Below are 118,184 nucleotides of genomic sequence, written 5' to 3' on the forward strand. Positions count from 1 at the left end.
CCTGAGAATCAAAGGTGTGGGCCATCCAGGCACCCATCCCTCCTCCCGTCCCCTCCGCCCCCCGGCTGCCCCAGGAGGGGCCTTACCTTCTCAGCCTCCTCGCGGCTCATGGCCAGGGCCAGCTGCAGCTGCAGCTCCTCTTCTCCTGACGTCTGGGGCCGGGCCTGCTCTAGGTCGGAGGTGTAGCGGGGGGATGAGGAGGAGGCTGCAACGACCAACCATCCGTCGTGGCTTCCGTAACCGCACAGGTACCCATAGGCTCCCCCGCCCCCCTCTTGCCAGGAAGCTAAGGCTCAGAGAGGGAAACTGAGGGGGAAGGAACAATTGGCAGTCGCGGGCCCCAGAGGACCAGGCAGTGTGCTTGGCACTTTCTGTAAGGTCTCCATTCCACCCCGATAAAAGAGTCCAATCCCTCCTTTACAGACTCGCAACAGCTCTGAGGGGTGCCTGGCTAGGGTCCTGCAGCAAGACTTGAACCCAGGTCCCCTGGCTCAAGTTCCTGGACTCTTACAGCTGCGCCCCATCCAGCTTGGGGTCAAGTGCAGTGGGAGGGTGAGAGGTTCCAGTCAGTCAAGGTCACAGCTCTCCAAGCTCTCAGCATACTGTCAAGGAGGGCCATCCTGAGTGCCCCTCAGATCAGGAAAGTGCCTCCCTTCGAGAGTAGGAGAGTTGAGAATGCTCTGCAGCCGCCCCCATTTTCAAGGGCAGTGCCCTCGAGTGGGGGGATCAAGGAGAATGCCGCTGAGCAGAACCACGTGCTGTGTGTCTGTGCACAGGGCCGAGGTCTCATTTAATTCTCAAATTGAACAACTGAGGCAAATAAGATTATCCCTACTTTACAGACGGGGAAACTGAGGTCCAGAGAGCTGGTTGTCTAGATCACATGGCTTAGAAGGGGCAGGATAAGGACTGCTACTCCAGAGCCTATGCTTCCGCCACCACGCCCCTACCAGACAGCGAATTAACAATAACAAACCTATAATAACATCATTGTTCGCATCGACTTGTCGGGCACCTACTATGTGCGGGCCTTGGGCCTCGCATGTCACCCTCTTTACCTCACGGAATCCTCAGACATCCCTGTAAGGTGGGGATTCTTATCCACAGCTGGGGTCACAGAGCCAGGGTCAGAACTCGGGCTGCCTCCCTGTCCCCAGCCACGCCCTGGGCTCACTCACAGTTGTAGGAGGACGGGGAACCGCGGGCACGGCTGAAGCCCAGCTGCCCGCTGCCGATGCCCGTGCCCTCCAACGCCATGCGCTCCTTGGTCTTGAGGGCGTGGGTCCGCTCCTGCCGGAGGCGCTCCTCATCCTTGAGCAGGGCCATCACCTGCTTGACCTTCTCGCGCACGTTGACACCCTGGTCCTTGCCATCGCGGTCGATGTACTGGAAGTCCTTGAGCGTCTGGATGGTGTAGAGGTTCTCCCGGCACTGGTGGGCCACCCGCTCGGAGCCTGTCTTGAGCAGGTAGTCCAGCAGCGTCAGCGCCTTGTACACGTGCCGCCAGTTCTTGCCGCTGTCATTGAGCCGCCGCCACAGCATGCCCATGACCTCGGCAAAGGCCACCGTGTTGAAGGTCAGATCGGCAATCTCCGACATGAGCGAGCTGGGCGGACCCCACGGGTCATTGCTAGTGGCCTCGCGCACCTTGATTTCCGCTTCCGAGTAGTTGTGCACGATGTTCTTCACCTGGCGCCGCAGCGCTGATGTCGTCATGGCTGGGGACTTGGAGATGGGCGGCCCCCGCCCTAGCCGAAGGTGGAGGGCCGAGGAGGGCCACCGTCGAGAGGTCACGGTCTCCAAGGGTGGGCCGCCGTGCTCTCAGCAGGGCGGCTGTGTCCTTGGCTTCCACATGGGTCTGAGAAAGAGAGGGCCTGGAACTTAGGGGCAATGGGCCACCTTGCTGGCCACTCAGCCAGCGACTAAAGCCCTGGCCAGGGTGTCCCTGCTGCCAGGAACAGCCTTCGGCAGGCACTTATTTTTATTTTTCTTATTTTGCTTATTATTCAGCAGGTACTTCTAACTTTGCATGCTCATTAATCTTTACAATCACACCTACAAAGACATTATTATTATTACCTCCGTTCGAAGATGGGGAGACTTTGAGAGAAAGATTAAACGACTTGTCCAAGATCACAGAGCTGGTGAATGCGGAACCAGGATTAACCCAGGCAGACATGCTCCACAGTCTTTGCTCTTAGTTAGGGACACGAAAGTGACCCCCCAGGAATGCCTACTTGTCTTGCTCCTACTTCACTACCTCTGTTTCTGCCTTAAGACCTATCCTTTCCAACTTCTCCATCCTCACTTTGCTCTCTTCTTATACTGTTAATTTTTGTAGCTTGATTCATTCAACACCAATTTCCTGGGGACTCCTCTGAGCCAGGCACTGTGGCAAGCATGGAGTACAAGCCTTGGCCCCCTTGTACAAGCCACACATCCCCTTGAGAGGGTACAGGCAGTCACAGGCCAGCATGGGGGTGTAGAGGAGCACAGGAGTACCCAAGCTAGGGAAATCCGGAGCGCCTTCCCAGAGGAGGAGATGGCTGAGCTGATCCGAGATTCGAAGCCAAGAGTGAGGAGGAGTGAGGCAGCAAGGCAAGGAAGGAGCATCTGGGGGAGGCTGCCTCCCAAAGAGGACCCATTGTACACACCAGAGCACTGAGGCCAGAGAGGGGTATGGCATGCCCACAGTCACACAGCATGTAGGTGGCAGAGCTGGGACTAATCCCTAGGTGTCCAGAATACGAATCCAATTCATTCGTCTGATTGCTTTATTGCCTCAGTCCCACCTTCTCAGCCAGAATGAAAACTCCCTGAGGGCAAGGGCAGCCTGGGCTCCCCAAACCCCCAAGGCCCTGGGCACGTGGTAGACCTCTGATCTCCCAGCTGAGGGAAGATTAGGGCCAGCCCACTGCCCTCCCCACAGCCTCAAGACCAGGCCATCCACTAAAAGCAAACCCAGGCCCAAGACAGAGAAAGGTTCTCCCAGGGCCCTACCAGAAACCAAAACACAAATCCTCCTGCCACCACCATTCCTCTGGTGTGGAGACACACACACACACACACACACACACACACACACACACACACACTCACTAGATGGACCTGGCCTCCACCGAAACCACCCCCCCAACACCAACATGGAGCTCTGCCCTAGGACTCAGCAGGAGTCAGAAGGAGCCTGTCGACCCCTGCCCCCCATCTCAACTCCCCCTCCAGCCAGCCCTGCTAACCTGGGCTCAGTTCAAAGCCTTGGCAGTTTTCATCAGGGCCCGCGTGCCTGGGAGAGCGTGGACCCAGAGGGTAGGACCTTGTGGGGGCACAGACGAGATGGAGAGTGCTGGCTGAAAGCGGGCTTACCTTCCCTCTGCTGCCTTTCTGTCCCGGCAGTGGCGGGCCTTCTGTGGGATGCCACAGCCAACACTTGTTTAACGCCTGCCCTCCCCATCATTAGTGACTCAGACCTGTCTTTACCTCCCCAGCCTGTGGGCTGGCGGGTGGCAAGAGTCAAGGTGAGAAATAATGGTGCCCTAGAGCCCACCGAGCGCAAGCCCCTCCCAGGACTGGCCACTGAAACCAGCAGAACCAGTCAGGCATCCTGACTCCAGCAGGAGCCCTACCAGGGCCGCCCTGGCCCTCCTGACGGGCCTGGCGTAGTGGAAGGGGGCCCTCAGTGTGGGCCCTGAGGCTCTGCTTGAACTTTCTCCTAGAAGCTGGAAACGGAGGAGGTTTCTCCACACGCCTCTGACTGAGCTGAGGGAAGGGGGGGGGGGGGGGGTCAGAGACACCGGGAGGCCCCGCCCCCACTGAAGTGTAAGGGGACAAGGTGGGGAGGAAGAGAGGGCAGGGTGAGGCCAAGGGAGCACCGAGGGGAGGGAGAAGGAGAGGAAGGAACACGGGAGGGGGTGGCCGGGAGAGCTGCCAGCGGTGTTACAAGCAAAGGGTTTTATCGAACACAATATGCCCAGAAATAAAAGGGAGTGAAACAGAAACCCAGCAGCCGATAAGGTGGCAGTGGCAGCAGCGGCAGCCGGGCAGCCGGGTATGGAATTACTGCAGTGACCTTGAGCCAGACCCTGTCAGCTGGAGGGAGGGACACTGAGAAGGCCAGGCCGAGAGGCCAATTCAGAGATGGGGAGAGGGTGGGGGAGGTGGGAGGCTCCAGGAGGGTACCGGCTGGGGAATGGGAGAAGGGCCAGCAGAGGGCGGGGCAGGCCCCGGGGGCAAGAGCATCAGCTCTCTCCTGTGTATGGGGTACCAAGAAGAACTTCACAAGGGACAGGAGCCTGCTCTTCTCAGGGCCCACAGCACTGGCGGATCTGTCAGGACTAAGGAAGCAGATGGCGTTCCCAGAGTGCGGATTCAGGGAGATGGGAGGAGCCCAGACATGCTGAGTCACGTGCATGCGTTTACCCCCCCCCCCCACGGGCCCGCACCCCTCTTACCCAGAGACTGTGTGCGCCCCCACGGGCCCGCACCCCTCTTACCCAGAGACTGTGTGCGCCCCCACGGGCCCGCACCCCTCTTACCCAGAGACTGTGTGCGCCCCCACGGGCCCGCACCCCTCTTACCCAGAGACTGTGTGCGCCCCCACGGGCCCGCACCCCTCTTACCCAGAGACTGTGTGCGCCCCCACGGGCCCGCACCCCTCTTACCCAGAGACTGTGTGCGCCCCCACGGGCCCGCACCCTTCTTACCCAGAGACTGTGTGTGCCCCATGGGCCCGCACCCCTCCCATCCTCTGCTAAGGCGGCTCTAGTGCCAGGCCCTTCCCCCCAATCAGGTCCAGCTTGGGCAGTGGGGGGAGTGGCAGTGCCCTAACTCTTGCTGCAGGAGGGACAAGAGGAGTGAGCCCTAGCTCTAAGCTTAAGTCAGCCCAAAGGTAGATGTGTCTTGGGGGCACTGGAGTTGGGTGGGGGCTGTCCTGAGGCTACAGGTGCAACAGGGGCTGAGGAGGAGTGCGCAGGAGTCTGTGCGGAATGCCACCAAAGATGCTAGTCCCAGGATGGGGAGCGAGCCCCAGGAGGCCCCGTTCTTGGGGGCTGTAGGGAGGGAGGGGCGGCAGGCAAGATGCCTCCAGGTTCCTCTGTGACCCTGCCCTCCTCGTCCTTCTCCCTGGGACCTGGAAGGGAGACTAAGCCCCAAGCATTTCATGCCAGGCACCACCGCTGATGATGGGAGCTTACCTCTGGTGCAGGCTCCCTTGGCCCCAGCCCCGGGACCACGAGCAGCCTCTGCAGTGACCCTCCAACCTGCGCAGCAGGGGGATGGCACAGCCTCGGGAGTACCCCCAGAGCCATCCACCACGGACCCTCGTCCTGGAGACCCACCCTCTCCCAGGAGGCACAGACCCCTCGGAAGGGCGGCTCAGGGTCCCCAGAATGGGCGGCTGCTCTGCCTCCTGACTGCTTGTCTTCTGGACGCCAGGCAGCACTCAGGAGGAAAGTTGCTCAGCTGGCCAGGCAGGTCTGCCTCAGCAGTAACAGGACACAGGAGGAAGTGCAGGGCATGTTAACCCCTTCCTGCTGGCCAGGCAGGCAGCACCTTCGGAGGTGGGAGGCCTGCCTGCTGGCTGTCCCCGGGAGGTGCAGATCTGGAGCCAGTGCTGGTGACCCACTCCCACTCTGCGGTGAGTTAACCCTTCCTCTGCCTCCTCAGGGGAAATGAAGGGTGGGGAGGGGAGGCTCCAACACCCACCCCACCCCTATATTCCTCCTCTGGGCCAAGACCACCATTCCCTGGGGTTGGCCCTTTGGTGGAGTACTGCCTTGTGTGGGTTTCCATCTGGTCCCCTTGGCAACTCTGAAGGGGGCATCAGGACTTCAGGCACAGCGCCCTCTCTGCGTCTCTGACACAGGATCAGATCGGAGTGCCCTGCTCTCTCCAAACCTCCTCCCGTGTCTCAACTGGAGGATGCTTGAGGCCCATGAGGTCCTTATCAGAAGCACCAAATGCAAAACCAACTGGGTAGGAGACTGTAGCCATTCTTCAGGTCTCCCCCTCTCCCTTCTGCTGCATCAGCATTTAAGGCCAATAAGCCCACCGTTAGCAAAGTTGTTCTTCAAACTCTGGGAGCCTGGGGCCCACTCTGCACAGGAAGCCTGGCCCAGAATGATTATTACTGACAGAGAAGAATTTATGGTGCTGAGCCTGAGCTGACAGCATGTTTCTTTGCAAGAGTCATCTCTCATCCACTTCATATTTCTCTGAGCAAGGGAGGGAGCAGAAAGTCCAGAGGCTGTTTTTAAGGTAGAAAAAATGGCTCAAAGAGGCCAGGTGGCTTGGCATGGGGAGGGGGATAAGCAGGCTAGAATCCAGAATAATCTCTGGCTGACGACAAAGGGATCTGGCCTTTAGGGTTTAAGGGTGTGGGAGCACGGTCCTCAGGGACTGGGACGAGGCCCTTGGGCCCAGTGGCAGTGTGAGGACCTCAGGGACCCAGGTCCCATGGTGTCTAGTTCTCCTCCTAGTCACATACTTTGTCATTCTTGGTGATGACACTTTGGGAACACCTGGCTCCAGGAAGATGACCCCAAAAGTGTGGGTCAACAAAGGCCAGAGGCAGGGCCTACGAGGGGTGATGCTCTCTGTCCTGTCACCTGATTCATTCCTTGTCCTACTACCAATTTGCTCTTCCACTCCGCATCCCACACATCACCTCCCCAGCTGTGTTTCTCTCTCCTCCTGTTGGATGGCTCCAGGAATGGGGAGGAGGGGAATCCAAGGGCAGGTGGGACATGGGAGGACCAGGAGCTGACTTCATCAAGATCTGACATTCAAGACATGGAGGCATAAGGGAAGTGGTAGGAACCTAAAGGTTCTTTATTGATTTGTTTGTTAAGCAGTTTCCCAGAAGGCAGCTCAGGCATGCAAGTCAGGTGCAGAGACGCAAAGGCTCCTTGACATTCTCTTTGGGGCTGAGCTCATCAGCCAGGACCAGCAGGTCGGTCACCAGGGCATCCAGCAGCCCATAGACCTGGAAGGATGGGATGAACATCACAGGCAAAGGTTCACTCTCTGGAAAGCACCTGCACAAGGGAGCAACCCCCATGCTGCGAGATGGATGGACACATCTACACAAGAGGGACAGCTGGAGAGGGGAGACAACTAAAGTTGTGTAGATAAAACTAAACTTTCTGTAGGACTTCTGTTTTTGCAAATAGATTTTTTTTTTTTTTTTTTTTTTTTTGCTGCATTGGGTCTTCGTTGCTGCACGTGGACTTTCCCTAGTTGCGGCAAGCAGGGGCTACTCTTCGTTGCAGTGCATGGGCTTCTCATTGCAGTGGCTTCTCTTGTTGCAGAGCACGGGCTCTAGGCGCACAGGCTTCAGTAGGTGCAGCACACGGGCTCAGTAGTTGCAGCACGCGGGCCCTAGAGCGTGCGGGCTTCAGTAGTTGCGGCACGTGGGCTCAGTAGTTGTGGCTCGCGGGCTCCAGAGTGCAGGCTCAGTAGTGTGGCACACGGGCTTAGTTGCTTCGCGTCATGTGGGATCTTCCCAGACCAGGGATCGAACCTGTGTCCCCTGCGTTAGCAGGTGGATTCTTAACCACTGTGCCACCAGGGAAGTCCCAGTTTTATTTTTTGAACCAGTCTGGGGTGGTAATCCTGCACTGCCCCTTGGACATATGGGGACATCAGAGCCTACAGTGGTTAAAGGGGCAATTCCAGGGAGGCCCAGGGAGCAGTGCCCATTTAGTCCCTTGGGGTGACCCAATTCTACCCTGGCCTCCTGGAGACCAACTTTCCTTCCAGTAAGATCACAGATCCACGTACTGAAATGTCTCCAAGACTGTACCCTGTGGTGGAGCTGGACCACACAAGCCTCAGCAAGTTGATTCTTAATTTCAAAGAGCCAAGCAAGAGACTACCCCACGGGTCCTCAGAGCCCTATGATTACTTTCTAGACCCCATGGAAATCCACAAATCTCAGTCATGTCACCAACAGCAAATGGAGCTTCTGATTAAATGTGATCTGAATGTTAGCGCAATGCACAATACAATCTCGGCTACCCAGCTGTCCACACCAGAGGAAGACAAAGCATTGCCGTTAGACTCCTTGACACATCAAACATGGCTTTGTGGATCTCCCCTCCAAAACCAACAACAATGACAAAGAACAGAACACAACACAAAGGTGAATCCCTAAGGACCTACTGCTTAAGAACACATTTTATAAAGTCTCTCCAGCGTTTCAAAACCCTTACACTTGCTGGAAATTCACTCTACAAGGTGCTCACCCAAGGAACACATCTGCCAAGACACACCTAACACAGAGAAGAAGTGGGAGCAGCAGAAAGGAAAAGGCTTCTGCTCTGTCCCCCCTAGAATCTATTTCAAAATGGCAGCCAGAGTGATCTTCTAAAGCATGAGTCAGACCATATCACTCCTCAATTCAAAACACTGTGTCCTCACAATGGCCTACAAAGCCCCACATGACCCGCTCCCTCTTGGTGGACCCTCTGCCCTTCTGTCCTCCTGGCCCACTCCCTCTTCTGCCCACAGCACTCTTCCTAGATGTCAACGTGGCCACACTTCACTTCCCTTCAACTCTCTGTTTGATGTCACCTTCCAATGAGGCCCACCTACCCCCACCCGGGGCTTCCCCATCCCCCAGCCCTGGTCTCTCTCTTTTTCCCATAGTGCTCATCACCTAACATACCAGAGGTGTTACTTATTCATGAGGTCTGTCTTGAACACTAGGATGCCCTTCACAAGGGCAGCTCTGCTTCCATCACAATGCAGTAGGCACTTATGGTTTGTGGGATAAACAGAATGAATGAGGGAGCCAGGGAGTGGAGGAAGGTATGCAGGGCAGGTGTGAGTGAGGGGAGGGCTGAGTGCCAGGCTCTTGCCCTCACCTCAGTATGCAGCCTCTGGGTGTATTTCTCCATGACCAGGGGATCTATGGGTTCCTGAGACAAGTTGATGCTGTCAGGGGCAGGGTCTTCCAAGGAAAGCCTGTCCCGACTTGTAGATTTCATCGGTTTCTTGTCATCCTTTGCTTTGTGCTTCTTGCTGTTTAAACGGTCCTGCTTGGAGAGACAGAGACATGCCCAGCCTTCAGTAGCTCCTGAGGGAGGTCCAGGACTTTCTCAAGAGCAGCTTAGTGGGGAGCAGGGGCATCACGCTGGAGTGACTGCCCACCTTCCGCAGCCCCTCCTATCCCTTCCCCAGCCCGCGTCCCCAGGCCCAGACGACGTGCTACCTGCCTCTTTCCCAGGTGGCAGCTTGGCTCCTTTTTTATCATCTTTGTCTTTGATTCCCAACTGCTTCTTTTCTTGAGATGGCCCTTTCCTGTCCTCCTTCCCCACTCTCCCGGAAGTCACCTTCACTTCTGTGACAGGAGGTGATTTTCGATCTGAGGGAGGTGAATGGAAGACAAATGGCCTGTGGCCTAGCTGCCCCCACAGGCAGGAACTGGGAGAGCAATGGGCCCGGGGCCAGCAGTGCTCTAGCTATTTGAGAGAATCCCCACAGACTGGGAGCAAGGCCCTGGTTCAGGTGCATGACCTGTGGAACAGGACTGTAGGGCAGGGGTGAGAGGCCCAGGCTCTAGTCCCAGCTCCACCATTTCCCCACGTGCGGGATGGCAAGTCATCTTGCCTCTCTGGGACTCCACCTGTAAAATGTGGGGACTGAACTAAGGTGATTGTTAAGGTTGTTTCTAGGTCCCAAATTCTGGCAGCAGATAAAAAGGTAGCAAGAGGCCTACCCCATGGACCAACCTAACGGAGGTTCCACCAGAAGCGTACAAATGGCTGAGGCGCCACTGCCGCCCGGGCAGAGGGACGGGAAGGACTACGCAGAGGTGTGGCTGCACCTGCACGGTGTCTGACCTTGCTCTTCTGGCGTGTGCAAGTAGATGGTCTCCTTCTCAGGCAGGCCCAGCAGAGCCCTCAGCCACAGGGAATGGCTCACCAGGCTGTCAATCACATCTCGCCACAGTTGCAAACTAGAGAGCAAGATATATTGGAGAAAAGCCATCGTCCCTCATTTGCCCTTGAACCTGTAGAGGCTTGGTCCTTCCCTTTCAAGACACTGGTGCCAGGAACTGCCACAGAAGCACCATGCCTCTGTCCAGCCAGCACCCTCACTGGCACCCATGCAAGTGCTGGGTTGGGGATCTGGCTTCCCTCGGGTGGTAGCCAAGAAAAAGTGGCCCAAGGATAAGGTTAGATCAGTCTTGAACTAACTCCATCTTGAAACCATGGCTAGAACTGGATCCAGTCCCAGTTGGACGGGCTAGACTTGCAAAAGATTTCCAGGACAAGGCTCCTGGGGATGTGTTCTGAGGGCCTTGCAAAAGACCCCCCAAGCCTATCCAAGCGAGTTGCAAGCAGGCGATGGGAAGACTGGCAACCAAGTGAGGCTTTTCATGGAATAGGTCCTCTTCTCACTGCCCTCTGCTATCTCCTCTGCTCTCAATGAGCATTCCTCTGCTCAGTGAGAAGGAACAAGGAAAGAAGGGGGAAAAGGTCTAGGCGCTTACTCTGCTGTGACTCCTCCCCAGAGGGCAGCTGGCATAGGGAGAGCAGCTGTAGGGGCTGCTGCGGCAGCTGCCAGGCCATAGAGTGTGTGCAGCACCTTTCAGCAACCTGATCTCAAAGAGAGCTCAGCCCCCTTGAGTCCTGGGACTGCTTGCCCAGAACCCCTGGCCTCATGCCGCAAAGGGGAAGGGATGGGAGCAGCTCTCCTGGTGGCGGTACCTACCACATCTGGTACAGGAAGTCGGACTGCAACGGCCGCGGTTCCTGGCACAGCTCCAGGGCCGCTTTGTTCAGCCTGATTAGGGCACCTTCTCTCTGGTTCTCCTCAGGGAGTGCCATCACTACCTGGCCGGTCAGAGGTACCATGGGCAACCGTTCTGCCCAGGACACCAGGGGCTCCTGTGTCCTCTACTAACAGCTGTGGTGTGGTAAGGGCAGGTGGCCAGGAGGGGACGCAGCCATGGAGAGTCTGTCTGGGTGCCTTCTGTGGGAGCCTGGGCCCTCCCTCAGAAATCTGTACCCATGAACCCCCTTCCAAGGTTTGCCAGGGTCAGAGAAGGAGCCCCTCCTGCACCACAGTGGCCTAGGCACCCAAGATAAAGAGAGATGACCAAGAGATTGCTTTCTCCGGGCCCTCAGAAGGTTGTTTCTCTGCCCCTGGGGGTGGGAGGGGCTGCTGGGGCAGCTCAGGCCAGAAGCACCGGCACCTGGCTATGCCTGGGCCCTTCTCCACCAACACCCCCAAGGGCTGGGGAGGCACCTTTCTGAAGTCCTCCAGGCAGAGGTTCCACTCCGGTGGGGGAAGGCCGTCCAGCTCCCGGGAGCTCCTGACACTCTCCAGGTCTGGGCTCCCCTCCACCAGGATCTCCTCCATGATGCTCTTCCGCTGAGAACCCGGACCACTCTTCTGGGACCCAACAGGATCTCGGGAGTCCCTGAGGGCCTCACTCTCCTGCCGGGGCGGTCGGGGGTCCAACGCTGGGCTCTTAAGGTGCGCAGAAGACTCGACCTTCATCGAGGCCTCCTCCCAATAGGCTGATGGGGCCGCAGCAGCCTGGGCCCTGGGACTGAGGTGCTCCTCCTCGCCCGGCCTGGCCTCCTCAGCCTTGGGGGGCAGGATGGTGTACTGGCACCACAGTCTGTGCAGGTTTTGCACCACTTGGTGCTGGTAATGCAGCTGCAGCAGAGGCAAGGGAAGACACGTGATGGGGAGGCTGCAACATGGGAGACCCAGAGCCCGAGCCAGCCTGCTCCAGCTTCCCGTTCCCTCGAGAGCGCCGATGGAGGAGGCAAGAGGAGGCTGGCAGGAGCTGCTGGGCCCAGAGGGGCTCCCCACTTCCCTTTCAACCTAAGCATCTCCAACGTAAAGCTTTTTATACATTTGGGCTTCCAAGGAAGATTGAGTTTGAATTAAGACGTTTTTGAAGCTCTGTTATCACCAAGCATCCACTTACACTAGCTAAGTTATCTTGGGCAAATGACTTAAGCTCCCTGGAGCTCAGTTTCCCCCATATAAAATGAGGATATAAATAGTACCCATCTCACAGGACTGCTGTGGAGAAACTGAGTTACTCATGGGAGATGCTAAGAACAGGTCCTGGCACATCAAAGGGTTTGCTATTACTTTCTCCCAGGGCACGCACGAGGGGCAGGGGCCAGCGCTGGGCCTGTACCCGAGGATTCCTATGGTGGAACAAGTCCTCCTCGGTGAGATAGGCGTCCACAGGTGACTGTGCACGCTCCGGGGTCAGGATCCCCCTCAGCAGCTCCTGTAGCATGCTCTCCACGATGGTGACTGCCTCGTGGGAAGCCAGCTTGTTCTGAGGAAGGGAAGGTGGCATAAGCCGCAGCTCAGGCTTTCAAAACCCATGTTACATCCTTGGGGCCGCACGGTTTGGGCCCTGTTGAGAATGTGGCTTGGCCACATGGTCAGTGTCACAGAAATAGTAGAGGGGCATCTTGTGAGAAAGGCTGGTCCTATAGTCAGCAAGGAAAGCAGACATTACGTTTGTCAAAATCACCTTTGTTCACCAAGGGTTGAGCCCCAGCTGAAGCAGCTGGCTTGTGTCTGGGGGCCACGATGAATAAAAAAGCACAGCTTTCTCCAGAATCCCACAAAGCACAGCACCAGATGGCCAGGCTATGAGATGGACGGACTGGGGCCGGCAGATTCCCAGTTCCCACCTCATACTCACTCCTGGGTGCCGGCCCCACTAGTTAAATTGTTCTCTCTGGTTTTGCCTGGTTTTGAGGTCATGCCAGCTAAATGCAATTCCACTGGATAGTACCAGACAACAGTGAACAGATACAGTACCGGTGCAGAGGGTCATTCGTTGTGTTTGTACTCAGATAAGTACTTCCATGCAGTCTGCATCTTAAGGCCCAGTCTCATTTCTTTCTAATGCAGTGGGGCCGAGCATGGTGAAGCTCAAAGCCTCCCCTTCTCTTGCCTGCCCACCCATCTTTTATATCACAAAGCCCCGAGCAGCGTGTTTTGAGCAAGAGTGTGTTTTTGAAAAATTCAGCTCTCGGGCTGGGAGAGACAAGATCCCTGCAGGCAGTGCCAGGAAGAACACCAGGTTAACCTACCTAGTGTCCACAGGGGCCAAGATCCCGGGTCCCTTACCTCCAATAACTTCCTCTCATCCCTAAAAATGTCCTGGGTCAGGGAGACTGCATGGAGATTGACCTGCAGGAGAGCACCTCCTAATAGGGTGGGGTGGGTTCCAAACTCCCAACACTCCCTGAAGATCCCAGCATTCAAAGACTTAAAGAAGAAGGCGAAGTTTCTGGTTTCTCCAGGCAGAATCACACCTGAGAGGGACAGAGAAAGAGGTTTTCACCAAGTAGGAGCCACTGAGCCCCAAGCCTGCATGTATAAAGCTAACTAAGCCCTGGTTAGGGTGACCAACTGTCCCAGCTTGCGCAGGACTGAGGGCTTTCTTGGGGTGTGGGACTTTCATTGCTAAAACTGGGAACGTCCCAGGCAAGAGGGGCAGGTGGTCGTCCCAGCCTCAGGCCTGTGCGTATGGGTAACTGAACATCTAGAATGCTTCTGCTCCCCGCTGTGTTCTGCTTCCCCCAGGTGGCTCACTCCCCTGTGTTCTCAAGCGTTCCACCGTTCCCCCAGCTGCCAGGAACAGTTAGGAGACAACACACTTCCCAGGATGGGCGGGACAGGCGGGAAGAGGGGCTCACACTTGCAGGAGCTGGGCATTAGCTAGACTTTGGCTGCAGGAGGGGTGAGTGGGGCAGATTCTCCCAGGTACCTTCCCGATTGTTGAAGTAAAACTGCTGCATCCTATTCCTCTTCAGGTCTTGGAAAGAGTCCAGCTGGGACCTCCGCCGCCAGTCATACCAAATGGCCACCGTGCCATTATTGACCACGGTCAGTTCTGAAGATGCTTTCTCCCCTTCTAGAGTTTCAAAGGTCAAGCGGACAGCAATTCCAACGTGTCTCTGGGGAGAGAAGAGGCATGAGAGATAGCTCTGTGGGAGGTCCTGGCCTAGGGTGACCAACTCAGCCTGGTTTGCCGGGACTTTTCCGGGTTTGGCACTGGAAGTCTCCTGGGCCTGGCCACTCTCAAACAGATAGGTATCATACCCCAAAAGTGGCTGTCCCTGCCGTCAGCAGTAAGGAGAGGAGATAAAACAGATTTTTAAAAACATTTCTGCTCCTTAGCATCTGAAGAATATTTTAGAACCTTCTTAAAGCCATACCTGTCTGAGAAGGTCTGCTTATTTACATGTTTGGGACTAGGTACAAACTGGGTGGCTTGTGACACTCTCTTTTCAGCCTTGTGACTTTATTCTGGCTCAAGTTAGCATTGCTGTTACCATTTTCAGACATATACTGAAAGCATGACCAGATAAAAAGTCAAATAGGAGACCGTGCAGGCTCCTTGTGACTGCCACAGTCACCCTGGGACTGCCCCACGAGGGAGGCCCTTCCAGCAGGTGGGTGAGGGTGAAGGCAGTTTTACCTTGTCCTCTGGGTTACTGCCTCGGAGCCAGCAAGCTGGCTTCCCACAGAACAGCAGAGAAGGGCCAAGAATAGGCATAGGGACCACATCAGGGTAATTGCCCAATACGTCTCTGTAAGAAAAAGCAATGACTTATTTTCCCTGAGTCTGCCACAGTCTTGCCACATGGAGCCCACGGAAATGGCTGCCAGAAAATCTGGAGATGTGCCCGGCTCTGCCCTCCAGTGGAGCATCATTGGCTCCATCCTGCTCCGTTCCCGTAGTGGGAGGTTCTTGGACATAAAGAGGCTCTTCACGCAGAGCCACTCAGCACTGGGAGAGTCTGGAGGGGCCCCATTTATGAGCAAAGGAATGTCTAGGAAATCTCCACTAGGAGTTGGTTGCTGGAAGAGAACAGATGGCAATAGTAAAGCGAGCACAGGTGTTCCTTCGAATGGGCTAGAGGAGGGGGTGACAGCCACTAGCGAGAGGCTGGGATGGAGGCACCCTGATTTCAGGGAGGGAGGCTTGCCCTACAATACTTGAAGGTGCTGGGAAAGCCACACTCCCCAGCCGCTCTCCCTAGGGCCCCGGCCCAACTCACAAGTGCACTGTGTCTTCAGAGGAGCTTTCCTGGCTCCTTTCAAACACTGAATAGTCTTCCACCGTAACAGTGGAGAAAGGCCGCCCTTTGCCCACCACCTCCAGGCCATCAATATCCTCAGAGAGACAGAGAAAGGAAAGGTTAGCTGACTGAAGACAGGCACCACCCTGAGGGGCCTCAGACTAGGCACAGACTACCAACCTGCTGGCTAAAATCCAGCTCTGCCATGATGCTCTGCAGTTCCTTGCGTCGGTAGGTCAGAAACAGACTCCGATCCCAGGTGTAGCGGTACCAAGCATCCTTCTGGGCTGGCAATCCTAGAACAGGGTCCAAGGACCCTCAGCACAGGCTGCTGCCACGCCCCCTTCCCCAACCACTTTCAAGGGCTCTGAGAGTGCCCATTCCAGCACCGTTTCTGAAAGAGCTGAAAACACAGCTTCCCTGTGAACTGGGCTCCCCTCCTCCTGGTCCCACACCTACTGCCTCAGCAGCCCTGCACAGGACTCCTGCAAAATTAGCTTCCAAACCATCAAATCTTTGGATTATAATAAAAGTAACAATAGCAGCTACCTTTTATTGAGTGTTTAAACCAGAACCTCTTAATACACATCATGTCTCATTTAACCCTCTCACAACCCCATGAGTATTTTACAGATAGGGAAACTGAGGACCAGAGAGGTTAAATAACTCGCTGGTGTTCACAATCTCAACACAGCTGGGATCTGAACCCAGACAGTCTGGCAGCCTTTAAAGCAGTGCTGCCCGTTAGAAATATGATGCACACCACAAATGCAAGCCATGTGTATGCAATTTAAAATTTTCCAGATGCCACGTCTAAAAAGGTAAAAAAAAAAACAGATGGAATTAATTTTAATAATATAGTTTAACCCAATATATTAAAAATCTTATCTCAACACGTAATCAATACAAAAATTATTAATAAAATCTATTTTTTCGAACTGATCTTCGAAACCCCGTGCAATGCTTACACTTACAGCACATCTCAGTTCAGACCGGCCACTTTGCAAGTGCTCAGCAGCCACGGTGGCTCAGCTGCAGTAAGGACAGCACCGCCCTAGAGCCCAGGCTTCTGCCTGCTCCTCCCACCACGGCTACCGCGGTCTTACTGAAGAGAGGATTGAACCTCCACACCAGAGCCGTGATCTTTGACCCCTAGCCAGTCACATTTACAGCCCGCTCCTTACCCATCTCCACCTGGATGGAGCAGGGCTTCCCGATGTGAGTGATTGGTTCCACGAGGCCACGCTGAGTTTTTGTCTTCGTCATTACCAGACCCATCATTTCATCTCCCAAGTATTCCAGTCGACTCCAGAACCCAGTGGTCAATTCACAGCCCTGGTGATGGAGGACAGATGAGTCAGACCACCTGAGTGCCTTGGAGAGAGGCTGGCGGGGAGCCTGGGAAGACAAGAGCTCCACAGACTACAGATGCTCCCTCTGGGGGATTCGCACTGCCTTGCCTGAGAGCAGGAGAGAAGCACCCACTTTCTTATTTTCAGGCTGCCCTGTTGTACATTTACCTGGCTCCAGCCAGGGCGGGTTGTTCCAGGTATTGACATACCAGAATACAACATGGCACCCTGGGGCGACTGAAAGCTGGAGCCTCAGCTTTTAGGAGACAACGCTAAGACAAAGACTATTCTAATAACTTAGTGCCTGTGGTATCTTTCTCCTCAAACTGACTAACAGTGACCACCACAGGCCGAATTACTTACCTGGCCAGTCCCTGAACGATCAGTAATAGGACCAATAATAGAATTTAGTAAAGACCTTGAGGGCTTAACAATGCTCTGCACTGGATAGATTTTTTTTTTGTCCCCAGCTGTCCAGACCCCTCCCACAGGGTACCTGGGAATGCTGTCCTTACCTTCCCATCAGGCCGTGTTGGCAGTGTACGGTCAAGGAGCTCCCGTTCCTCCTGGATCTTTCTGTAGGTCTCCCCCGTGTGCATCAGCAGCTCGCCGACTGGCTTCTTCAGCCGTTCTAGCAAGAGAGCCAAGAATGCAGTCCCGCCACCAAATCAGAACAGGGGCCCGCGCTCTCTGCACCGATCAGCTCCAGTCACTGGGCTGATTTCACGACCCACTAAGAGCAAGAAGCACTTGGGAGTACTCAGCACAAACGTGATCAGCCTGAATCCAGGTTCTGGAGGTGGAGGGAGAGAAAAAACACAGCAGCAGAGCCTTGATGCCATATGAGGCCAGGCAGGAGCCCTGTCCGCTCTGCTCACCACTGAGGGTTTCCTGCTGCTTCTTCCGAAGGGCTATGTTGCGCTGCCAGTTTTTCAGAAAGTTGTGCTGAAGAGGTGGGGCCCAGGGAGGATGTGCCTTCTCTTCTTCTGGGGCTTCCTGCTTCGGCTCTTCTTTAGCTGAGATGAGGGTCATCAGACAGGGTGGGGTGTGTATCAGCTCAGCCAGCTGAAAAGAGCAACGTGAGTGTGGAGGGCAGGGGAAGGCGTTGAACCGGGGCAGAGCAGACTTCTCCAGGCCTAAATCCCTGCTGTCCTCCCGCTCTGCTGAGTCCCTCCTTTCCAGGACCCCAAGGTAGCAAGTGACAGAAAGCAAATCGCAGAACAAGGGGGGCTTGGAAGCTGCTGTCAGTCCCCTCTCGCCTAGAATGGGAACGCTTGTTCTAAGATTGTGGTCAACGTCCTTTAATGTGTCTGTCCTCCTTACAGCTGGTCTTGACACCCTCACCTGCTGCATGACTGAGCCATTTTTATTGGACCCCAGGCCTCTTAGCACCTGACCAATCAGAGATTCTTTGCCTGGAACCAGAGAATTAACGAAACTGAAAGACAGACAGACTCTCCATGTGGCCCTGGAAGCTGTGGGGAACCACCTTCCTCCACCATGTGGACTGAGGAGGAGAGCAGGCCAGTCTTTCGAGAAGGGGAGATAAAGCCGGGGCGCAGAGGAGCAGAGGGCAGTGAGGGAGCGTGGGCTCAGTCTGACGGGAGCCAGACGCACTCTCGCCTTTGGGTTCCTCAAGGCACTTCTGTCTCCTTATAGTGAATTCCTGACTTCAGCTGAAGCTAGCCTATGTTGGCTGCATCATTTTGGGGGGAAGGGTCACTTATCACCTCAGATTCTGGGGCCCAGAGCCTGGACTCTCTCTGTAACTCCAGTCCTGCTGGACTCTGCCAGGTGGTAAGACCGCAATGACATCAGTGACTTCTCTCCCCCAGGCGACTCTGTACAAACGAACCTGGGTGTTCCCTCGAGCAACTGCAATTCTCTTAAAGTCCTGGAGACTCCCCAAGATGTGGTGGGGCAGGATCTGGTCACTGCCATGGAGGATGTCACCCGGCCCTGGGGGTAAAAAGAAGAGGGGGGAAGGTAAGCTATAGCCAGCTGGTATAAACGATTCAAGAGGCTACTCTCTGATGAGGACCTGGCATTCTCTCCAGGATGACCCATGAATTCAGATGCCAGGGCCAAGGCTGGCCATACCAGAGTAGTCCAGGGGCTTCGTGGCTGCATCTGGAGTAGCAGGATGTGCTACTAAGTGGCAGACCTTCTTCCGATGATCCTTGGGTTTGAGTTTACGGATGATAAGTTTCTGGGTAATTACAGGTTTATCTTCTGTTTCAATAAGGCGAGGAATATGTTGCTAAAAAGAAATAAAACAAGGAGATTGATTCCACGTGAGATCAGCAGGAGGAAAAACACCACCCTTCTCCTCTGTCCTAATTCTTGGTGGAATTCCTGAAGGCGGATAAATCTGTTTCTCTAGATCTCTAGATCTGTCCATACGTTCTGTCGAGGAAATGCCTGTGTAACAGCTATGAGGCTTAGCAACATCCTGGAAAAAAAAAAACAAAACATCTCATGCCTCCAGATAGTTCAGGTGAGAAGTGGCTGACCCTCCCGGGGAAAGCAGGGGGTTATCCACATCTGTAACTTTGCTTCTTAAACTCATTTTCCCTTATGTGAAATGGGGATGGCAGCACTTGCCCCTATGGGAAGCAAATTACTTCATTCTCTCTTCCCTGTGGTTCTATATGAATCTTAGAAATATTAAACAAACAACATGGTAAATTCCTTTAAATGCAAAAGTGAACAGATTTATGTTTGATGGATTTTTCCATGGAATTAGACACTCTCTCTGAGTAGGGAGGCAGTGGACATGGTTGAAGTTCTAGACAGCCCAGGTGGCAAGGAGAAGTTCCTGCAGGAAGGGATCCCTGGACTTCATCCTTACCTTCCTCAAGTCTTCCTTCTTAATGGCTAAGGCAAGAATGTCATCTCCTTTTAGGACATTGCTAACAGGTTCAGGTTCTTCCTGAATGGGGGGTGTGGGCTGTTCAGGTACCTTTGCCCGCTTCTTTTCTGAAGAGGAACAGAAAGTTCAAGTGCTTAAAAATAGATATATATTAGACTTCATGGTGGGGGTGTAAAGCTAGCCACCTGGATGGACAGCAGAGGCTGCCAAGGTGGCCTGGGCAGCACTTTGCTGGGGTGACAGGAGTTCTCTCTTGTAGGTCCCCCCCGCCACCACAGTGACCGAGGCTTCTGTAGCTGGAACTGAGAACAGAAGACGTTCCATTCCAGGCTGTGCTACTTATAAGCTGGACAACCTTGGGTACATCACTTAACCTCTCTTGGTCTCAGTCCTCTCTTTTGTAAAAAGAGGAAGCTGGACTAAACCAGTGGTTCCCAAATATTAGTCAGGTGTCTGCCTCAGAATCTCCTGGGGGTCTTACAAGTACAGCTTCCTGGCTCCTGTGCTTTTAAAACTCCCTAGGTGGCTCTGATGCACAGTGCTTTGGGACAACTGGATGAGATGCTTTCTTAGCCTCTGATCCATTCTTCTGGGTGAAGGCATTGAGTTTCCTAAGACACTGATGAAAATTCAGATGCTCTGGGGAAACCAGAACGTTTACCACTGACCATTTACTTCACATTCTTCATTTAACAAATACTGTTTAAGCATCTTCTACATGTCAGGCACCGTGCTAGGTTTTGAGGATACAAGGCAAAGTCTTAGGCTTCAAAGAGCACATGCCCATGGGAGACAAGACTGTCAAACAGACTGAAGTAGGGTGACTATGGGAGCATCCAGGGGACCCCAGTCTGGTGTGTGGGGTGGTCAGGGAGGGCTTCCTAAGGAGGTAATTAGACTGAGAGCTGAAGGATGAAGAGAGACAACGGAAAGAGAATGGAGAACAGGAACTCCAAAGGGCATAGCATGAAGAGGCCTAGAGGCAAGAGAGAATGGAGCACCTGCCTGGAACTCAAAGCATGTGTTTTTAAATAGCTGGAGGGCAGCGAGGTGGGAGGTAGGAAGCAGCGTCTGGAGAGAAAAGTAGGAGCCATATCACTAAGAGCTTAGTGAGCCGTGTAAAGGACTTCAGTTTTTAGCCTGTGGACCATGACATGGCAAAGAACGGATTCGGGGGTGCAAGACTGAGCACAAGATTATTTAGGAGTCTACTGCGGTGGTGAGGTGGCTGGCGGAAGTAGCTCATGGGCCTGGAGGAAAGTGGAGCCATCTGAGCCTGTATCTTCCATGCGCCATGCCAGAGCACGGTACGGAGAACGCATGGGGCGGAAGCAAGCTTCTTCCCAACGAGGACACATTCCCTGCCTTCCTTCCACAGAGGTGGGTTAACAGTTTCAAATGCATCTCGTTTCTCTGGCCGGTATCCTCCTGTCTGCTGCCCTCTGGTTCAGAAAGCTTAGATATAAGGCCCTACACAAAATAATCAAGAGAAAACCTAAGCACTGTCTTTAATGACTTTAAAACACAACTTGGTTTTGTCCACTGTTTCTCACAGTATTCTAATTTTTAAGAAGCAATATCATTAAAACATCAACACAGGTGTTTCAGTTACCAAAATCAAACTATTTTTTAGAAAATGCCCACATACTCAGTGGCAAAAAAAAACCCCAAGCCAGAATCATTCTAAACATAACTCTAGGGACTTCCCTGGTGGCGCAGTGGTTAAGAATCTGCCTGCCAATGCACGGGACACAGGTTCGAGCCCTGGTCTGGGAAGATCCTACATGCGGCGGAGCAACTAAGCCCGTGTGCCACAACTACCGAGCCTGCAGTCTAGAGCCCGCGAGCCACAGCTAGAGCCCGTGTGCCACAACTACTGAAGCGCGCGCACCTAGAGCCCGTGCTCCGCAACAAGAGAAGCCACCGCAATGAGAAGCCCACGCACCACAAGGAAGAGTAGCCCCTGCTCGCCGCAACTAGAAAAAGCCCGCGCGCAGCAACAAAGACCCAACGCAGCCATAAATAAATAAATAAATAAAATTTAAAAATAAAATAAAATAAACATAACTCTAAATTTCGCTATCGGCCAGAGTCTACCTCATCAGCAGTGGGGTCAGCGGAAACTCAGGAGCATCTACCAGTCAAGCCACATGGCCCTGTGCACACAAACACACATGGGGCCGAATGGCTTGACGGCGAGTTCTGGTCCCATCCCCACCATGTGTGGAGATGCAGACTTAGGTTTTGATCTCTACTTCCCCTCTCCCTTCTACACAGTCACCAAAGTTGGTGGTAGCCCAAGAGAGAATTGGTACTAGTTGAAGGTTCCCTTTTATAGATATTTTGGTATTATTTATATTCTCCAGGAGATTTGCTTCCTCTGTCCATCACCCTGGCTGGCTCTACATCTTCTCAAGGGATTAAGCATCTCCAGATATATGCTTTTTACTGATGGGTGTAATACACATAATTACCATGTGTAAATTTATAAACCTTCAACATTGCTGAAGACTTCTGAAATAGTCAGTGAAACTCTGGTCTGAGGTTTTTCTAAGATGGTTACCTTCAATGTAGTGCAATACATGTTCTGCTACTGTATAGTCAGGGAATGGTGTGTTCTAGTTAATATCATAGAAAGGATATATACATTTTAAACTTCATTTCACCCTAGAGAATGTGAATATTTACCAAGTACCTTCTAGGTACTATAGATTACAGAGAAAATGGTATAAAAGGTTAAGATATGGCTCCTTCTCTTGAGGAACTGAAAGATGCAGCAGACACTAACACACACCAATCATAACCTAAGAGCCTAAGTTAGTGGCACAGACAATAGCTTTGGTTACACATCAAAGAAGGAACAGATGGATGTAGATTATAAAGTTAGGGCTCTAAGGAAAGTTTCAGAAGAGCAGCTGCAGTGGTCAGAGGCAGCTTCACCAGTTAAGTTAGACCTTGAAGGACCAGAAGGCCTCGCGTAGGCAGAATAGCAAACAGAGGTGTTCCAGGTGAGATCACAATCAGAGCAAAGGTGGAGGCAGGGCTGAGCATGGCATATGTGAGGCATGGTGACACAGAAGGCCTGTAGAGGAGGTGGGGGTGGTAGTGGGGATGAGAGGAAAACCAGGGCCTCATGGCTTTGTAAACTAAGTCTGAAGCATCTGATCTTCCTCCGTCGGCAAGAAGGAGGTTTGGTTCAGAAGAGTGAGTTGATGAAAGCAGCATTTCAGAGTGACTCATCCTATGAGTGTAAGCCAGGTGGACAGGAGGGGCAGGGACAAGTTGGGGAGGCCAGGCAGGAAGGATGATCCTGTGGGGGTCATTTCAGGGCCTGTGGGTGGTTTCCACAGGTCAGAGTATGTCTCACTACTGAACCTGTAGAGGGCCAGCTATTTCCAGTTCTTTGGTCTGGAAACCCAAGCTGAGTGGGGTTCCTGGTGAGCCACACAGCTGGCACTTCGCCCTTGTCCTGACAGCTGTGAGGGGGTCAGAGACCAGCCCCCTTGCATGGGGCAGTCAGATGACACCTCTGCTGGAGCTAGCCCAGGCAGCTGGAAGCAAGGTGCTCAGGTAGGGTGGGAAGGACAGAGTTGGGAGACAGGGAGGGGTGAGCTACGGAGGGAGAAGAAACCTGGACTCTATTTTTTCTGCTTCTCGTTTCATCTAAATGTTATTCTTTATTAGTGTTGATTAAGGTCTTCAGGAAATTCTGACCTCACAGTTGCACTGGGGGAACCAAGGGAGGGGCTGTCCCTACCAGGGCTGAGCTTTAATTGATGGTGGAGAAGGATCTGGTACTGCTGGGAGTCTTCCCAGTTTCTTAGCAACAACAGCAGGGAGAAACCTAGGAGTCAAAGGTCTCAGGTCCCTAAACAGGTTTAAAGTCACAATATTTGCTTGCCTTTTTGCTATAATTCAGAGTTCTTGGAGAAACACAGCGAAAGATTACAGTTGTTGATTAACTTTATTATATTGGGGGGGGGGGGGAGGAAGTATTGCCTACTACATTAGAGGCTTCCCCCAAGATATTTAGGAGGAAAAAGGTACCTTGCATGCTTCTTTCTTTCCTCACCTTAATGCATGTTCTTAAATGAAGGACTATTTATTTATTTATTTTTAAATTATTATGTTTCTGATTTTATTTTTTTTAATTTTTAAAAAATGTTTACTGAAGTATAGTTGATTTACAACGTTGTGTTAGTTTCAGGTGTACAACACAGTGATTCAGCTATACACACACATATATATATATAATTTATTCTTTTTCAGATTCTTTTTCCTTATAGTTTATTACAAAATACTGAGTATAGTTCCCCGTGCTATACAGTACATTCAAGGGCTATTTAACAAACTAAATTTCCTCTTATTAAAAATAAATATGCAATGAAAAAAATCTTTCCTTGATTTGTTTACAGCAGAAAGTTCAAATCTGATAAGATCCCCGGAAACTAGGTAAGCAGGAGGCAGTACCTAGGAAAGCCCTTGACTGCCCTTGGGAAAGAAGACCAGCTATTTTTCTCTCTTTCTTTCTTAACTGTTAAAAATTATATCATGAAAGAGCATCTCAATGTTGCCTACATTGGACTTTTATACTATGAAGAAGCATTAAGTAAAGGCATTCTTTCCAGGCCTCCCAGGGAACCCTACTGTCTCCAGGCCTGCCCCCTCCTCACACTGAGCTCGCACCACAATCTGAGGCTGGGTCTCCCCAAGGCCTGCAACGGCATGCCGACTTTCTGACCTAGCATGTAAAGCCAGTTTGTGGTCTGGTCCCTGATCACCTGTGCAGTCCCCTCTGGCTCCTTTCCCCCTTCTCCACACTCACCACCTCTGCCCTGGCCATCAATGTCACAGTTCCATGCCTCAGCTGATGCCGCTCCCTAGGCCTGGAGAAGCAAATCGCTTCTTTTTTTTTTTTTTTTTTTGACTAGCCATAAATGTCATCTTCTTCAGAAAACTATCCCCTCTAACTCTACCATCCAAGGCTTGGATCAGGTGCTCTGATCCCCCTTAATACCTATGGGCTCCTATATCACAGCCTTTATACTTGATCGGTTTCTCCTCCTCCGTTTCCTGAGGTCTGGGGTCCCACAGTTACCACCGATAGCGTTGTTGCCCAGCACAGTGCCCACACACAGGTATAGGGCACGCCTTGTCCCGTACCCCATTCCCGCGTGATCTTTACCTCCATCCTGGTGTCACCCCCATCCTCCGGGCCCCGTGTCGTGAATCCCAAGAACCCCTGCCCCTGTCTGGCTTTCCTGAGCTCCCAAGGCAGCCAGCGCCAACCTTTCACGCTCTCTGGGGCCTCCAAGAATCTGTTTGTAGGTATTCTAAGGCGGGACTCCTTCTTTAGAGACTTCATGGTGCCGCCCCGGCTGTGAGCGTGGCCCTGCGCCGCCGGGACCCGGAAAAACCGGGCTGTGCGGCAGCTCCCGCGACCCTGCGCGCGCGCGCCCGCCCGCCAGAGGCCGCCCGGGCGTCCATAGCAACCAGCGCCCCGAGCGGGGGCGCGCACCCACCGAACAACTTGGGCGGAGACTGCTTGGAAACCACCTTTTTCATCTTGCCGCGCCCACCCGCCAGCCGCCAGCCGCCAGCCGCTCTTCTGGCGCTGACCCTGAGAACGCCCCAGACACGGGTGACGTCACAGGAGGCGCCGGCGGGCGCCGACACGTCAGTAGCCAGGCGGGCGGGGCGGAGCCAGGCGGGGGAGAGTCGACTGGGGGGTGGGGGAGAGAAACGGAGGAAGCAAGTAGGGGCTCCGTGACCCTCTCGGCCGTTTCCCGGTGCCCCCGACTCCGCACCACGGCCTGCAGCCCGGATCCCGCTGTCCCTCGGCCCCTCCGCACAGCCACCACGGGATCGAGCCTTTCACGCGGTGCGGAAAACCCCTGATTCCTCCCATGGACTTCAGTTGCCCGGTGGCCCCTGCTTGTCCCCTACACGGGCCGGGTGACCTCCCCGCCCACCAGTTCCCAGGCGAGCCAAGCTTTTACCCCGACTTGGGGACTTGGGGCCTTCTCACACTGTTTCAGTCCTTGGAGATGCCGCCCTTGACCCCCAATTCAAAGTAGCCTTCTTGGGCTTCCCTGGTGGCGCAGTGGTTAAGAATCCGCCCGCCAATGCAGGGCACACGGGTTCGAGCCCTGGTCCGGGAAGATCCCACATGCTGCGGAGCAACTAAGCCCGTGAGCCACAACTACTGAGCCCATGTGCCACAGCTAGTGAAGCCCACGCGCTTAGAGCCTGTGCTCTGCAGTAAGAGAAGCCACTGCAATGAGAAGCCCGCGCACCGCAACGAAGAGTAGCTAGCCCCCGCTCTCTGCAACTAGAGAAAGCCCACGCCTGGCAACAAAGACCCAATGCAGCCAAAAATAAATAATAATAAATAAAATAAATATAAAAAAATCTTAAAACAAAGTAGCCCTCTCTGTTATCTCAACTTTATAAATGCACCCAGTATATTTTTTTCCAGAGTCCTAACGCATTCTGGAGTTATTACGTTTGTTTAAGTGGTTGGCTGCTGTCAAGCTCTCTGAGAGACCATAAACGCTGTGAGAGCAGGGCTGGCTTGTCCTTTGTCCCCATCCCAACTCAAAGTTTAGCACATAGCAGTGGCTCAGAAACTGTGTGTGGAATAATGAAGGGGCTCTAGAGCGGGACAGAACTGGATTCCAATGTCAGCTTTCCCTGTTTCCTAGCTGTGTGTTCTTGGGCCAGTCCCTTGACCTCTCTGAGCTACAGTTTTCTCACGTAAAATGGAGGTCATAATGCTTCCCACACAGGGCCACTGTAAGGGTTAACGGAGTATGCATTTAAACTACCCAACACAGTACCCTCCATAAACTGTAGGGACGTCTCAGTCAATTCTCAAAATCATGCCAGGGTTGGGGAGATGCACTGTGTACCCATTTTACAGATGGAAAAACTGAGCTCCACCAAGGAAGAGGATATAAGTCGACTAACCAGAAGCACAATTTGAACCTGGTTCTCCCAAGTCCAAGGCCAGGGCTCTTTGGACCCTGTCTCCTGGGACATTTCTGAGCTTTGCTGCAGTATACCCCAGACAGAGAAGGAGCTAGGGAGGATGCCAGTAGGGCTGTTCACTCCCTGGGCTCCCTATGTGTCCTCCACTACTGGGCCTCTCCCAGGGGCATAGCCCCTTCTCCATGCCCCTCTAGACCTTCCCTCCTCTTATGATTGACACATCCTCCATGACCAGCCCCTCCTCTCCTGCTCTCAGTGGCCTAGGCACCAATCTCCTTCCACCCTCCAGGGAGTCCCCAGTTCAGTTCACTTCATGAACGTTTACTGAACGTTTATGATACTCCAGGCTGGGGACTGTGTCATCTGGGCCCTCCAGGAAGCAGACAACAGGTGGAGATAGCAGTGCAAGAGGTTTATTGTGAGAAGGGTGGGGGAGGAAGCAGGACCAGGCTGGGAGAGCCTCAGACTGTGTTGCAGATCTGACAAAGTCTTGGCCAACCCAGTGTGGACCTCCAGGAAAAGAATGTTCATTCAGAGGTTGTCAGCTAACTGCCCTCCTTGCAGGAGAACAGCAAGCTCTTTCTTGAAGGGAGATAGGACCAGTTCACGTCCATGGCTGCCACTGGAACTCTGCGATATGGAGGAAAGTAAACATCTCCTCTTGTTCTTAGGAGCTTAGGGTCCACTCTAGCGCTCAAGACAAACCCTCATGAAACTCTTATCCATGCAGTCAGCTTCCGGAAGGTCTTGGAATTTTGGGAAGTTACACAGCTGGTGGGTAGCCTGGCTGGGAGTGGGAGAGAGGCCTGAGGGCTGTTCAGGGAGGGTACAGTGTAGGTTAAAGGACAAGGGAAGAAGGGAGCGGGAGAGGGGCGTGGTCAGGCAGGTACACAACCTGGCAGGGCTCTGCCACCAGCCCCTGAGTGACCTTGGGCAGGTGCCTCGCCTTTCTGTGTCTCCATATCACCATCCTCATCATGAAGTTATTGGACCAGATCTGAGCTGGTTAACCTTTTGAGAATCTGATGAAAGCTAGGAAACTTCTCCCCAGAAAGGTACATTTGATTTTTTTTTTTAATTGTGGTAAAATACATGTAACATAAAATTCACCATTTTAATGAACACAATTCAGTGGCACTTAGTACATTCACGATGTCGTGTAACCATCACCATTTTCTAGTTCCAGAACTTTTTCCTCATCCCAAAAGAAACCCTGTATCCAGTCACTCCCCATGCCTCCCCACCCCTCAGCCCCTGGCAACCACTTATTTACTTTTCTGTCTTTTTTGATTTGCCTATTCTGGATATATCCTATAAATGGAATGGTACAATATTTGGCCTTTTGTGTCTGACTACTTTCACTAGGTATAATGTAAAGGTTCATCAATGTTGTGGCACATGTCAGTACTTCATTCCCTTTTATGGTTGGACAATATTTCATTGTATAGGTGGTATACCATATTTTGTTTATTCATTCATCTGCACATTTGGTTTTGCATATGATTTTGCACTCAGTTCCAGGGATTCCCTGAAGTTCACTTGCGTGGCCCTGGCGTGGGGTGGGCTGAGTTCAGGGTGCCTTAGAAAAAGAGTTGGGCCATCTGAAAGTGGGTTTCCAACTCTAATGTATGTGCTCATGGGCTAGGGATTAATCACAACTTGGGAAAGGCAGGATGTAAATGCTAGGCGAACCTTCTTAGGGGAGTAGCATTTGAGGTGGGCCGCTAACGACAAGAGTTCAACAGGCAGGTCGGGTGGCAGGCACTCCACGTGAGGACACAGCAGGAGCCGATCCCAGAGGGGATAAAGCACAAGTTCAGGGGACAGTGTCATTTAGCCACTGCAGTCTCCTCCTAGCACGGCAGCTCTGGGCAATCTCCTCAAGCCCGGAGAGGATGAGGTGGCTGGTTTGATAGAAGACATGACATCAATTATTGCTTCATGTCTCTGTTTATTTCCACGCAGCCAGGTGCCAGGCCTGTGGGCAGCTACTCTTTGCCGAGGCTAAACAGCCTCCCTAAATAGAAAGTGTGTTTCTTCCACAGGCTGCGTCACCCCTTTCCAGGGACAGCCACCCTCCCAAAGCCTGAGGCTGCAGCAGTCTGTCTGAAGACCCTCGCATCTAGCTCACCCCCTTCAGGTCTGGCTCCCCCCTCCTAGTCCATCCTAAAGCTTGTCTTACCTCCACATACACGCCTGTCCCTGTCCCCTATCATCTGCATCGCCCCCCTCCTTACATCTGGCCTTCCCCCCACTCAGCTGGCTCACTCTCCACGTCTGTCTCATTCCCCTTAAAATCTGGCTGCCCCCTTAAATGACTCATCACACCGCTCCCCTTCTTACTAGAAACTTGCTCAGCTAACATGCAGCAGGAGTCTCACATACTTCTTGGCCCTGAAGTCAGGCCACAGCTGGACACTTCCCAGGATGAACTGGCTTCAGCTTCAGGAACGATGCTCAGACTCCGGGCACCACCTCCAGGCTCAAATTGCTCTTCCTCCCTTCTGGGCAAGGACACAGGGGAAATGTTTTGGAGGCCACATAGAATAGGGGTTAGGAGCAAGGGGTCTTTAGAGTAAAACATGGATTTGCATCTCAACGTTGCCCAGTCCTAGGCCGTCCGTCTCCTCTTTAGGGTGGGACAGTGCTGGTCTCACAGGGTTGCCGTCACCCTCTAATGTCTCATCCCGTTCCGCTATCCTTAGAATCCTTATCCCAATTTCTCTATGGTCTGTCTGTCTGCCCCCACTAAAGCGTAAGGTCCAAGGGAGCAGCAGCCTTGCCTGGCAGATTCAGGGATGTATCCCAGTTCCTGGAGTGGTGTCTGGTACATGCAGGCCATCAGTAGAGGATAGGGACGGGGGAAACCTAGAGAAACGTCAATGGGTTCATGGTAGCTGCCTTCCAACACCTGTGGGACAGGAAGAGAGCCTAGCTCCTCCAGAGCAGCAGCGCTCAAAGGCAAAACCGTAAACCACAGCGACACATCCCTGGGAGGTTTGCAGCACGACTTGCCTAAGAATCAGAGCTCCCTCCTCGTGCGGGAGTCTCATCGCAGGCCCTGGGACCATCTGCTTGGGCTGCTGGTAAGGACGTGTCTGAGATGGATGGACATCGAGTTCTGGGGCTCTGGGCTGAGGCTCTCCGCCAAAAGGAAGGTTCTCTGCCCGAGCCCCCATCCTTTCTCCTTGTCCTGATCAGGAGAAGGCTGCTTGCTAGGGACAGGATCCGGGCCCAGGGAACGGCTCCCCTTGGGGCCTTCATCCTCTAGATTGTGGGGGTACCTGCAGGATGGCCCCATTCCACCAGTGAGGACACTGTTCTAGTGGCCCATGGCCTAGAACTGGGGCTGCTGGAGGATGAGGTGGGAGGAGGCCGAATTAAAAGCCCTGGGCCCGAGTTTCTTTCAAGCTGTGCAACCCAGGCCCTATGCCTCCCCCTCTGAGTCTCATCTACTCCCTTGCAGAAGGGGCTCAACACTGTCTTCATTGACTTCCCAGGATCAATGCGAGAAAAAAAGAAAAAAAAGTGTATAAGTACTCTGAAAACTGTACAGATGAAAGGGATTCTAGTTAAGGCCCAAAACCCTCAAACCCACTAGATAATTTCTCTCTCAGTGCAGTAAGCAGAATAATGGCTCCCCAAAGATGTCCGCATCCTTATCGCCAGAAGCTGTGAATTTGTTACCTTACAAGGCAAAAAGGACTTTGCAGATGTGATTAAGGATTTTGAGATGGGGAGATGATCGTGAATTATCCAGATGGTCCCAATGGAATCACAAGGGTCCTTCTAAGAGGGAGGCAGGAGGGTCAGAGTCAGAGAAGGAGATGCGATGATGGAAGCAGAGGTCGAAGTGACACGGCCATGAGCCAAGAAAGGCCGCACGCAGCCTTTAGGAGCTGGAAAAGACAAGGAACAGACTCTGTCCTAGAGCCCCCAGAGGAACACAGCTCTGCTCACACCTGATTTTAGCCATTTCAGACTTCTGGCCTCCAGAACTGTAAGATAATAAATTTGTGTTGTTTTAAGTCACTAAGTTTGTGGTAATTTGTTATGGCAACAATAGGAAATTAATATAGACAGAGTCATACAAACACTTTCAAATCTGATACTCCAACTCTTTTTCAATATTCCTTCTCAGTCAATGAAAGCATCTGTGGTTACCAAGTTAGCTCAGGACTCCCATGTTATCATTAAGTAGAGCACTGCTTATCCTGAGTTCCATTTTAGCAGAGCATGCCAAACTTGACGCACCCAAGTTAGAACCCCTGCTCAATAATCTTCCAGCTGGGTGACCCTGGGCCAGGTCCCTAACTTCTGGAGTTGTGCGAATTAAAGATGATTCCACTCAAAAACTCTTTCCTTTCACAGGAGTTAGGGGGTGTATCTAGGGTTGCCAGATAAAATACAAAATGCCCGATTAAATTTGAATTTCAGATAAGACAAATAGTTTTTTAGTATAACTATGTTCCATGCAAGGTTTCGTTGTCATGAACTTACCCATTCCAAACGTATTCATTGTTTTATCTGCAATTCAAATATAACTGGGTATATTTTTATTTGCTAAATCTGTTCAACCTTAGTCTTGTTCCAGGTCACATAGCTTGTAAGCAACAGAGCTGAGCCTCAGTCTCAGCACCTTCAACCCCAAGGTCAATAAGCACCCTGCTCCATCACAGGCCTGGCTTTGAGCAGAGTTAGCTTAGCCACAGAGTAGCCTGGGTTTACAACCCAACTGAGGCTTCACAAACAAACGAAGTCTGAGCTTTGAAAATTCATTTCATATCTTAAAAATATACAAAGTGGCTATGAAATAAAAATTTAAAACAACAAATAAAAAGCTTGTATTTATTATATAGGTACATACGTGTAAAGTGTGTAAAACCAACCCCGAGCATGAAAAATGGAAGAAGAAACTGCATGCCAAAATGCTTTAACATATATTAAGAATGTGAACGTATCTCTAACATGCCTTGCAGGACTTTTTTCCTTTTGCCTATGTGGACCAACCCGTAAGACCAGCGGAGTTTAAGTGGCAACTAACCTTACTGGGGGGTTTATCATGGACTGGGCAGCCTTCTAAGCACTTTATGTGTACTGACTTCTGTCTTTTAAAATTGAGATATAATTCACACAACGTAAAATTTTATATAACATAAAATTTACCCTTTAAAGTGTACAAGTCAGTGGTTTTTACTATACTCGCAAGATTGTGCCACCACCACCACTGTCTAGTTCCAGAACATTTCCATCACCCCAAAAAGGAACTGTATCCATCAACAGTCACTCCCCACTCCCTTCCGTCTTCAGCCCCTGGCAAATACCACTCTATTTTCCGTCTCTATGGATTTGCCTGTCCTGGACACTTCACAAACAGGAAATCATACAATATGTGGCCTTCCGTGGCTGCTTCCTTTCACGTAGCATAATGTCTTCAAGGTTAAATCCACATAGCACATATTGGTACTTCGTCTCTTTTTATTGCTGTAGTGTAATATTTCACTGTACTAATATACCATGCTTTATTTACCCACTTAGCAGTTGATGAGCATTTGACTTGTTTCCACATTGTGACTATTGTGAATAATGCTGCTATGAACATTTATTTGTGTGTAAGTTTTTGTGTGGACATGTGTTTTTTAACTCTCTTGGGTACATATCTAGGAGTAGGATTGTCGGGTCACACATAGTAATTCTATATTGAACTCTTTGAGGAACTGCCAGACTGTTTTCCACAGCAGCTGCATCATTTTGCATTCCCTCCGGCAGCGTGTGAGGGTTCCAATTTTTCCATGTACTTGCCAACACTTAACTTTCCTTTTTTAAAATTATAACTACCTTAGTGGGTGTGAAGTGGTATCTCATCGCGGTTTTGATTTGCAGTTCCTTAATGGCTAATAATGTTGAGCAGCTTTTCATGTGCTTTTTGTCCATTTGTATATCTCCTTTGGAGAAATGTCTATTCAAATCCTTTGCCCATTTTTTAATTGGGTTGTTTGTCTTTTGGTTGTTGAGTTGTAGGAGTTCTTTACATATTCTGGATATTAGACCCTTTGGAGATACACGATTTGCAAATATTTTCTCCCATTCTGTGGTTTTCTTTTCACTTTCTTGATAGTGTCCTTTGACACACAAGATTTTTTAATTTTGATGAAATCTAATTTATATATTTTCTCTGGTTGTTTTAGCTATGTGTCCTAAGTTCTTGAAAGTTTACAACAACCATGTGAGGTAGAGCACTCCCATTTTACAGTTGAGGAAATTGGGGTATAGAAGGTGAAGCACCTTGTTCAAGATTAAGCAGCTAACAAGCGGCAGGGCTGAACACAAGCACTCCCACTCCGGGACCCGGGCGGGAATCATTCACCACTCCTGCGCTCAAACTCAATTTAAGCAGTAGGATCCTTAAATTGTCCCTGGACCTTCAGACCTTATTCAAGATTAGGACAGCCTGCCTGACAGTTGTCATAGCTCACCTTTTATTGTTCATGAATTAATCTGAAGGGTCAGTACAGGGTTGGGGGGGGTGGGATACTCAGGGCAGCGGGGAACAATGGCAGCTGCCCCAGTGACGTAAAGCAGCCTCCGTGAGCCAAGGCCCTGCCCACCTTGTCTCCCATCATGGCTGCCAAGGCCTCAGACAGGGGATCTGGCTTCTCACTTCGGTCCTAATCAAAATAAGAAAGGTCAGCCAAGAAAGTGAGGCCTGTGTAAGTTGGTCAGGTTCAAGGGCAAGGGGAAGCCCCAAGCTGAGTCCGGCATAGCAGGAATGGAGGTAAGGAGGCCCAAGGTCTTGGAGAGGATGAGGAGCAATGGACACCAGGAGAGACCTGATCCAGAGGTAGGGGCAAAGGAAAGGCGCACTCTGGTGGGAGTGTCTCCCGGGTGTCAGGGTCTTGGAGGCAGGTAGGGGCAGCCCCACCTGCATAGGTCAGCCACCTGAGGAATGGGGCCATTCCAGTCTGACCTGCTGGCGGAGGGCAAGGAGCACTGGTCTGAGGAGTCACCTAGTGAGGGACATTCCTCCTACTATGGGCGCCACTGCCTGGAGGCTGTCCTGTGGCCCACACCCACCTGAAAGGTAGCAAGTTCTACACTGGGCCAGGGGGGGAATCTTCCAGAAGCCCAGGGCTACCTACTGACAAGTTTCAGCATCGCAAAGAAATGACAGGTCTCTTTCTGTCTTGTCAGGAACCAGGAATTCTTGCTTGGAGCCTCCTTCCTTAGGGCTAGCATGCCCAGGAAACTGTAAATCACGATGAAGACACTAATAGTAATAACTACCACTCTGTCAAATGTGCACTTTGTGCCAGGAACTGCACTAGGCTCTTTCCATCCATTCATCCATCCATCATCTCCAACCCTACAAAAACCCTGAGGAAGGCATGGTCCCTGCTTTCAGAGGTGAGGAAATGGAGACACACAGGGTGAGTGACTAAGGCTACCAGCTAGTAATGCTACTGGCCCCTCACGGAGGCATTGCTGTAGCAGTCCCTCAGGCCACACCCCAGGGGCCTGACCGCCACCTAACCTCACCGCCCACCCCCGAGGAAGTAGGAAGAAGGGGCTACTTCTCAGGCTGGTTGTGAAATGGGGGCTGTGACCCAAAAGGAAGAGGCAGGGCCAAGTGGTTTCGACAGACACAGTGGCCAAGGGCTGCTGCCTTCTCTCATTCACTACTCAAGAGAGCCCAGCACAGGAAGCAACTCTGACACTGGCTGGTCCAGAGTTTCTGAAATACGTCTGAGCATCAGGCTCACTGGAGAGCGTTTAAAAATACAGATCCCTGGACACAGAGATTTGGATTCTATAGATCTTAGCGGGGCCCAGGAATGCACATTTCACGGAACCTCTGGTACTTCTGATGCAGAGCCAGGTTTGAGAACCTGGGGCTGGTCTAACCCCTTCACTAAACAGTAGAGAAAACCCGATCTCAGTTCAGGGAAGTCCTACAGGTGGGAAGCAGCAGAGTAGAGATTTGGTCCCAGGTGGACACAGCCGTCAACATTAGACTGCCTCTCCTGGGAGGAGAAAGCCAACTTGAAAGTTGACCATATTTCTGGAGCCCGGAACTGACAGAAAAAGTCACAGGGCAAAACATGGACTCAAAATATAAATATTTGAAATTTCTAGAAAACTCGCTTCCAAAAAAGTAAATATCTATGAAAGATAAAAAGGACAGCATACTGGAAGCAATACTTGCAGTGAATAAGACAAAGAGTTAATATACTTGTAATTATTTATCTATGTAAACAATTCATTCAACTTGATCAGGAAATCATTAAGGCTAAATAAGCAAATGGCTAAATGAAAATAAGCAAAGAGCTTAAATGTGCACAGAACACAATAGTTAGTGAAAAAATATTTAATGGATAACATTTGATTTGTTGATAAACTTTAAAATGTAAATTGAAACAAGGTACCATTAACACATTAGATTATTTTTTAAACTGTATTTTTATATATGTACTTACATGTGTAACTTCATAGGAATGGATTGGGGGGACTTCCCTGGCGGTCCAGTGGTTATAACTCCACACTCCCAATGAAGGGGGCTCGGGTTTGATCCCTGGTCGGGGAACTAAGATCCCGAATGCTGCACAGCGTGGCCAAAAAACAAAACAAAAAAGAAAGAAAAAAAAAAAAAAAAAGAAAAGGATTGGGAAGTTGTTTTCTGATTGCGTCAATATCTAGTCTCACCCTTTTTTATTAACCAAGCCCTTCTTTTATGAGGAATGGTGAGGAAGCAGCAACATGCTAATTACCTGGAACACAGACGTGATGGCTGGAGCTCCAGGGACTATCTTAGACCATGTGGAGATCTTAGGGATGGATGCTATGAAATGAGGATACAGAGCACAGAGCCTGTGTTCTTCATGACCAATGACCATGGGTCCACTATGCTAGCCCTGAAATGCTTTGTCTAGACTTCTTTTATGTGGAAGAAAAATACATTTATTTGCTTAAGCTTATGTTACTTTGATTTTCTGTCATGTGCAGTTGAACCTAAACTTAACTGATACACACATCAAACCTATGTGGAGGTGCAAAAGGGACTATGCTATGGTATTACTTACATTTATTATTATTATTTTTTACATTAAGAATGTATTGATGTATTATTTATATAAGCATCTGTTTTGGAGCCTCAGTGAACTCAGCTTGAGTATGAGCCCCATCACCTCCTATCTATGTGACCTGGGGCAGTTAATTTCTCTGAGCCTGTTTGCCCCTCTGTAAAGTGGGCATGATAATAACAGAACTTATTGAGTTGTTGTGGTGCTTAAATGAATTAATGCAGATAAAATGCTTGGCACCATGCCTGGCTGACAGCTATTACCGTACTACATTATGCTATCACATAGGCACTAGTGGTGGCAGAACCAATTAGAAAAACCCAGGACGTGTTTTTGAGTTAAAAAAAAAAACAAAAAACAGGTTGCAAAACTGGCACATGAGTATGATCCCTTTTGTGAAAAATTATTTTTATTTCTACATAGATATGTGTATCTACGCATCAAGAGATGTCTGGAGGGATGGTTGACCAAATGTTGTAGTGGTAATTCCTGGATAGTAGAAGCTTTGCTTTCTTCTATATGGTTGAAAAAGAGCATTATTATTTTTTGAGCAGGAAAATTAAAAAAAAAAAAAAAAGGGAAAAGCCCCTTGGAAAACAATATAACAACTCTCACCACGAATCATTAAAGCATCCATACCCTTTGACCCAACCATCTCACTCTTGGGAATTGACCTGAGGAAATAATTCAAATGAAGGAAGAAGGCTACATCCATAAAAACATGCACTGCAGCATGATTTATAATAGAGAAAAATGGGGAACCACTTAAGTGCCTTATATTAGGGTAATACCTATTATTCACCCACTGGAATATTGTGCAACAATTAAAATGAGAAAGATGATGACCACGTAAAAACATGGAAAAATGCATATGACAGACTGAGAAGAAAAAGGAGCAGAACGCAAAATCAGATGTGTCAGGAGAACAACTGGGCAAAAGTCCTGCATGCATTGGGATGAGGACTGGAAGGGAACACAAACAGTTGAATTTGTTGGGGTCACTAATTGTAGATTTTTTTTTTTCTTTTTCACTTAGAATTCTGTCTAATGTTTCTATAATGTTCTTCGTATAATTTTAAAAATTGGCTTTAAAAATCCCCTCAGGGAAAAGAAGAGAAAGCAGGAGGAGGAAAAGAGGAGGGAGAAGATGTGGATTCTCCCAGAAGCAGGGTCTGGATGAGAAGAGTACAGAGGCAATCTGAACACATGGGCACAGTCCCAGCTGGATCTTCTACCTGGGTGGCCCCAGAGGCTGCATCCCCTCTGTTCTCTGACTCAAGAGTAATCAGGTGGACCAAAATCGTTGCCTAAGTTAGGGAGACAGTACGTTAGCTGATAATAAAGTGAGGGTTAAAAGTGTTCTCCAGATTGGAATCATTTGGAAAAATTGATCATGCTTGCTATTGACGACCAGCGGGCTGGCAAGGGCATGAACTGCCAGGCCTCCTGGAGGGCGGTTTGGCACAGTGTATCCAAACAAAGGAGGTGTGTCTCCTCAGAGTCAGCAACCCCACTCCTTGGGATTTAGCCTAAACCTAAGAAAATGATCAAGCCAGTGCATAAAAATATTTACATAAGATGTTCGTTACAGCGTTTATAAAAATAAAAAATTAAACCTTCTGTTTCACCAAAAAGGAACTGGTAAACTAAATTTCGGGATCACAATGCAGTGGTACACTAGGAAGCTACACTAAAAAAATAGGATGTAGATACAAATTTGACATGAAAAAATGCCCACCACATCTGGGGTAGAATAAGAAGGCTCCAAAGCAAGATGTGTATTTTCCCCTTTTTGTAAGAGTGTCTATCTAAAGATGTTCATTTGCATGTAAGAACTTCTGCTAAGATACAGACCAAGATCTAAAAGAAGTTAATCTTTGAATGGTGGGATTACAAACTGGATCAAGGAGTTTAGTCTCAATTATATTGTTGCAGTAACAAACAACCCCAAATCTACTGGTTTACAGCAGTGAGTGTTGCCATCCCACTCCTGCTCCTGTCTCTGGTGGTCGGCCGCTCCTCTGCCCAAAGACTTCTTCACTCTAGGACCCAGGTGGACGGAACAGCCTCTATTTGAACCCTGCAGGTCTCTGTGGTGGAGGAAGGAGATGGTGGACCACCCACTGGCTCTTACAATCTGTGCTGGGCACGTCTTATGGCCCTTCCCAGGTTCAATGGGGCAGGGATATATAATGGTAAACATTTTGAACAATGAAACAAGCTACGACATAAGTTATTTCATCCTTGTCTTAGTCCATTCAGGCTGCTGTAACAAAAATACGACAGCCTGCGTAGCTTAAATAACAAACATTTACTTCTCACAGTTCTGAAGGCTGGGAAGTCCAACATCAAGGCGCCAGGAGATTTGGTGTCTGGTGAGGGCCTGATTCCTGGTTCATAGCTGTCTGTCTTCCCTCTCTGTCCTCACACGGTAGATGGGGCCAGGGAGTTCTCTGAGGTCTCTTTCATAAGCACACTAATCCCATTCATGAGGGCTCCATCTTCATGACCTAATCACCTCCCAAAGGCCCCACCTCTGAATACCATCCCCCTAGGGATGAAGTTTCCACATATGAATTCTGGGGGGGAACACAAACATTCAGTTTATAGCAATCCTATTACTTAAAGTCCTTTCTTTGCAGAATGCAGTTCTTTCCCAGGAAGTGGATGGTCTCATGGAGATGGGACATGTGGGTTCTCCAGGAGGGAAAATACAGACACCGAGACCAAGCACCAGGCAGAGATGGCAGCTTCAAGCCTGAGGCAGAGCGGCCAGAGAGAGGTCAGGATTTTGCTTACTTTAAGAGACAGGTCAATCAACCTGACCCCACGGTAAGAATAAAACAACAATGTGACAGAAAGTTCTAGATGTCCAGAAGTGTTATGCCAGTTCTCTTACTTACTACTTGTATGACCTGAGTCAAGTTAGAGGGCCTCTTTGAATGCCCCCATACGTAAAATGCAAATTAAAATAGCTGTCCTGCTTACTCTACTTGGTTGGGCATGGGGGTGGGGGTGGCTCAGTCGTCAGCCGTAAAATTGTCAGCACTCTAGGTGGGCAAGGTTTGGGCCTTCAAGCTGTAACCACACACTCACATACACTACATTTCCCCAAATCCTCTCATCACCTCATCATCAGCGTAGCTTGTTCACCGCTCTTATTTTGTGTCCGTATGCCTTTCAACAGGACAGGTGAAAAGATGACAACAGAAGTCTCCATATGCAGGAGGAGAACCCCTTTGATGGATGAGCCCAGGATGGTCTGGACACAGAGGGAAGGACCTCACTCCACTTGGTCAGGTCTGGAATTAGCCTTGTTCCCCTTCTTTCTCCTGATCCCAGCCTCTCAGGACGGAAGGTGACAGGGCTTCTCAAACTGGCCTGACCACTACGGGCACTTAGGAAACATTTAAACACTAGATTCCTGGGCTCCACCTTCCAGAGACTCTGATTCACCTGGTGAGGGTGGGAGGCTGGGTCACAGAAGGTGACCTGTGCCATCCCCACCCGGCTCCCATCCAGCCCCTCCGCACAGGCCTCGTGTGGTGCCCCAGCAGGGAGGGCCCGGGCATCTCAGGTGGCACGAGCCCTGACAGCTGGGAGAAACCTGAGTGGGCCCAGGTTATCTGATGGCGCACCTGCTCCGGCCCCGTGCTCACATCTTGAATATCAAGACCAGGGGAAGGCTCAAGAAGAGGCTCCCCAGGCAGCACAGGTCACCCTGTAAGCTGCGTCGGGGCCAAAGGAGATAGTAAGAAAAAAGCATTTCCCCTTTCCTGCTCCCAGTCCCTCAGAACCAAATGCACTGCAGGCTTCCACAGCCCATCTACACACCTTTACTGATAACCCTGGAGTTTATCTCTTCACACACCTATCAACATGGTGGTGAGTTCCTCGAGGGCTGGGACAGGTCTTACTCTTCTCTGCATGCCGCTCAGAGCCTGGCACACTATTAGTGCTTGCTGAATATTTCATAAATAAACGAGAGGGAGTTAACACTTACCATGTTACCGCAGGTCAAAGAAGGACTGATATTCACACCCACCAGGCACATGCGAAATGCACGTGCTCACCTCTGAGGGGTGGGGGGAACCCTATCCTTAGTCACCCAGCTAGAGACGGAGCTTAGCATGCCCTGATTTGCAAGGGTGCTAAATTGCACCCTTTGATATGATAAGTTATGGAGCCTTTTCACAGGAAAATGCCTCCCTCCCCACCGCCCCCCAAACCCTGCATAGAATTTACAGGTTAAGGGTATCAGACCTTAAAAAAAGGCGGGAAGCTCTTTTTTTAATGGATGCATGCCAGATAATGAACATAGATGGAACGACAGAGTCAGACATTAACATTTTGCAACCCCCAATCTAATCATTGATTTAGGCACGGATCGTTGATGAATGCTAAGATCACTGGGAAAATGACTGCCAGGAAGGAATCTCAGCCCTAGACTAAGGCTCAAGCCCCCAGATCAGGATCCCACACTCCAGGAAAAAGCCCAGACAAAGGATAAGACCGCAGTCAAGGCAGGCTCCAGATGGGTTTATTAAGGCCAGGGGAGAATCACCAGGCTCTGATCTTTCCTGAATTCTCCCCTCCCCTTTCCCTCTTGGCTCCCCCCACCTTCACTCTCTCAGGGGAAAAGGCTGCAGTGGGGAGGGGACTGGGGGCCACTCTGGAAGTACCGTGAGGCTCCTGACACCCAAACATATCCTGGCTGCCGAAAGAGAAGAGGCAAGGCTTGCTGTGATCTCTCCCACTGTTCTCAGAGTCCAGCGGGCTGCCGTGCTGGACATACATGTCCCGTCCTGTACCTGCAGGAGCAGGAAGCCCGAGAGCTCTATTTCTCATCCCGTCCTGTCCTGCAGGAGCAGGAAGCCCGAGAGCTCTATTTCTCATCCCGTCCTGCCCTGCAGGAGCAGGAAGCCCGAGAGCTCTATTTCCCAGAATCTCTTGCCAGCCAGGATTTGTTCAGAGTCTACTGATGAGAGGCACCCACAGAGACCATTACTCCTTCTCTGGCAGTGGTGGGTACACTTGATGCCAGTTCCCAGACCAGAAATGTCCTCCCATCTGCCTCACTGTAGCCATTCCCCTGGCGATGCCAGGGCCGGGCAGTGACCAGAGCCGGGACAGCACCTGCCAGTGGAGATGGCAGTGTCACTGGGACACAGGAACATGTGGTTATCCTCCCGGCACAGGGGAGGGAGTTCTCTGCTGCCAGGCCTCTTGGAGCCGAGACAGAAGGGTCGGCAACATAGAGTCCAGCACGGCCAGCCCCTCCCAGGAACACCGAAGACCCCTGGAAAAACAAAGAGGCCAGGCTGTGACTGTGCCCTCTTACCAGTTTCAATCATCACCCTCCACCAGTGTCAAGGCCCTGGCACCCACAGGCCCCTCCTTGTCAGTCTTTCTCACCTCTCTCTGGTCTGTGGATGCGTAGTCAGGGTTCCCTGGGTCCCCAAACCACCTCCCCCCACTCAACACACCTGTGATCCAGCAGCAAGAGGCCCTGCTCCAGCAGCTCCTGCACCTCCTTGTCGGCTACAAACAGGTCCCACAAGGTCAGCTGGGGCTCAAACTGCTGCCAGTGCTGGGGAGACCAGAAGGGGCAGAGATGCAGGGACCACAAGGTGGGGAGCTGGCGGGGCTATTCTAGGCCACCTGTCTGGGGGTGCAGTGAGGGATGAGGGGTGGGTCCAATCCCACACAGGGATCTCAAAACTGACTGTCATGCACACCAGGACCAGGCCAATGGACCAGCAGGGAGGTGGGCACCTTCAGTCCTATTCCATGTTCAGGCCAAACCCAGCTCCCAGCCAAGCCAGGTCTCCCTTTGCTCCTCCCTTCTCCCTGTTCTGGTCAGAGTATGGTCAGCCCCAGCCAGAGCTCTATGGCTCTGACTTCATCCAGAGCACTTCTGAGCTTGACTGATCTTTATCTACTGCACTTCCTATCTGAGCTTTCAGCTCTGCTTTAAAAATATTTGAAAACTCTTAATCTAGTCTATTCCCTTAGATGACTGAGAAAGTTGAAATTCAGAGGTGAAAGGACATGTGCCTAAGGTTGCAATAGATGGGGACTAGAGCCCGGGTCTCTGCAGCCCTAGTCTAGGGTTCTCACCATTGCCCTACGCTGCTCATTGCTATGGGAGGGTGTGTGTGTGTGTGTGTGTGTGTAGAAGAAAGAGTGAGACAGAGTGATTCTGCGAGGCCTAGGAGGAGAAAGCAGCGTGTGTGTGTGTGTGTGTGTGTGTGTGTGTGTGTGTGTGTGTAGAAGAAAGAGTGAGACAGAGTGATTCTGCGAGGCCTAGGAGGAGAAAGCAGCGTGCCAGACCCCTTGACCTCTTACCTGGTGAGTGATCCCCACGTCTGTGCGTAGTCCCATGGCCAAGACTTCCTCCAGACTGAAAGAAACACCAATAAGGGGTCTTGGAGAGGAGACTTGTGCTTCTCCCATTCTTCACACCCTATGCTGGGATGTGCGTATGGGGGGTTTATGGGGATCACGCAGTATGGGGCAGGGAGGGGGGCAGGGCAAGGCGGGAAACAAAGATGTGCAGGTAGGTGGTTCTTGGGGTAGAGGGGAAGCCTGAGGGGCGAGCCCTCGGGTGCTCACAGCGCCAGCTCGCCCAGGGGGACGCGCCTCCGGGTGCCGTGACCAAACAGCGTCACCTCCTTCATCCAGCTGTCCGGCTCCAGGGTCTGGATCCGAGCCTCTCGGGTGTGGCCCCCAGCCCCCTGGGGTATAAATCGCCCATGGGCTCCTGACAACATCAACAACCACCCCCACTTTAATAGCAGCTAACACTGTGTGCTTGCCAGATGTTCAATCAGTGGTTCTCAAAGTGTGGCCCCTGGACCAACAGCATCTCAGATGCCAGAAATGTAAATTCTCAGGCCCTGTCCAATTCCAGAAATTCTAGAATTTGGTTGGGGCCCAGTTGGGTTTTAACAAGCAGTCCAGATAACTCTGATGCACACTAAAGATCAAGAACCACAGTGCCAGGCACTATACCAAGTGCCTCAAAATACATACGTAACAGCTCTACAAAATAGATAGTATTTTTTGCCACACTTTACATATGAGGAAACAGAGGCTTGGAGAGCTTAATAAGTGGCCCAAGAGTACACAGCCACGACACTGCTCTCCTGAGTCATCCCACCTAAGGTTCACAGGGGACTCACCAGGTCCAACGCCAAGGTACTGACCGCACTGCCAGTAAGTCCAGTTGTGGGTACTAAGCGCCCCCTGTGGGAAGGGAGGGAACAGTCGGTGCAGAGAGAAGCGGGTGGGTCTGTCTCTGCTCAGGTAAGGGCACCTGGTTAGAATGTCCCACCATCTCAGGCTTCGGAAGCACCCTTCTCCCCAAAGAGCCACAACTGCCTGGTCACGCCTCAGCCTGACCATGCCCCACCTTCAGCCACAGGACTTACATTCCGGGCGAAGTTGGAGACCTCATACTGGCGGAAGCCAGCCTCCCGAAGGACTGCCCGTCCCTCCTGGTACATCTCAGCGGCAAGTTCGGGGTCAGGGGCAGGAAGGGCGCCCTGCTGCACCTGGGTGAAGAGGGCGGTGCCCCGCTCCAGGGACAGCTGGTAGAGGGACACATGGTCATCACAGAGGCGCAGCAGTTTCCGCAGCTGCCCAAGCCACGGCCCCACGTGCTGTGCCGGCAGCCCCAGCATCAGGTCCACAGAAACACGCCCCGGGAAGTGGCGCCGGGCCTCCGCCAGCATCTGCAGAGCCTCACTGGCCGAGTGTGTCCTCCCCAGCAGCTGGAGCTCAGTGTCATCTAGGGACTGGAGAGAGAGGGTCAGGTGTAAGCACGCAGGCTAGCTCAGAGGGAGACAGAAACACCTGACTGACCTTACTGCAGACACAGATACAGGGGAAAACACAGGACATTGCAGGGGGCTGGAGGGTGGAAGGTCAAGCCAGTAGCAGGGGTACAATTCACTGAAGAGTCACTATGTGCAAAGCATTTCTACGCAGTGTCTAATTTATCCTTATAACCCTCCAACATTAGCTCCATTTTACAGATGACAAAACAAGTTCAGAGATGTTAGGCAGCTTGCCCAAAGTCATACAATGGCGAAGTCAGACCTGGAATTTAGGACTGTCTGACGCCAAAGCCAACCATCCTTTTTTGATTTTACTTTTTACTTTGAAATATTTCGAACCTATACAAAAGTTGCAAGAAAAGCTCAACAAACACCTTCATCCAGATTCACCAATTAACGTTTTGCCACATTTGCTTTGTCTCTCTCTCTCTAAATATACACATATATTATGTTGAATCATTTGAGGGTAAGTTATAGACCAGGGCTGTCTAAAAGAACTATCTGCGATGATGGAAACGTTCTGTATCTGCATTGCCCAATACAGTAGATACTAATCACGTGTGGCTATTTAAATTTTAAGTTAATTAAATTTAAATAATCACATTCTAGGTGCTTCCTAGCATGTGGTCAGTGGCTACTATATTGGTCAGTGCAGATATAGAACATTTTAGTATAATACGGTAGCCACTGGCCACAGGCTAGTGAGCACTTGCAATGTGCTTATTTAAATGTAAAAAACTTAAATATTGTACTCCTGTACCCCTAAATAATTAAATGTGTACTTCCTAAGAACAAGGACATTCTCTTACACAACCACAATCTAATTATAGAGTTCAGGAAATGTAACACTGATACAATCCCGTTATCTAAGACACAGTCTTATCCAAAGTTGGCCAATTGTCCCTAAATGTCTGCTGTAGTAATTTCCTCTTCCCACCCCAATCCAGGATCCAATCAGGGGTCACACATTGCATTCAGCTATCATTGTCTCTTTAGTTTCCTTTAGTTGAGATCCTCATCCTGTCTTTGTCTTTTATGACATTGACATTTTTGAAGAGTACAGGCTAGTTGTTTTAATTTTCTATTTTATTATTATTTTTTAAATTATTTATTTATTTTGGCCGCGCCGGTTCTTAGTTGCGGCACATGGGATCTTTAGTTGTGGCATACGAACTCTTAGTTGCGTGCACAATCTAGTTCCCCAACCAGGGACTGAACCCGGGACCCCTGCACTGGGAGTGTGGAGTCTTACCCACTGGACCACCAGGGAAGTCCCCAGGCTAGTTGTTTTTAAAAATGTCTCTTAGGGAAGGAAGCTGCATGGCGCGGCCTAAATAAATTAATTAATTAAAATGTCTCTTAATAAGTCCTAGAGCTCTCCTGTACATCATTGTGTTTATAGTTAGCAATACTGTACTGTACACTAAAAAACTGTTAAGATGGTACTTCGATCTCATGTTACCTGTTCTTACGATACACACACAAAGTCTCTTAATTTACGTGTTTCCTCACAATTAGATTCAAGATATGTAAGCATTTGGGGCCCGAGTATCTCAGAAATGGTGTGTCCCTCTCAATATGTCTCATCAGGACAAAGCCCTGACCCCAAACTCTATGGTAAATGGTACATGTATTTGAAGGAGGGAGACAATACTGGCTATGGAAATATCACGGGCCAACCTGCAAGGAACATATTTCTCCCCCCACTTAAAAACCTTCAGTGACTCCCTTGTCACCACTAAGCAAAACCCCAAACTTCCTAGTATGGTGCTGAAGACTTCTGGGCCCTAGCTTGCAGCCTTGTCCCCAGCCTCTCCAGTCACAAGGAATGGCTCACAGGTCCCCCAAAACATGCAAGCTCTTCCAAATCCTGTGTCTTTTCCTCCCACACCCTCATCTCTGGTGGACTCCTCTTCCTCATTCAAACATCATGTCCTTCAGGAAGGTTTCTATGATCTTGTCAGACTGAGATGGCCTTCAGGCTGTACTCTGAGAGCATTTTGTAGAGACCCCATTTATAAGCAGACTTTATCATGCTGCAGTGATCTGACCACCTGTCGGCCTCCTCCTGGGTCTCCAATCATGTAACAAATGTTTTTCAAGCATCTACTATGTGCCAGGCACATAGTGCTTGGAACACTGTGATGAACACAAAGGCATACATGATCCCTGCCTCACAGGGCTTGTGGTCTACCACAGAAACAGACAATTAAGTACTTACAAAAGCGTCACCATACACTTTTTAGTGCCTACAGGTTCCTGGCACCCAGAAAGAGCTCAATAAATGTTTGCCCAATGAATGAACGTGATCACCCAGGACAGACATCCTGGGTGCTCTAGGATGAGGTGGGTGAGATGGGTTACCTGGAGGCCAATGGACAACCTGTTGACTCCTGCTGCCCGGAATGCTGCCAGCCTGGAGCTTGGGGCCGAAGTGGGGTTGGCCTCCAGTGTGACTTCAGAGTCTGCAGGCAAGTGAGTTGCCTGGGCCACTGCCTCCAGGACAGCTGCCACAGTATGGGGGCTGGCCAGACTGGGGGTACCCCCACCAAAGAACACAGACTCCACTCTAGGGAAAGAGGATGGAGAAGATGAGACGTGGGGGAGCCCTACGGGATGCCTACACCTGTCCTATGCACCGGCCACATAATTCCCAAGACCCCGCCTACAGCCCCCAGTACCCACCGCCGCACCCCACTGAGTTGCAGCAGCGTCTGAGCCTCGGTCACCAGACAGCGTCTCATAGCAGCCTCGTCCACGCCGCGGGGGATGTACTTGTTGAAGTTGCAGTAACTGCAGCGCTTCTCGCAGTAGGGCCACTGGGGGCAGGGGGCGTGTGAACAGGACGAGAGATGACCCCGGGGCTGCCCTGGCCACTTCCAGGGTTCAGTCGCACACATCCCCATCCCCATTCCGAGGTCAGTCAACAGTGGCTACCGCATCTAAGCCACGCAACTCCCCAAGGGGATTAGTAAGCCCACTTCCATAGGAGAAAATTGAGGTTCAGAAGGGAAATCACATGGTCAAGGTCAACGAGATGGTGAGCACCAGAGACTTCAGGTCTCCGGACCAAGACATTTCCCTGCCAGGGAAAGGGTCCCAGACCTCGTCTGGGAGCGGGGAAAGACGGCAGGTGGGCTCGCAGCGCGACAAGCGCCTCCTCGTCTCCGGCCCTCCGCGCCCGAGTCTCCGCCTCCCCTCCCCACTCACGTGGACGTAAAGTGCTGCGCGCTGGCTCCCGGGCGTAGGACCCCGGGGTCCTCCCGCGTCCTCCGCGAGGCGGCGCCTCTGGGCCATCTTGCCGGCCTTCACCCAGCCGCGGGCCTGAACCCAGCGGAGCGCCGTGCCGCCCGCTGTGGCGGGGCGGCCCGGTGCGCGGGCCAGGACCCGAGATCGAGACGAACCCAGGGCAAAGCGTCCTGTGTGCGCAGAGCCGGGCCGGGTGGGCCGCCCGGGCGGAAGGAAGGGGGCTGCGTGGCCGCGCCCTGTGTCGGAGCGCCGCCGGGAGGGCTCCGGGCCGCAGCGCCACCTGCTGGGCACCGGTGCGCTCACCGCAGCCGCCCGGCCGTCCTTTCTCTGGCGGCGGGAGGGGTGCGGGGAGCTCCGCAGCTTTTGGCACCCCGTCGAGGGCGAGTTCCTGGATCAATCCAGGAACTCTTAGTTCGTTCAATGGGTTCCTGCACATTTTATGTGCCTGGTTCAGAGCTGGGCGCTGGGGACATCCAGATGCATAAGACCAGGGCACAGCACAGGTGCATGAGACAGGACGTAAACCAACAAGAGACAACAGGCAACAGATTTTAATTCAGCACTTGCTGGATACCAGGCCGGTGCGCTCCGTGCCGCAAGGCGGGTCTGTTACAAGGGACGTGGAATCAGTGGGGTAGGACAGGGCACTTGGAGTGAATGTTGCAAGAGCAGAAAATCCCAGGGGGAATGGGCTTGGCCAGGAGAGTAGGCTGTCATCTCCGGGGTCAGGCCAACCCCAGGCACCTGCTGTGAGCAGAGTCAGAGATGCTGTGTGTGGGACAGACAGGGTTCAGGTGAAGGGCTGGACAAGCAGGCACCTGAAGAACTGTCCCAGAAAGTGGAAGGATCATGGGCTTTGGAATCAGTCAGCTGGGTTCCCTAATTCCAGTTGTGTGACCTTGGGCAAGTCATTGAACTTCTTGAGTTTCAGTTTCATAGTTTGTGAAATGGGGCTAATGCCTACTTGACTGTGTCACTGGGAAAATTTCAACAGGAAATGTATATGGATGCACCTGTATGTGTATAGTGCCTGGCACTCAGAATACCCTAAATTTATGTTCATTTTCTAAAAAGTAAAGAGGAGGCTGCTGCTGCTGGGGGCAGACACACTGGGAGGTAAGGCTTGCAAGCAGAAGGAACTTTTCTTTCTGTGAACTGGAAATCGCTGTGCTCAGCTGTTTTTCTTTCTTGGGTCAAGCTACAGCCTGCATTCTCCTGCTTTATCTGCCCATCAAGGAAGCCCCAGGTTCACTGAAAATTGGGTTGGTTGGGAGGGATGGGGGAGTAGGGGGATGTAGGATGATAGCTAAAGAGTATGGAGTTTCTTTTTAAAAGGTGATGAACATTTTTTAAATTGACTTTGGTGATGGGTGCACATATCTGTGAATATACTAAAAACCACTGATGTAACACTTTAAATGGGTGAATCGGGTGGTATGTGAATTATAACTCAATAAAGCTGTTTTTTGTTTTTTTTTTTTAAAAAAGAATACTTCTTGGTGTACTAATCTAGCAACAATGTGAAAAAGAAATGAGTATAGCCCTAAAAAATATTGTGTTGGTATCTCAAAGGAATCGAGTGAGGATTAAATGAAGTAGATACTGCACGCCAAAGTGCTTAGTACCATCGTTGACAAGGAATAGGAGGTCTGAAAGTGCTTTGGTCTCTTCCCTTTTCCATCCTGTAGCAGCTGCCAAGAGAGCACGCCAGCAAGAGATCAGCCAAAGTAAACAGAGAAGCTCTTTATGCCAAATCACAGAGCCGGCAAGGGGAATGTGGGGGAAGGGCAGGGAGGAAGGATCCTCCCCACTCCTTTATTCACAGGTTTAGATGTTGTTCCATCTGCTCTCGAAGTTTGAATTTCTGGACCTAGAGGAAAGGGAAAGGAGTGAGAACCAGGCGTGGGCCTCTGCCAGCTAGGGTGACCAAGCCCAGCTGGTTTGCCTAGGACTGAGGAGTTTCTCAGGTTAAAGCCAGGAAAGTTTGGGGCAAACCAGGATGAGCTGACTAGTTGGTTACCCTACTGCCAGCCTCTCAACAGAATCTGGCCCACCACTCAGGGAGGTATAGGCAGGCCGCCTGACCTTCTGCACCTGGGCCCCGGGCTCCCCTACCCCTCCCTGGTCTCCTTACACACCTTTCCTGAGACGGTGAGGGGGTAGTTTGTGACAAACACGATGTATCGGGGAATCTTGAAGTGGGAGATCTGCAGACCAGAGGGAGATAAAGCATGAGGCTGGGCGGGGTCCCACAGTTGGGTGTAGGGGACAGTGGGCTGACAGGTTGGCAGGCAGAGGGTGTTGGAGAACTGAGCAACACCGTGATGCTTGGGGCGGGTTGAGGGTCCCACCTTCCCTTTGCAGAAAGCCTTGATCTCCTCCGCTGTGGTCTTCTCCCCTTTCTTGAGCTGAATGCAGGCACAGATTTCCTCCCCCATCCGGTCATCCTTCACTCCCACCACCTTCCAGAGTCAGAGATAGATATCAGACATCCCCATCCCCATCCGTGTCCCCTGCTCTTGGGGTCTCACCTGGGCTCACCTGGGCTGGGCGCCTCACCTGCACTTCCTGCACCTGTGGGTGTGTGTGAAAGAAGTTCTCGAGCTCAGCGGGGTAGATGTTCTCACCGCCGCGGATGATCATATCCTTGGAGCGGCCCAGGATCTTGCAGAAGCCCTGCTCGTCCATCATGGCAATGTCTCTGCAAGGAAAACCCAGGAGCCGCCTCTCATCTCTGCCTCATCTGGCTGGCTCGCTCACTCATTCAGCAAACATTTATCAAGCACCTACTATATGTCTTGCACTACTCTAGACTCTGGGGCATATGGCATGAACAGGACATTACTTGGACAGTATAGTCTAATGTAGGAGGCAGATAAAACCAAGTAAACCCATACCTATGGCATATTTTCTCTCTCTCTAAACATATCTATACATATGATTTTCATGGCTGGCTTCTTCTTATCATTCAGGTTTCAGCTCAAACGTTTCCACCTTAGAGAAGCCTTCTCTGATCACCCCATAAAGGGAAGCTCCCCTCCCCACCACAGCCACTCTCTCTCTTATGACCCTATTTTATTTTCTTCGTGATGTTTATAAATGTCTGAAATGATCTTGTTTGTATCTGTCTCCCTCCACCAGATATGTGGGAAGTAAGAGCAGGATCCTTCCCATTGTGCCTTCCACTGGACCACCGGTGTTTAGAATAGTGCTGGCACATGGCAGGTGCATAATTGGAATTTGTTGAATTAAATGAGTGACTGAATCTTGGCTCAGATTTTGCAGGCACTGTCCCGGGTGCTCTCATCTGTGCTGCATTTGGTCCTTCTGGGAGCCCTATTTGGAGACTATGGTCATCCCCATTTTATACATTTTGGAAACTAAGTCTCAGAGATGTGAAGGGGCCATCTTGACACACATGTTCTCCCTGTTCTAGCTCAATGTTGCCAGCTCAGCCTCAGGACCCCCAGCCTCCCCTCGGCAGCCCAACTCTCCACACTGCCCTGCCTTCTCACCCTGTCTGGTACCACTTGTCCTGTCCAGTTGCTTCCTCGGTCTTCCAGGGCTCACCCCAGTAGCCCAGCATGACGCAGTACCCTCGGATGCACAGCTCTCCAGGTGTGTTCAGCTCTGCCAGTGTCCCCGTCCCCACGTTCACGATCTGGGCCTGGGACCAGGCAGCTTCAGGCTGGGGCCTCCCACCCACTCACTTCAGGATGGGGGGCCCTCAGGATGGGGGGAGCTTTGCCTTCCTTCCCCCTAGTAATGAAGCCCCCTGGCTCTGCCCATCCCCAGGGAAGGGAGACAAAGGCTGGAGTAGATCCATCACCAGTCCGACACTGGAGCTGGGCATGAAAGAATAGTTGAGGCCCAGGCCAGGAGCTGCTCAGAGGAGGCCGCCTGCGGGGAAGCCAGACCAGCTGAAGAATTATAAACAATGCACAAGAAAGGGGAGTCTCCTCTTACTTCCCATTAAGCAGTAAATAAAGAAGCCAAAGAGGGTGGCACAGCAGGGCCATGTGAACATTAGAGGTGGCAAACAGGCAGAATCTGAAAGCCTAGTTGAGAAATGAGCCACAGCCAACGTGCAAGGAAAGCTTAGCCTGTGTGCCTCGTGTCTGCATCTGTGAAATGGGGAGAACTACACTTGCCCTGTCTACCTCACAGGTGGGCATCCCAGCGAGTGGCAGTGAGGCTGTCAGACACATGGGAGGGGGCTGATGTCACTGCACACTCACTTCAGGGAGAAGGGCAGTTGGCCCCAGGGGAAGCACTCTGGCAGTGACCCCAGAGGGGCAAGGGCACAAGGGGGGAGGGGAAACCAGGTACGGGCTGGCATAAAGCACCAGTGTTAGAGGCTGGGAATTTGAGAGCGAAAGGTGCTCTGGGTCAGCCTTCAAGGTGCAAGGGACCCCCAGAGGAAGAAGCTGCTTGGGAAACTGTTTATGCCAAGCGAAAAGAGGACCTCTGCTGAAGTGAGTGGGGGCGGGGGGGGGGGGAGGGCAGGGCTACGGGAGAGAAGGAGCCATGTAGGAAAAATCTCTGTGCCCTGGATCCTCTTTGAGGCTCTTCTGGCTGCCCCAAAACAGACAGTGGGCTTGGCAAAAACACACCTCAGACAGGAAGGGAGGCAGAGAAGTTCAGCTGCGGCTGGCCACTGTTCCAGCTCTTCCCCGCTCAGGCCTCAGCCCACAGAGAAAGCCCCAGGCCCGGGAAGACCTTGCTGCTGGGGGCTCTCGGCGTCTTGAGTGAGCTGTTTGGATCTCTAATTGAAAGCAATAAACATCCCAGGGGGTGAACCCCCGGCGAGTGGTGGGAGGTGGGGTCTGGGGCCCACCTCTGTGTGAGGCATGATCCTGCCCACACTTTCTGCCTTCTGCGCCACTGTGTCCTCGGTGAAGTTCATGAAGGTCACGGGACTGTTCTCTGTGGATCCATAAACCACCTAGAGGGTCCAGAAAGGGTGTTTGGAACAGAGCCCAGGACTGCAGCAGGATGGGGAAGTTACCCTGAGGGAAGGAACCGGGTGGGGGGGGGGGCGGGGAATGGGGAGAGTGGAAGGCAGTTGAATGGTGGGAAAAGAGGCATATTCGGCAGAAGTCAGGAGGCAGTGGCACTGGATGTATCGCAGACTAGCTCAACTAGCAGGGGCCCCAGGTCTGAAATAAAATTGAGAGCAGGGAAGCCATTCTCTTCCGGCCGGGCTCTCAGTCTTTGTTCTTTCCTGGAGCAGCCACATGCTGTACCCTGTGGCTCCCAGCGTTACCAATGTCCCAGCCTTCTCCACCTCCTCCCCCGGCTGTCTTAGCACACCCTTCCTGATTTCGGGCCACAACATCCCCTGCCCCACCCTTCCAAGCTGAAGGACCCATAAACTTGATGAGAAAGCCATCCTGCCTTGGCCAGCTGGGAACTACACAGGCACAACCCACCCGAAACCCGGTACACGTGCCTAGCCTTGGGGTAGGTGCCCCCCAAGTTCTGGAGAGTTTCCTGTAAATATATGTTCCTCAAACTAAAAATACAGCCAAAGCAAGGATTTAAAAAGCCAGTGGCACACCCCCCCCCGCACCCCCCCTTCTAGTGGTCAGAACATCCTAAGCAACAGAAAACCAGCAGCCAGCCTTGGAGGAACATCACCAGGCAGTGTTCTCGGCCAACTATGACCCCCATCCAGAGGCGACAGGTGAAAGGGGCTTAGGAGAGGGCAGGCCTCCACACCTGAGTGCTGGGTGAAGGGAGAGGGGCTGGCTACCCTCTGTTCTAGGTTCCTTCCAGCCAGCAAAGACACCAGACCTTTTTTCATCCTTCAACCCCACCCTACCCCCCATTTCCTCTGTGTTAGTGGAAATGACCCAGGCATAGCTGGGGTTTGGAGAGACCTGGGGTCTGGTTCCTCCCCTCACCCCCCAACACAGACAAGAACCCCTACCGTCAGCCCAGAGCTCGCTTTGGGGCCAGAGCTGAGACTCTGCCTGCCCACTCTCCCCTTTCCACAAAAATCTGGACACCGTGGCTGGCACGTGGACACACAGAGACCTGGTCAGCTGGGGCAGGGCTGCCCACAGGACCTAGGGTCGAGAAGCCCAAGCTGTCTAGGGCTGGTCCCTTGTGGCCAGGACCCAGCCCCCTCACCCGCCCTCACAGTCCTGGGCCACTGCCCAGGTGTGGCTTCTGTCAAGTACACCTTGACACCTCTCTGGCCGCCACCCTGGGAGAACACCCCCAACCAAGGGGTCCTGACCGCTGGGGGTGGGGATGAGGAGGTGGGGACATTTCAGGGAGATTAAGGAGGGGGGAGATGGTGTGACTGTGCCTGTGGTCTTCAGGTGTTTGCCGAGCCCTGTGGGTCATTCCCCTTGCCCCCAGTTCCCACTTTTCTGGTTACCTTCAGTCGTGGCAAAGGGGCATAGGCGGTGCAGGGGACAGAAACTCAAGCCCGGGGCTGGCAGAGAAGGGCCAGAGGCCAGTCCAGGGCAGGGAAGAGCTCCCACCTCCTGAGGGCTGGCTGCGGGTGCAGCTGGAAGGGGAGCCCGACGCCAGAGAGCCCCATTAAAGCGCCGCCGGCCGGCGACTGCGGCGAGACTCGCGTCCGGCTGTCCGTCCCCACTTCCTCCCTCGCTGGGTCCAGGGCACACAGCCGAGCGCAGAAGGGGGGAGGCGTGGAGGCTCAGACTTGAGCAAACAAATAAGTTCAGGGAACGCCTCCCTCTCTTTGGTGTAAACTCCGGGCCCTGGACACACCCATACCCTCCCCTGCGGGGGTGGGGAAGGGGGTGGGGTGGGGAGGGAGCAGAATCCGAGGGCAGGGAGATAGGGGACCACACGGTCCCCAGGGTGGGAGGGCCCCTCCCCTTCGAGGTCGGGGGCGCAGCTCCGGGCGGGAGGGAGTTAACCCGGTGGCCTCGCGGCTCCACGTAGGAGCTGGCTCCGGCTGCCGGCTGCGGTCAGGGCCATCGTATAAATAGGGCGGGAGACCGAGCACCGAGGACTTGCCGCTGCCCCCAGCCCCGGCCCCAGGCGTCCCGGCCATGGCCCGCCCGATGCTCTTGCTCAGCCTCGGCCTCCTGGCCGGCCTGCTGCCGGCGCTGGCCGCCTGCCCCCAGAACTGCCACTGCCACGGTGACCTGCAGCACGTCATCTGCGACAAGGTGGGGCTGCAGAAGATCCCCAAGGTGTCAGAGAAGACCAAGCTGCTCAACCTACAGCGCAACAACTTCCCAGTGCTGGCTGCCAACTCGTTTCGGGCCATGCCGAACCTCGTGTCGCTGCACCTGCAGCACTGCCAGATCCGCGAGGTGGCCGCAGGCGCCTTCCGCGGCCTCAAGCAGCTCATCTACCTGTACCTGTCCCACAATGACATCCGCATGCTGCGCACCGGCGCCTTCGACGACCTGAGCGAGCTCACCTACCTCTACCTGGACCACAACAAGGTGACCGAGCTGCCCCGGGGGCTGCTCTCTCCGCTGGTCAACCTCTTCATCCTGCAGCTCAACAACAACAAGATCCGCGAGCTGCGCTCAGGCGCCTTCCACGGCGCCAAGGACCTGCGCTGGCTCTACCTGTCGGAAAACTCACTCAGTTCCCTGCACCCCGGCACTCTGGATGACGTGGAGAACCTCGCCAAGTTCTACCTGGATAGGAACCAGCTGTCCAGCTACCCCTTGGCTGCTCTGAGCAAGCTGCGGGTGGTGGAGGATCTGAAGCTGTCCCACAATCCCCTGAAAAGCATTCCCGACAATGCGTTCCAGTCTTTCGGCAGATATCTGGAGACCCTCTGGCTGGACAACACCAACCTGGAGAAGGTGAGCTCCTGGCTGCAGGGCTCTGCCCCGGCTCCGCCTTCACTGCCAGGAGGCCCAGGGATCCAGGGCCACAGCTGGGCACCATCCCCTCTCCCCTAAAATTGCCTCTTCCTAGGGCTGTCTCCAAGGTGAGGAGCTCTGCTACCTCTGTCCTCATCTTGTCATATTCTCACCCAAAATCCTGCCCTGCTGCCCCTGTCCCTAGTCTCGGCCACTGCCCTCCTAGGATTCCTACTTATAAACAGAGCTGGGGCTGCCCTGGCCCCACCAATGGCCCCCAGGAGGCATGTCCAGGGCTCCCGAACCCCCTGCTGTGTGCAGCAGCCACCCCTTCCTGTTGGGCCTTCCACCCCTCCTATGCTGTTTTTTTCCCCGTCTCCAGTAAAACTACCACCCCATAAAAGGAGGTTTGTTTACTGAGGAGCCTTCCAGAGGAGCTGGGCAAATCAGGCCCACAAAGACACCCTGTTCCTGGTGGGGAGTGTGCTAAGGTGGGGTGGGGGGCTGGGGAGTGAGGGGGAGGACATACCTGAGGAAGACCTCCTCCTTGCCTCCCAGAGGTCCTGATGGATCCCTCATCCCCACCCCCAGTCCACACACATACATTCCACTGCATTCTCAGGTCCATTTCAGCTGAGTGGGGACAGGGGGCCTGACCCAGGTTGCAGACATGCACCCATGGGTTCCGTGAAGGGGCAAAGGCAAGAACCACTCACCACTGTTAACCTTTGGCACAAGGACCCTAGGTGTCTCCCCATAGGAAAGACTGGCCATGCCTCACTGTGTCCTAGACAACTCACTGCCCTTTGCCCACCCCGGTCACCAGACCCATCTCCTGGCTGCGTCCTCACTCAGTCCTTCCTCCTCTGTGATGCCCAGCACCTGGCCAGGTGGGGCTGCCTTGGGTCGGAGTGGAATCCTTCCTTGGGACTAGAAAATCGCTCTGGTGTAGGGGCTCCGGCCAGGAGGTTTGGGCAGGGACCAGGGCAAGGTGGGGGAGATGGTCATCAGAGCAGTCTGATTACCAGGGAACTTCACACCCTTCCCTGGGCCACAGGCACAGAGATGAGGGCAGAATAATACCTGGATGGCGACCAGCCTTCATCTGGGTGGACAGAGTCTGACAGAGCCTGCCCTCCTTCAGCCCCAGCCACTCCCCAGCAGAAGTCAGAGTCCCCTGTGGCCCACCATTGCCAGCGTGGCCTTTCAGTGGGAAGTAGAGCAGGGCGGCAGGGGCTCATTTGGGGCAGGGGAGGCCAGGCAGGAACTGTGACGTCTGGGCCAAGATATGGGCACCAATAGAATGTTTCCTCTGGAGCCAGCCAACCTGGCCCAAGACTCCACCGAGGTGGCTCCACAAATAGAGTCTGGCAGGCAGTGAGGGAGCAGTGAGGATAGAGCTGGGGGACATCCCAGGACCCTGGGGGCTGTGGGGAACCTGGGCCCACTGCCCATCCCACCAAACACTGACCAGCTTCACTGTGTGCCAGCTTGGGCCACTGGGGCCAACTCTGGCTGCCTCCCCAGCCCCAGTGTTTGTGCAGGAAGCATGGTGCCAGGGGAGGAGGAGCTGGATGTGGTCCTGCAGCTACTGTTGACTCCCTGGGCAAGGGACTTAACCCTGCCCCCCTCCCCGCCCCCCCCGCCAGTTTACATATTGGAAATAACACTACCTATCTCAAAAGGTGGTTGTATGGATTAGGTCATCTGAGACAACTTAGTCATACTGTGAAACTCCTCAAGGTGCCACTGCTTACGTCCAGGGAAGGACCCTGCCCCTCTGGGGCCATAGAGATGGGAGAGGCCGGACACGGGCTGGGTGCTCACTCGTGCCCACCTCCCTCCCTAGTTCTCTGATGGTGCCTTCCTGGGTGTGACCACGCTGAAACATGTCCATCTGGAGAACAATCGCCTGAACCAGCTGCCTTCCAGCTTCCCCTTTGACAGCCTGGAGACCCTCACCCTCACCAACAACCCCTGGAAATGTACCTGCCAGCTCCGGGGACTGCGGAGGTGAGAGGACCCCCATGGTACCCCCAGAACATGCTCATGTGATGAAGTAGAGACACACTGGCCCTGCACTAAGACATCCTGGGCATATGTCCTAGATCTGCTACCTAATAGGTGTGGAACCCTGGGCATTTCCCGATTTGCATGAAGATGACGGTTCCAGACTACCCTAAAGCCAAGTCACCCTGGCCCCATGGCTCACTGACCCTTCCTCCAGTACTCTTACATCTCTTCCCCTACCCCAGCAATTCTCTGTCTCTCCAGGTGGCTGGAAGCCAAGACCTCCCGCCCTGATGCCACTTGCGTGTCGCCCGCCAAGTTCAGGGGCCAGCACATTCGTGACACGGACGCCTTCCGCGGCTGCAAGTTCCCCACTAAGAGGTCCAAGAAAGCCAGCCGCCATTAAACAGGTGGGGCCCGGTGGGCAGCTCCCCCATTCCCTCTCTGGAGATTCTGGAAGTGAGAAGGGTGTCCCAGGATACTTCCCCACCATGGAAGGGCATGCAGACCCTCCATTTTTGCAGGGAGAGGAGGGGAGGACTGGGGCTCCCCCTCTAAGGGGGAAAATGATACTGCCCAGGACCACCACCATTCTCTCCAAACACTGTCTAGGTTGTTGGAGTCCTGACACCAATCCTTGCCTCACCTCAGGTCCTGACCCAGCCGGTCCTGGTGACTGGTCTCTGCCTTCTGCCGGAAAAACTACTGATCCTCCCACCTCCGACCCCCACCTTCTCCCCACAGCCTTTGCTGATGCACAAGCTGTCCACACCTAGACATGTCCTGGCAGGGGACTCGGGCACTGCAGCACAAACCCAGCTCCGCCTGACGGTGAGAGCTTCATGACGCCTGGCCCCGCGGCTATGGCTCCTCTCAGAGAAGCTGTTGCTGAGACCCCCAAGTCCTTTAGAACCGGAACACGGTGGCCATCAGGATGGCCACTCTTCCAGAATCCTCGTCTCTGCTCCCCTTTCCCCGCCATTTGGAAACAAACATCAGATCCTTGCCCCACCCCTTGCCTCCAGGAAGGGTCTCAAGCCCCTACCCCCAACTTTGCCAGCCCCCGCCTGCCAGGACACTCTAGCCGGACACTGGTGCTTTGCCACACATCCTCCCATGCTGCATTTCTTCCCCAGATTTCTATAAATATAAATTTATGTATGTGTAATATTTACTCCCCTGTCACCTATCTCTGTGACTTGAGAGCTGCTGATTAGGTAAGATTGCTTTTTCTCACATCTGCTTTCTGGAATGAGGGCCAGCCGGAGGGTCTTCCTTGGAGACCCAGGCTGGGCTCCTCCCCACTCCCAGCAATCTCTTCTCGCCCAGCCCCGTCCTCCACTCACCACCAGTTCCTTCATGTTCAGCTTGTTGATGATGGCTCGGATCAGCTCTGGGGATGCAGGGGACCCACCAATCACACCTGAATCAGAGAGAGGGCTGACACAGCTCCCACCTTCTCCAGGCCCAGTGGACCCCCCCCCCCCTTCACCTACGGCCCTTTTTAGGAAATAACATTCCCTTCTCTCCCCAACCCTGGACCTATTCCTAGACCAGGCAGCTGGCCTTGGGCTGGAGTCTAGGGACACTGGGGATTTGCCTCCCTCCCACCCATGTTTCTACAGTGGCCTTCTTGCCCCTAAATGAAAGCTTGGGCACATATGTAGCTCACTGGGCCAATCCTGGCCTGCCACCCTTGGCCCCATCCCACCTCCACACATGGCTGAGATGTCATAACTTGAGAAGTCTGGTTGGTTCAGAATGTCCACGAACATTGTGGGAGTTCCATATAGCAAGGAGCCTCTGTATGAGGGAGGTACATCTCAGAATCAGGCTTGGAAGTAGAAGGGAACTTCCTCTTCTCACCACCCCACCCTGACCCTACAGTAAGGGCCAAGGCTGCAACTGTGGGGAACAGGCAGGAGAAGCTCCTTGGAGGGAGGAACTGGTCCTCTCCTGGGGGTCTCCCACTACCCCGCCTCCATTTCTCCTGGTTGGAGGGAAGAGACATCTTGGAAAGGGATCAGGGCCCAGGAGTGAGGAATAGGAGGGTCTTATCAGCCCGCAGATGGCTGTCCACTGATGCCCACCTCTCTCTGCTGATGGCCTCCAGCGCTTTCTTGCCATCAAAGACCGGAGAGGACAGGATGAGGGTGACCCCGTGCATCAAGCTCACCATTGTGCCTCCCACGGAACCCAGGCAGTGGTACAGGGGGTTGGGCAGGACCACCCGTGACTTGTCTGGTGGCTGGAGATGGAAGCAGGAGGCTGGGTCTATTGCGGGGCCCCCGGAAGCCAGTTCCTCTAGCCAGCGGGGGAGCCCAGCAAGCCCCCCCCCCCCCCGCCAGCACGGTGCCAGGGAAGCCCTTGCTGGGGGCCAGCACCCCCTCACCTTCTGGTGCAGTCTCAGGCGCTCTCCTATCATGTTGGAGTTGTTGACAATGTTGTAGTGGGAGAGCGTGGCCCCCTTGGGGCTGCCGGTTGTCCCCTGACAAGACAAGCAGGTGATGGCTTGGCCTCTTTCATCCCATCTCCTTCCCACCCTGGGCCAGTGCATGGAAGAGCACTGGACTGGGAGTCAGGAGACCGAGACGGCTGCCCCAGATCCATTCATTCACTCGATACGTATTCACAAGGATTTGCCACATGCCTACACGGTGCCAGGTGTTAGGATCCTCAAAAGTGGCAAATAAGGTCTGTCCTTATGCCGCTCATGAGGTGGCTCAGAGAACTCTGTGGCTCACCAGCAGATGCCCTCTCTGGGCCTCAGTTTCCCCATCTGCTAAATGAGGGGCTCTGACCTGTGGTGGCTCAGTGCATCTGCCCCTGTGCTGGGGACAAGAGGGCCAGGGGAGGTGGGCATGTGACAAGGATACCAGTTGCTGGTGTTTTCCAGGGCAGAGCAGACAGCTAGGGCCGGCCCCCCTAGAAGAGTGTTTGCTCTCCCCTGACTTCCTCTGCTGCCTCCTCCTTCTCAGGGGAGGGTCACATGGCGGGCAAGGGTTAGTGTGCCAGCCTGGGCTCGGGACAGGAGACCTCTGCCCTACCGAGGTGAACTGGATGTTGATGGGGTCATGGCAGGACAGGAGCTGCTGGGTGAGCCGGAGCCGGGCCAGATTCTGCTCTTGACTGCCAGCTGCCACCACCTCATCCAGGAGCAGTGTCCCTGGCAGAGGGGCGTCCACCGAGATGACTGTGGTCAGATCTGGGAGCCTGGGGGTAAGGGAGCATGGTGAGAGTCGGGGGGTGAGGCAGGGCCCACAGAGATGGGTAAGGGATGAGGGGGCCAGGAGGCTGCATGAGGCACCCCTCCCAATCTGGGACACCCCCACCTCTGACTCTTCAAGTCCCCTGGCTGGGCCTTCTCCACCTCTGGACAGATCTGCTTCAGGATGTTGTAGTAATGCTGGGTCTTGAATTGCCTGGGGAACACGAGGGCTTTGCAGCCCACCTGTAGAAGGGGAGCGCCCCACCATGGTCAGCAGGAAGCCCCAGCCTGGGGATGTGGTGGTGTCCTAACTGTTGCTCTCTTGCCCACACACACCACCACCACGACACACACATGCACCATCCCCAACACACACACTAGCCTGTCTGACCAACAACCCGCTCTTCCCACCCACCGGCTGAGGAAGGACAGACTCTGGGGGTCACTCACGTGTGCATGGCCCCCCAGCCCAGTCAGCCCTCTGTGACAACTGGAAGCCCCCTGTGCCAGGCACCAGCTGGCTCCCCCGCCCCCACCAAGGCAAGGGATGGGCCTACCTTCCTGAGGGCATACTCCACCTCCATAGCCTGGTAGGCTGGGTTCACAGACACCTGGTGGAGACAGCGAGGGTACATCATGTGTCCTGGGCAGACTCTGTCCCTCTCACTGCCCCTCCACCCTCAGAGGCAGCACCCTGTACCTTCAGGCTTCCTTGGTGGGCTTCAGGAGAAAGCACTAGCTGGTGTGAAACCAGCCAGGCACTGGTATGATTCTGGGGCCAAGGGTCCAGGGGATTCCCCTGAATGATGCCCCACCCCCTCACAGCCAGCTGTGCCAGGCAAGCCCCTCCTCACCAGAATGATGCCTGCCTGGGCCGTGGCCAGCTGCATGAGTACCCATGCGTAGGAGTTGGGTCCCCACATGCCCAGACGGTCACCCTTGCAGAGGCCAATACTCAGGAGCCCAGAAGCAGCTTTGTCCACCTGGTATAAACAGACAGGGCACAAAAGGGTGAGATGCAGGTGAGCAGAAAGGGGCCCATGACTCGCCCCTTAACCTTTGGCCCAGGGGTTCACATCAGAACCACCTGGGAACAAGGGACAGGCAGATACCTAGGCCTCAGCAGATCTGGAGGGGGCTTGGGAACATGCATAGTTAACCAGTGTCCCAAGAATGACTGATGCAGGAGGCACCTGGGCCACCTCTGCCTCAGCCCTGCCCTCCTCTCCTGAGATCCCTTGGGGCTCTCAGGCAGCCCCAGCACCCTGCCCCACGGCTAGGCACCACCCTTGCTGCTCCACCCAGCCAGGGCAGCCTGGGGGCCAGCACCTGCCCACTTTGAGGGTTCAAAGTCAGGACCCACCTCCTCCTTGAGCTGGGCAAAGGTCAACCTGATGTTTTCGTGGTGGACAACCAAGGCCTCTCGGTCTGGGACCCTCTGTGCTGTGGCATCCAGGCACTGCCCCACAGTCTTGTTAATAAGGTGCAGTGTGGTATGGCCCTGGACATAGCTGAGGCCTCCGACGGGCAGGGTGGCGGTGCGATCCATCTCTCCAGAACTGTGGGGAGAGGGGCTATGGGCTCAACTGCACCAACCCAGGCGTCCCTGGCAACAAAGGCTGGCACACCCCGCTGGGAGGTAGGCTGCTTACAATGTGTGCGGGATACTCCAGAAACTGTCTGATCCGCCCCATCCCCAGGGACCATCATCATTTAACTTAGGACCTGCTTCGCCCTTGGGAGATCAAACCTGGAGGCTGACTTCCTGTCTTTAATCAGAGAAAAGGTTCTTTTCCCCAACCTACTCCCCAGTTTCCATTCAGTGCCAGGGGCCTGGAGCCTTGGTGCCAAAACCCTGGAAAGGGAAACTAAAGTCAATCACGCTGATTTGACTAAGCAGGGAGGTAGCCTGTGTGGGATAGGAATGGCCTCATCCTAGACACTGCTTCCTTCTAGTAAAGAGGCCCCTGGGTATTTGTCAAAACCCACAGAATAGTCTAACACAAGGACTAAACCTTAATGTACTATGGACTATAGTCAATAATAATGTACCATACTAGTTCCCTAATTTTAACAAGTGTACCACACTAATGCAGATGTTAATATCAGGGAAACTGTGCCGGGGTGGGGTGGGGGGTGGGTATAAGGAACTCTATGTTCGATCTGCTCAGTTATTCTGTAACTCTAAAACTGTCTAGGGGGACTTCTCTGGTGGCGCAGTGGTTAAGACTCCGTGCTCCCAATGCAGGGGGCCCAGGTTTGATCCCTGGTCAGGGAACTAGACCCCACATGCATGTCGCAACTAAGAATTCACATGCCACAACTAAGGAGCATGCCAGCCGCAACTAAGGAGCACACATGCTACAACTAAGGAGCCGGCGACCCACAGCTAAGGAGTCCGTGAGCCGCAACTAAGGAGCACGCCTGCTGCAACTGAGACCCAGTGCAACCAAATAAATAAATTAAATAAATCTACATTAAAAAAAATTAAAAACTAAAACTGTCTATTAATTATTAAAACTAAAGTCTATCAATTGTTGAAAAACAAAAACGGAAAAAGGTCCCCAGCAGCCCAAGTATCACAGGCCTAGGCCCGCTAGTGCCCACTTCGCTGCCCTGGGTGACAGCTGCTGGGCTCCCACCCAGGCCCAGGTGGGGGTGTGGTAGCTCTCAGACCCTGTTCTCATCAGAGAGGGCATGCTCCAGGACCCTTCCAGGCCTCCTCTGGGCCACCACTGGGTGGTGTGGGCCCCAGGGACCCTTCCTGATGATTCAGTCCTGCAGCTGCTGAGCTGAAAAGACCGAGCCTAGCTTTCACTGATTGGCCGCTTATGGCTTATGGGGGAGAATTTCTGGGAAGAACAAGGTATGCAGGGCAGAGGGGAGCAAAACTGGTTTTCCCTGTAAATGAGAGGAGACCTCATCTCACAGGAGGGTGGGTCCCAGTGTGGGCTGATGAGGAGGCTGTCCTGACTTCAACGAGGCTGAGCCACACATTGGGAAGCGAGCGAGCACTGGGCTGGAGTTGGGGGCTTGAGGTCTCATCCCAGGTGTACCCCCAGCTGGGTGGGTGGCTGTCACAGACACCTTTGGTGTCCCTTGACATGTCTCCTCAGTGCACCTCTGGTTTCAGCTGCTGGGACAGTTCCTTGTGGTTCTGTCTGCTCAGGGACTCCCTCAAGTCTCCCCTTCTTAGCTGGACAGTTCTGGGGGGCATCAAGTCCTGGCGGGAAGACCCTGGTTGCCTGCACACACCCCATACTGACTTCTCTTCTTTTTTTTTTTTTTTTTTAATTTTATTTATTTTTTATTTAATTTATTTATTTATGGCTGTTTTGGGTCTTCGTTTCTGTGTGAGGGCTTTCTCTAGTTGCGGCAAGCGGAGGCCACTCTTCATCGCGGTGCGCGGGCCTCTCACTGTCGCGGCCTCTCTTGTTGCGGAGCACAGGCTCCAGACGCGCAGGCTCAGCAATTGTGGCTCACGGGTCTAGTCGCTCCGTGGCATGTGGGATCCTCCCAGACCAGGGTTCGAACCCGTGTCCCCTGCATTGGCAGGCAGATTCTCATCCACTGCGCCACCAGGGAAGCCCCCTGACTTCTCTTCTTGTCTCCTCTCCGCACTCCCTCACTCCAACTTCCTAGGATCACAAATAAACCACCAGCACCCAAGTCTTTGCTCTCAAGAGAATCCAAGTTAAGATACCTGTGTCTTCGTCTCTCTAGGCCTCAGCTTCCCCACCTATAAAGTTTGAGGACTTGGATCAGTGGTTATCCTCAAGGGGATGCTATTTACATACCTGGGCAGTCTTCTCAAAGGGTTGTAGCGAGCCACCTAAGCCAGGTGGTTCCCTCAGGTGTGCTGGAGCAGAAAACAACCAGGTGTCACAGGCCTCTGAAGCCCTGCCAGCAGCCCACACTCAGGTTGACAAACCTAAAGAACTACTACTAAGGTAGTTCCCTGTGGTCACCATGACACCCCTCAAGAGAGACTGTGTACCCAAATCCTTCACTCACAGGCATACTGTGGAGGGCATCCATTTTTGCCCACTGGGAAACAGATATGCTCTTTTCTTTGGGTTTGCCAAAGTGATAGTTGCAAGAGCATGCATGTGGAGAAAACCTGCTTAAGAAGAAAGCCAACACAGAGGAAAGTAGGAGAGACAGAAAGAGACAGAGAGACAAAGAGAGACAGAAACAGAGACAGGAAGACCCAGTGACAGACTTAATCTTGAGATTGTCGAATACCTAGACCCAGTCACGTGTTAAGCCTACCTACCTCTGGACTTTTCACTGTCAACAGTCAATAAATTCCCTCTTTCAATTTAAGCCAGTCTGGGGGTGGGGGAGGGGAAAGCTGAACTCCATTTGCAACAACATGGATGAACCTAAAGGACATTATGCCTAAGGGAAATAAGCCAGACACAGAAAGATTAATACTGCATGATCTCACTTATATGTGTAATCTAAAATATGAACAAACAAACAAATTTAAGCCAGTCTGAGTTCGGTTTCTGTTGCTTACAACTGGTGAATCCTAACTACATACATTTTTTGCGTTCAGTGGCTTACCACTGCCCTTGAAAGCCTGGCAGGCCACTTCCCAACAGCCCAGCATCTGGATTAGAAGGCAGAGAAATACAGATCTCAGCCAGTTTAATGGTCACATTGTCAACAAATCATTAAAGGTGGGGAGCGGGGGGATCTGCCTGACAACACAGACCCTCTTATTCTCAAAATGACCCGGAGTCCTATTTTGTTTGGAATCTGATTTTCTACACATTCACCATGGTTTTCAGTGGCTTCTTGGAGTGTCTAGTTGGCAAATCAACAGGTTGATTAATGTGCCTCCCCCAAATGCAGTTCAATTGCCCTGTGTATTATCTCCTTTATCTTCATGGTGGCTCTGATAGGTGGTATGAGAGAGACCCCCCCTTCTCCCTTAATAATACACCCTCGGAAGTTCACCTGGCTATGGCCAGGTGGAATAGAGACCACATTTCCAAGCTTCCCCAGCAGGTGGTCTGGTCCAAGAATAAAGTTCTGGCCAATGGGATTTAAGGAGAGGTCGTGTGTGCAGGTTCTGAGAAGAACCCTTAAAGAGAAGCACATCTTTTTTTCTTTCCCACTGGCTGTAATGCTGTCCATGACAGTTCTCTCGGACCACATGGTGAGCTTGGGCACCACAGAGCAACAGACAGAAGGGGCTGGAGCCTGACAGCAGGCGGTACCATGCCGGCCACAGACTGGCCATCTCCCAGAAGAAGAAACTCCCATCTCCTAAAACCACGGTGAGAGGGGATTTTTGTGATACACACTAAGCCAATTCTAAAAAATACAGGTGGGAATTATGAACTCTCATTGTACAGGTAAGGAAACTGAAGTCCAAAGAGGCCAAGTGGGCTGCCCAGCTGGTAAATAGCTGAGCCTGAAGTGGAGAGTTCAGTACCACTGCCCCAGCATTACAGCCTTGCCTGCCCAATCCAGGGAGAAAGGATGGGATGGGTAATTCTCTTCTTTAGGCTCTGGATTTAGTCCCTATCTGATCAACAGAGATTGTCTAATCTCAATTTTATTTTTCCACAATTGTTTACTAATTGAACCCAAGAAACTGGGACTGCGTAGGGCAGGGTTGTGGTGGAAACAGGTTGCTCCTTCAAAGGATTGAAGAGTTCTAGAAACACATATCAATGCAATTTGCTCATAAACTTAAGAACCATGCATCGTTTCAAAAGACCAAGTGCAAACACCGCTGATTCTACTTCCCTCCTTCCTCAGACACACCCAAACACCTTGGTCAAGAAGGGCGGCCTCTTCTTTTTCTATTCTTAAACAAAGTGGCAGATACCCCATTTAAACCTGAAAAAGACAATAAAGAGATTTGGTTTCAGGAAAAGTTGTTTGCTTGTTTGTGGAAAGTTTAAGGAGTTGGAGCAGGACCGCCAGGAGTCCCAGCTGCTACCAACTCAAACAACTAGAGTAAGCCTTTAGCTACTTGGACCGGGTATGAGTCAGCCAGGCGGGAGCTGGGAGGGAACTGGAGACAAGGCACAGCCCCGCCTAAAGGTGTCCCCAGAGAATGGGCCTGTGAAAATTCAGGCCCGATCTGCTGCCAGATCTGATTTCATAAGAGAAGTCAGGAAACAAGGATTTTCTTAAAAAATAATTCTTTTGGGCTTCCCTGGTGGCGCAGTGGTTGAGAGTCTGCCTGCCAATGCAGGGGACACGGGTTCGAGCCCTGGTCTGGGAAGATCCCACATGCCGCGGAGCAACTAGGCCCGTGAGCCACAACTACCGAGCCTGCGTGTCTGGAGCCTGTGCTCCGCAACAAGAGAGCCCGCGATAGTGAGAGGCCCGCGCACCGCGATGAAGAGTGGCCCCCACTCTCTGCAACTAGAGAAAGCCCTCGCACAGAAACGAAGACCCAACACAGCCAAAAATAAAAATTAATTAATTAATTAATTTTAAAAAAATAATAATAATTCTTTTGACCTTTCATCTTTGGCAACTAATATGTTCACTGTTTTATCCTCAGTGCTTCACGGGGCCTGGAATGTAAGAAGTGTTCAAATGAATGACCAAATGAATGAATTATAAATAATGCACATAACCCAATTAAAAATAAGCAAACAACTTGAATAGACTTTTTTCCAAAGAAGATATATGAATGGCCAACAAGCACATGAAATGCAAATTAAAACCACAATGAAATACCACTTCATGCCCACTAGGAAGGCTGTAAACAAAAAACCAAAATATCAAGTGTTGGTAAGCATGTGGAGAAACTGAAACTCTTACGCACTGCTGATGGGAATGTAAAATGGTGCAGTTGCTGTGGAAAACAGTTTGGTGGTTCTCCAAAGAGTTAAACATAGAGTTAACATTTGACCTGGCAATTCTACTCCTAGGCATATACCCTAAAGAAGTGAAAACAAGTGTTCAAAGATTTGTACACAGGGACTTCCCTGGTGGCTCAGTGGTTAAGAATCCACCTGCCAATGCAGGGGACACAGGGTCAATCCCTGGTCTGGGAAGATCCCACATGCCACAGAGCAACTAAGTCCCTGTGCCACAACTACTGAGCCTGCGTGCCACAACTACTGAAGCCCGGATGCCTAGAGCCCGTGCTCCACAAGAGAAGCCACCACAATGAGAAGCCCACGAGCTGCAATGAAGAGTAGCCCCCGCTCGATGCAACTAGAGAAAGCCTGTGTGCAGCAACGAAGACACAATGCAGCCAAAAATAAATAAATAAATAAAAATTTTTCTTAATTAAAAACAAAAATCAATGGTAATTCTTTAAAAAAAAAAATTTGTACACAAATTTTCATAGCAGTAATACTCACAATAGCCAAAAGGTGAAAACAACCCAAATATTCAGTAATGGATAAATAAATAAACAAAATGGGGACTATCTCTACAATGGAATATTATTTGACCATAAAAAGGAATGAAGTACTGATACATGCTACAACATGGATGAACCTTAAAAATATTGTGGTAAGTGAAAGAAGCCAGACACAGAAAATCACATATTGCTTAATTCCAGTTATGTGAAGTGTTACGGTTAGGCACATCTGTAGAGACAGAAAGTAGAGTAAGTGGTTGTTCGGGTAGAGGGAATGGGAGTATAGAGAGGTGATAGCTAAGGGTAGGGGTTGCACATATTCATGAACACACTAAAAATGATCAAATTGTATACTTTAAAAAATAATGCACAAAATTCTATTCCTAGGTATACAGCCAACAGAAATCATACATGTGCTCACCAAAAAGACAGGATATTTGCATTATTTCCAATATGAAAACTACCCAAATACTCATAAACAGTAGAATAAACAGTGATTTATTATTTGCAATATTATACAGCAATGAGAGCAAATGAACTATGACTACACCCAACAATAGGAATGAAACTCATTAAAAAATGTTAAATGAAAGAAGCCAGAGAGAAAAAGGTATACATTGTCTGATTCCATTTATATGTACAAAACAGGCAAAACCTAGCTATGCTGTTAGAAATCAAGAGAGCGGCCAGCTGGGTGCTGGTTGTATGGGTGTGTTCAGTTTATCAAAAATTTATCAAGCGAGCATATAAAATATATGTACTTTCCTGAATCTATGTTATACTTCAATACGAAGTTAAAAAGAAGACCCTTCTAGGGCTTAAGCCAGTGTTGGTAGAAACACAATTCACAAACTAAATTTAGCAACCGACTGTGGCATCTATTTACCATCCTGTCGAAAAATAAAAGCAGCACGTAACGTTTCTGTGCAAAATACATGCATACATTAATAAATAATGCTGGAAAAGCCAAGCAAACACATCTGTTTGTGATCTCCATCTTAGAAATTACTCAAGAAAAGAAATAAGCTCAATTTTGAGTGTAGCAGAATTTTCCTTTCTGGGAGTTCCAATATGAGAAAGCAGTTTTGTGCCCTCTGTGCAGTTCCTGGTACCCTGTGACTGCTGGCCCAGCCAACCCGTTTCCTACATGGGTGCATGATCCCCATGTACAGGAGCACAGAGCATCTCAGGGCACATTGCTTACTATTTAGAATATGGCTTACTGGAGGCAAGGCTTTGGCCTTGCTCCAGCGGGAAACTAGGATCCACCTGATAACTATCTACTTGACAGTGTAATTTCCAATAATGTCTGTAGAGACGTTTAATGACAAGTCAGGAATGTAATGATTATGATTTATGAAAAAAGATGGGCACGCTCAGTGGGGAAGGGCAGAGATGGATAAATCTCCTGCAGGGTAGTGAACTGAAGGAAGAGAGAGAACAGTGAGCATCTCCCCTGTAACGCTGTCTTGCAGGTTTTCCCAGGCAAATCATCCCAAGTGCTCTTATCCCTGTCTTACAAATGGAGACAACCGAGAGAGAATTTAAGCAACTTGTCCAAGATGCCACCATAAAAGTCGGTAAAAACATCCTCATCATTCAATAACAAACAGCTTTCCACGAAAACAGACGAGTGACATTGACACATGAAACACAAAAAAACCCTGCAAACTGACAGAAGAAGGAAGACAGGTGGCCAGTAAGCATAGGAAAAGATGTCCATGTCACAAATCAAAGCAAAATAACCATAAGAGATCAGCAAAGATGGAAAATATTGATAGCATGATGTCTGCAACTTATTTGCAAATGGTGGCCAAAAATACGTGTGTGTTTTTATAAAAGGGTATCTGTAAAAAGGATTATTCATTTTTATAGATGAAGCAAGAGGTTCATTTTCTTAAGTTTCCCAGTCTGGTGGGTGGCAATGCTGGGGCCCTTTCTGCATGTACAGCTCTTCACACTGCAGCCCATCCACAGCCTCCTCTGGGGGCCGCACAGGGGCTGGAGCAGCAAAACTGAAGCTGATGGTGCCACAGGCCCATGGAGAACCACCCTCACTTGGCTCTCACCTTCCAGGCCCTCAAGCCACACTGGCCCTTTTCCACGATTTATTTGTGGTATCTGATTCATCTTCTCTGCTGCCTCTGATCCCATGGTTCCAGCTCACCTCTCCTAGCACCAACTACAATGGCTCTGCACCCTAACTGCCTAGTCCCCTGGTTACAGCCACCTGGAAAGCCTTGTGCCCCGGTGTCAGCCCTGCTCAGTGCAGCCTAGCCTTCCGGCAGGACCTGGACAGAAAACATGGGCTGCCTGGCTCAGGGAACTCCTGTGAGCAATTGTAGCCTTCTGTGACATTCTAGGGCTGGTGACTAAAGTCAGGGCTAGAGACTCTGTGAGCACCAAGGATCACAGGTCCTGACAGGGTCAGGCAGAGACCACAGACAGAGCTGGACCCTGAAGGAGCCATGGGAAGCAGGGACGACCACGCCACCTGAGCACACAGGTCTGAGAATCTACTTGGGGGAGAAGCTATTTGTTTTGCCTCCTGTTACATATTACCTGCTGGGAGGAGGTTCCTGGGACCTGGGTCAGGGGCTTGCAGGTGGACCCTGCCCCTGTCAGAGGCTGGAATTACCCCAGGTCTTGGGCAAGGCCTCTTAATCCTTTCAGATGCCACAAGGGAGGGACGTGAATAGATGCGAGGGGCCCATGGAACTGCAGGAACGGCCCCCACACTGAGGCCAACCACTGCTCCCCTGGGCAATGTGCCACAACAGCCACCAGCAAGAAAGCTTTAGAAAGGAAATCGAAAGCAATAGCCTGCTTTTGTTCCAAGTCATGGACTGGCCTCTGCCCCTCCCTCTATAGGCATTTGATGCCAGGCTATGCCCTGGGCTCTAAGAAGAAGATAAATCATCACCAAAGCTAAAAGACAGCAACTGCCTGGTTTTACAAATTTCATTTTATATATGAGACAAAGGATTAGTATTTAGTCTGCATTAAAGGGGGAAAAAAACCCCACAAATCAATAAAGACAAGCAATCTAACACAATAAATATGCAAAGAGTATGAGTATTCACAGAAGACATTTCAAAAGACACCTAATCTCCCTGGTAGTCAGTGAAATGTAAACCAACCCACAATAAGATACCCTTTAGCCCCCCACCAGAGTGGCAAACACTTTATCCTTCAGCAATCCTGAGTATTTGCGAGGTTGTGGGGAAACGGCAACTCTCAGTCCCTGCTGGTGGTCATAGCAGTACAGCCTCTCCAGGGCAATTTCTAGAAAAGCTGAAAATGTCAACCCTTTAATACGGCAATTGCACTGCTGGAGACATAGTCATATGAAGGATTTCTATACAGTAGGTGAAAAGAATAATCTAGATCTATAGGTGTCAACATAAATAGATCTCAAAAATATACTGTTGGGTGAAAAAAGAAGGGCACAGTGATATAATTTTTGCTAAAATTATAAAAGCATAAGTAAGTATTGTTTATGGACATACAAAAAAAACTAAGAGTGCTTATTACTTGCTTGATAGGATTCTAAGCGTTTTACAAATTATATGATATTCTGTTTATGGATTCAGAGACATGTTAAAAGCAAAAAACTTGCTCTGACACAACATACATTAAATTTATGACAGTGGCTCTCTGGTGAGGGGTGGGTTGGAGGAGACTTAAAAAAGGGACATCAGCTTGATCCGTAATATTTGATTACTGTTATTTATCATTTTCTGTAACAAGTATGGCTATATTTTAATTTGGAGCAGTAGGTACACAGGTGCTTGTTACTTGATCATGTGATTGTATTAAAAAATTTTTTTTCCATATGAAATTTTTAAGAAGAAAAATACAAGAGGCTTGATGATCTCCTAAGAAGGGTACTTCAACGTTCAAAAGACAGAGCAACTTCCTGGCACAGACAGAATGACCCACTGGACCTGTCGTGTTAAGGGCCAGAACAAGACTAACTTTTATGCAATAAGGAAGGGCTGCAGGCTGCCCATGAAGTTCATGTGCTGTCCTCTTGGGCAAGCCTCAGTCCTCAGTCAACATACTCACCCTTGTGTGAGACACAGCTCCAGCTAAATGTGCCAATGCATCTTCTAGCTCATGGCAGATGAGAGGCAGGCTCTCCTCTTCCATCTCCCTTGCACATCACCCCAAGATTCATTATTCAACCCAGCAGCCCAAGTACTGCTCACTGATCCACGCACCATGGGGCTGCATTCTTGCAGGGGTCGGGGGGCTCCTTTCCCTAATTTTCAGAAAGACACTAGGCTAGTGTTCGATCTGGGAGTAGAGATGGCAGATGCTTGGGCTGGAGGGGACAACTTTTAACCTGTAATAACTGTTTCATCCTGAAATAAAGTTATTTTTATGTACCCACAAAGATGAGTGACACATTTATACCAGCTACAACATACAACTAGTGTTCAAGAAAATGAAGGAGCTGTTGTGACAAATAAAATCCAAAGAGCACTAGTGAATGGTCATTTTCTTAACTGATGGCCATTTTAATGTGCAGTGGCCACCAAGAGCACAAGAATGACTATGATGTTAAAAGGTCCTCAGCAAAAAATAAGAATTTCGACCTAAGTCTCTTAGGGAAAAAAAAAAACAACCTCAAAATAGATCACAGACTGCATGTAAAACATTAAAAACATTTAGAAAACAACATGGGAGAAAATCTTCAGGATCTAGGGCTAGGCAAAGTTTTTAAACTTGACACTACAAGCACAATCTATAAAATTAATAAACTGACCTCAACAAAATTAAAACTTTTTGCTCTGCGAAAGACCCTATTAAGAGGACAAAAAGATGAGATACAGAGTGGGAGAAAATATTTGCAAACCACATATCTGACAAAGGACTAGTATCCAGATTGCACAAAGAACTCTGAAAACTCAACAGTTAAAAAAAAAAAAAAAATCAACTAGAAAATGAGCAAAAGACATAAAGAGATACGTCACCAAAGAGGATATACAGGTGGCAGATAGGCACATGATGTTATTCAAGGGACATCCCTGGTGGCGCAGTGGTTAGGAATCTACCTGCCAATGCAGGGGACACGGGTTCGAGCCCTGGTCCGGGAAGATCCCACATGCCGCGGAGCAACTAAGCCCGTGAGCCACAACTACTGAGCCTGTGCTCTAGAGCCTGTGAGCCACAACTACTGAAGCCCATGCGCCTAGAGCCCATGTTCTGCAGCAGGAGAAGCCACCGCAATGAGAAGCCCGCACACTGCAGCGAAGAGTAGTCCCCGCTCGCCACAACTAGAGAAAGCCCGCACGCAGCAACGAAGACCCAACGCAGCCAAAAATAAATAAAATAAATCTATTAAAAAAAAAACCAAAATCAGTTCTTAGATGATATAATATTGGGGACCACAAGGTGTAACTGGGCTTCCCAGTTCAGTGGGCCTAGAAGCCACACCGTCTCCATCACTCTCTGCTGGGATAGCCCCTTGACATATTTGTTAGACCTATTCTGAGGCCCCCACTTCTCAGCTTGCCTTTATGCTGCCACACCCAAGAGGTGAAATATTGAGCATAGGAGATCATGTCCTTTTCCCCATGGTTATCAAGGAAAGCTAAACTGTTTAATGTATAACACACACTTTCATGAATTTTTTGTCAAGATTAATAGGTCACTCCTTCCAAAAGCAACCCTTGGTTTTTGAGCAAAAGAAGATAGACACAAGAGTATATACTCTGAGATTCAAGAATAGACAAAATTAATCTATGGAGATTAGAAATCAGAACAGTGATAGTCTCTGGTTGGGGAAGGGAATTGACTGGAAAGGGGCACTAGAGAAATTTCTAGAGCTGTGCTGTCTATATGGTAGCCTAGTCACATGTGGCTCTAGAACACTTGAAGCATGGCTAGTCTGAATTGAAGTGTTCTGTGGGTGTTAAATACACACCAGATTTGGAAGACTTTATGAAATAAAGAATATAAAATACCTCCTTAGCAATTTTTAAAAGATTGATTACATGCTGAAATGATATTTTGGCTATACTAAGTTAAAGAAAATATATCATTAAACTTATTGCCTATTTCTTATTACTTTTTTAATATGGCTACTAGAAAACATAAAATTCCACATGTGGCTCACAGTATGTTTCTACTGAACAGCACTGTTTTAGAGCGCTGGACAAGTTCTGTATCTTGGGGTGTTGAGTAATGGGTGAATACATTTGTTAACATTCATCAAACTGCACACCTAAGATTTGTGCATTTTACTGTCTGTAATTATACCATAAAGTCCCATGATCTTTCCACCACCCAACATAACCTTCCTGAAGGAGTCCACAGCTTACAAAGAACACAGACTACAAAGAACCCCCAAGTGGTAAGAGCTACAATGAAGATTTTGAGCAAGGCACTCTGTATTGGTGGAAACTTCCATTTTTAGCTCGAATAAAACTGATGGTGTATATGTGTTTTTGTACATGTAGAGAAAGTAGACAGGAAATTATTATTTGAGTCCAGTAAACTCAAGAAGACAGAGGGCCTGAAATACTTGGGGTTAGAAGGCATCCATGCTGCAGATTTTCCCTTGGGCCACTGTTCGGGGCTCATGGGGAAAGCACACAGGAGTCAGGGGTGGAGGCTGATTCAGAACACCTGCATCACTAAGGTACATACAAGGTTTAGATCTTAGCTTTCTAGGGTCAAAACCCTCAATGTTTTCTGTTCACTCACAGAGGACTAGAGAAAACCAGAGAGTCCAGAGGTTAGGAAGAGTTCATAAGGGTTTAAGCATAAGTAAGCTTTCATACAAGTATGAAGGCTTCCTACTTCGACCACAGCCCTCTTGGATTCAGGGATCCAAGTCTCAAAGTCCAGCCTCCTTAGGAATCACAGAAAGTCCACAGAAATACTGCAGAGTGCTTCTTGTCCAAGTGGCCTATTTTACAAAGAAACCAAGGTCCAGAGAGGTTGAGGGACTTGCCTAAAGCCGTACTGGTCGGGCTGGGCTTGCTTTCCTGTCATCTAACTCCCAAACTGAGAAATACATGCATGCCAATGAGATTCACAGAACATGATTCCTAAGGTAGAAAAACAGCTTGTTTATTTCGGAAAGGAGAGGCCCCTGGCAGGATTATTGGTTCCTGTCATTTATCAGGACACTCCTCTAGCAAGGCCCCTTTAAGAGATGAAATTACATCCTGTACTTTGGTTTGATCAGGGGGGAAACAAAAGCAGTCCTTTATCCCAACACTCAGCGTTATCATGGATGGGTCTGTCAACTCAACCAGAGCAGCCCCAGCTTGCTTTAAGCAGTTGCCTCTGCCAGAACGGTCTTCCTCCTACTCTCCAGACAAGGCTCTAAACTGTGGGTCTTGGGGTCATTGTAGCAATGTGCAAAGCCATTGTTACATAAGTACTTTCTGTCTCATAACTCATTAGCACCAGGCTGTGGGTAAGAATTTTCTTACGCGACCGACCTCATTTAACTCTCACGACAACACTATTTACACATAACAAAAGTCTCAAGTTTAACTTAGTCCCAAAGCTACCAGCTAGAAAGTGGTTCTTTTGAACTCAGATCTGTCTGGCTCCAAAGTCTTTGTCTGTAGATTGAATAAATAAATAATGTGGGAGATGTTAGGAGGGCTTCATACGCAGGGTTCAAAAGAGTTCAAGCATAAGCAAGAGTTTATATCAATACAAGTATACGGCCTTCATCCTTCAAACCACAGACCTATCATTGGAGGAATCAGGCTCAAATTCCAGCTTCTTTAGGAAGTCTTACCTAATCCCATTCCCACCTATCAGATTCTTCCCTGCTTTGATTGACACTCTCCTGGTATAGCATCCTTACTGCCTTGAATCAGTGGGTCTATGATCCTCCCCTGCAGATCCCTTTTTGGCAAAGAAGCCACTGGAAACAAGTTCATTCATCCTTGTATCCCCCACTGCACCCTCTACAGTAGATTGCATACCTACTGTGTGCAAGGCAGGAGAGGTAACTAAAACCGATGTGTACCAGTCAGTCACTGATTACAATGTCCCAATTTATAGTTTATTTTCTATTATTACATTTAGACTGGAGTAGTGAGTAAGGATATCATTACCAAATCCCTTGTTAATCATCTTTGGTAGATTATGGGAAGGGTCTATTTTTCTATTGTGATTTCTACCCAAAACACTTCCTAGCTTAATATAATCCCCTCATATAGGGACATCATTTTAGTTTCCAATACTGGTCCCACCTGATTATAGGCATCCCCCTGGAGGGTGGTCCATGAAGCCCACTCATGCCCTTGCACCAACCATCAGCACTGAGTCACTGGAGCCCCCGCTCTGAGGGTCACATCTGATTCTGAGAGGCTTGAGCCACGGCTCTCTCTGTCTTTCCCAGCTCTGAGTGCTCCCAACACCCTGGGTGCAGCTGCCTCACTGGCAGCCCCAAGCCAGCGTTAGAGGTCTGAAGGAAGCCTGCTTATTGGAGGTTCATCAGGAATCAGCACTGGATTCTGCCTTCCTAGGCTCCCTGAAGCTCCAAACTAGACCACCTGCCTTCCCTGGGGATGGGGTTATGTGGACAAGGGGAAGGGGTTGGTGGTTCAGGAGGTCTGTAGAGCAATGGACAGCTTCTTCTTTCCTTCTGGGGAAAAGGCTGTGGACAGCCCTGACTTTGATGGATAGCGGAATGTCCAGAAGATCCAGGGGCTAGATTTAGGGCTGGGCAGAGGCTGACACCTTGGTAACTGGCCAGAAGAGAGAACCAGGTGCAATAAAGAGGCCACTGAGGAGGAAATCCTCTCCTACCTTCAAATCACTTGAAATTCCTACCCAGACCCCATTTGGAGGTTCTCAGGTACCAACTCTGCCCCAAAGCAAAGGCTGAGAAGAGCAAGCCTTTGTCAATCCAGCATGTAGGTAGCATTAGTGACAAACTCCACACAGGCTCCAAGGTTAGGTAACACACTCAAGGTCACGCAGCAGGTAGGTGGAGGGCTATAACCCAAAGCAGTCTGGCTTCAAAGTTCTTGCTTTTTCTTAACAGGCAGAACTGGGGATCTGACAGGTTAACAGGCATGGGGTGTTTGTCAGCAAGAAAGCAGGCTGTATGTGACAAGGTCAGAAAGAGCAGAGGACAGAAGTCCAGGAGCTTTCCACACCATGGCACCCGGAACACTGAGTAGTGATCATCTTGACTTATCTTCTCCCTCACTAGACTACAAGTTCCCGGAGGGCTGCGTTTTCTGGCTTTCATAACCACAATACCCACCCCGTGCTTGACGTGTCGGTGACGTTCTCAGGAATATCTGTTGAATGCTTGAGACTCTTGAGGGTTTCTTAAGGACAAAGTAGGAGCAAAATCAGGTCAAACCACCATAGTCAGTAAGTAAGGCCTCAAGCACAAGGGCGTGGCAGGAATGGGAGGGAATTAGGCCAAATGCTCAGGAAATCTTTCTCTGGACACATGGATCTCCTCCTGACAGAGTCAGAATTTCTCTGAGGCCTGGTGCCCCTACTCTGTGATTGTAGGCCTGTAGCAGGTAAGAGACCTGCTTTGTTTACACATAAAAAGTCAAAGGTCAGGGGACTTCCCTGGTGGGGAAACGGTGAGAACGGTTTTCTTCATCAGAATCCCATCTGCTGACCTGCCATGAGCCACTGGGTTTTCCCAGAAAATTAAGCCTAGTGATCTGAAAGCACTGCATGCTTTCTATCTTCAGAAACCAGCAAGTTCAAAACGTTGTGATCTTGGAGTTCTAGCCAAAGAGGAAGAGTTTGCATCTCCCTCCAACTTCATTCCTTTTTTTTTTCTTTCTTTTTTTTTTAACCGAGCAGTTCTCTCAGAGAACTTCCGGGTTTTCGTCACTTTTCCATGTCCAGGCCTACACTCCACCTGGTATCCAAAACCGTGTCCTGACCCCAGACCTAGTACCTGGCCTAGCTGGCTGGCAGGGCAGGCTCAGTGGTGCCCAGGCCTCCCCCTGCTGGGTGCTGAAGATGAAAGCCACCACTGATAACATCAGCGGGAGCCCAGCTCTGCTTAATCAACACACTTTCACATCTGTAATCTTACAGGGAGGTAACATTACTTACTGTGTTGCTGTAGAGGCAGCAAAACTACTGGAAACTCACATCCTCCACCTGCCAGCCCCCATCCCACCCTCTGCATTGAGGACAGAAGAAAACAGACCCGGTAAGTAGCAAGGAGCCAAGCGGTGTTTGTCAGCAGCTGATGAGGAGAGGGGAGACTGCTGAGCTTAGTGGCCTAGGGTTGTCAACACCGGGTGGAAGATCCTCAAGTTTATCCCTGCAAGGGGTCCAGCTCAGAGGCAGTGTCCTGGGGACAGAGTACAGGCCTTGCCCCTGCCCCTCCCCCTCGGGGCAGACTGCTAAAGGCTCCCACTTCTGGCCATCAGTGTGCCCGCGAATGGACGAACCTAAAGTCCCAGACCAGAGCCCAGAGTCAGTGCAGGGTCCCTGCCAGCCACCAGCCGCAGCCCCGGTCTGCGTGGGCCAGGCCAGCATTTCCTGTTGCCTAGGTGCCAGGTGCAGGGTACCTACTCTCCCGCGTGTGCCGCCCGGAGGTGGGGCAGCCGCAGGCCTCCCAGCCCGAGCGCGATCGGCCCCCAGAGAGGTTCCGCAGGACCCCCAAGATCCCCTCCGGGGGACGGGGCCCGTCCCTCTCCTCCCAGGCCGCGTACCTGAGGGGACGGACGCCCCACAACCCCACTTCCTGCCAAACCCGGGAGAGGCCGACCCGGGCCCCCAGCACCCCCGGGCTCCGGGCGCACAGCCTCCCGACGCGCAGCATCCCGACGTAGACAGCCTTGGCTCGCGACGCCCGCGTCCGGGCCCGAGTAAACTTTTAGTGTGCTGAGGCGGGGCGAGCGCGGAGCGGGCGCGGAGGCGGGAGGGTCGCCTCTGCCTATGGGTTGCGGAGGACTAGGTGCCGGGCGGGGCGAGGCCTGAGAGGCTTGGAGGAAGAGAAAGCGCGCGGGTGACCTTCCCCTGGACCCGCCGCCCTCCCCCTCCCACCCTCTTAAAATGGCCCTGGTTTCCTTCTGGATCCGACGTCCCCGGCCCGCAGCCCAAGGCAGGTCTCCCTTCCCAACCACCAGGGGCTTGGGTTTGGGGGCGCAAGAGCGTGTTGATTTTGTAGAGGGGGAGCCAGCGGCGCGGCGCGGCGACACCAGACGCGGCCATCCCCCGAGCCGTGTTGGCGCGCGTGTCACGTGCTGCCCCCACCCCCACCGCGGGTTGCCGGCCAGAGGCCAGGGAAGCCCGCGCGAAGCGCCCCCAACCATGCCGGCTGGAGCAGAGAGCCCGCGGGGGAGGGGAGGCAGCTGGGACAAAGCGTGGCGCGGCCGAGACCGCTGCGGCCCGAGTACTGGGTGAAGACAGACGTCAGCTTCAGAAGGGACTCCATTAACAAATGGAGGGGACCCCCACGTCCCAAGCGTCAGCCTCCCATCCCTCCCCCGGACTTCAGCCTTGACCTGCAGTGCACCCTAAGGTGGCCTCAGGCGTTGGAACCTGTCCACCACCCCCACCCCCGCGCCCCAGGCACAATTCCTGAGGCTGAGGAGTGAATGAAAAGTAAACCTCTCTCTCTCCAGACCCTCCCTGTGGTCCCCTGAGGCCCAGGGGTGGTTGCAGGATGGAGAGAAGGTGACTGCCCATCTCTGGACCTAGCTAGGAAAAGAGGCACTGGACAGCAGTGTGGCACATGTGCCAGGTCCGCAGTGTCTCGATGTAGCCATGGCCCTTCTTCCAGAGGAGAAGGGGGAGAGCAATACGGGAAAGACCCTGGCAGGGTGGCCTCCCCTCTCCTGACCCAGAGGCAGTGATACACACTGGGCCAGGAAGAAGGGGTGGCTGAGGGCGGGGCTTGGCCTGAGAAGATCTTCGCCTTTATCTGGGAGTTTTGGCTCAACCGCGGTTGTGAGAAGGAGACAGTGCTGCTCCTCTTCATGATCCTGAGAGTGACCTCGATCCTCTGAAACCCTGGCTCCTGGGGAGGGTCCCCACACTTCAGTTGTGTGGGGGTGGGACAGGAAGGAAGACAGAGGAGCACAGATTATAAGAAGCTGGGTTTGCAAGGGCCTGTGCCTTCCTAACAGACTAGCTCGCAGACTCTGATAGCCCAGCCCAGGGAATGTGGGGCGCACGGGAGTATCCCAAGTCTGGGAACCAAGCCCTGCTTGGCAGGCTCGGCTACTAGCTTGCTGGGTGACCCTGGGTAAGTCATTTCTCCTCTCTGGGCCTGTGAAGTGAGGAGTGGATACTGATCTTGCAGGCCCTTGCACTTTCCTTGCTAGTTTGAAGATCCTGGAGGGGAAGGGTGGGATGAGTTCCTCCCTGAACTTTGCTCCAGACTCAGCTTTCCACAAACTGGGCTTTCCTGACTTCTCAGACATAGATATTGTGGAATCACAGCCACCAGTTTCAAGATATCTCCCCCATGCCAGGCTCTTCATGCCAAGCTCTTCAAGGACGTTATCTCTGCCCTCACAATCAACCTGCAAGGAACAGGCATGCCTTGGAATGTGTCTCTGTTTTTATGGATAAAGAAACTGAGACCCAAAGCGGTTCAGCTACTTGCCCAAGGTCAAGGTGGGCTCAGTGAACACAGGCCAAGGCTCTGTCTATACTCAGTTTGTGGCTTTGGGCAAGTCACTGGGCCTTTCCAGCCTCAATCATCTTTAAAATGGGAATAATACTAGCCTCACACAGAGGGCTGGGGTAATCACTGAGTACAGTAGCACAGAACTGGTACTCGACCAGTTTTCAGTGATGGTTAGTTTCTTTTTCCATCCTCTTCTTCCTCCTGTGTCTACACTCTGAGACCTTCCTCTGCGTTAGGTATTACAAACCTTTTTTTTTTTTTTCTTTTTTTTTTTTAGTAAGAAGAATTACTTTTCATCTCTGCAAAGCCTTGAGAGCTGTGGTAGGCACTGGTTCCAAGGAAGGTGAGGACGGCTGGGAGAAAGACAAATGGAAATGCCTGATGTGAGAGTTCCTGAGTCCGGGTAGCAGATCATGGTGACCAGAATTCTTGGGTCACTTTGAGGGATTAGGTAGCTGGGCACATTGGCCATCCATGCCCTCCAGCTTTCCTCCCTCATCCGTCAACCAACTCAGTTCCTCATAGCTCCCCAAGGGGCTTTCTGCCTGATCCGAGCATATCTGCTTGTGCTGCACATGACTTGCATGATTTATGGCCCCTGTGATTTTGCTCATGCCTTTGGCTACCCCGAGAAAACCCTTAGGCCTTCCCCTTTGCCAATTTCCTTCCCTTCCTGTGCTTCAAAACCAGTCTCATACTGTAAACATCATTTATTGATTTTTCAAAAACTTCTTAGCATCAACCTATGAAAAAGTCCAGAAGACTTAACTGAAGTTAGGGAACAGAATGTAAATGCTACAAACCTTGGAAGTCACACTTGACAGTAGTGTTGAGAGGTAAGGGACAGGAGATGAGAGTGGAGGCAGATACTCTTACCTTACAGATTAAGGTGTCAAGAGATCCTGTTTATTGATGATGGAACATGAAATAAAGGAATGTGTCATTTAAAGTTACAAAGCAACCAGTGTATGTACAAAAATAGCAATAAAACTATATTAGAAGGACATGAGGGGGAAAGATGGGAGTGCGAATCCTTGCCTTTTAAACAGAAAATCAAGAAATGTCTGAATAAGTATATTGTTTAGAGGTAAATAACAGAAGATAAAACAGAAACAGTTAAAGTAATTCAAATGGTTCCCTTTGGACTTTTTTTTTTTTTTCTGGCGTTTCTATAACTTTATTTGACAATCAGCAGTTAGTTCTCATCCACATTAACTGTCTGCAGATTTTTGAAAGTGGTGACACGTAAATTCGTAAATTGGTAACCAACGTATAGAGCTTGTTTGGTGAATCTTCATCTTTATTATGTTTTCTGGACAACCGCACACGGATACGGTATGGGACATTCCTTATTCCTTTGGCCCAGACAGTTTTGTCGAGCCTAGTGTCAATGCGTGCATCTGGAGTGCCCATCTCCTTCATGGCAAATTTCCAGATTTCTTTGAGTGCCTGAGGGGCACGCTTCTTGAAACCCACTCCAGGGATGCGCTTGTGAACGTTGATAGTGTATACTCTGGTCACCACCTCGTTGATGGCTGACTGGCCCTTCTTCTTCTCGCTGCACTTTGCAGGAGCCATCCTGCCGGGCTGGGGATGGAAGGGATTCCCTTTGGACTTGAATAGACATTTCTCCAAAGAAGATGTATGAATGGCCCACAGACACATGAAAAGGTGCTCAACATCACTGGTCATTAGGGAAATACAAATCAAAACCACAATAAGTTACTACCTCACATGCTTTAGGATGGCTACTATCAAAAAAACAGAGAACAACAAGTGTTGGCGAAGATGTGGGGAAATTGGAACATTGTGCATTGCTGGGGGGAATGTAAAATGGTGCAGCGGCTGTGGAAAACAGTATGGCAGTTCCTCAAAAAATTAAGAACAATTACCACATGATCCAACAATTCCACTTCTGGGTATGCACCCAAAAGAATTGAAAGTAGGGACTTGAGTAGACATTTGTACATCAATGTTCATTGAAACATTATTCACAATAGCCAAAGGCAGAGACAACCCAAATGTCCATGGATGGATGGATGGATGGATGGATAAACAAGATGTGGTGTATACAACAGAATATTATTCAGCCTTATAAAGGAAGGAAATTCTGACTCACGCTACAAGGGTCAACCTTGTAGCAACATTTAAGGTATGCTAAGTATGATAAGGACAAATACTATATGATTTCACTTATATGAGGAATCTACAGTAGTCAAATTCATAGAGACAGGAAGTAGAATGATGGTTGCCAGGGGCTGCAGGGAGGGGGAATAGGGACTTATTGTTGTAGGGTACAGGATTTTAGTTTGGGAAGATGGAAAAATTCTGGAGATGGGTGGTGGTGATGGTTACAAACAATGTGAATGTACTACTACTTTTTGTTAAAAAGCCTTTTTCTTGTTTTATTTTCCTAAGATGGTGTACATGTTTTCTCTTAATAAATTTTTTTATTAACAGCCCAAGGGAGGCATCCTGACTAGTGCCACTGATCATTTACAGAGACTAGCATGTTTCATGAGGTTCTCAATGAGTGCCAAGGGGTTACATAGGCCTGCAGTCGGCCTCGGAGTCAGGTCTGGGAAGAATCCAGCTCTGCTGCTTTTCCTCTCAATGACCCTGAGCAAAGTTCTTTTCTCTGGTGTAATTTTTCAAAGCTCTCTGTTGTAAATGACTGTTTCCAAATAGTATATGAAAAATGTCTCTTTCAAAGAAATTTCTTCACTGTAAGTCTGAGAAGGGAGCTGTCTAATAAGAGATGCAGTAGTCATGAAGGAAAGGTGGGAAAAAAGACACTGCTGGCAGCCACATAAAGAAGAAAAAGGAGGATGAGGAAGGGAGTTTTAATTTTGAAAGAAGAGACGACAGTGACTTGATACATGATGCCTATACTCTGCCAATCAGATCCAGTAGCCAGTATCAAAAACAAAACAAACAAAAAAACAAGGCTGATAAAAATTGTTCTAAAAACGATGTTTCTGATTTTCAAGCTGAACGTGAAAATAAGGAACTCGTTCTGAACTGCTGTGTAAAGTAAAATTATTTGATCACAACTAATGATGGCAGACACAGACAGTCATGATCTTAAACAATCAGTATTTTCTTGCTGACAACTCAAAATTGAAAAAACACAAGAAACTGCAATCTCAGCAGCTGCCAAAAGTTGTGAAAGCCTTGCTTTCATAAAGAGTGTAGTACAAAAATCTTTCTTTAGACGATGTAATTTTAAACTTTTCTTGGGTCAAAGTCAAGAGCTAAAGTCATCTGTCAAGACTTGAATAAGACCCAGTGTTATCAGACCAAATCTAATTTATCTTCCTTTACTCAATCATTGGTTCAACAGACATTCCCTGAGTGCCCACGAGGTACCAGGCACAAGGCTGGGCTCTCAGGCTGCAGATATGAATAAGACAGGTGTCTGCTCTCAGGGAGCTCACTGTCTAGTAGAGAACACTAACCCTGAGACTGATGGGGGCATGTGGTGTGGCCAGTGCCATGGGAGAAGGGGGACAGGGGATAGGCACCTACCCTAGGTGTGTCACCGAAGGTCTCTTAGAGGTCTGAGCTGAGTGAGTAGTGTATTAGTTTCCTAACACTGCTGGAAAAAATTACACAAGTTTAATGGTTTAAAACAACAGAAATTTATTCTCTTACAGCTCTGGAGGCCAGAAGTCTGAACTGAGTCTTATGGGACTAAAATCAAGGTGTTTGCAGGGCTAGTGCTTTCCAGAGGCTCTGGAGAGAATTGTTCCTTGTTGCTTCCCGCTTCTGGTGGCTCCAGGCATCACACTCATCTCTGCCTCCTTGGTCACATTGCCTCCTCCTCTTCTATGTCCAATCTCCCTCTGCCTTTCTTATAAGGACACTTGTGATTACATTTAGGGCCCACATGGTTAATCCTAAAAAATCTCTCCATCGCAAGCTCTTTAATTTGATTACATCTGAAAAGTCCCTTTTGCCATATAAGGTAACATATTCACAGCTTCCAGGGATTAGGACATGGATGACTTTGGGAGCCATTATGCAGCCCACCCCAGACAGGATTGGGAGGGGAAACTGTGGACGGCCAATGGGATGCTTATAGGGGGAGAATATATAAATGGGAGTGTGGAGAAAGTATACGTGAAGGCAGGGAGCACATACATTCTGGAAGTTACTAGTATTGTTATGGGAGTGCTTTTTTGGGAGTAGTGGGAGGCAAGGCAGGGCCTTAGGAGAGAGGCAGGCAAAGTGTATAATGATTACGGATTTTATTTCCAGCATGCCCCCTTAGCTGGCAGGTGGTATGTGGTAGGTACTCAATATATTTTGGGATATTTGAGTCAAATGAATGACTCAAACAAGTTATATTCTTAGAATGCCTACTATATATTTGTTGGAGGTATAAATAGAAAAAGAATCTCCATTTGGTGGTATTCAAACTCTATGACCAATAAGTGAGGCCTTTCAAGGCCTAGGCAGTATGTCAGGATGCTTCCAGATGCTGGTACCATGACCTAAGCTAATCCATCTTGCCACTCTGCCACTCTCAGTGTACAGAAAATGTCTTCTTCCCTGATGGTCTCACCATGGCAGTTCCAGGCATCACACACAGACAGAATCAGCAGAGAAGCATAGCAGCCTTTGATTAGGAAGGAAAGCCTTTCTCTTGAGCTCCCCAGCAAACTCCCTGGGGTTCAATCATTGTTATCCCTGCCAACATTTCTAATGCAACCAGGGCATGGGGTAGCCATAGGGCATCAGTGGAAAGAGCTCACTTTTGGTCAGGGGGATCAGGCAAGTATTTCTGGAGGAGGTGGCATCTAGACTGTGCCTTGAAGGATGAAAAGGATGGTGACAGTGGAGAGGGAGGAAAGGGCATTCTAAGCTGAATGGCATGAACAAAGAGGAGGAGGTCGAAACATACAAGAGTTGATTGGTGGGTTTCCCTGGTGGCGCAGTGGTTGAGAATCTGCCTGCCAATGCAGGGGACACGGGTTCGAGCCCTGGTCTGGGAAGATCCCACATGCCGCGGAGCAACTAGGCCCGTGAGCCACAATTACTGAGCCTGCGCGTCTGGAGCCTGTGCTCCGCAACAAGAGAGGCCGCGATAGTGAGAGGCCCGCGCACCGCGATGAAGAGTGGCCCCCGCTTGCCGCAACTAGAGAAAGCCCTCGCACAGAAACGAAGACCCAACACAGCCAAAAATAAATAAATAAATAAAAGTTAAAAAAAAAAAAGGGCTTCCCTGGTGGCGCAGTGGATAAGAATCTGCCTGCCAATGCAGGGGACACGGGTTCGATCCCTGGTCTGGGAAGATCCCACCTGCCGCGGAGCAACAAAGCCCGTGCGCCACAACTACTGAGCCTGCGCTCTAGAGCTCGGGAGCCGCAACTACTGAAGCCCGCGCGCCTAGAGCCCGTGCTCCGCAACAAGAGAAGCCACCGCAATGAGAAGCCCACGCACCACAAGGAAGAGTAGCGCCCGCTCTCTGCAACTAGAGAAAGCCCGCGCGCAGCAATGAAGACCCAATGCAGCCAAAAATAAATAAATAAGTAAATAAATAAAAATTAAAGAAAAAAAAGAGTTGATTGGTTTTACAGGAATTATTTTTTAAAGTGCCTTCTAGGGACTGAGAACTTTGTGTATTTTTTCCCATTTAATCCTTATTCAAAATACAGCTTCCTCTATAGGTGGAAATTTATGATTGAGGAAATCCAGGATTGGAGAGATTCTGTGATGTGTCCAAGGTTGGCAGAACCAGCACTTGATCTCAAGTTGTCTCCAGCCTACGGTGATTTTATTCATTCATTCATTGTTTATTTATATTAAACTTTTCTACATTATAATTTATTACAAAATTATAATACATGTGCCTTGTAACCGATGTTCAAGGTAAGCAAGGTTAAAAGTGTGGGTATTCCATACCTTTCCCAAGCTCTTATACACATATAGACATATGTAAATGTTTCTTCACCTCTCCCTTTATGTATTTTTTTTCCAAAAAATGAAATCATCCTGGAAAATTGATGAAATCTGAATAAGGTCCATAGATTGATAATAGTATTGATCAGTATTAACTTGTTGAGTTTTATAACTATCCTGCGGTTATATAAGAGTTTTACTTGTACTTGGGAGAGACACACTGTTGTATTTATGGATGAAAGGATATCATGTCTGCAACACGCTCTTAAATAGTTCAGAAATATGTATATATTTCTGTAGTAAAATGTTAACAGTTGGGAAATTTGGGTGAAGGGTATCCAGGAATTCTTCCTTCTATCCTTGCAACTTTTCTTGAAGTCTGAAATAAGGTCAAAATTTTAAATTTTTTAAAAATGAGATCATGCCATGCATCTTACTCAGTGACTTGCATTTTTTCTTGAGCATATACAACAAACATTTTTTTTCCAGGTCAATACATGTAGTTCGGGCTTCCCTGGTGGCGCAGTGGTTAAGAATCCGCCTGCCAATGCAGGGGACACGGGTTCGAGCCCTGGTCCCAGAAGATCCCACATGCCGCGGAGCAGCTGGGCCCGTGAGCCACAATTACTGAGCCTGCGCGTCTGGAGCCTGTGCTCTGCAACAAGAGAGGCCGCGATGGTGAGAGGCCCGCGCACGGCGATGAAGAGTGGCCCCCACTTGCCACAACTGGAGAAAGCCCTCGCACAGAAACGAAGATCCAACACAGCCATAAATAAATAAATAAATAAAATTTAAAAGAGATAAGCAAAACATAAAAAAAAAAAAAATACATGTAGTTCTATGCATTCTCTTTAATGGCTGCATAATGTTCCACAGTGAGGTTCCATTGTGTAAATACATTCTAATTTGTTCAACTACTCCCCTTTTGATGGATTTGACTTTAAATACAATGTTAATTATATATTAAGGACTCCTGTAAGTTTGTATCTGTTTCCACACTCTCTACGTTGTTCCATTGATAACTGCCCATGACAATGCTATACTGTTTTGAGTTTTCTTATAAAATCAAATATCTGGTTGGACCGGACCCTCATGGCTATTTTTTAATTTCATGAAGTGTTCTTGGCAATTCTCATACACTTACCCTCCCATATGAATTAGATTTTTTCCATCTTTTTTTTTTTTAAAATTATGCCATCTACTCATAAGGTTGTTGTAATAATTAGTATTTTTTTTTTATAGCTACTTTATTTATTTATTTATTTATTATTTTTATTTTTGGCTGTGTTGGGTCTTCGGTTCGTGCGAGGGCTTTCTCTAGTTGCGGCAAGCGGGGGCCACTCTTCATCGCGGTGCGCGGGCCTCTCACTATCGCGGCCCCTCCCGTTGCGGGGCACAGGCTCCAGACGCGCAGGCTCAGTAGTTGTGGCTCACGGGCCCAGCTGCTCCGTGGCATGTGGGATCTTCCCAGACCAGGGCTCGAACCCGTGTCCCCTGCATTAGCAGGCAGATTCTCAACCACTGCGCCACCAGGGAAGCCCAGATTTTTTCCATCTTATATGCATTTTAAGATCACTTTTACCTAGTTCTAAAAACAAAACAAAAATCTTTTTGGGATTTCTAATTGCGATTACTTTAAATTTGAAGTTTACTTTGGGACAGACTCATTTATAGGAACATGGTTTATCTCTCTACATGTGGAAGTATTTAAAGCAAATTTATGTAAATAAATAAGCTATATATACAGAGATCATGTGCCTTAAAAAAGCTCTTTGGGGCCTTTTTCAAGGACTCTCTGAGTCTGACTTTTTTTCAGTCCACCTCTGGCTGTGGGTTGAAGCATGAAAGGGGCCAACTGCCCTCAGAAAGGTTGACGTCACTGCATAGTGCCATTCAGCTCTTTCCTGCATGTATTTCTCTGTGGGTCCTTGACACACTTTCCCATTTTATTATCCCCATTCGACAGAAGGCGAAACAGAAGCTTGGAGTGCTGGATCAACTTGCCAGGATCGCACTGGACCTAGCAGTGGCAGCGCTGGCCTGATGCCCAAGGTTTTTCCAGGAAGCTGCCGCCTCCTGTCCTGGTCCTGAGCTTTGTCTTCTCAAGGGCTATGCTACCTGTGTTCTCTTTGGCAGCTGCTCAAACAACCTCAATATCCTGACACAAGGTGGCACTTCGTTTGAGGAGCTGCAGCGCAGGGCTGGTCTATCGTTCCAGAGGAAAAAGCTGTCAACAGATAACAGGCTTCACTTTCTCATGAAGCTGTGGTTTTCCAGCCTCAGGGAGTGAAAAAATCTTTCTCAAAGTGAAGAGCTGCTGTCAATTCCTCACTCTGCTGCCCTGCTTCCCTGGGCTGCATCTCTGCCTGTCTGAACCTGACCCATTCTTCAAAGCCCAACTTAAATGCCACTTCCTCCATGGAGCCTTTTCTGATTTTTTCCTTCCTCCCAGGCTCCTCCTCCCTGCCATGCTGGGTATGACCCACCTTCTTCCAAATACACTCATTTGCTGTGACTGTCCTTAAAGAGTTAAATAGTTGACTTCTCTGAGCCTTAATTACTTCCTTTCTAAAACTGAAATAATATCTGCCTTTTATATCTGGCTGTTATGAGTTAAAAGAAATAATATACATAAGTTACAGTCCTAGGCACGCAGAATGCTCTTACATATGTTAGTCTGGTGTTATCACACTCAAATGTACACCCACATAGCCCTGCACATTCACATGCAGATTTTCTGTGTATGTGTTAGTACCCTTATTCTTTCTACCTCCGATAATAATTATGTGTGTAGGTTCCTGGGGTGGGAGTAGGGAAATAGGGTGTAGTGAAAAGAAACAGGATTTGGAATAAAAAATTTGGGTCTTCCCCTCAACCAGCTGTGTGACTGAGGTCAAGTTTACTTCTCCTCCCTGAGTTTCTTCCTTCATAAAAGAGAGATAACAAAAAAAAGTGCTTCGTAGTCTCTTCATGTATCAATACAGTATCAAAATAAGACCGGTGTATATGTATAGCTGATTCAGTTTGTTATAAAGCAGAAACTAACACACCATTGTAAAGCAATTATACTCCAATAAAGATGTTAAAAAAAAAAAAAAAAGGATGGTCAAGGGCTTTAGAGATTGCCAAGTGCTAATGTATTGTGACCCAATTGCTCTTGTCTATTTCCCAGAAGCCTAGAGCACAGTGCCTTGCAGGGGATGGGGAGGGGTGCACACAGTGATTTGTTAAATGAGTAGGCCATGGCACTGACTTCTTTTGGTCTTCATAATTCCCCTCTGAGAGAAGTTTTAATATCCCCATTTCAAAGATAAGCAAACTGAAGCTTGGAGTGGGTAAAGTGCCTCATTCATTCATTCAACAGACCCCTGAATGAGCAACTACCCTGCATCAGATTCTGGGGATACAAAAAAGAAATCCCTGCCATCACAAGCCAGAATGGAGGAAAGAGACATAAAGGTAAGTATAACACAAGGTGGATTACAAGTGATAGCTAGTATTTATTGGGTACTTACTAAGTGCCAGACACAGCTGTAAGCTCTTCATGTGTTTTACTCCTTCCATCCTCCCCAAACTCTATCAGCCAGGCACCATTATTATGCATGTTTCTCATGTATCCATAGATGAAGCATGGTGATTGCTTAAGGATTCATAAACCTCAGGGAAGTTTTCCTGAAGGACTAGGAATTAGCTAGGCAGAGAAGGTGGGTGGAGAAGGCAGGGCCATTTCAGGAGAGGGAAAGGTTTGGAGGCCACCTACTGGAAGCCTCCACAGCGTCCCAGGCAGGGGCTGGTCAGGAGGCTGCAGGAGCACGCAGGGCTGGCTCAGTGTAGAAACGAGAGTGGTCCATATCCTACAGGTAGCTATTTGAAGGGTTTTAAGCAGAGGAGAGACTTGGCTAGATTTTTAGAAAGATCATCTGGGCAGCTGGGTGGAGGTGGATGGAAGGGAGAGAGATTCAGAATAGTAAGTAATCCAGGCTCAAGTTGATGGTCGCCTGGACTAGGGCTTGGGGCAGTGAGGAGGAGATGAGAGAGAGAGGCAAAGTTTTCCGGATCATGATGGTTTGGGGATTGTTAGAGGACAGAGAGCAATTTTGAAGGACACCGTTTCTGCTGCTAATCCAGGGGGATGGGGGAGATCTGATGAGGTCAGTTTTGGATGGAGCCCAGGTCTTCTGGCCCCCCAGTCTTTTCGCCTCCTGGCGCTGCCAGCGACGACTGCCCGCGGGCGTGCCCTCCCAGCACCAGGGAACACAGCTGCTCGGCCGGCGACGGAACTCAGAGCCGGAACCTCACGCTCCCGGCGGTGGCGGGCGACAGAGGGCGCTCCCGCACACGCTCAGGCCGCTCTGGCCCAGCCTGTCTCAGTGGCCGCGGAAGGTGACGTGGACACGGAAGTGGTCGTCGTCGCGGCTGCACCGGTGGGAACGGGGCACAGGACTCAGAGGGCGGCCGGCGGGCGGACGGACGGCGGCGGTCTCGCACCTGCGGCGGCCGGGGACGCAGGCTTTGTAGGTTGGGTGCGAGTCTGCTGAGCCGACGAGCTGCTTCTCAGCCCTTCTCTTGCCCGTCGGAGCCGGGACTCGTTCAGCCGGCGTCACCATGACCAAGGCTGGTAGCAAGGGCGGGAACCTCCGCGACAAGCTGGACGGCCACGAGCTGGATCTGAGCCTCAGCGACCTAAATGAGGTCCCGGTCAAGGAGTTGGTCAGTACAGTCCCTCAAGGCCCAGGCGCCCACCCGCGACTGGCGCTGGCCCCTGCGTTGGTCGCCTTCTTTCCCATGCCTCAGTCTCCATGGCTTAAAATGAGGTGGGGGGAGTGGGACTAACTCCCCGGGGGAGGCCGCGTCCGGCCCCAGTTTTCTTCTTGGGATGTACACGTGTCACTTTGGCACAGTTCCAGAAGATGGGAAGGAGCTGCTTCTCTGGCTATGGGCTTTTTACGGGTCAGGAGTGAATCTCCCACCCCCCCGTTTCAGGGGCTTTCACAGCGCTCAGCTCCTTGCCCGACCCAAAGTAGGAGCCCTCGGAGCGCGGTTGCTGGGTGTATTCAGAGAATGAATGAACAGATGAATGAATGAATGACTTGGTCCAAGTAGGCCTCCGGTTAGACCTGGGTGTGGCCCAGACCTGGCTTTTCTTGGAAGCCTGAAATCCCAGCTGGCTGCCCCAGCCCTGAGGCGTGCTTCCTTGAAGAATGTGAAATCTCACTGCTTGGTTGGCAAAGTCTCTTCCCAACTCTGAAACTGGTGGGAATCCGCACCATCGTGGCCCACCCCTCCACCCGCCTACTCCCATACCCCCAACCGGGGAAACAAGCCTGAGGCCCCAGGGACGTTACAAGACTAGTTTGTTGCCAAAGTGGAGTTAGATGGTACATCCCTGCTTTGCCCACCTGGTTCCCCACCTGCATCCCCCACAGTAGCCTCCCTTTGGATGACCTGTACTTTCCTCACCGCCTTCAACGAATTATATTTGCGTTTGGCACTTGGCCCAGTCTTCCCTCTGCCTTGGCTGTGTAGTATGGAGGTTAGAATGGGATTCCCAGTTCATATATCAGCTTTATTGCTTAATAGCTGAGTGCCCTTGACAAGCTTAGTTATCCTTTAAGCCTAGATTTCCTCATGTATAAAATGGTGGTAATTATTCCCGTCGCATAGGGTTGTTGGGAGGATTAAATAAGATTGTAATGTAAAATACTTGGCAGGTAGCAAATGTTGATGCATGTAATTATTACCACGGTGTGCTTCCCACTATGATATCTCAAACTTCTTTAGGTGGTCAAACTTCATGATTGGGACTTTGACATTTGGAAAGTCCATGTTGGCCCAGTGTCCTTAACTGAATATTTGCCTTCTTCCCCGCCCCATGTTTCAGCCTGGCCCGAGAACTGCTGTCCGAAACCTTTTACTCCAGGCATCCGGTTGGTGCAGCATTGCCCTGAAGGACTAGGAATTAGCTAGGCAGAGAAGGTGGGTGGAGAAGGCAGGGCCATTTCAGGAGAGGGAAAGGAGAACGGAAGGGTCAGTTTTGCTGAGCCTCTCCATCCCAGACCCCATGGGAAAACAGAGCTGGGTTGTGAGGGCCTTGATTTCACTCTGCATTCACTCATTTACTCATTCATTCAGTTACGAATCAGCCAACGGGTATATTGAGTGCCTGGAAGACCCTGAACTGGAGAATATGGAAATCACAAAGCTATATTAGACACAGTCCCTGCCCTGAAACCTAATAAGGAGCAGTGCTAGAGAGAATATTAAAAGTGCTATGGAGAATTTCTAAGAATCTGGTTTTTTTTCCTTGGATGTTCCACAGCCAAATCCCTACTCTGCATTCTTCTGTAGGTTGTGGTTGACTGGCTCATTTTTCCTTTTGTGTCTCCAGGAACATTATACTTCAGTGCTTTTTTTTTTTTTTTAAGGCCTTTTCTTTTTTTTTCCCTTTGTTGAAAAAAAATTTTTTAACATCTTTATTGGAGTATAATTGCTTTACAATGGTGTGTTAGTTTCTGCTTTATAACAAAGTGAATCAGCTATACATATACATATGTTCCCATATCTCCTCCCTCTTGCATCTCCCTGCCATCCTCCCTATCCCACCCCTCTAGGTGGTCACAAAGCACCAAGCTGATCTCCCTGTGCTATGCAGCTGCTTCCCACTAGCTAGCTATTTTACATTTGGTAGTGTATATATGTCCATGTTAAAGGCCTTTTCTAATCATGGGAACTTTCTGTGGAAAATGCTTCATTAGCAGATGTCACTGAATTGTTCCATGTGTTGATCTGACATTTTGTTCTCATTCCCTTTCCTAGGCTGCCCTCCCAAAGGCCACCATACTGGATCTGTCCTGCAATAAACTGACTGCTCTACCGGTAAGACTGGCAAGCAAGCATGATTGATTCCTTCTAGAGCCCTGATGCTTCTCCTTCCTGTCTGGGGGAGTTGTGTCATAAGGCATAATTTCAGGATAGGCCTGCAGGCAGGCTACCACTAAAAAGGGCTAAGCCCTTTTGCACACACGTCTCACTGCTCACCACCAGGAGCTATGCCTGCTATCTCCATTTTCATTCGAGCTGGAACAGCTAGTAGAAGGTAGAGTCAGGATTTGCGCATAGGTGCCTCTGACTTGAGGCCTCCTGGACTGTTACATCACAGTGTGTGAGCCCAAGGCCAAGGTGTTCTCTCTTTGGGTCCTAGTCGGATTTCTGTGGCCTCACACACCTGGTGAAGCTGGACCTGAGTAAGAACAAACTGCGGCAGCTGCCAGCAGACTTCGGCCGCCTGGTCAACCTCCAGCACCTGGACCTCCTCAACAACCGGCTGGTCACCCTGCCTGTCAGCTTTGCTCAGCTCAAGGTAACAATTCATGACCCAATGTTTCATGGCCAGGTGTGGCAGAGGGCTCGGGGACTGAGGGAGTGCGGCTGTGAGAGAGGCCGACAGGAACACCACCTTGTTGTCACAGCCTCAGACGGCTTTCCCTGCGGCCGGAACAGAGAAGGGCTTTCTTCCTGCTCGTTTCGTTCCACTTTGAGGGGCTCTTTATGTGAACTCGGGCTTACCAGACTCTCTGCCCCATCTGTTTAGAGTCTGAAGTGGCTGGACCTGAAGGATAACCCCCTGGATCCTGTGCTGGCCAAGGTGGCAGGGGATTGCTTGGATGAGAAGCAGTGTAAGCAGTGCGCCAACAAGGTAAGCACGAGGCTCCCCAGTGGCTCCTTCACACATTCCCCTGGGACTTGCCTCTGTCGCCTCGTTTTCCCCTCCCAGGGCACCCATAGCTGTGTCTTTTAAAGCATGAAGGTCTCTGAAAATGTCTACTCTGAACCTGTCAGGCAAAGGCAGCTTTGCTTCTCTCTTTACTTTACAAGCAGTAGAACAATACTGTCTTCTGCTCTACTGCACTACTTCTGTTCTTAGAAACCAGGACCTTGCATGATCCAACACTGCACTGTTGACAGTTGTTTTTATGGAACAAGAGGGTTAGGCACTGTAGCCTTTCTGAGTCACAGTTATTGAATTTTGATGATAAAGGTGTTGTTAGTATTTGTAAGTTTATACCTATAAACAGACACATCCTGGGCACATCTGGCATTTGATTTCAGTTGAGTCATCTGACATAGGAGGAAGGAACTAACTGGCAGCATGGAAGGCAAATATTGCCAATAACCTTGAAGGTGCTTTACATTGTTTCTTAAGAACAGCACTGTACCCATCTCTCAAAAACTCTAGCTATAGTTATTTTTTCCCTCCAGCTTTAGAACAGATTGCTGCTGCTTCAGCTGAGCACCAGATGACTTACTTGGCTATGTTTAGGGGGCGTTGTGAACACAAAAGAGTTAACTTTAAACTCTAGATAAAGCGAAATGTGTGTATGATGGGTCTCTGTGAATCTCGGGAGTAATGGCCTTTCTTTTCTTATCATTAGCTCAGGGCTTCTTAGATAGTCTCATCATCTGTGTCACCCATTGTTACAAGAAACCAAGCACAGCATCAGTGCATCCAAGAAGCCAAGGCAACAGTTTGCCCTCAGCTGGGAACAGTACAAGTGATCAGTGACTCCTGTTCTGAAAACTTGGTGCTTTAAGAATGTTGTCTGTTCTGAAGACTAACAATAGCTACCATTGACTGCTCTTCCTCTGTTGTGCATGCTTTGCATGTTTCATCTCATAACCCTCATAAACCTGGGAAGTAGGTATTCTGTATCTCTGACCCGAGAAACCCTCAGTATGCAACACCTTTTATTTATCCATTTATTCATTCAACTAATACTATATTAAACCAAAGTTGCTGATATTCCAGTTTTTGACCTACAAAAATGACTTTTGTTGAGTCTAAAGGTCTTTAGTATTCACAGATATTTTCCAGACAAAGCTCCGGGGAGCACGGTGCGTTGGGGATGTGGTGAGAGGCCATGCTCCGGCACCACTGCCCAGAGCCGTCTCCTGCACACACCTTTAGGCACGTACAGGAGTGGCGTGGGCCAGTCAGAAGGAGGTCACTTGTCTCCAGGAGTTAGTTTAGGTCTCGTCAGTTCTGACCTTGTGGGTGCATAGTAACTAATCAGCTTGGCACATAGTAAAGCACCTTTTAAAAATAATTTTAGTTCAACAGTAATCATCAGGTGCTTACTACATGCTGTGGACTGGGATAGGTAGACAAAAGCAACCCTCTAGAGGCTCTAGAAGAGCCTCTCTCATTTCTGACTGGGCTGTGTTGTCAGATAACTAACTCCTGATGTATTGTAGCCAAGCTAAGAGGGGTGGCTCTTAAACGTCCAGGTTCTTTATTTAGCCAGTTTTTACCCCCTAAAGCCAACTGAATGGTTGGTGCTTATATAAAATTCAGAGTTCAGGGTGAGACAGGGACTTTGAACTTGGGCCCCCTCTCCACATCATGCTTGACCTTCCTCCAGATCCTGCAGCCCCTTGTTTAGCAGCCATTTTTTAGTAAGCTTGACTCCTTTGGAGAGGTGCCAGCTGGTGCAGGTCCTGGGTTACTCAGGACAGGGTTCCTTGTGGCTTTAAGCCAGGCTCTTGGAGGGAGTGGCTTTTGCAGACCTGCTCCTGTGTCCCTCTTATGATAGATGTGGGCATGTCTGAAGTTTCCATGAAGTAAAATAATTACATTTGAATACATGTCTGTCCTACAGGTTGTCTAGTGCAGTAGCAAAACAGAAAATTAAGACAATTTGCTGTCTTCATTTAGAATACTTGAGGTTTTCTTTTCTTATTAATGCAGTCAAGCAACAGTGTTCATTGAGCACATAAAATGCCTTTCTCTTACAGCTCTCCTGCCTCTGTGCACTATACGTAAGAGGAACAAACTCTGGCCTAGGAGCTCAGGAGACCTGCACTCTCAGCTGTGCTACTTTCTAGCCATGTGACATCAGAGCCTGGGTTTTCTTCCTTATTTTTACAATGGGCATCCAGTCAGTTGCTCGTCACACCTGTATTGAGTGCTATAACTAGCTAAGCGCTGTGCTCACCTGCAGAGCTAAGGACAGTAGTCCCTAACCCTTAGGGAGCTTACAGTCTAGGACTGAGATGGATAAGAAAACTCCCGAGTGGGAGGAGGGGAGCCTGAGGCAGCCAAAAGAGGTCAGGAAAGTGTCTTAGAGGAAGTGCTGTCCCTGTTTAACACAGAAGTTGCTGGGAGAATTACATGAAGCGATTGTAAGTGGCAGGACTTTTTAGATTCCAGTTGGCATTGTGTTTCACAGACTTCTTTCCTGACAGCTTTAGTGAACTGGGCTTATATGGCTCTTCTCTGGCTAAGGTTGGTGCAGTGAGGACACAGGATAAGGTTAACTTCATTAGCTCTGCACAGCTTCCAGGGCCTCTGGTGATCAGGGCTCCTGAAAAGAGCAGTCTCTTTTTTGAGACTCCCCGCAGTGAAGACAGCTGCGTTGAGCCGTTCAGCACCCTCCTCTCCCTTTGCAGGTGTTACAGCACATGAAGGCTGTGCAGGTGGATCAGGAGCGAGAGAGGCAGCGGCGGCTGGAAATAGACCGAGGTAGGTGGCCACCCGTCTCACGCTTGAGGAGCTAGGATGCTTGAGGAGCTAGGATCCAGGATAGGAGCCGTGCAGAGCAGTGGGGAACAGCGTGGTGGTAGATGGCAGCATCTCTCCAGTCCTGGCTTCTCCACTGAGCCCCACAGTCATAGTCAACTGCTTATCTTTCTGTCTGCTTGGAGGGTTAATAAGTATCTCAAATTAAACATGCCTAACCAGATCCCCTTCAGCACCTTCCGCTGTCCCCCCGTAATGGGAAATCACCATCCCTATGGATTCAAGCCTGAAACTGGGAAGATGTCCGTGATTGCTTTCATGTGTTACTCCCATGTCTAGTCTATCAGCAGTGGCAACTCCAGTGCCACCACCGCAGTCAAGCCTCCAGCTGGTGGACTGCCACAGTACCTCCTAGCACCATGTCCTGGCTCCATACTTGTGCCCTCTCCACACAGCAGCCAGGGAGATCTTTTCTAAACACAAATCAGTTCTGCCGCTATTTGCTTAAAACCCTCTCATGGCTTCCAACTGAACTTAGAATGAAATTCAAACTCAGTAACATGGCCAACAAGGCCCGCCATGACCCAGGCCTGCTTCTCCGGCTTCGTCCCACACACCAGGGAGAGAGTGCAGTTACCCTCAGCCACACGATCCTCTGCTGTTGCTTGAACACACCAAGAACTGTCTCATCTTAAGGGCTTTGTTGGTTTCCTTTTCCCTCAGATCTTTACGCGGCTGCCGACTGGCTTTGAGTGGTCCTCACCTGTTGCCTTAGGTTAACCTTAACCGTTTCAGAACCACTCAAACCAGAAGAGCCACCCCACCTGCCACTCTCTGTCACATCCTCAGTTATTTCCTTTATGGCACACATCACTATCTTTTTCACTATTTGTTCACTTGTTTACTGTTTGTCTCCTTCTGTAGAAAGCAGATGACTTAGGCACTAGAGCTTGACTTTTCGTCAGTGCTGTATCCGAGCACTTGGAACAAGGCCCGGCACACAGTAGGTGCTCTGTTGACGAGCCGGCTGACTTCTGAGCCCGCTTGCTGGAGGACTCCCATGGTTAGAGGGACATGTGTAGTACTGATTACAGGCGGCCCCTGAGATTGGAACCCCTGAGTTGTGACCATTCCTTGTACACGCATGGCCGCTGTGCTGCCCATGTTTACTGTGACCACTGCTGCTTTCGCCTCTGGATGGCACATGTTCTCCTGAGGCTGGGCAGAGTGTGTTCTTGGCATTCTTGGTGCTTAGCTGGAACTTGGAGCTTGTTTGTATGTAGCAAAGCAGTGGAAAGCTACAGTGATAAGAATAGTACTATTCAGCTACATGATAGTTCAAATAGGCTTTTGAGCCCTAAAAGGACATTTAACCACCATTTGTGGCATTCTGGCTTTGGAAAAATGTGCTTCAGTCTTCCAACTAATTTGGGAATGCATTTTTAGAAACCAGTAATTTGTAAGGTGGGTGCTGTATGTAAACATACTTGAGCTGTGGAATAAATCAGAATGTTACACAGACTCCTGAGTTGAAGTCTAGAGTACCCTCTGACAAACTAGTAGTCTTTTGTTTTTTCAGGAAAACATTTCCATCTTCTCTAACCCTGAACCTAAGCGCTCCCTTTTTCTTTCTGCCCTCCCCATGCCACATTCCTTTCCAAAGCTTGGGAAGATGGGACTCCCACTGAATCAACACCTCCCTTGTTTCCTCTTCTCATAGTTGAGTTGTGCAAGGCTGTCAGTGGCTGTGTCTTCTGAATTAGTACCTAATTCTAAAGGAGCACCAGACTCATCACCCATGCCTTTCTTATGCCCCCCCTTGTTATATCACCCTAATCTCTGCTGCTTGTGGCTAGGAACCCCTTAATAAGAATCCACTGAGCAAACCCTGAGAGGAGCTTATTGTATTTTAGGGAGGGCTTACTTCCCAGAGAGCAGAAAGACAGCTGTTGCTTTTTAATATATCTTATGTGATCCACAGCGTAAGGGAAGGGAGCCTGTAATCCATATTAATCACTTGAGAAAGCACACTGGAGGTTTGTGGGAGAGAAGCCACTTTTGCGTATACTTTCTCACAGAGGCCGAGAAGAAGTGGGAGGCCAAGCAGCGAGCTAAGGAGGCTCAGGATCGGGAACTGCGGAAGCGGGAGAAGGCGGAAGAGAAGGAGCGCCGGAGAAAGGAGTATGACGCTCTCAAAGCAGCCAAGCGGGAGCAGGAGAAGAAACCTAAGAAGGAAACAAATCAGGCCCCGAGTAGGTTTTTCTCTCAGTTGCAGGGTTCCAGGAGGGTGTGGTGGGGAGATGGCTTAGGTTTCCAGGCATGGCTGAGTGAGTGAGCGAGCGAGCAAACAAGCTTGCAGACCTCGTCAGGTACAGTATACTCTTAAGGCCTGGGAGTAACTCAGAGGGTCCACTTACGGGGAATGGGGACCCTCCTACTGCCCCGAATGGTTTGTTTCCCCAGTGTCACATGCTTATGTGCAGGTATTTGGGTCAGGTGTAGCTTAGAACATTTCCAGAACAGGGAGTTGCACTTTTTGTAAGGGTTAGATTCTAAAATTACCCAGAAAGGTGAAGATTGCATATGGTCACATTACTCTTAAAAGTCCCTGATCATCCAGGAAGTGGACTGAGCTTTTGAGTGTGTGGTGCCGTCTCAGTGGTGCCAGCACTGCCTGTGATTTTCTTTCCCAGTGGACCCGATCACTCTGTTTGGTGAACACCAGGGGAATCACTTGGCCTGCATTCGTGGAGCCATGTCGTATATAAAACACGTTAGTGTTTTGCCTGAATATGTCCCGTTGGATTTGTGTAGCAATGTGGCTCCATATATAAGGGAGGACCGTATATCCTCTGGGCCAAAAGGGACACCTGAGGGAGAGGAACCTGAGCAGGGAAGCTCTGTGGGGAGGGAGGCCTGCAGGGCCTGTCCCTGCTTGCCCCCGCTAGCCTTGAGCAAGTCGCCCAACCTCACCACCTTTCTGTTCCCTTGTATAAATGAGGATCATACCTCCTTACAGATTAGTGATAGGATTAAGTGAGAAAAACCTATGACAGGATCATGTAGTTCTTGGAATGTGGGTGTTCACTCAGGTTTTTAAAAAATTTGCCTAAAAATCTCAAAACCATTTTTTTTCTTCAATAATTATATTCACTGCAGACAATTTCTTTATATATATCGGAAAATGGCAATCACCTGTAATCCCGTTCCCAGCAGTAATCACTGTTACCAATATGGTATACTTCCTTCCAGGCTTTCTTTTTATCTTATAATAAAAACATTAACAATATTCATAAATTTTGAACCTGTTTCCCCAAATGGGCAGCACTCTACCCACGCTTGATGCCTCCTGATGAGCCCCTCCCCTTGGTCCTAAGGGGCCCGGACCATCAGCATGTTATGGAGAACTTAGGACCCTGGGGACTGTGTGCTAAGTGAAACATCCAGAATGAGATCCAGTTTTGAATCTACTCCCTGAGATCCAAGGGAGAAAGAGTTCATGTTTCAATCTCTGCATAGCAATCAGATGTTCTAGAAAATGTGTTCTCCTCCGGGCCGGGGGAGTCTTCATCAGAGCAGAGGGGTGTAAGTGGACGTGCATGGAGACTAGCACCGACTACAGAGTGTGCGTCCTTAAACTGACTGGACTTTTTGCCTACTGTGACTTTGTCCCTCCAGAATCTAAGTCCGGCTCTCGGGCCCGGAAGCCACCACCCCGGAAGCACACTCGCTCCTGGGCTGTGCTGAGGCTGCTGCTGCTGCTGCTGCTGTGTGTGGCTGGCGGGCTGGTCGCCTGTCGGGTGACGGAGCTGCAGCAGCAGCCCCTCTGCACCAGCGTGAACGCCCTCTACGACAGCGCGCTCCGGGGCCTGCGCAGCCACGACATCCTCCGGTGGGTCCTGCAGACCGATTCTCAGCAGTGAGCTTGTCCTCCACGCCTGCTGCCTCCCAGCCTTGGAGCTTGGATTCCTATGGAATTGGGTTCTGTTGGACACAACCTCTTTTTAGTGTCAGACCTACCTGCCATCATCACATGGCTGCCGTTTGGTACTTGAGACCTCCTCTTTGTAAGACTTCTTTGTTCCTTAGTCAGGGTTCCCTGGTGGAATAAGGAGAAATAGGAGGTGGGGCCAGTTACCTGCATGCTTAAAAGAATAGGCTTGGGGTGGGGAGAGGAAAAAACATAGCCTTTTCTAGTTGTTATACAAAGCTGTATAAAGGCAAGAGTCATTTCTACTAAAGGTCAGCGGTCACTACATTTATACTTTTGTATGTCACAAACCCTTTCTTTCATTCCTCCCTGGGGAGCCAGGGCAGATCAGGAGGCAGTGTGTTAGTGGGGACTAGGGGAACACCATACTCAGCAAATCTAGTCTAAATTGGGGGGGAGGGGCATACCTATTTCTTAAGGACCTCAGACATTCAGATATTTGAACAGTCATACAAGATCTCAGGCTGTGACAGGACTTCCAGACCATCCAGTCCAATGTAACACTTGTAGACAGGGAAACTGAGGCCTTCCATGACTTGCCTATGGTCTCCTAGCTGGTTTGAGGCAGAACTGGATTCCCACGCTGGTATCCTTTCTTTCCATCATTTTGCCTCCTTTATAACGTACTGAGAGAACAAAACTTAAACCAGAATTGTCTCTTGGCTGGAGTATATAGACTCTTTCATGGGAAACAGATTCATGACCCACAGATAGAAATCGCATAGCCATGAGGGTCTTGGGCAGCTCTTGTAGAGTCCTGCGGCAATATATGTGGCTTCTATAAAATGGGGACGGTCCAGGCTCCTTGCGTCAATTTGAGAGCATTAATTCCGATTGCCAATAAACAAGAAGGTGGACCCTTGCAAAGCCACATTGTCTATGACAGCTCTCTTACATAATCGGTGTGACTAAATACCTCACAGGCAACCTGAAAACTAAAGCTTCATAAGAGACTGAGGTTTAGAATTGATTCTAGACATAACTACACCTACACAATGAAGGGAAATAAGTAGCATCATGGAGTTTAAAAGTGGTACATTAACGACTAGCATGAATAAAGGCAGAACTGTCCATTCTCTTGTCTGCCAGACTCAGCATTTTCTTGCTCTGTGGCCTCCTTTGCCTCCTTTCACAACAGTTGGATGAAGGGGTCAGAAATGGCCGTCACGGCGCTCATTCACAGAAGACTCCCGACTGAAAGTTCCTGCCTCTCCCCAGGGAGAGCAAGAACCTGCCATGTTCAGAGACAGAGTGGAGTCCATCTTTTCAGCACTAGTGGCCCATGGATAAGACTGACACTTGTGACCGTCCTGATAGTGGAAGAAAAGACTTGTTCTTTTCTCCCTTAGGGAGAGCTCTGCTGTGTAGGCCCACACCTGACTCAGAATCACTACACATTCCTTTAGTCTTCCTCCAAGCTCCAGAGCCATTGGTACAAATGCTTTATTGAAACTAAACACATAGTACATAAAATGAGATTAAGAGAATACAGAAGTCAGCATAGTGATCAGACCTCCCCCCGTTCCTTGGCTGCTTGAGGCAGCTTCAGTGGATGGGAGGAAGGCAGGAGCACATCCAGCCTTGTCAAGCAACCCGCCGAGGGCAGTTCACTTGTGACCTCGAGATTTGACGCTGAGGTTCTTTTGGATTTTTACAATTATTAAATATGTGTCTGAGTGGTCTGTCTTCGTTCCTTTGTATTTTGAGGGCTGGCTGGGGCAGGGGTCGGGGTGGTTTGTACGTGGCAGTTGACTTGCTAGGAGAGGAAGGCAAATGTGAGCATCTCAGCCTCTGCCCCATGTTGACAGGTAGGGACACTATCGCAAACAGCGACACCGAGGAAAGCCTGTTGTGGGCAGGACCCAGGCTTGTGCTGCAGGAGGTGCTTCTAATCCCTGCACTGCAGTCATGCTCTGAGGTCGGGGGGCTGGGGTGGAAATCAGCTTTTCATCCCTGTCCCTGAGGGCTGGCATCAGTCTGCACTGTCTAAAGAGAGATCTGGCTGCAAAGCTGTCATCTGAAGGTAGATACGCCTGGAGAGCTCCGGTCCAAGACGGCGGGAGGTGGCTGTCACACCTTCCCCACGGCGCACCTGTATGTCTGCAAGCAAATTCTGGCGTTCTTGCTCAGAAAAACACCGCTTATAAGCCTGAAAGTGGTAAATGACCTGTTAATACCATACCACCCACGGTCATTCCTCATCTGTGAATAAGGGACGGGAAGCTTGGGTTGAGGGATGAGAACCGTCCTCCCTCCCTGGTCAGTGTTGACTCTGATCTCAGACCTGCACTGTTGACTTACAAGGCATTCCTGGGCCCTCACCAGTGCTGTCCATGGAAACTGGGAGTCCACTAAGGCCACAGTGCACTGGGCAGTGACCCCTGGAACGGCATACCTGGATCAGGAGCTGTGGGGAGGGGTAGGCGTCCACAACGGCACTGGCCATTTCCAGGCTGACTCGGTTCAGCTGCTGAATCTGTCTCCTCCAGACCACTGCAAGCCCCCTGCCAGAGCGGTCCACCTTTGCCCCTCCAGCCCAGTCACTCTCCAGGCAGAAGGAGAAACTAGCTTGATCTCGGAGCTTCCTGCAAACAGCACAGTTGAGCTGCGAGTCGTGTGTTACTGTGCTGCACCTGTCCCCTTAACTAGAAACTTAAAAACCCTCCACTGACATCGGAAGAGGTGGGCATGATGTTCTACCTGGCCAATTTGAATGCTCCTTCTGTCCCCTAGCAGTGCTAGTTGCCGATTCCCGTAAAAACGACATCTGTTCCTTTTCATCAAAAAAGAAGTTAACAGAAAAGTACGAGACTCTTGCTTGCAATGAGATTGGGGTGTCTTGATCGGGGAGGCAGTGTGCATGGGGGTTAGCGCAGAGCACTGGGTATCAGGCAATTTGGAGTCCAGTTCTGGTTCTTCTGATTCGCTAGGAACTTTGACAAGTCGGTCTCTTTAGGCCTCAGTTCCCTCAGGTATAAAATGAGGGACTTGGACTGGATTGTCTCTGAGGAATCACTGATTTTAAATTCTGACTATGAACAGCCCTTGAGCTAAGTAGGCTAAAAAATTGTTTTACAAGGGCTTGTTTCATTGTGACCTGACCTGCAATGAATTCTGGTAAGTTGGCCCACTGATAACCCAGTACCAACCTGCAGAACACAAACTTACACATAAGCTACAGGAGAACATTTTAAAGGGACTGAGCTTGGGGGCTCTTTCCAAGAATTCCCAGGGTTAGGTCAACTCCTTCTGCCTCAAACTTGAGTGACAACAGACTAGCAGCAGAGTTTAGGGGAAAGGGACATCTTCTTTGGGTACCAGAATCACTGTAAAAGACAAGGCCAAGCAACCGAGCCAGGACTTGACAGGGGCACTCACTTGAAGGGCGCCTCAGCCACAGCCTTTGTGAATGTGCACGTCAAGTCAGCCAGCTCTTTCCAGCTCTGCACAATTCGAGCCTGGGCTTCTGTGTGTAGCTGCAGATCTACCAATGCCTAGAAACCCCAAAGCAGATGGACTTGAAGGGTATGCAGAGGCTAGTGTGAAACTGTTCTCTCCTCTCACTGTTCACTGAAGCTGCACCCCAGCCCCTGGGCTCCCCGTTTGGCCCCTTCTCTCCTACTTAGTGCCAAGGTAGAAAGTAGTGTCCAGCAGGCATTTTACTCTTTATCAATGGTGAATCGGGTTAGATGAGAGTACGCACCCACGATGACTCAGGCAACAGAAGTTCTTACCTCTTCCATGTCTACCCTGGTCACCACAGCCACTGTGTTGGCCTCCGGTTGTCTCTGCTTCTTCTTCTCCTTGGCCTGTTCTCCATTTGCCACTCCCTGTTTCCTTCTCCTTGGAGGATTCGGAGCACTGGAGCAGGGGAGGAAATCAAAGAGCAGCAGCTCCAGGCCGAGCTCGGGCAGAAGAGGTGTGAGAAGACTGGACCAGAGAGTCCCACAGGGCTAGGAGGGATGCTATTTTGCAGAGGGACCCAGATCTGGGGTGAATAAATTCACCCCTGTTGGCCTACGAGCTGCTCCTTTTAATGCTAAGTCTCGAGGACAAATCCAAACCTGAAGCATTTCTCCAGATCCACAATCACCAGTGACAGAGCTTTCCCAGCTGTCCTTGCTGTGATGTCAGTTACAAAGCTCCGAAGCGTTTCCTTCCCTTGCTCGGCGCTGCCCAGACTTCCCTGCGTGAAGGGGCAGAAATGCATGAATGCCTGCTCCCTGCAGTCAGCCCTCTGTCCCAGCCTCAGCGCCTACCCCTCTGGCTGTGCCCACCTGCTTGAAGTTGTAGATCATGGACACAAACGCCTCTGCCAGGAGCAGCACCAGAATCGTCGGCTCCTCCACCCAGCCCTCCTCTCCATCCTGTCAAAGGGCGCGGAACCCAGCAGAGGGAGGCAGGTCAGCAGGTGCTTAGCACCTGCGAGAGAGACCCAGGCCTTCCGGGTGAACGACTTCATCCCCATCAGCCTAGTCCACTTTGCATTATCCTTTTTCTTCTGGAATGAAGTCATGGTGGCAAGAAATAGTAACCCATAATCCTGTCCTTCCCAGTCCTCAACTGTTCAACCTCGGTGTACTGCACCTCTGAGGCAGTGAATAAGAAAGGAGCATCAGTGAGTTGAAACGGACTGAGAAGTAAATGCCAGTATTTCTGTGCATTCTGAATAGGGGAATGGAGCGAAGGAAACTCTTCCAAAGGATTTGGTACGAATAAGTAACTTGGGCTTTGAGGGTAGATGCTAAGCTGAGTGGCCCTTACACAGGTTTTGTGTGACAAAGAATCACCAAGGAAACTTCAGTCTGTGAGAGCACCTCTTCTTCGCCATACTAGGGCATAATCAAACAAAGCCAAGGCCACGTCATGGTCCACAATCCTACAGCAGTACAGTATTACAGAGTAACCGTGAGCAGGACTTGTGCGGAGTTTTCTGATTAGGTCCCTATAAGCAAAAGCCAAGACCCATAATATTGCAAAGCACAGGTGGGAGGAGCTCTGGGTTCTAGTCCCTCCCACCCCCCAGCCACTACTCAGCTGTGATCCTTAACAAGGCTTTCAACTTCTCAGGGCCTCAGTTTCCCCACCTGTGATGTGGGGATGAGAATTTCTTCCTTATAGGATAACTGCGACAGAAACGGGCGATTTCTCACCCCCTGAGGGACGTTTGGCAATATCTGGAGACATTTTCAATTGTCACAACTGGGACAGGAACTACTGGCATCTACCAGGTAGATGTTAAACATCCTACAAGGCACAGGACAGCCCAGCACAACAGGGAATTAACCAATCCAAAATGGCAGCAGTACCCGAGGTGGAGAAACCAAGTCAAAGCTGTTATTATCCTGAGGTACTGCGCTGTCCCTTGTAGTTTCCTTGCACCCTGCCCACACCTTGGAAAACAGCCCCTTTATTAAATCCTCCTCAAATTATACTAAGCTGAGTGTGCTACCTGCTTTCCTGCTGGAGCCTTGACTGATAATATATCCTTTAGAGTAAAAGCATATTTATCCTGTAACTCTAAGGAGGAGAGACAGCAGCCAGAAAACCCCTACCTCAGTGGACCCAGCCCTTCTCCGCCACGTGATGCTGCAAGGCACGGCCGGCGCCTCAATCACACAGCAGCACTCCATGGACTGTAGTGCTCCGAGGAGCTGGCCCCCACCTTCCATCTGCAAGAGCACTGCAACAGAAAGGGGCTGTCAGTGGGGCCCAGAAAGCAGTTCACCCAGCATGAGGTAAAGAAAGATGCCTGCAGGACCTGGATCCAGCAGCACAGCGATATGCTTTAAGCACTCCTCTGGCCTCTGAGCTTTCAGCCTGTTAACCAGGGCTGCCTTCTTCTTCCTTTCCTGTTGCCTCTGGGTGCTTTCCTTTTGGCTTGCTTGTCCCCGCTGCTGGCATCCCTGTGAGCCTCTCTTCTGGACCTTCTGATTATGCTTGGTCCTCTTCTGAGGTGGGGGTACCTCAGCATTTGTTTTAGTTACTGTCAAGCTGTTGCTCTGGACAGAGCAGGTAGTTTGGTAGGCTGGCAGCTGATGGCATGGACTGTCTACCATAGGGTCCTTGTTATTTGATGCACGCCTCTCTGAGGTGTCACAGAGAGCAATATCACGGATCTTTGTAAAGGGCTGGTTTTGCCAGTCACGTGATGCTCCTTCATTATTCTGATGATCTAAAACCCTTTTAACTGGGGATCTGGAGTCCTCAGGGCTCAGCTGCTTGTGGGTCAAAAACTTACAAGTAAGTCTCTCAGCCAGGGGAACAAATTCTTCCTCATCCTCACTTCCACTGCTTAGCACCCTGACTGGCTCTGTTTGTGGGACAGTTTCAGCTGCCTCTGGAACAGGTGGTGGATCTTTCAGTTTTTGTGATGGAGGACAGGAGGCCTCAGAATCTGAGGTGTCAACCACTACAATCTTCTCCTCCTTCTGAGGCTGCCTCCTCTCTGTTGAAGACGGTTCCTTCTTCAGAAAGGCAAATGTTGGCAACTCCTCAGAGTCACTCTCACTGGATTCCAGTGAGAGTGATAACTTCTCTACAGCCATCAATATGTGCTATCAGATTAATTCCCTAAAAAGAAAAGAGACATGAGACACAGACTGTAGCACTGAATTCAGTCCACTTGATGTGTTCTATGGCCAAGCTTTAAGGAAATAAATGATACACAGAGAAATAGGATATGGTCCCAACACGGTCAATCTGGAACTCAGAACAGCTATGTCTGTAGTCTAACAGGAAACCTTCTCAAATCCTTTCTAGGTCAAGGTAAGGTATAAACGAAGTGGAGGTTACTATTAAAAAATGTTAATGAGGTACAAACAAGACTCAACACAACCTCTTTGCTGATCTCTGCATGTAAAATGGAGATGCCAAGAGTCACTCTTTTTTAACTGAGTATGTGAACTTTTGTGACTGGCTTCTCAGCATAATATTTTCAAGGTTCATTTATGTTGTAGCATGTGTCAGTACTTCATTGCTTTTTATGATTGAATAACACCTCACTGTATAGATACGCCACATTTTGTTTGTCCATTCATCATTTGGTGGACATTCTGTTTGATTCCATTTTTGGCCATTTTGAATGAATAATGCTGCCATGAACATTCATGTCCTAGTTTTTGTGGGGATGTTTTCAATTCTCTTGCGGACAGACCTAGGATTGCCAATTGCTGGGTCGTGCACAAGAGTCATTCTTTGAACAAATATTCACTAACTCTATAGGTGTGACCCAAGATGAGCCATGTAACCTCTCTGGGCCTCGCTTTCTTTTTTAGTAAAATAGGGATAGTAACATTACCTACTTTACAAGATTGTAAGAAGTTTTTTTTAAAAAAAATCATGCATCTACAGAGCTCAGTAAAGTAAGCTGAACGAATAGGGACAGACCTCATCCCTGTCCCTGCACTGGCCTCGGTAGATTCTGGCAAAACGCGGGGGTCGGACAAGCGGACCCCTGCTGAGCGGGCTCCAAGCCTCTCCCGCCGACACCAGGGCGGGCGGCTCGCCCACACACCGCGGCAGAAGCGCCGGACGCCCCGGCCACCAAGCCTCTGCGGAGCTGAGCTCAGGAAGAAGGCCCTACCCCGACCGCCCGCCCGTCAACGCTCACCAGCAACTTCTCGCGTCACTCTTTCATCCGCCACGCAGGACCCGGAAATAGATCTCCGGTAGCGGAAGCAGATTTCTCAGACCGGAAGCGAGTGTGAGGCCAACATGGCGTTAGCGGTGTTGACGCTGAGGACGCGGACAGCTGGTAAACGGACGCCGTGGCAGTCGCCGGGCGAGGGGTGGAGGCGGAGTGGAGACCTTGCAGGGATCTGGGGGCTTGGAGGTCGTTCCCCCACGGATGACCCTGCGGGCGGGAGGGGACTGGGGGGAGTGTGTGGGGCCCACGAGGTTTGAGGGGCGGTAGTCGCTGGTCGTGTGACCCCCTAGGGCGCGGAGCACGTGACCTTTCCCTGCCAGGCGTGCAAATACAGCTTCCCTAGGGGTGGGTGACGGTTCTCCGCTTCCCCTGTCTAGGTTTGTTTGGATCCCATTATCTATAAAAATGGGTTACTGCTTTTGGCACATAGGCGCTCAAAAAGTTAACCTATTCATTCAGCAGATTGAGGTCTTTGTGCCAGACACTGTGGTAGGTGTTGAGGATCTCAGCAGAGAAGATGAAGACATAGTCTCTACCCCCAGGACGGTTACTTCTAATAGATAAGCCAGTACATAAGCACGTAAATAAAATAGTTGTGAATTGTTGCAACTACTGTGACAGAAAGGGAAAAATGTGTCTGTGTCTTTTTTTTAGGTTGGGTGGTCAGGGAAGCCCTCTGAGGAGGTAACATGTAAGTTAAGACCTAAAGGATGACAGGAGGCCTGGCTTTGTAAGAGAGTGAGGGGCAGGAGAATGACCTGACCCAATTTTCCATTTTGAGAAGCAAACTATTGCTCTTATGTGAATTTAAAGGGAGTAGGAGTGGAAATGAGGAAACCAGACGGGAAGCAGTAATAGTAGCCCTGAGGAGAGATGATTTAGTCAGGGTGTTAGTGTCAGTGAACTTTGGAGGGCAATGGGAGGATTTGAAATCCGTTCTGGAAATAGAATCCACAGAGCTTACTGGTGAACTGGATATGTGAGATCAGCAAAGGGAAGGAATCTGCAGTGACTCTTTGGTTTCTGCCTGAGCAACTGTGTAAGTGGTAGCATCATTTACTTTGAGGAGGATGGGGAATAGGGTGAAGGGCAAAGATTCGTGAGTGAAATAAGTTAGGTAAAGCAAAGTCCAGTTCCTGAAATTGAGTGAATAGGTGTTTAAAGGTAGGTAGATCCTGGTGCTGGCCATTTAACATGTTGTCTCTTGAAGTCCTTATCTCTGGTCCTTTGCCCCAGCTAGTCTCTGTTCTCATTAAAACTTCAGAAACCTAGGTTTTAGGAACTCTGAACTTATAGACTCCAGGACCCACAAGCCTTCTCTAAAGACTCTGGCATGACCCTGATTAACCATAGCTGTATCTGGAGACCTGAATGCCGGGACTGCCATTCCTGGGCTTGTCATATAGCACAGGGCTTCCATCCTGGTCAGTATGAATTTTAGTTCACTTTCCTTTTTAAAATAAATGCCATTGAGCAGTTTGGAATGAGTATGGAGAGGTCAGATTAACAAGGGCAGGGTGTCAGTCTTCTTGGTTGGACCTGTGCTTGATGGACTTGCCGAACAAAGGAAGGGTCCAGCCTTCTGGAATGGACAGGAGCCTGTGGGAGTCACCCTCACAGAGGCTGCCCTTTTTGTTTACAAGTATCTGATGTGCAGTGGATGGGTGATGGCTAAGAAGGTGGTGGGTGAGCTCAAAGCAGGAGCCTCTCTCTGGGTGTCCCGTTGCTGGGCTCTGCGGTCTGGCCCCTCCACAGTGCATTGAGCCTTGAGGGCATAATGGTGAGTGAGGCTGAAACAGGCAGCTCTGTGGTGTCCTCTTGCTGGCTTCTGTTTCTGTGGTTTTGTTTCCCTTCAATAGGACTGGATGTGTCAGGACCAAGGGCACATGGTGTTTATTTTTTTTCCATTAATATTTTACTCCCTCCCCTCAACCCTAGGCCACACACAGACAGCTCATGTAGTGCTTACACCATGGACAATACAAGAATGACTTATCCCCTGTCTTGGGGGAAGACCAAGGACCTCAGACGCTCCCTGACAACCCACGAAGTCAAGTGGCATTTCTGCTCACACACCTTCCTCACCTCCCCTGACACTGCCCCCTGCCACCTCTCAGCTTAGCAAATGACCCATTGAGGCAGAGAAGGAGTCTGATGGGGAGCTGCTCTGTTTGAACAACATTTCTGTTCTCTCTGCAGTTACAGCCCTGCTGAGCCCCCCTCAGGCTACAGCTCTTGCCGTCAGATATGCATCCAAAAAGACAGGTGGCAGCTCTAAGAACCTCGGTGGAAAGTCACCAGGCAAACGCTTTGGCATCAAGAGAATGGAGGGTAAGGGTGTGGCCTGGCTTCCACTTTCCACTTAGCACCCTACCCTGGTGTCCCGACGTTCCTTTGAAGAGCGGGCAAACCACACAAGTGCCCTGTCCTGTACTCTCCATTTTGCTCACCAGAACATTTAGTTCCAAATTAAAGAAACAGATAAGACCTGAGGCGGGGTGGAGGGGGTGAGGAAGAGCAGATAGGTGGGAACCTTGGCCATGCGACTGCAGAGGAGGCTGCCGGGTGGGGGACAGGGGGCTCATTGTGTCAGACTGGGAGTTGGTCTTATCCAGGGGCAGGCTTAGAGGTTGGTATGTAGCATTTGGGCCAGGAAAGCGAGGGCTGCCATGGTTTCTTAGCAGTTCGCTGTGTTGCCTCATCGTGGGGGCCCAAAGGTAGCACACCTATGGACTTCTCTTCTAGGTCACTATGTTCATGCTGGCAACATCCTTGCGACTCAGCGCCACTTCCGCTGGCACCCAGGTGCCCATGTGAGTTGCTCTGTGTCCCCACCCCACCCCACCCCCGCCGTTTTTTCTTCACCTCTCCATGCTCCTGAGCATAGTAATTATAACAGTTGCAGTTATTGGGTGCTTACCAAATGCCAGGTGTCATGCTGATTCCTGGGCCTGCATTATCTCATTTCATCCTTACCCCCATCCCTAGGGTAGGTAGGTGTCATCTCTGTTTTACAGGTAGGATGCCAGAAACTTAGAAGGTGGGGTGGGTAGTGACAGAGCTGGGATTTGAACCAGGTCTGCTTGACTCCCAAATCACTTTTTCGCTTTGGTAATAGCATTAGCTTGTTTCTCTGGGGTCTCCTTTCTAACCCCCAGTTCTTGGAAGAGGATATTTCTAGTGATTTAAGATATTTTTTTTAATCGTGGGAAACTGATTTCAATTTATTCATTTTTTTTCTTATTTTTAAGAATTCCTCTTTTGATTAAAGTTATTACTAGATGGCTGAAAGATAACTTGAATTTAATAAAATAGAATTCAGTTTGTGGGCCAGAAATTAGGTCCATACCAGGCAGGGATTTCAGTTTCAGCAAGTTGGTATTACTTGCTGAGGTAGGAAAGTTCTTTAACACAGATCTATACTATATTCTTTACATTAGTTAAAATATTAGTCTCCTCTGTAATCAGTTTCCTCCTGCCTTCTTACCTCTTTTTTGGCAATTTTAGTAGGCACAGAAAGACTGATAGTAACCTATAATTATTTCAGAAATGCTAATTTGTATGTGAATTGATTGTATGTGTAGTACAATATTTTTTAGAACTCGAGACATTCAGTATGTGGCTGTGTTAATTCTTCAGACTTAATAAAATAATGACAACAATAATAAAAGCTAATATGTTGTGACCTGGGCAGTATTCTAAGCTCTTTCTGATTATTAACTCATTTAATCCTCAAGATGACCCTATAAAATAGTTACTATTTATCTCCATTTTGCAGATGAAAAAAGTGAGATACAGTGAAGTAAATTAACTTGCCCAGATCACACAATAGTAAGTAGTAGTGCTGGGATTTGAACCAGTCTGTTCTTTTAATCAGAGAGATATTGAATAATGCTGTGTAAAAATTGCCACACATGCAATCTCAAGTTCTAAAAGAAAAAAGCTATGATATGTATAGTTTAAAAAAAATAAAGAAAATAAATATATAATACACAGTTTATTTAATCTCTTTGCTCATATTTCTCACCTGAACATCAGGGTTAGCGATAGTACCTACTTCACAAGGTGAGAATCAAGTGAGTTAATGTATATAATAGGGCTTGGAACAGTGCTTACACACAGTAAGCGTGACATAAGTATTAGCTGATATCATTTTGTTTAATTAGCGTATGCATTATCCATATAGCTTTGAGCCTAAACTTTATAGATCACCATATAGATGAAAATGTATGTCAAACTAGTGTTGTGTTAAGCCTCAGTGAAGCAAACTCCCAGGAGCAGTGACATTTTCCTGGGCCTGGTTTGGGCATCTATCCAGTGTAGCCTCTGGCCAGCTGCACAGATATGGGCCCCGGGGAATCAGCCCTCAGGGACTGAGTAACCACCAGGATTGGCTGTTGGAGTTTTCTTTTCCTGCCTTTGTGATGGAGTAATTACCAAGCAGTGGGAAAGGGAACCTGAGATGGAGCTTTCTGAATCCTCCCCTTTGGCCCCAGGGCCTAAATCCTTGTGAAGAGTCTATCCTAGAGCCCTGGGATGGGCCCCCTGACTGTCCAGCTGACCAGGTCTGTGTGTTGCAGGTGGGGCTGGGGAAGAAGAAGTACCTGTATGCTCTGGAGGAGGGCATAGTCCGCTACACTAAGGAGGTCTACGTACCCAGTCCCAGCAACCCGGAGGCTGTGGATCTGGTCACCAGGCTGCCCGAGGGGGCTGTGCTCTACAAGACTTTTGTCCACGTGGTTCCTGCCAAGCCTGAGGGCACCTTCAAACTGGTAGCTATGCTTTGACCTCCTGGTTGAGGCCTTTGGACAGAGACTGGAGCCCAGGTGACAGGAGAGGGTGGTACCAGACGTCATCAAGGGTTGGAGTGACGACAAGGCCTCCCAAGGAAGAAGTCTGCTTGGTGGTGACTGCAGGAGACTATGAAGTGACTGGCTGGGAAGCCCTTTGGGAGACCTGACCTGGGGCCAAAAATAAAGTTAGCTGGAGTCATGAGTCTCTGCTATTTGGGGACAAACCGGGATGGAGTGGCTTACTGATCTGTTACCCATGTTCTCAGGTGCACACGAGGGGGAGCCTCAAAGCAGGAAAGAGGCCTGTCAGAGTGAGGAAACGAGAAGAGGGGACTTCATTTTGAGGAGGGGATCCCTTTAGCACCATCCCCCAAAGGGGAAGGAAGAGGAGTGCTTGTGCTTGAGGGTGTTCCTGCTCCTTCCCCTCCTGGATCCCACAGAAGTCGCTGGGGAAGAGTGGGCGGGGGGTGACCAAGGGGCCAATAGAGGAAGCCAGCGTGGTCATGTTCCTCTCTTGGAGCCACATTCAGAGGGAGCTGGGGCGACAGCCCCAGAAATGGCCACATGGCAGACCCCTTCCTGCCTCTGTGGGTCCACAGCAGAGAGGCCCCATCTGGCCTGGAATACCAGGGTCCTTCCAATGATGAGGCAGAATGGGTGACAGATGGGCTTCTTCCTGTTACCCAGGGAGACACCTAGCTCGCATTCTTTCCCGATTCTTGGTTTATCTCAAACCGTAAACTGCAGCAAAGAATCTGGCTTCAGGAGTACTCAGTCTGGGCCTAGAGTGGGCTGGGGGCAGGCCTTCATTGTCAACCCAAGACCTTTAGAAGCTTGGCTTCGAGTGCAAGGGCGAGGAAGGAAGTCTCAGCAGGGGTGGACAGACATCCTGGCTGTTGGAGGTAGGCGATGCTGGCTGCAGCCCCAGAGAGGGCTTGCAGAGTTAGTGCCTTCCTCCCAAGCACTCTTCTTTGCCCTGAAAGCAGGAGCTCCAGGGGTTGAGGGCAGAGAAGTCTAATTCTGGAGGTCTGCCTTGAATTTGTCACCTTGATTCTCAGGGCATGACCCCAGATTTCCCACCTCCTGCAAAGGTGGCCCAGGGTTTGTTGAGGTGCACTTTGGCTTCCTTCCCGTAGGGTCTTGTACCAAGGCCCAGCTCGGGGAGATTGTTGGAAGCATCTCCATAGGCTCAGCGCTGTCCCTGCCAGTCCCCGCCAGTCCCCGCCAGTCCCCTGGAGAAGTGGGAAGGGGCAAGATGGAAGAGCGTGTTCCCTCCTATAGTGTTTCCCTGAGCAGGCAGGTGGCTGCTTCCTGGGGTGGGTGAGCAGAGCCATGGTTGGGTGGTAGTGCAGGCAGTGACCTTAGGGCCTCCTCATAGCTGGATGGCAGCTGGGAGAGGTAGAGCGAAGACATTACCCATTCCCTTACACACAACCCCCCCCCCCCATCCCCCCCACACACATGCTCTTTCTTTGGACTTTGCTTTCTGTGTGTCCTCTCCCCCAGTGATGGTCCTTCCTGGAGACAAGTTGAATCTTAGAGCTGTTGGTTCCATGGAAGCTCTTCTGCCCAGTCTAAATCGCTTCCCTGGACTGGGGTCTGCCATCCTTTCCTCTACCCAAAGAGGTGAAGTGAGGCCTCTAGCCAAATCCTGGGGCTCGCCATCCGTGGTCCTTTCCTTGTCCCAGAGGCTCTGATTAGGCATTTACATACAGTAAAAAAAGTAATAAGGAAAAAAACTCAGTTCTCCCACTCAAGGCTGGGAGGGCTGAACATTCACCTACCTCTCTGCAGGCCCAGAGCCAGAAGCGCTGTGCAGTCAGCTGGTGCATCTGCTGCCGCCGGTCCTTCTTTTGAGCACTTTCATAGCTGGGCAGGCAAGCTGGCTCCCATAGGGATAGCTGGCGGCTGCTGCGTAGCCCCACACAACACCTCACCCCCCTGGGGATAACCCTGTGACTAAGGGAGCCAGGCAGGCTTGTGCAGCTGTTCTCCAGCTTCCATCTGGACCCTTTCCACCAGGATGAGCCTAAGATCAGGGTACCACACACGCTTCTCTCCAAGGAGTCTCTCTAGGCTTCCTCGCCTTCTTCCCCTAGCCACACTAGGCCCTGGCACACACCTCTCCCCCACGGTCCTCCCTCACCCGCATCCCCTGGGACTCTCGGCACCTTTCCACTGCCTGGACCTCGGTGGGGCATCCCATGGTGCTGAAGCAGGGAGAGGGGCAGTCCTAGGGATCATGAAGGATGACTCAGAGTGAAGCTCAGGGTTTAGGGTCAGCGAGCAAGAGAGCAGAACCCAAACCTTTCTTGTCCCCATGTCCTCTCCCCATGTTGTTCTCTCCCTCCACCAGTCCAAGGCACAAAGCCCAGACCCTTAGCGTTTCTGAAATGCACTCGGGTATAAAGAAATTCCACCCCTTTCTGGCCACTAGCTCATTCTTTCACAATCTGGCAGCCAGCTCTGATGACCCTTGTGGGAGAGTCAGAGAACACCTTCTGTCCCCACCTCTCCATCCTCTGTCTGGTGCTCAGAGTTGGGGTTGGAGCCTGGGGAGGCTGCAGGTCTGAAGATTTCTTTTGCTTTTTGTACCCCGCATCCCATGTGGTACCCCGTCCCTGGGAAGAGGACTGACAGTACGGTAGTCACCACCCACAGAAGTTGGCTCTGGGCTTTCCCCCTGGGAGCTAGGAGCTTGTGGGCCTTGCTTGGAGAGCTGGGAAGACCATTGTCTTCACCAGCAGCTCCCAGTACTGGGTTCTGTTTCACAATGGCCAGAGAGGAGGCTGGCCAGGATGTTGCTCACCCTTTCCACACTACTTCCTTGGTCCAGAGGGAACCCAGACTGGAAGATGCGGGTCCATAGAGTAGATCCAAAGGCCCCTTCCATACTGAGCAGAGAGCAGAGGACGTGGCAGCACTGGGGCTTCGCTGGTACAGCAGCACGACAGGATGGCCGTGATAAAAACCAGCATGAAACTCTCCTCCCCCCAGAGGCACCAGGCATCAGAGGTTCAGCCTGGGCCTGGCAGGCACGGACCCATCTCACCTCCCCAGACTGAAATTCCACTCCAGAAGTTGAGCAGGAATGACCTGGCTGGGACTAGTATCAGCTTGACATGCAGGAGAAACGGGGGCAGGGAGCTCCCTTTTTGCTGCTGCATCAATTCCCTGTGGCAGAGATTTGTGAGGGAGGACAGAGCAGCTATATCCTATCTTCCTTCAGCCCAGGGAAGGAGTGATGTGTGTAAGGGAGTTTACAGAGGGACAGACTCAGGGAGGAGAAGGAGCTTGTGGCGGGGCGGACACCCTTCGAAACTGGATCTGAGGAGGCAGGGGAGGGAGGACTCGAGTCTGAAGTCAAACTCCTGGTGCCCAGACTCTCTTCCGCTATCGTAGACTGTAGCATCATAGAACACAGCAGGGAAGGGACCTCAGGGTTCATATACCAGCCAAACACAGCATTTCTCCCCAAGTGGCTTGCTTTAGGTGACCCTATAGATGAAGAAGCTGGACTTCTGGCCTCTGGTGAGGAGCCAAGTGTGCATCTGCCCCAACTCTGAACTTGGGACAGCAGTGGGTACTCACCAGTGGCCACAACTATGTCTAGGAGGCTGTTCTCCGCGGTGATCTCTGCACAGGGAACAGCAGTGGCAGAGCGGTGCCAAGAAAGGGCACTGGCCTTAAATGACCTTGAAGACAGACAGCCACAGGATGGGCTCCCCCCCCCCCCGCCGGCCCCACCCACCATCCCCACAGGGCCAACCCTCAACCCAGGATCCCTGGGCCAGAGGAGCAGCTTCATTCAGAGCCATGGTATCTGTGAGCAGCTCTCCAGATTCTCAGCTTCTGCCCCTGCTTGTCCTGGTCAGTACCATGCCAGGACCTAGCGTCCCACAGATGGCACTCCACTCTGCAGGCCTGGCAGCCACGAGGGTCCCTCAACAACCTGCAGGAGAAGGGGTTGGCGGGAACAGGCTAGGCTTCTGCTAAACCCAGAAGACAGCCAGGGGAGCTCCACCTCGCCCACATCTCTGCACCTCTCAGTCCTGATCCCCTCCCAGCCCTACTCTGCACCCCCCCCTCCCCCGCCACCTCCCATCGGCTCAGGTGACAGGACTCCAAATGCCAACTGTCCTCTGGTCTTTGCTCCCATCTCTAACCGGAACTGAGGTGTCCCTGGTTGTCCTGGAAACCAGGCACAAAATACAAAAGCCTCTCTCCCCAGGCTCTTCCCCTCCCTCCAAAGGAATTCTTGGGCAGCTCTGGGGGCCCAGGCCCCCCGCCCCCACCCCACTTCCGCCTGGCTGTTACCCCGATTTTGACCCCAGGGGCCCAGCCAGGGGAGGATTTCAAAGCCTCAAAAAGCCCAAGCCTCCAGGTTGAGCTAACCCTACAGAAAGATGAGGGTGGGGGACACTGTTGGCCAGGAATTCAGTCCGAGTAGCTGCACTCACACTTGCCTCAGTGACCTGGACAGGGGAGAGGATGGAGTTGTGAAGCCTACTCCTGGTCCCACATTGCTTCTAACTCATGGGGCCAAGACAAACCAGCCAGAGCAGTGGGGCTGGGGCTGGACTTTAGTTTTCCTGCCAGCCTGCAAATTAGAATTGCCTGAGGGAGCTCTGAACCCACACCAGTGCTGGGTTGCCACCTCAGAGCAATTAACTCAGAACCCTCAGTCTGGATCCCCATCCACTGGGCTAAGCTCAAAATGGTCACAGCAGGTGACTGGGACCTGGTATAATAGGATGGGAGTGGCAGGGGCTGAAACAGAGGGCATGTCCCACCTAAGTTCCAAAAATAAGACTTTGGAAACAGTTGTGCTGGCCCGACAACAGCATAGCCACAGCCTGGGTTAAACCTGCTGGCTGGTCTGTGAATCCTTAGTCACCAGAGTCTAAATGCCCTGATATTTACTGCCTGTGCCTGATATGCTAAACCCAGTTATTCATTTTTTTTCAATCGATCTAAAGGCTGATGTAAAACAAAACAAAAAACTTTTAGAGAGCCAGATTAGAACTTCAGATGTTCTATAAAATAGGAGCCAGAAAAAAGCAATCATCTCAGCCCTTGAACCCAAACACTATTTCCTTGGAGTGCTTGCTGAACCCAAACAAACACTATTTCCTTGGAGTGCTTGCTGTTAGCTTCTTCCTCGTTACCTGCCTTAGGAGAGCAGGAGAACGTAGTGAGAGTGGCGTGGAGTCCTCCTGCCTCCACCTGAAGCCTGCAGCCACCAACTAACAGCTTTGACTTTGGGTTCATCATTTCAGTTTCCTGGTGTGCTAAAGGAAAATAATAAAATTGCCTGCCTCAAAGGGCTGTGAGGATTAAATGAGATACTCCATGCAAGGTCAGCACAGTGGCTGAACAAACGGAAACCCTAACGCTGCCACTGGTGGTCAGGGGTGCCCTCTCCTGGCAACTTGAAAAACTTGACACGTGTCAGCCTGGGCTGGAACTGAGCCCTGTTTCCCAAGCTGAGCTGACCGGGCCAGCGTGACTGGCTGATAGGGTGACTTTAAAGGTCTGAGAAACCTTCACCTTTGCTCCCACATTAAGTAAGGTGTGAAGGACTGATACTGAGCCACGGCTGACAATGGCGGAAAAGTGGGAGGGGAGAAAGGGCTTGAGAAATGGAGGGAGGCTGGACAAACCTTTCCAACGTGGCCCTCCCAGGTCCTAAGGCAGCGGCTAGGAACCCATGCCACCACTGCTCCTGCTCGTAAATGGGGCAATGGTAACTACCAGGCCCTGGCTGGGATTGCCTCCTTCTTGAGGCTGCCCCGTAAGTCAGAACTGGGCAGGAAACAGCAAGGGCTTCTGGGATGGGCCCTGGTGACTCCAAAGACGGAGAAGCAAGGCTCTGCCTTGGCCTGGCAGCAAGGGAGGA

At 50.5% G+C, this 118,184-nt stretch overlaps 8 protein-coding genes and 1 pseudogene across 17 annotated transcripts in view; 3 read left to right on the forward strand and 6 right to left on the reverse strand.

Annotated features, from left to right (window-relative positions):
• Positions 1 to 1,716, reverse strand: part of EPN3 (epsin 3) — a 7,063-nt gene extending 5,347 nt beyond the window's left edge. Inside the window, exons 1-2 of the mRNA XM_068530485.1 lie at positions 1,179 to 1,716; positions 87 to 205 (exon numbers count right to left, since the gene is read on the reverse strand). Coding sequence (XP_068386586.1) covers positions 87 to 205; positions 1,179 to 1,716 — 657 coding nt within the window. The remainder of the gene's footprint in view (positions 1 to 86; positions 206 to 1,178) is intronic.
• Positions 1,717 to 6,799: 5,083 nt separating this feature from the next.
• MYCBPAP (MYCBP associated protein) lies at positions 6,800 to 24,698 on the reverse strand. 3 transcript variants are annotated; one of them, XM_068531197.1, is made up of 19 exons: positions 24,591 to 24,698; positions 19,281 to 19,408; positions 18,530 to 18,689; positions 18,285 to 18,388; positions 17,308 to 17,494; positions 16,945 to 17,060; positions 16,262 to 16,412; positions 15,258 to 15,373; positions 15,057 to 15,172; positions 14,474 to 14,585; positions 13,760 to 13,949; positions 13,117 to 13,304; positions 12,164 to 12,310; positions 11,251 to 11,667; positions 10,714 to 10,835; positions 9,840 to 9,955; positions 9,213 to 9,361; positions 8,862 to 9,032; positions 6,800 to 6,979 (listed from the first exon to the last, which is right to left on the reverse strand). In XM_068531197.1, the coding sequence occupies exons 1-19, from the start codon at positions 24,664 to 24,666 to the stop codon at positions 6,878 to 6,880; spliced, it is 2,868 nt and encodes a 955-aa protein (XP_068387298.1). In that variant the 5' UTR covers positions 24,667 to 24,698; the 3' UTR covers positions 6,800 to 6,877. The 3 variants fall into 3 exon arrangements, with proteins under 3 accessions (XP_068387298.1, XP_068387297.1, XP_068387296.1); XM_068531196.1 differs by having other exon boundaries at positions 12,134 to 12,310; XM_068531195.1 differs by lacking the exon at positions 6,800 to 6,979 and having other exon boundaries at positions 7,532 to 9,032.
• Positions 24,699 to 39,886: 15,188 nt separating this feature from the next.
• Positions 39,887 to 47,395, reverse strand: RSAD1 (radical S-adenosyl methionine domain containing 1). Its single transcript, XM_068531758.1, has 10 exons — positions 47,357 to 47,395; positions 46,420 to 46,785; positions 45,895 to 46,028; positions 45,574 to 45,778; positions 42,802 to 43,167; positions 42,553 to 42,616; positions 41,984 to 42,131; positions 41,717 to 41,771; positions 40,855 to 40,958; positions 39,887 to 40,667 (listed from the first exon to the last, which is right to left on the reverse strand). The coding sequence occupies exons 1-10, from the start codon at positions 47,393 to 47,395 to the stop codon at positions 40,550 to 40,552; spliced, it is 1,599 nt and encodes a 532-aa protein (XP_068387859.1). The 3' UTR covers positions 39,887 to 40,549.
• A 786-nt stretch (positions 47,396 to 48,181) lies between these two features.
• ACSF2 (acyl-CoA synthetase family member 2) lies at positions 48,182 to 77,708 on the reverse strand. Of its 5 annotated transcripts, XM_068531850.1 has the most exons (18): positions 77,509 to 77,568; positions 63,758 to 63,882; positions 63,279 to 63,340; positions 60,845 to 61,040; positions 60,336 to 60,464; positions 60,039 to 60,092; positions 59,606 to 59,724; positions 59,321 to 59,486; positions 58,666 to 58,761; positions 58,364 to 58,521; positions 57,985 to 58,076; positions 57,620 to 57,696; positions 51,296 to 51,403; positions 49,974 to 50,125; positions 49,018 to 49,159; positions 48,810 to 48,920; positions 48,597 to 48,665; positions 48,182 to 48,328 (listed from the first exon to the last, which is right to left on the reverse strand). In XM_068531850.1, the coding sequence occupies exons 4-18, from the start codon at positions 61,028 to 61,030 to the stop codon at positions 48,278 to 48,280; spliced, it is 1,710 nt and encodes a 569-aa protein (XP_068387951.1). In that variant the 5' UTR covers positions 61,031 to 61,040; positions 63,279 to 63,340; positions 63,758 to 63,882; positions 77,509 to 77,568; the 3' UTR covers positions 48,182 to 48,277. The 5 variants fall into 5 exon arrangements, with proteins under 5 accessions (XP_068387951.1, XP_068387949.1, XP_068387953.1 ...); XM_068531848.1 differs by lacking the exons at positions 63,279 to 63,340; positions 63,758 to 63,882 and adding an exon at positions 61,232 to 61,336 and having other exon boundaries at positions 77,509 to 77,708; XM_068531852.1 differs by lacking the exon at positions 63,279 to 63,340.
• CHAD (chondroadherin) lies at positions 53,272 to 57,447 on the forward strand. Of its 2 annotated transcripts, none has more exons than XM_068531854.1 (4): positions 53,272 to 54,263; positions 56,113 to 56,276; positions 56,538 to 56,683; positions 56,886 to 57,447. In XM_068531854.1, exons 1-3 carry the CDS (start codon positions 53,490 to 53,492, stop codon positions 56,677 to 56,679), a joined length of 1,080 nt encoding a protein of 359 aa, XP_068387955.1. In that variant the 5' UTR covers positions 53,272 to 53,489; the 3' UTR covers positions 56,680 to 56,683; positions 56,886 to 57,447. The 2 variants fall into 2 exon arrangements, with proteins under 2 accessions (XP_068387955.1, XP_068387954.1); XM_068531853.1 differs by having other exon boundaries at positions 56,925 to 57,447.
• A 2,920-nt stretch (positions 77,709 to 80,628) lies between the features above and the next one.
• LOC137755095 (large ribosomal subunit protein eL31-like) lies at positions 80,629 to 81,011 on the reverse strand (annotated as a pseudogene).
• An 8,813-nt stretch (positions 81,012 to 89,824) lies between these two features.
• LRRC59 (leucine rich repeat containing 59) lies at positions 89,825 to 101,526 on the forward strand. Its single transcript, XM_068531659.1, has 7 exons — positions 89,825 to 90,047; positions 92,154 to 92,213; positions 92,539 to 92,697; positions 92,929 to 93,033; positions 95,784 to 95,856; positions 97,932 to 98,105; positions 99,532 to 101,526. Exons 1-7 carry the CDS (start codon positions 89,943 to 89,945, stop codon positions 99,774 to 99,776), a joined length of 921 nt encoding a protein of 306 aa, XP_068387760.1. The 5' UTR covers positions 89,825 to 89,942; the 3' UTR covers positions 99,777 to 101,526.
• EME1 (essential meiotic structure-specific endonuclease 1) lies at positions 101,274 to 107,507 on the reverse strand. Of its 3 annotated transcripts, none has more exons than XM_068531657.1 (9): positions 107,457 to 107,507; positions 105,606 to 106,417; positions 105,400 to 105,527; positions 104,122 to 104,211; positions 103,909 to 104,030; positions 103,579 to 103,705; positions 103,223 to 103,338; positions 102,240 to 102,429; positions 101,274 to 101,993 (listed from the first exon to the last, which is right to left on the reverse strand). In XM_068531657.1, exons 2-9 carry the CDS (start codon positions 106,390 to 106,392, stop codon positions 101,817 to 101,819), a joined length of 1,737 nt encoding a protein of 578 aa, XP_068387758.1. In that variant the 5' UTR covers positions 106,393 to 106,417; positions 107,457 to 107,507; the 3' UTR covers positions 101,274 to 101,816. The 3 variants fall into 3 exon arrangements, with proteins under 3 accessions (XP_068387758.1, XP_068387757.1, XP_068387759.1); XM_068531656.1 differs by lacking the exon at positions 107,457 to 107,507 and adding an exon at positions 107,234 to 107,438; XM_068531658.1 differs by lacking the exon at positions 107,457 to 107,507 and adding an exon at positions 107,234 to 107,438 and having other exon boundaries at positions 101,817 to 101,944.
• A 31-nt stretch (positions 107,508 to 107,538) lies between these two features.
• On the forward strand, positions 107,539 to 112,484 carry MRPL27 (mitochondrial ribosomal protein L27). The gene is made up of 4 exons (XM_068530408.1): positions 107,539 to 107,600; positions 109,692 to 109,823; positions 110,238 to 110,305; positions 112,073 to 112,484. The coding sequence occupies exons 1-4, from the start codon at positions 107,561 to 107,563 to the stop codon at positions 112,277 to 112,279; spliced, it is 447 nt and encodes a 148-aa protein (XP_068386509.1). The 5' UTR covers positions 107,539 to 107,560; the 3' UTR covers positions 112,280 to 112,484.
• The last annotated feature ends 5,700 nt before the right edge of the window (positions 112,485 to 118,184 follow it).

Source organism: Eschrichtius robustus, chromosome 20, assembly GCF_028021215.1.
Source record: "Eschrichtius robustus isolate mEscRob2 chromosome 20, mEscRob2.pri, whole genome shotgun sequence".
Lineage (NCBI taxonomy): Eukaryota > Metazoa > Chordata > Mammalia > Artiodactyla > Eschrichtiidae > Eschrichtius > Eschrichtius robustus.

What these genes read in the sequence shown, in the direction of transcription:
- CHAD (XM_068531854.1), top strand. Translation starts at nt 53,490, where the DNA reads ATGGCCCGCCCGATGCTCTTGCTCAGCCTCGGCCTCCTGGCCGGCCTG. An exon ending in ACAACACCAACCTGGAGAAG is followed by an intron (nt 54,264 to 56,112) that starts GTGAGCTCCTGG and finishes CTCCCTCCCTAG; the next exon opens with TTCTCTGATGGTGCCTTCCT. An exon ending in CAGCTCCGGGGACTGCGGAG is followed by an intron (nt 56,277 to 56,537) that starts GTGAGAGGACCC and finishes CTGTCTCTCCAG; the next exon opens with GTGGCTGGAAGCCAAGACCT.
- EME1 (XM_068531657.1), bottom strand. Translation starts at nt 106,392, where the DNA reads ATGGCTGTAGAGAAGTTATCACTCTCACTGGAATCCAGTGAGAGTGAC. An exon ending in GATCTGGAGAAATGCTTCAG is followed by an intron (nt 103,706 to 103,908) that starts GTTTGGATTTGT and finishes CCCCTGCTCCAG; the next exon opens with TGCTCCGAATCCTCCAAGGA. An exon ending in CCCCACAGCTCCTGATCCAG is followed by an intron (nt 101,994 to 102,239) that starts GTATGCCGTTCC and finishes TACCACTTTCAG; the next exon opens with GCTTATAAGCGGTGTTTTTC.
- RSAD1 (XM_068531758.1), bottom strand. Translation starts at nt 47,395, where the DNA reads ATGAAACTGAAACTCAAGAAGTTCAATGACTTGCCCAAG. An exon ending in GCGCAGCACTTTACGTCCAC is followed by an intron (nt 46,029 to 46,419) that starts GTGAGTGGGGAG and finishes CCCTGCCCCCAG; the next exon opens with TGGCCCTACTGCGAGAAGCG. An exon ending in GGTTGTCCATTGGCCTCCAG is followed by an intron (nt 43,168 to 45,573) that starts GTAACCCATCTC and finishes CTCTCTCTCCAG; the next exon opens with TCCCTAGATGACACTGAGCT.
- MRPL27 (XM_068530408.1), top strand. Translation starts at nt 107,561, where the DNA reads ATGGCGTTAGCGGTGTTGACGCTGAGGACGCGGACAGCTG. An exon ending in TGGCATCAAGAGAATGGAGG is followed by an intron (nt 109,824 to 110,237) that starts GTAAGGGTGTGG and finishes CTTCTCTTCTAG; the next exon opens with GTCACTATGTTCATGCTGGC. An exon ending in GCTGGCACCCAGGTGCCCAT is followed by an intron (nt 110,306 to 112,072) that starts GTGAGTTGCTCT and finishes TGTGTGTTGCAG; the next exon opens with GTGGGGCTGGGGAAGAAGAA.
- ACSF2 (XM_068531848.1), bottom strand. Translation starts at nt 77,618, where the DNA reads ATGCTGCGCGTCGGGAGGCTGTGCGCCCGGAGCCCGGGGGTGCTGGGG. An exon ending in TTGCCCAGCTCAAGGAGGAG is followed by an intron (nt 60,465 to 60,844) that starts GTGGGTCCTGAC and finishes TGTTTATACCAG; the next exon opens with GTGGACAAAGCTGCTTCTGG. An exon ending in AGGCTTTCTGCAAAGGGAAG is followed by an intron (nt 48,666 to 48,809) that starts GTGGGACCCTCA and finishes TCTGGTCTGCAG; the next exon opens with ATCTCCCACTTCAAGATTCC.
- LRRC59 (XM_068531659.1), top strand. Translation starts at nt 89,943, where the DNA reads ATGACCAAGGCTGGTAGCAAGGGCGGGAACCTCCGCGACAAGCTGGAC. An exon ending in AGGTCCCGGTCAAGGAGTTG is followed by an intron (nt 90,048 to 92,153) that starts GTCAGTACAGTC and finishes TCCCTTTCCTAG; the next exon opens with GCTGCCCTCCCAAAGGCCAC. An exon ending in GGAAACAAATCAGGCCCCGA is followed by an intron (nt 98,106 to 99,531) that starts GTAGGTTTTTCT and finishes TTGTCCCTCCAG; the next exon opens with AATCTAAGTCCGGCTCTCGG.
- MYCBPAP (XM_068531195.1), bottom strand. Translation starts at nt 24,666, where the DNA reads ATGAAGTCTCTAAAGAAGGAGTCCCGCCTTAGAATACCTACAAACAGA. An exon ending in GAAGCCCCTGGACTACTCTG is followed by an intron (nt 18,389 to 18,529) that starts GTATGGCCAGCC and finishes TTTTACCCCCAG; the next exon opens with GGCCGGGTGACATCCTCCAT. An exon ending in CAACACGGCCTGATGGGAAG is followed by an intron (nt 16,413 to 16,944) that starts GTAAGGACAGCA and finishes CTCCATCACCAG; the next exon opens with GGCTGTGAATTGACCACTGG.